Source organism: Manihot esculenta, chromosome 6 (genome assembly GCF_001659605.2).
Source record: "Manihot esculenta cultivar AM560-2 chromosome 6, M.esculenta_v8, whole genome shotgun sequence".
NCBI classification, from domain to species: Eukaryota; Viridiplantae; Streptophyta; class Magnoliopsida; order Malpighiales; family Euphorbiaceae; genus Manihot; species Manihot esculenta.
The window spans coordinates 5,109,442-5,253,620 of NC_035166.2; the positions used below are offsets into that span (position 1 = coordinate 5,109,442).

General features: G+C 35.7%; 4 protein-coding genes and 1 non-coding gene across 5 annotated transcripts; 4 read left to right on the top strand and 1 right to left on the bottom strand.

Annotated features, from left to right (window-relative positions):
- Nucleotides 1-33,949: 33,949 nt before the first annotated feature.
- LOC110616718 (very-long-chain aldehyde decarbonylase CER3) lies at nucleotides 33,950-40,775 on the top strand. The gene is made up of 11 exons (XM_021759194.2): nucleotides 33,950-34,237; nucleotides 34,331-34,554; nucleotides 34,659-34,894; nucleotides 35,122-35,341; nucleotides 35,742-35,869; nucleotides 37,686-37,942; nucleotides 38,090-38,197; nucleotides 38,378-38,584; nucleotides 39,986-40,096; nucleotides 40,194-40,367; nucleotides 40,486-40,775. The coding sequence occupies exons 1-11, from the start codon at nucleotides 34,187-34,189 to the stop codon at nucleotides 40,666-40,668; spliced, it is 1,899 nt and encodes a 632-aa protein (XP_021614886.1). The 5' UTR covers nucleotides 33,950-34,186; the 3' UTR covers nucleotides 40,669-40,775.
- Nucleotides 40,776-70,641: 29,866 nt separating this feature from the next.
- On the top strand, nucleotides 70,642-70,713 carry TRNAK-UUU. Its single transcript has one exon. It is a non-coding gene; the product is annotated as a tRNA-Lys (tRNA).
- Nucleotides 70,714-85,438: 14,725 nt separating this feature from the next.
- On the top strand, nucleotides 85,439-87,286 carry LOC110618047. Its single transcript, XM_021761063.2, has 3 exons — nucleotides 85,439-85,609; nucleotides 86,449-86,531; nucleotides 86,704-87,286. The coding sequence occupies exons 2-3, from the start codon at nucleotides 86,453-86,455 to the stop codon at nucleotides 87,063-87,065; spliced, it is 441 nt and encodes a 146-aa protein (XP_021616755.1). The 5' UTR covers nucleotides 85,439-85,609; nucleotides 86,449-86,452; the 3' UTR covers nucleotides 87,066-87,286.
- Nucleotides 87,287-90,311: 3,025 nt separating this feature from the next.
- LOC110617378 (stress protein DDR48) lies at nucleotides 90,312-91,184 on the top strand. Its single transcript, XM_021760120.1, has 2 exons — nucleotides 90,312-90,759; nucleotides 90,859-91,184. The coding sequence occupies exons 1-2, from the start codon at nucleotides 90,312-90,314 to the stop codon at nucleotides 91,182-91,184; spliced, it is 774 nt and encodes a 257-aa protein (XP_021615812.1).
- A 15,826-nt stretch (nucleotides 91,185-107,010) lies between these two features.
- On the bottom strand, nucleotides 107,011-108,927 carry LOC110618160 (transcription factor MYB36). Its single transcript, XM_021761242.2, has 3 exons — nucleotides 108,541-108,927; nucleotides 108,317-108,446; nucleotides 107,011-108,110 (listed from the first exon to the last, which is right to left on the bottom strand). The coding sequence occupies exons 1-3, from the start codon at nucleotides 108,674-108,676 to the stop codon at nucleotides 107,279-107,281; spliced, it is 1,098 nt and encodes a 365-aa protein (XP_021616934.1). The 5' UTR covers nucleotides 108,677-108,927; the 3' UTR covers nucleotides 107,011-107,278.
- Nucleotides 108,928-144,179: the final 35,252 nt, after the last annotated feature.

The following is a 144,179-nucleotide window of genomic DNA, read 5'->3' on the forward strand; positions in this document are numbered from 1 at the left end:
TTTATTTTATCTTTTATCTTAAAGTCAAACAAGAAATTTCAGAACGGCTCTTAATATAATTGGCAAAAAGCCCATGAATACTACCAATTTGCAGGTGAGAATACCTAGACCATCAATGATATTCAGCTATTCATTCACATGAAATTAAACACTTCACATGGCATGACGAGCTAGCAATCGAATTAATTTCTCTTTGGTCAACTTGTTACTATAAGTTTGGCAAAACCTATTGTTATCGTAGGCAGCATATTGGTATGGAATTTTAATTTCATGCACCGTTTGCCAACCTCCTTGAAAGAAATAATACTATTTTATTGTTATTTAATCTTTCAATTATTTCTTTAGGGTTGTTTTTACAATTCATAAGTCTTTTTTTTTTTTAAATAATGTTACTTTATAATTAGAAAATATTATTAGATGAACTCATAAATTATAATTTATAAATGAAAATGACACGGAGTAACTAATTTTGAATTTTACGACAGATTTAAATCGAACCTAATTTTTACTGCCGACGTCCGATGGAAACCCACGATAGTTTTTCAAAAAGAAAATTTCAAAATGCATGACTTTCAAAATTGTGATGAGGGCGCAGGCCTAATCACAAAATTCGATATGAAAATTCCATCGTTTAGGGGTCAATTTTACATTTTAATTATTATTTTTTAAATATTTTTATAATTTTACATATTAAGACTTTTTTTCTATTATAAATAGTCTTTCTTAACTATTATAAATTCATTTTTGAATTTTTAAATAATTTCAATAAAACTTTTCGACTTCTATCCTATCTTTCTCTTTTATATCGTTTTAGCTAAACGATATTGGTTAAAATTTTTAACAGAGTATAATTAGGTTTTTATTAGAAAATATTATATTATAGTTAAGTTAAATGGAATTCCAATAAATAGTTGTCAAAATTAGATGCATCGATTGGTCCAACTAATTTAATTGAGAATGGAACTCATAGCTACCACCCATATTAAACAATAATTTTTAAATTAGTGTTAAGTGTTTAATTAATATTATAGCAGGTTGAACACTAATTTTTAAGATATTAGTTAAAACATGATTTTTTAAAAATTGAGATACTGAATTTTAAAAAAAGATATTTATTTTAACTAATTATTATTAAAATAATTATCAATTTCTAAAAATATTACCTACTTCTACAACCATTAGTATTATTAAATAGAGTTTGTATAATTGAAGTGATTAAGCAGTGGTACTCGGTAGAATCATCTGACACTCAACAATTAGTCTTGAATTTTACAATAGATTTGGACCGGATCTAATTTTTATTGTCGATATTTGATAGAGACCCACGAAAATTTTTTGGAAAGAGAATTTCGAGATATACGATTTTCAAAAGTGTGACGAGAGCAATCATAAAGTTTGAAACGAAAATTTTACCGTTTAAGATTAATTTTGTATTTTAATTATTCTTTTAGATATTTTTACAATTTTATATATTAAATTTTTTTTATTATAAATAATCTTTCTAAGTTATTTGATATTCACTTTTCAATTTTTAAAAAATTTTAATAAAAATTTTTAGAATGAAATTTTTTAATTTCTAATCTATTTTTTTTATTTATATGATTTTAACCAAACGATATTAATTAAAATTTTTGATGGAATACAATTAGTGATTTATTATTATTCCTTTAAATTTTTGTTAGGGGCTATTAAATAAAAAAAAGTCCACGTCATTTGAAGATGGACATAATGGGGAATTGACTGGAATTAATGGGGAATTTAGTGGCTGATTTTAATATTGAGGAACCCATCTTCCATATCCATGACTTTTTTAAGGCTTTTATATTGGTTACGTTCCTAGGTCGACATATTTTAGGTGGCGGAATATAAAGTCATCAGTGAATCAGATACTCAAATCTATATTATAAAACGTTCGAGATAATATTCATAATAAAGTATAAAAATATATAAACATTTATTCATTTTAGATATTATTTGAGAAATATAATATTTTAATTTTAAAATGTAAAATTTCATATTTTTAAAATTTTTTAAAGGTATCTCTCTCCTTAAAGTTATGTTTTTGCTAAAATTCTTAGAGTTGTTATCCTACAGAGGATAAGATATAAAAATGGGTTTTTTTGAATTCGATTAAAACATTGCCTCTAGAGTTCACAAGGCGATTTGAGGATTAATTTTCTAGCACTTCTTTTGTTTTAACGGGTTATTTCTTATATGTGCATTAGGAGAATTTTTTTTATTTTTACTTTCGTGAGGAATAAACAGTAGACAATTAACTTATCGATAGACAATCAAGTGAAATTTTAAATAAATCTTAATACTTGCTCTTTATAGAAAAATAATATGGTTCCAATTAACTCCTAAACGGTGAAATTGTATGTATGATTAGAATCTCGTGATTATGGACTAATGATACAAGATGACTTTTGATGTTTTTATTTATTTTTGGATCCTAAAAAATTTCTCATTTTTTTAACATTAATATCAAAACCATTGTTCTTGTTATTTGCATTATTTTTTTTATGTTTCACATGATTATTGATGCTTGGATGAATCAAAATTATTTAAGCATATTTAGATAGCTATTTTTTATTGAATATATCTTGCAATCTAGATTTTTTTTAGTATGTAATATTAGTACCACTAGAAATTAGATGAAACAAAATTTTCAACAGCATATATCATATATTTTTTAGATAAAAGATGAATGAGATATAATTAATAAAAAATAGATCAAAATCTTTTTTCTTTTTGAATCTTTTTAAGACCATTTCAATTCTAATCGAGTCATGGTAAAGGTTTAGTGAATCCTAAACTTTAGGATAGACAAGTCTTCAATAAAATTAGACACCATAAATGACTCAGAGTATTCAAAAACCTCCTACTAGAAAAGAAATCGGGAGCAAAAGTGCTTTCAAATGCGTTGTGTAAAGCAGTCCAGGCATATAGGCTTGGACTGGGCTGGCCCCAGTGCAGGGCACTCGATCGCAAGCCCAAAGGCGTGCGTGCTAAGTAGTAAGTCCAATCCCGATAACAGCTGCGCCTCGGGACCAAACATGCGCAGAACTGGGCAGTGGGCCTATAAGCATGTGAGTGCTAGGCTTGAGCACATGCTAGGCACACACACCTAGGCCCAAGGCCTAGACGCGCAACCTGAGTCTTAGGAGGTTCAAATGTGTTTTTTGGGCATCGCTGGAATGGGTGGGGAAGGATGTCACGTATCCAAGGTGACACTCCCACAAGCTCCCCCAAGATGGGTGGTCGTAGACCTACAAGGAGTGGCAAGGCGACCCCTTGTCGCTCTTGTCCCTTACTTTCATGCTGCCCATCAATCAGCACCATAGCCCCGATATTAGAAGAGAAATCCACCACATAAATTCTCCCCCCAATCTAATCCTCCCTATGGATTGGCACACAGAGTGGCTGCCCTTCAACCATAAAGCCCATGGTATTTGCATGCAGCATGAGAAAAGCTTTCTTATAAAGCAATATAATTTTCTTCCTTCCATCATCATTCTCCTTTGTGTTTATCCAATAACCCTTTCTCCATAATCAAGCTTCCATTGCCATAATCACCCAATTGCTCTTGTTCTGAGCTACTAGTTAAGGTTGAATTTAGTTCGTGTAACAAAGGCCGCATGGTAGGAAGTGTAATTCAGGTATTGAATCAATTACTCTATGACAAGTGGTATTAGAGCATTGGTTTGCTCATTGGGTGAAAGATGTCTGATCCAAATGAGATTATTGGTGGAGGCGCTGCTCCCATGGTTGAAGAGCAGGGTGGCGGCAAGAGGAAAGGAAGGGGCAAGTCAAGGGAGCCTGCAAGAGCTAGGGAGGAGCTCGGTGACATGAAAACCTGTCTTGCGAAGGTGGAGCTAGTGTTGATCGAGGAGGAGGAGAAATTCGAGGAGGTTGACATCCGCATTAAAGAACTCAGTAATGGGATGGAAGAGTTCCGTGAGGAGATACAAGATACCCTCAACTCTGCCATAGAGAAACTAGCAAGTGAGACGGAGTCACTCAGGCATGCCCACTCCGAAGACAATGCTACCATAAGGGAGGAGAACCGTTTTCTAAGGGCATAAATGGACAAGATTATGGGGAAGACAAAGGAGATCGAGGAGCAAATACTTTGATGCGCTCTGTGGTGGTCCAAGGTGGCATGGCAGGGACATCATCCGCTTTGGAAACTCCTGCGACACGTGTGAAAATGCGTAAGCCGAATGCATTCAAGGGGATGCGCAATGCCAAGAACATTGATACTTTTCTGTGGAGCTTAGAGCAATAATTTAAGGCATTGGGAATCATAGAGGGCGCAACCTGAGTCTTAGGAGGTCCAAATGTGTTTTTTTTTAAGAAGTATTTTTTTTATTTTTTCTAAAAAAAGTTTTAGTCCAAAAAAATTAATAAAAAAATATAGATGAGTGTCATTTAAAAGATAGAAATTTTTGTAGTTATTAATAATTTTTTATAATTATTATTAAATAATTTAAATATTTTTTAAATGTCTATATTTTCAGTTGTCATTAATAATTTTTTATTATTTTTATTTATTTAGTATTTTTAGACCTTTATTTTTTTTCCCTTCTATATGTGTACAAAAATATAGTACTGGCTCTTAGTGGAGTGCAAGTTACTCGTGAATCTTGTACGACCACTTCTGCTGAGTAAAAAGTTAAGGTAGACCAGATGGTTAGATAACTAATTGTCTCAATGGTAGATCCTACTTACACTTTAGATGAGTCAGACTATTTAGTGTATTTTATCATCTACGTGAATATCAAAATATAAACAATCATTTGAAATTATGATCTCTTGGAAAACAAAGAGAGATACTTTGTTTTAACGACTATGTTACCTAATCCCAATCTAAAAAGAATTTTGGATTCCACTTAGGAGAAGACAAATAAATCCTACAAGTACTTATTATTGAATTAATCAGTGAATATTTCAAGTGGATTGCCAGTTAGATGATCTATCTTTCGATGAGATTATCAAGATTTATAGTAGGTCTACAATTAAGCCAAAACTTCCATAACTTAATTGATCTGAATTATCTAGAAGAGGGTCTATACCAATTTCTTAAAGTGCCTATACCAGTGACTCGGGTCTAGGGTCTATGTTAGATATGCATAAAGTTTTTTAATATTATTGCTATCCTTATAGAATATTTTTTTTCTGCTTATGTGGATAATTATATGATGAAAAATGTTTGCAATTATTGGTTTCATGAATTTAAATATTGTATTATTTTTATTTCATGAATTATAATTATCCAGTGTATTCTTAATATCATTTGTCGATATTATATACATGAGTTGATGATGTTGAATATCTATCATAGATATGTAACCTCATAAATTATGCGTAATTTAAGACATGAACTTTAATATAATTAATTGTGATTTATTTTTATAATATATTAGGATTTTAGACGATGATTAAGCACATAGTAAATGTTTGACTCTAAATTTAACATAGAACAATTATTAACATATTTAATTATTATTAAGGTGAGTGTATGTATGAATTAAAATATTAACTCACGTACATAAATATTTCTATCTTAGACTAAGAATAATATCTGCTTCCAAAACCTTTATAATTAATTTTAATAAGGGAGAGAAACTAAATGAGGATAACTGGGAATGTAAAGTAAGAAAATCCAGTATATCCTTGTAGAACAAGAGGCTCTAGAAGCTCTTAACTTAATTTAGAAGTACTAAAAGAAGACAATACGATCCAGCATAGGCAAGATCGTGAGACATATGATGCTTGGAGGTATATGAATCTGATTACTCACATAACTTTGTTAAGCAATATGGATGATGATTTTATGTGTTAGTTTAGAAAATATGACTCAGTTAGAGACATGGTCTTTATTGAAAGAGAGTTTTAAAGGGATCTTGGTAGCCAATCTTAGAGCTCTCACCATATAATTAAACACATGTAAGAAGCATTATGATTATGATATAAGAAAATATCTTAAAGTCATGTACAATATGCTTAATGAGCCGAGGGATGCTAGTTATATTTTAATTGAAAAATAATAAGTGCAAGTTGTCATATATTTTTTGTTTAAATACCTAGGAACACATGAAAAATACTATTTATCCATAATGTTCATATTAAGTTGATAGAGCATATTTTAGCCCATTTTATCATGATATTATTGATGTTATTTTACACCATTTCTGCCTAATTTTGTGGTTTTAATCATGTTTTGCAGATATTAGGTGTAAAGAGACAATATGGTGAAAATGCTCTTAAAACTGCCAAAAAGTGCCAAATATGGAAAGTGCCAAAAAAGGAAAGTTTTCAAATAAGGAAAGTTTTCAAAAAAAGAAAGTTTTCAAATAAGAAAAGTGCAGAAGCAAAAGCAAATAAGGAAAGCTCAGTCATAAAATTATTTGAAATTCAAATCGCAGATCTTTCTTTCCTTGTTCAAGGATGTGCACACACTGCAGCAGTCAGATCTTCTTATTTAGGCAGCAAGATTTCAAGAAGACGCACTTACCTCTTCTGCATTCAGTATTCAAAATTCAAACGAAGGCTCCACCTAAAAAGGAAAGACTGGACATAATATATTTCCCTTCTGCACATCCATCCGCGCGCACACCTTCCTTCTGAAAAGCCTTCCACGCGCCACCTTCCTTCTGAAGAGCTTGCAACGCGATTCTTTTCTTTTCAGACACAACTTGGGCAGCAAGCACCTCTTGGGCAACAACTTGGGCAACACTTTCAACTATAAAAAGACACATAAGGAGCCTCCCCATGTTTTTTCTACACCCCTTTAGACAGACCTACGGGATTGCAAGTGATCATATCTCTTCTTCATCTCTTTCTTTATTTTTTGTTTTGTTTTAGCCATGAGTGGCTGAAACCTTTTATTCTAATTGAAGATTGGTTGAAACTAAAGTTGCTTAATGGATTGTGAGATCTGAACATAAACTGTTTGTCTTTGGTTTGTTCAATATTCATACAATTTGATGCTTGAATCTATTATTACTTTGTTGTTTTGATCAAATTGGCCACTTGATTCTTGATTGCAAGGTAATATATTGTTAGTTTGGATAATTTTAAATCCGTAATTGCTTGGATTGTTCAAATATAAGAACACTTGGTGTAAAAACTAAGGAAATTGTATGATCTAGCAACATCTCATGCGTTTGAGTAGCTAGGATTGGATCTCTTTATCTCTTCATGCAATTAACAATTGTTTTGATGCGTAAGGCCCAAGGACGTTCATTGGCAATTTGTTAATTAGTAATTAATTAGAGGATGTTCCCTAATTGGTTTAATAATAAAGAGAGACATGGTAGTGAGAAGCGTTTTCCATCTCCATAACTAATCTATTGAATCAATCAAAAGAACATAAGTTTCAATGATCAATCCAAATAACTAAAGTGGATTCAACTCTTCAACTAGATATTTCTCATTATTGATTTTCCTTTTATTTTATTATTCACTTATTTAATTGCTTTCAATAGTTGCTTAATCAAATCAATCTCAAAACCCCCCATTTTAATTTTATTGCACTTTATTTTTATTCTGCTTTCAGTTACTTGCTTTCAGTTTCTCATTCGGTCAATTCTCTTGGTCTTGTCAAGAAAAATAGAAAAGTTTTCAATTCTCTGTGGATTCGATCCTTTACCACTATCTGCAGTAGTAATATTGTTGATAACCAGAAATGTTATTTTTTACCGGCTTCGACAACCGCGAGTCATAAGTATATAGAAAATATTATACAACTTTTAGAGCTAGAGTAGAAATGTTTGCATTTTTAATAAAATGAGTATAAAAATGTACATGACTAGCTTTAATTCCTAAGGAGGAAAGGAAAATAAGTGCAAGTATCCAGGTGGGAACTAGCATGACAAAGAAAAACCTAAGTTTGATAAGAAATATCTATAAAGAGAAGAGCAAAGGTCCTTTCAGATAGAAGAAAGAAAACATTGCTAAGGCTTTAACTATGTAGAGAAGAGTTGAGATTACTTTGTGAATTTCAAAAACTTCTTTAAGAGGCAGGATGGATATATATTAGGATATAACTCTAAAGTGGTGGTGAAAGGTATAAGCACTTGCAAGTTTGCTATGTGCTGCAAGCTAACTTTGCTCTTATATATAATATTCTAGTTGCTTTATAAATTCGTCGAAATTTATTTTCCGTGCTAGTATTTATTAAACTTAGATTTCTTTATTAATTTTCATGAACAAGGTGTAAACTTATTTTAAATATAAGTTCTAGTGGTTCTAGATATTTTTTCAATAGACGTATTGGCTTAGATGTTATAATTGACTTCAATAGTGTATGTTTTTCCTATTTTACATTTTTTTAGATGTCTATAAATGATGTAAATACGTAGCAGCCTATGCTTGGTCTTATAAGTCAAACATATACAATGATTAGTCAAAGAGGGCTTATTAGGTAATAACAAAGTAGATATGTCAACTTGTAAATTTTGCCTAATTCAAAAAATATCTAGCAAACCATTATGAAAAGGAAAAAGAGATATATTCTGCTGCAATTATCCATTCTAATACATGTAGTCCTATGAATGTGAGATGCCAGCATTATCTATAAAAGACATGTTATGAGTGTATCATATCTTTATGAAACTTTTTATTATTGAATAAATGATTTCGGCATATTGTATTTCAGCTTGACAGTTATTTTAAATGATTATATTTATCCAGTTGACTTATTTTAGCATATTATGTGCTACTATTAAGTACCAAAACCTTATCTATATCCCTTTGTTATTTATTTATCCACTCACTGAGTAGTTATACTCACCCCTCATATTTTAATATTTTAGATTCTTTTTGGTGATCCTGTCTAGCATTCTTATTTTTGAGTTTGTCCTTGCATCCACTTCACCAACTATATATTCTAGTGGAGGTCGGGCCAACTAGAATTCATTTGTAAACTTTTAATTATTTTGAAATGAATGTGTAAGTATCTATTCTTTCTTAGGCTTCTAGTATTATTTTTGGAGCAGTAAATACATATTATTTTTTATTCTCACAGAGAGCATAACGATGTATTTATAATAAAATTATGAATGTTTGGTATGGAGCCATTTTCCATATATATCTATATCTTCTAAAATTCAACATGTTATGATGTTAATTAGTATATTTTTAAGGGAAATTCTGTCAGTTCCGTCACATTCCTCTCTACAAGTTAGGGATTGGGCGTGACAAACTATCATGTCATATTGTATGAATATATTTCTAATTCTTGTTTCACTTTGTGAAAGATGCAAAGAATGATGAATTCCTTTTAGTAATGAACAAAAGTGCAGGGCACAAACATATACATAATTGCCTTGGAACAAGAAGTGTTTAGGTAAGGCTTACCTAGATATGGGTTTTCATAGCATTCACCATTTCAAATTAGCAATGCTCGATCGATAGGACTGGATAATTATCTCTGGACCTAATGCTCTTCTTAATCCCAAAACACTCATCTCTCACCTCACAACCCATTTCCAACTCCTCTAGACGTTGGATCCATCACCTGAGGAATCCTTCCAGTCTCACATTCAATTCCTAGCTCAGGCCTTCCTGTAGCAGCTTCATTTTCACAAATCCAGAACCAGCTCACAAGACCTCACACACCTTGAGCCCCACCACTCAATCCATCCACTCCCGTCCAACGTATTTAATGCTCAACTGAGAGTTCTCCAAAAGCCTCAGCTTCCTGACCGTTGTTGCACCAGCAGCCTCTCTACCTATGGCTGTAACCTCGCCCAACACCCATCTCACTTTCTTTTTCTTTTTTTTATTTATATTCGTTCATGGAATATAATACAGCATCTATTTATCATTCAAGAGAGAAGCACCTGGGTATTCTTCCATTCTAAACCGAAACAGCAATTGGACCCAATATACTTTCTGCAGGTTCCTATCAATTCCATTCATACTGAAGCACCAACTCAATCTCACGTTGCAGATCCTGGAAGTCTCAGAATTTTCATCCATCCTCTTCTTCCCAACTGAATGCTTTCAACACTAAATTAGCAAACCCAGCTTGCCGATATCATAGAACCCAACGTGAATGATTACTGGAGTTTGATTTTGTGTCTATAGATTGAATTGATGTTAGGCTTGCTTTCATGCTTTCTCCATTGTTTATCACACTAATGGCTTTCTCTTTCTCACTTCAGCTAAGAGTTTTCAATTTAGGAATTAGGGATTCTGTGAGCTTAATTTTTAATTCATGGCTTTTTTTTATCTTTATTTTAATTAATTTTTCTTTAAATTAAAATAATTAATCACAGTTACTTTTTTTGTAATCATAGTGTATTGTTGGTCCTGCCCAAAAGTAGTAAAAAATTTCATTAAATATGGATTTATCAGATAAAAATATTCAAACATTTATTATTTTTTATATTTATATTCTAATCTTAAAATTTTATTTTAAAATCTTAGATAATAAATTCAATTCTTTTATATTTTACTTAATTTTAACTATTTAGCTTAATTAATTTTGATAAAAAAAAATTTAATTCATGTGTGTCATGTGTCATGTCATGTAAAATTATTTCTCACTAGATTCATGATAAAAAAATCTAAATATTTATATTTTAAATTTTAAATTTTAAATAATGAGACTAATTTTTTTTTAATATGTCACTATCATAAGCAGCAGAACTAAATTGAATATGAAAAATTTTATGATAAATTATAATATAGTACTTAAAGTTTTTATATTAATAAATATATAGTCTTTTAATTTAAATTTTATATCGAAAATACATTTATTTTATATTTATCATATATAATATTAAATAAATATTTATTACTAATAAATTTTTCACTATATAAAATATCACATATAAATAATAAATTAAAGTATTTTATTGAAGGTTTACACTCAGCACTATAAATTATTATGTATGTATTTTTAACATATGAAAAATAGAATTTTATATTAATAATATAAAATACAATAAAATATTATATGTTTTGGTACATAAATTCAATCCTTTATAATTTTTATAAAATCTTGAATATGTTAATTACGTCTCTTAAATTATTTGAGATATTTAATATTTTTATTTTGTTCACCTATATAATAAATAAATTAGTGATATATATTAATTTATTGGCTGATGTAATAAAAAATTATATTTTATATTAACAATATTAAATAAAATAAAATATTATATATTTTATACTATAATTTTTTATATTCTAAATTTTTATTAAATTATAATATGTATATAAAAATAAGAATGAAAAGTAAATAATGAGATTAATAAAAAACTGCATTATTGAAATAAAAATATATACTTTAAAAATTATTTTATTAGTCAAATAAAATTTTAGGGACTATATTATAATTTTTTAATAATTTTTCAGATTTAATTTAGTTCTCTCAATTATAATCGAGATAAAATAAAAAATTATAGTTTTATTATATAAAATTTAAAATTTTGAATATAAATATAAATTAACATAAATCTATTATTTTTTTATTCAATAGATTTTTTTAAAATAATTCTACGTGGATTAAAAATGTTTTGATCAAAATTAATTAATTAAAGTAAATGGATAAAATTAAGATAATTATGAAAAAATTAATTTTATTATTTAATATTTTAAGATTATAATATAAATTTGAGATTATGATATAAATTTGAAAAGTGGTAAACTTTTTTTTATTCAAAAGTCCTTAAATATGCCACGTCAATTATTAACACAAAAGCTTCGCTTTTGAAATTTAAATTCGGATAGAGTTGTAAAAAAAAATTTAAATTCTGATTTCTTATGCCAAGAATAAAAATACTTAGATTAAAACGCCAAAATCCATAAAAATTAGGTTTTTAATGTTAATATCCATTAATTTAATTAATTATAATTAATTTAATTAATTTTTATTAATTTAATAATTAATCTCATAATTTTAAAGAATTAAATTAATATACATTAATTTAACTAAGTAAATCTATTACTCACTATTAAAAATTATTAGGCTTGACCAATATTTATTTTTGGACTCAATATGAGATTTTACTATTAAATAATTCAAGTCCACATAAAATGAGAGTTTGACCTATATATTAATTCTATGGTCTTAAAATAATTTTTATGTGTCATACACATGTTTATTATTAAATCCAAATTAATTAAATTAAACATATTAATTTAATTAATTATTTTATTATTAATTAATCATATTAATTAAATATAAACTAGACCAATATTTAGCCTTAAACCCATTAAGAAAATAAAATGTAATATCTTAATTCTATAAAAATATATTTATAAATCATGTCAATTAAATCAAACCCATATCAAATATGGCTTCAATACTTTTACCTTTTTTCAGGCTTATGTACTATATAGATTTAATTCATTATGTGAACTAATCTTTTTCTTTAAGGTTCATATCCTATATGGATAAAATTTATCATATGAATTTATTTTTCTTATTTAAAATCTATATTCTATATGGATAGAATTCATCACTTTTAATTTGATTTTAACTCATCACGGTAGAATTTAGTTCAAATCATGGTAGGGACTTGCAATTTATAATAATTTTACTCATATTGATCCTCATGTGTATGACTTTCCAATTCGTAGTCAATTGGTAATTAGAATGGAACAACCTTTCCATATACCTTGAATGATATTTCATACATTCTTTATTCTTATAAACCATGGTCAGTATCTAGTATAATACGCCATGACTATCCATTTAACAATGAATGTATTATTCAATTCAATCCGAACTCTAATCATGAATTATCATGCACTAAAGTCCTTTCGTTAAAAAATATCGATTCAAGGTAGAGTCACGGTAAATATCAATTCCTAATACTTTGGACCATATGATTTTACTAGATTTATATTAAAAAGTTCATTTTCTGACTAAGTCAAGTTATCTCGGCCAAGGATTTATTATCAAGAATAATTAATATGGTCATAGGTTTTCATCCGTTTAACTGGAGTAACAAATCCATCTCGACTGACCCCTTACGTCTATGTATAACTAACTTGAGCTAATACTTGCTATATACCTTATATAGTTTACAAGAATATAAGCGGTATCAAACTCAAACAACCTGCACATGAGATAAGTGTAATATCAGGTCTAAGGACCATATGCTCTATTATGATCTAGATAAATGAGTATTGATAAAAGTAAACTCCATGTGTTCTTTATCTAAGAGCCACTAGTTTGGTCCATTCATCACCATGAGCACCCATATATTTCCTAGACATCGCATGTCTTATGGCATAAGACTTATCGCTTTACTATTATCAATTTCAATATACTGATCAGTAGAGGCAGATAGAGGTGATATTCTGCTTTGGATAAATAATTTCCAATGAGCACTAAAAAAAACTAAAAATAAAGGACTTTTTTAATTAACAAAATACAAAACGTTTCTAAAGTAACCTTTTAGGGACATTTATTTAAAAAAGTCTCTAAATAGTAATTTAATTATGACACTCCTTCAAAACGTCCATAAAACACATTGGCTATGTTCTATCTTATTATCCTTTATCTCATAAAGTGTTAAGGAAATCTTTTTCAGATTAATTAGCTATGTCCTATCTTAAATTCTTATTAGCTGGCCTTTTCAAGCTCATCATAATCACAAACATGTTCGCTCTCTATCATTGTACTGATCTTCTATACACTATTATAATGAAATATCCTATGCTATCATCTTCACTCCAAATCAAGCGTTTATAATGCAATATCCTATTCTTAGATAATGGCCTCTTTTGTTTCCTCACATGCTTACTATTCTTTGTTCTGCTCATCTCTTTGATTGATTTCAGTGCTTCAGCAAGGAATCTCAAAGAGCTATCCCATATGCCCCAACAACAATGATTGTTTCATTATCACAATGGTCTACTTAATTAGTGGTGAAATCTTTGTCAATTTAATTTGATATGGAAAATTCAATTCTTTGCAAAAGGCAATTGTTACATATTTTATCACTTTATGCCAAGCTTTTCTTTTAGTAATTGCTAAAAGTTGTTTGAACATTTTTGTAGGGTTCCTATTTTTGAGAAGCAAGTGGACAATATTGTGGTTATTGCATATGCAATGGGTATGCTAGATTATGTTAAGAAGGTCAGGAAATTTATGAAAATTTTCCACCCTCTATTAAATTTCCTTCACTTTGCTTATTGATCATATTAAGCACAATCTTGTAGTTTCCTTATTATAAATGTTGAGTTTTAAAAAGTGAGCAACTAGAGTAGAAAGTACAACTATAAGAGACATAACTCACAAATATACATTTGTGCTTGGTAATCCTTTCATTTTTAATATATATGTGATTGATGTGTTTTTAGTTTTTAATCCATTTCATGTTTTTTGAAAAGAGGCTTGGACTTTAGTGTGTGAGTTTTTTTATTCTTTTTTTAGTTCAAATTTGATATTAGGTGGTAGATGTCAATTACTTTTCACTGTTTCTCCTTATTTTATTATACAGTACATGTATAGTTGATAGTATGACGCAGTGTAAACATGTTCAAAAGCAAATCCTAGATAGTTTTAGAGAAAAGTGTATAATTTCGAATGGAAAAATAAGTTGTCTTATAAAATATGATGTCTACCTTTAATAGGCGTACAAAATTTTTTTGAAAAACCCTAAAATACTGACAAAAAAACTTCAAATACCATTTTGAGACCCTAAATAGTGTTTTTGGACCTCATGACGAGTCTGTATGTAGCGAAGGAAACATAGATTTCTGAACGAACTTTCCAAACTAGGGTCTTAATAGCAATTCTGATACCCGTAGCAAAAATTACGGCCATAACACTTTTTATAGCTTAGTGAGCGCGTTTGGGCTGGTCCGTCCGTTCTAAATTGTAATACCCGGTTAGACCCCGGCATCAGAATTCCTATTTTCCGGTGGAATCTCGGATGTCGGAAACCTCTAGAAGGGTAAAATATGTTTTTCTAAAATGTTTTAACATGTTTTTATGGTTTTATTGAAGAAAGAAATTGAGTTTTGAAAGAAAAGAAAGTTTTGAAGGGAATTGCCAGGTTCGACCGCCGAACCTCATGTTCGGCCGCCGAAAGTGGCTCCCTTTTGCTGCAGCCGAATGTCAAGTTCGGCCGCCGAACGTGGTATAGTTTTGGAAGCACCTTTGGCCTCCGAATGTGATCTGGCCAGCCACCTATAAAAGGCCCTATGTCCGAAAATGGGCGAGCTTTCTTCTCCATTTTCGGGCAGAGGTGAGTCCATGCCCTTCCATGGTTGGTTTTGATGTTTTCCTTCAAATCATTCATGTTTTGATGAGTTTTAGCTTGGTTTTGAAGATTTTGAGCAAAGATCAAAGTTTTGAAGCTTGGAGACCCCGGAGCCCGATTTCTCCCATCTCCGAGTTTGGATCACCTCTTCCCTCGATTTTCAAGAGGTAAGAGTAGATCCTACCCTTCTTTTATGTTTTTAGTAAGTTTTGAGGGGTTTGAAGGGTGTTGGATGCATGATTAGAGTAGATTTAAAGTGTTAGGGTTTATGAGGGTTATATGATGAAATGTATATTTATTGTTTGTTAAAATGTGATGTTGTTGGGGTATAGGTTAGTTTTAAGCCCCTAAATGCTTGAGGATGTGTTTTTGCATGTTTTTGCATGAGTTGGTTTGATTGGAAGGATTGGTTGGCTGAATGTGTGAGAGGAGCTTGAGTTCTGCCATTCTGGAAGAACTCAGGTTCGGCAGCCGAAACATGTTCGGCCGCCGAACCTGCCTGAGGAGGCAGTTTTGGCTGCCGAACCCTGCCCCCGAAAGTTTGGACTTTCAGCTCTGGAGGGGACTTTCGGCCATCGAACCTGCCGCCGAAAGTGGCTGAGTTTCGGCTCTAGAGGGACTTTCGGCCGCCGAGCATGCTGCCGAAAGTGCCTTGTTCAGCCTTCCTTTGCATGCCTTCTATGATTGTTTTATGATGTTTTAGGGGGTTTTTGGGGAGATGTTTAGAGTCATGTTAGTGTATGTTTGGTCCCTCATTTTGAGTCCACCTGTGTAGGTTCGGACCCGAGGAATCGAGGACCCCAGCAGTGAGATAGTCCGTTCAGAGTCAGCCTGAAGTGAGTAGAATGGATTTTAATGTTTTAAAGCAAATAAATTTCAAGCATCTTCGTGCATCACGAATGCCATGATATATATATACTAGGTTGTTTGCATTAAAACTCACGAATATGTTGCATTGCATATTATGATATTGATGTGGATGGATGTTGGATGACTCAGTAGTCCTCGATATGATATGATGACGATGATACGGTATGAAAGTCCAGTGAGGCCCATTCTACACCCCTGGCACAGAGTAAGAGAAAGACTAGTGAGGCCCATTCTACGCCCCTGACATATTGGAATGTTATGTTATGTTAAGAGAAAGACCAGTGAGGCCCATTCTATGCCCCTGGCATCATTGGAATGTGTAGAGGGCTATTGGTGACAAGTCCATCCTTGATGTGGATTGTTTGTGATGTGATGCATTCCATGAAAGCATGTATTTAAATATATTGTTTTACTATTCTGCTCACTGGGCTCTAGTAGCTCACCCCTTTCCCTTAACCCCCAGGTTTGTAGGTTAGGGATAGATCAGAAGGTCAGCAAGAGTAAAGGTGTCATGCTTGTAATAGTTAGATGTGGACATGAGAAAATAATGAAAGATAATGTAATGTAATGTATTGTAAAATATTGTATAAAAATGTTATGAGGTTTAGTATTGTGCTTGGCCCTAATGTTATGATAATCTCCTTTTGTACATGATTATTATAAAATGTTTTAATGTTAAGAAATGTCAGACCAAGCTTGATGTATGATATGATGTCCCACTAGAGCATTTGATGAGGGCTCTTGTGTGGAGTTTTTATGTTATGGTTGTGATGCATGCACAGGTTAGGCTTGGTGAATGAAAAAATTTAAAGTTTTTATGTAAATGTTTGATCATGTATGGGATTATCAGGTATGACAGGTTGTATGTTAGGCTTGCTACGGGTCCCGGCGACCTTAAGTCGATCTAGATCCTAGCGCCGGTAGCGGTCCGATTTCGGGTCGTTACATAAATATTGCGGCCTATATCATCTGCATCAGTCTCCTCCACTGAGAAAGAACTCGAGCTTGATTGAAGCACGGGATTTGGATACAAAGGAATATTAGAGTCATGGTATCTAGATATGTCCGCCACATTAAATGTCTTGGAAATACCATGGTGTCTGGAAGATCTATCACATAAGCATTATCATTAATGTGCCTGAGTACTGAATAGGGCCTATACTTCTTGGGCTGCAACTTGCTATATGTACCAACCGGGAACCTCTCCCTGCACAGGAATACCATCACTGAATCTCCAACTTGGAAGACTTCTTGTCGCCTATGCTTATCTACAGTTTACTTGTACTTTGAGTTTGCTTGCTCCAACTTCTGCTTGACTTTCTTCTGTACATCCACAATCTGCTCAACCATGTGCTTTTCTGTAACACTAGCATCTGTACCTTTTGGCAGCTTGATTAAATCTAACGCATGTTGTGGCACCTTGGTGTAGACAACAGAAAAAGGTGAGCGGCCAAGGGCACTAACAAAATGGAATGAATTAGATATATTAGGAACTGTATGAAGGTATTTATATAATTGAGATATGATTTATCACCCTAAATTAAATTAGAAAATGTCTCATTTATTCTCTGTTAACATTGATCATGAAATCCTTACGCAAGATGGAATGAAATTAGCAAATTGAATTTGGAATTTTATTCTATAAGTTAATGGCTAATAAATAAGAACTAATATAATTTAATATTACAGATACGTTCCATGTATTAAATATTAAATTGGAATATTTGTGATGAAGGGATATTAATTAAACTGATAAACTATACACTGAAAGATTAAGTCAAACTATTTTTGACATTCCAAATATTTGGGTAGTCTTATCATATTGTAAGACAATATTATTGATTTTCAAATTAATTAATTAATTAATTATATTTGTTGCTAATATATTTGAAATTTAATAGGTTACAAATATAAAATATTTTATAAGAAAATAAAATGAAAAGTTAAATCAAGTATGACTTGATTGTATATAAAGTGATATTAGAATAAAATTGTAATTTGAAAAAATTATGATTTTGATCTTATTAATTAAGTAGATATTTAATTAATATTGTCTGAAATTTATATGGCATCATTATTAAAATTTTGAATTATAATTATAATTTATTTATTTAATTAATTGAATAAATAAATAAATATTATTATACTCAAATTTTAGGATTTTAATATAAAAAGCATCTTATGAGAACATGTACTTTTCTATAAAAAAATATTTTTGAGACTAGACATTTAAACGATTTGTGGTTCGTAATAATCCAATCAAAATAAATCACCTTTTATTTTTATAATAAATAAAATGAGAAATATTTATTTTTTTTAATATTATTTTTTAGGAAAAATTACTTTTTAGTCCCTGAGGTTTAACGTAATTAACACTTCTGTCCCTCTATTTTGGCGACCCAACACTTAAGTCCCTCACTTTCTCTTCTGTCCAAATTCATAGTCCTTCCGTCCATTTAAACCGTTTGGTCAAAGAGTCAAAGGTGAGATGATAATTTTTTCTAAAAATATCATTCTCTCAATATGAAATCCCTATTTTGTTTCTCTTTCAAGTTTTCTCCAGTTGCAGAAAGGGTAGGAAGAAGAAGAAGAAGTAAAAGAAGAAAGAAGTTGGAGAAAGGGTAAGAAGAAGAAGAAGAAAGAAGTTGCAGAAGAAGAAGTTGCAGAAAAGGTAAGAAGAAGAAGAAGAAGAAGAGGCATTTGGGTTTGGATTTAGTGAGGGTTAATTTTGTCAATTCACGTGTCCCAAACGGCTATTTTGGACGGAAGGACTACGAATTTGGACAGAAAATAAAGTGAGGGACTTAAGTGTTGGGTCGCCAAGATAGAGAGATAGAAGTGTTAATTACGTTAAACTTCAGGGACTAAAAAGTAATTTTCTCTTTTTTTAATTTAAATGTAATCCATAATTATGAAAATTTTATTTTTTTAATTTCTTACACTGCATCTAATCGATTGAAATCCAAAAATAGTATTAAAGTTTCATTTAAACGATTAAAGTGTAATCATTGATTATGTTTATTATTGAATTAATTGAATTAATTTTTGTGTGCTAATAAAATACGGTATTCTTAAAAAATCTTTTCAGATTTATTGTTGTGATATTGTTTTTTATCTAGAGATTAAAATAATTACATTTTTTATTAAATTAATTTTAAATAAATAAGGAAAAAAAAGGGGATATCGATTTTTTGATTTTCTGGAAATCGTTTTGGTTGAAGAACAGAGATTCAGCAATCGACAGAACATCGACCACGGTATGGCACGCTGTCGCCAACGTCCCTCGCGTGTTATGCGCAGCTGCATCATCTATGGCTGCTGAAGATCATTTTTGAGCATCTTGATCGCGGGATCTCTTGCATCGTCGTCGACCTCCTACGCACCAGCAGTGGAGATGAGAGACTGGCAAAGCGAAAGTGTTCGCTGTTGCCGACGATCTGGGCTGATGACGGGATCGGGTCTGGTTTGGTTGGATGGTGGCGGCGGCTAAGTCTTCTCAGGGTGGAAGATAAGTCGTTAGCCAAATTACATTTTGGTCCCTATAAATTTTAAAAATTTTCAAAGTAGTCCTTTTGGGCAGAAAAGAAACTTAAAAATATATTTTCATTCTATAAATTAAATGGTTATTTAATTTAAATATTTTATTAATTTGGTCCATTTAAATATTTTGAAAGTAATTAAAAATTAATTTTTATGTAATTTTTAATTTGATTATATACTTGAATAAAATTATTTTATTCATGAAATTAATTTAATTTAAAAATTACTGTAAAATTAGTTTTCTAATATGATTAGAGGTTTGAATAAAATTATTTTATTCATGAATTATTTTTTTGTTGAAACTGAAATTAAAATATTAAATTGCTTCATTTTAATTTTAACACATAAAATTAATAATAACTATAAAATAAATTAATGGTTAATTTATATGCATTTAATATATGATTCATTTGCATGATGGATAATTATGGATAAATTTTGAAAAGCTCAATGTGTATGCATGAATGATTGGATATTTTGATAATTTTTAAATAGAGTCTGCGTGTATTGTTTTTCCTTATTATTCTGTATTGTAAAATTCTCATCTAATTTCCCTTCAATGTAACTCAAGATTTCTTATTTAAATTATGTAATAATTATATAATTAGAATATGTAGATAAGAATATTTTTTTGTAACTCAATAAGAAAAGGATACATCAAAAAATTACATAGAGCATTGGACATGATGCATTAGAGGAGCCTTTTTGACTTCAGAAAATCAAAGAAGCTACCACCTATGTTTTTAAACTATCAAGTTCCTTTTATACCTCTAGGGAATTATTTTTAATAATGTCCATAATTATCCAATTAGAGTGACATGTTAGGGGCGTATGTTTATGTATGTAAGTACATGTTAGGGGCGTATGTTTATGTATGTATGTAAGTACAACAATAATGCTTATGCATGAGATCTCAATAGAAATCTTATGATTAAAATCTCTAATTAAAATTTTAAGTACATGTTAAGAACATGATGGCTTACCACCCATTGTTACAGCATAAAATTAGAGGTTAGTTTTTATTAACTTGTTGGATAAACCTAAGGTAAATTTCACCTGAATATATTTAGTGCTATGAAATATTTAATATTTCTAAATAATGGTTCTACTTAACTAAATTACTTGATTTGGATAGGTAAACCCATGACCATGTAAGTTAGGATAAGAGTTAGGTATAATATATATGATATAGGAGTCACATAGAAATGTGATTGATAAATTATATTATCTACCTGATCTAATTTATAATAGTTTGTTGAGCAAACCCAAAGTTATTTAAATTAAATGGAATCCTAGCCTATTAAGAGTTTTACTGGTGGATTTTTCGAATTAATAGATAGGGCTATTAATTTGAATAAAATAGTGAAAGAGTAATTAAAAATTAAAGATTTTATCTAATAATTAAGAAAATAAATGAGAATAATAATTATTATTTTTGTATTTGTAGATCTTTTTCCACCATGAGTAATAACCTATCCTTGCGTAGCATACTTGATGGTAACAAATTAACTAGATCGAACTTCTTAGACTGGTATCACAATTTGATAATTATTCTCAAGCAAGAAAAGAGATTGTATATTCTCGATCAAGGCATACATGATGTTCCTGATGAGGATGCTAATGATGATGTTAAGGATAAGTGTGATCGTTATATTGATGATGATGTGCAAGCTACATGTGTGATGTTAGCTAGCATGACTCTTGAGCTTCGAAAGCAGCATGAGAACATGGACGCTAGTAATATTATCTTTCACCTCAAAGAGTTGTTTAGCTCTTAGAGGAGGACAGAGAGGTATAAGATCTCAAAAGAATTATTCAGCTATAAGATGACAGAAGGTTCTTCAGTCCATGCCCATGGTTTAAAGATGATTGGTTACATAGAGAAATTGGCCCGATTACGTTTTTTCATGGACCAAGAGTTAAGTGTTGACTTGGTCTTGCAATCACTGCTACCTATCTATCCTCAATTTATTATGAATTTTAATATGCATAAGCTAGAAGCTGAACTACCTGAGCTGGTGAGTATACTTATAATTGCTGAGAAATCCCTTAAGAAGGAAAAAGTATGAGTTCTTCTGGTTCAATCTTCTAAGACTAAGAAAAAGCAGAATAAGAAGAAAGCAAATACAACATTGAAGCCCGCTAGAGGTGTCAAGAAATATAAAGGTATCTACCATCATTGTGGAAAATAAGGACATTGGAAAAGAAACTGCAAGGAGTATCTTGCTACTGTGAAGGCAAGAAAGCTTGGTGAAGCTTCTACTTCAGGTATATTTATGATTGAGATTAATTTTTTATACATTTATTTCATGTACTTTGAGTATTTGATACCATATGTACTTTTCACATTTGCAATAATATGCAGGAACTAAAGAGTAGTAGAAAGTTGAAGAAAGGAGAGATGGACATATGAGTGGCAAGTGGAGCAAGAGTTGTTACATTAGTTGTACGAACTTATTATCTACCTTTATCTTCAGGCTTAGTATTAGAATTAAATAATTGTTATGTTGTTTCAGTACTTTGTAAAAATATTATTTCAGTTTGATACTTAGCTTTGAATAATGGATTCAAATTTATTATTAAGAATAATACTTATTCTTTTTATAATAAAGACATTTATTATGAAACTTGAGTTTATATAGATGGTCTATGATGAGATTAGCTAAAAATGGGAATGAGGGAAAATGGAATTGAAATGAATGTTTTTATTGATTGGAGATTTGTCTATATATACACATTTGGAGAAACTGAAATCTAACTAACTGAGTTCTCTCTGGGTTGTACTGGAACCTTCTGGTATCTCCTGGAGTGTATTACATGGAACGAAGCTGTTTTGATTCTTTTCTTTACGGTGTCGTTTTGCTTCTGGAATTTGGACCCATCATTTGCTCTCTTATATTGCGACGTCGTTTGGTGACTCTGGTAGATAATATCTCTTCAGCCCTCCCACAAGATGGAGATGCCCTAATTTTTGGGTAAACCCATCTTGGACAGGAGAGTGTGAAACTGCGCTGCTCCCAGGGATTTGGTGAACAGATCTGCGATCTGTTGTCGAGAAGGTACATGCACCGTTGAGATGAAGCCTCTGGAGAGTTGTTCGACGACGATGTGGCAATCGATGTCCAGATGCTTCGTTCGTTCGTGGAAGACAGGGTTAGCCGCGATGTGTTGGGCTGCTTGGTTGTCACAGTGAAGAGGAATGAGGAGTTGTGGTTCTTGGTGGAACTCTTTCATCAGATAAGTTATCCACTTGAGCTCGCACACCGTGAGAGCCATGCTCCTATACTCAGCTTCTGCTGAGGATCTACTAACTGTGTTCTGTTTTTTTGTTTTCCAGGATATCAGGGATGGACCAAGGAAGATGTAGTAGCCAGTAAGTGATTTTCGAGTCATCGGACAGGAGGCCCAGTCAGCATCAAAGAAAGCTCGGATCTTGAGGTCATTCTAAGCTTGGAAGAATAACCCTCGTGTTGGATAGCTTTTCAAGTAGCGAAGCACATGAAGTGCTGCATTCCAGTGTGGCTGACGCGGCTGCTGCATGAATTGGCTGAGATGCTGCGTCACGTAGGAAATATCTGGTCTTCTGACTCCAAGGTAAAGTAGTTTTCCTATTAGCTTCCGATATTTGTCTAGGTCAGTCAAAATTGATCCTGTTGTGTTGTCAAGTTTGAGTCCTTGTGGTAGAGGAGAGTCAGAGATTTTGGCTTGCATGCATCCTGTTTCTTGAAGGATATCTAATACGTATTTCTTTTGGTGAAGAAAAAGACCAGTCTCAGAGCGTGCAACTTGTAAGCCCAGAAAATATTTGACATAACCCAGATCCTTGATTGTGAATAGTTTATCAAGGTGAGATTTGATTTCTGCTATATCCTCTTCTGATTGACCTGTTATAAGAATGTCATCAACGTAAACAAGCAAAGTTAAAAATCTGTCTTTTTTTGTTTTTGTGAACAGGCAGTGATCAAAAGGAGATTGGTTAAAACCGAATTGGGTTAAGCATTGGGTAAGCTCTTTGTTCCACATTCTTCCTGCCTGTTTTAATCCGTAGATGCTTTTGATAAGTTTGCATACTTGTCCTGGTTGTGCTTTACCATAGCCTTCCGGGGGTAGCATATATAGGTCTTCTTCTATATGACCATGTAGGTATGCGTTGTTAACATCGAGTTGGTATATAGGCCAGTTCTTGGTAGTAGCTATTGCCATGAACATTTTTACAGTAACCAATTTGGCTACTGGAGAAAAATTGTCAGTGTAGTCAACTCCAAGTAGTTGATTGAATCCCTTGGCCACCAACCTGGCCTTGAACCTGTCAACAGAGCCATCTGGCTTGTATTTGATTCTAAAAATCCATTTGGAGGCAATGGCTCTTTTGCCTTTGGGTAGAGTCATTAGGTACCAAGTGTTATTTGTATCTAGGGCATTTAGTTCATCTTGCATGGCTTGCACCCAGTTGCTGTCCTCCTTAGCTTGTAAATAGGACTTAGGTTCATAGGTCATAGAGACATTTACCACAAAGCTCAAGTAATGAGGGGTGAAGGTGGGTTCAGAAGTAAAACAAGGATAGGTGTTGGAAGAATTACCTGTGGTAGTGTTGGAGAACACACCAGGATTAACAAGATATATAGAGGTTGCCACAAAATCATTTAGCCATCTTGGTCTTGTGGAGAGCCTTGTGCTTCTTCTTGTTTGTGCTGAAATCCCTTCTTCTAAATGTTCTGGGGTTGATTCAGAAGTAACAGGTGCTTCTCCTTCTTCTTCAGTTATAAATGTGTCAATATATGGTTCAGTCTCTTCTGTTGATCTTAAAGATTCATGGGGAGGACTAGGATCGGCATTCAGTGGTATTGAGATTGTAGGAATTGAGTCAGGTTCGGGTACTGTGTTTGGTAACATTGTTTTGTAGAGGTTATAAGAATCTTGTTGGGATCTGAATGGGAATATGTCTTCATGGAAGATGACATCTCTGGAAATTATGGTCTTGTTTAGGTTTAGTGATAGATTTTGTAGGCTTTCATTCCTGGGACATATCCAAGGAATACTCCCTTAAAGGCTCTTTCTGCAAATTTTGTTTTGTGGGGTAAGGTATTGGTTGCAAAGCATAGGCAACCAAAGGTTTTGAGTGGGTCAAGATTGGGGTCTTCCTTATGTAAGCGAGCATAAGGTGTCTCCCAATTCAGTGCTGAGGTTGGTAATCTGTTGATAATATAGGTGGCTATGAGTATGGATTCTCTCCAGAATCTTTTTAGTAAATTTGACTGAAACATTAGGGCTCTTGCAACTTGTAGTAAGTGCTTGTGCTTTCTTTCAACTACTCCGTTCTGTTGTGGAGTGTATGGGCATGATTTCTGGTGAATAATGCCTTTTTCCTTTAACCACTTGCTGCAATCTTAATTCACAAACTCAGTCCCATTATCTGATCTCAAGTTCTTTATTGACTTGTGAAATTGGTTGTTAATCATGGCAATGAACTCTTTTAACACAACAAACACAGATTGTTTGAGCTGTAGTAAATATGTCCATGTTGCTCTAGTGTAATCATCAACTATGGTTAATACATATCTTGCATTTGAGACTGAAACCACTGAATATGGGCACCAAAGGTCCACATGAATTAGCTCAAATGGTGTTGTGGAAGTGATCTTGCTTTTATTGAAACTCAATCGTTGTTGTTTTGCAATGGGACAAATGGTGCATACATGGGAATCACAGTCACTAGCTTTTATTATATTTAGGTGCAGTAATTTATTTTTTGATGCATGACCTAATCTTCTGTGCCATATTTCATATATGCCTTAAAGCTGTTAAGATACCAGTGCTGTGCCAATTGTCTTTAATCTACTTCCTTGATGGCTAAATGATTCTTTATTTAGTCTATATAATCCTTGGTGCATTCTCCCAACAGCTAGTAGGTGTTTAATCACTAGGTCCTGTAAGATACACTGGTTATGAAGGAATTGCACATATATTTTGTTCGATGTGTGATCTGGCTAACAGACAGTAAATTGTATTTAAAGGCAGGCACATATAGCACATCTAACAATTGCATATTCTGGTTTAAAGATAATGTTCCAATTTTAGTGATGTTTTTCATGCTGCCATCGGGTAGGGTCACAACACTTGGTTTAGTTAGAATTATGTAGTTTGAAAAAAGGGATAGGTCATTATACATGTTAGCTGTGGCACCTGTGTCTATAATCCACTCTCCTATAGTTCTAATTTTATTGGCCTTAGAGTAGCAAAAGGATGTCATACCTGCAAATCCAGTGTAATTCACACAATTGGCATCATTGCTGCCAGTAGTACCTTAGCCATGACTCTTCATGTACTTCATCATTTCTTGTATTAGTGACTCCATATTCCAATCAGCTTTGCCTTGAATGTAGCTGTCATCACAGTTTAGAGGCGTTTCAAACACATGAGCTGCAACATTTTCTTTCCCTTTGTTCTTTTTCAGTTTGAGTTCATTGAACTAGTCTGGATATCCATTGAGCTTGAAGCAGGTTTCCTTTACATGACCTGTGGCTTTGCAGTAAGAACCTGTGGCTTTGCAGTAAGAACACGTTCTGTCATTCCTATTTTTTAATTGAGTCTTCCATGTTCTGCCTCTGTTAATCTCAGAAGTTTTTGCTGTCATTGCATTATTCCCAGCTTCCTCACTCTGTACTTCCCTCTGCTTCTCAATCCTCAGGATCATGGAATATGCTTTATTTACACTAGGCAGTGGCTCCATAATAAGAATCTGATTCCTTACATGGTCATAAGACTCGTTTAGGCCCATTAAGAATTGCATTAACTTGTGTTTGCCCTCTATATCAGCGAATAATTTTGCTGCGCCACAATCACATACTGGAATTGGTTCTAAACATGCATATTCGTCCCATAATTTTTTTAATTTCGTGTAATACATCATGAGATTATTGTTTGCTTGATTAGCATTACTGATTTCCTTCATTAATTGGTACATCAGGGGGCCATTACTGTCCCCAAATCTTTCTTTTAATTCTTCCCATAATTCATAGGCATTTGTAGCATAGAGAAAAACTTCAGCCAATTCTTTTGATAGAGCATTCAAGATCCAGGACATTACCATTTTATCTTCCTTCTACCATTCCTCGTGGTTTTTGTCATCTTGATCTGGCATCTTGCATTTGCCATTTATGAATTCTAGCTTATCTTTTGCTTTCAACGCAATGACCATTGATCTGCTCCAAGTCAGGTAGTTATTGCCGTTTAGAGGAGAACTAACGAGGATCATGCTGGGAGAGTCAGAGTTCAACAGCCTCATCATCTTGTCGTCTTTCTCTGCCTTCCCTGGTGTATTTTCTTCAATAATTTCTGCCATTGCATTCATTAATTGAGGTGTGTAGACTGGGAAATTAAGGGTGATTTCTTTTCAGATCTGGATTTGAGTTTGGTGGGGTGGTTTACATAGGGTATGCTCTGATACCATGATGAGATTAGCTAAAAATGGGAATGAGGGAAAATGGAATTGAAATGAATGTTTTTATTGATTGGAGATTTGTCTATATATATGTAAGGAGGGGGAAGCCTTATAAGGGCAAGCCCCAAGAGACCCCAGTGGACGCGTTTTGGGAAGAAAGGGTATCAAATCCCTTGACCCAAGAACAAAACCGTGAGGGAAGAAAGGGTTTCAATCCCTTGACCCAAAGCGGACAATATTCACTGGTGTGGGGCCAGAGGATGTTACAATAAAAACATACCAAGAACCCTAATCATGCAACTCTACCCTCCATATCTCCATGCTAGGATCGTTCATCTTCTTTTTTTCAAGAGGTAAGTGAAGATCCTGAACTTCTTTTTATGATTTGTGGAGGTTTTATAGAGTTTATGGGTAGAGTTGCATGATTAGGGTTCTTGGTATGTTTTTGGTGTTTTGTTGATGAAAGCATGTATATATGTTGTGTTCTGTTGTTTGTTGGGGTTATAAGGTAGTTTTTGACCCCTTTGAGCATATACTTGGATATATGTGTGTTGAGGATTTGTGGCTTCGGTTGCCTAAGCTTGCCCCAGAGAGTTTGGACTTTCGGCTCTGGAGGGGGGTTTCGGCCGCCGAAGGTTGTGGACTTTCGGCTCTGGAGTGCCTTGCAGCCCCCGAACCTTGCCCCCGAAAGGGTTCGGCTGTCGAAAGTAAAAGTTCGGTCACCGAAGGTGCATGAGTTTCAGCTCTAGAGAGGACATTCGGCCGCCGAACCTGCCGCCGAATGTGCTCTGTCCAGTCTTCCTTTGCATGATTTACATGGTTGTTTTAGGGTGTCTAAGGGGATGTTTGGGGAGTTTTATAGAGTTGTTCTTGAGCTAGTTTGGTCCCTCATTTGAGTCCATCTGTGTAGGCACAGACCAGAGGAACCAGAGAGTTCAGCAGTGAGTACTGCTTCAGAGTTTGCAGAGTCTGTTCAGAGATAGCCAGAGGTGAGTGGAACTAAACTTAATTCTTTTACTTGAGAAATTGAATGCTTTGAGCATATTTCATGCACCATAACTATGCAATAGGTTGATTGCATTAGAAATCACGAATATGTTGCATTGCATTCTATCATTGTGATGTGTGGGTGAAAGTGGATGATCCAATAGTCTCTGAGTAAGACCAGGTGCCCATTCTACGCCCTGGCACGGTAGAAAGACCAGGTGCCCAGTCTGCGCCTTGGCACAGATATGGTAAGTATCAGATGTTGTGTACAGGAAGACCAGGTGCCCATTCTACGCCCTGGCACGAGGATAGGATGTCGGGACTATTTGGGGACATGATCACCCGAGTTGATGTGACTTACTTGTGTTGTGAAGCATTCCATGAAAGCATGTTTAATAACTGATTTTATTGTTCTACTCACTGGGCTATAGTAGCTCATCCCACTCCCTTAACCCCAGTGTTGCAGGTTCAGTGTACAGGGAACGTTCAGAAGAGTTCAGGAAGAGCTGTAACAACCCAAAAATCGGACCGTCACCGGCGCTAGGATTCAGGTCGACTTAAGGTCGCCGGAACCCGTAGCTAGCTTGCTATACTCTCTGTGTACCTGTAAAATCCCATACATGATCATATATTTTCTGTGACAATACAAACTCTTCTCTAATCCAAGACTCAACCTGTGCATGCACTCTCTCTGTGCACAGACCCCTTACTGGGTCTACACAATATCTGTTAAACCTGGTTTTTCACATACTCATAAAACAATTACATAAACAGATCATGTATACAAAAGGATTACAAACCAAATAAGTCAAGCACCATTCTAACTTTATACACAACTATTACATCTCTTTATAATATTACATGTCCACACTATACTATTACAAAACTCTTTTCTCTTCCTGAACTCTTCTGAACTTTCCCTGTACACTAAACCTGCAACACTGGGGTTAAGGGAGTGGGATGAGCTACTATAGCCCAGTGAGTAGAACAATAAAATCAGTTATTAAACATGCTTTCATGGAATGCATCACAACACAAGTAAGTCACATCAACTCGGGTGATCATGTCCCCAAATAGTCCCGACATCCTATCCTCGTACCAGGGCGTAGAATGGGCACCTGGCTTCCTGTACACAACATCTGATACTTACCATATACCGTGCCAGGGCGTAGACTGGGCACCTGGTCTTTCTACCGTGCCAGGGCATAGAATGGGCACCTGGTCTTACTCAGAGACTATTGGATCATCCACTTTCACCCACACATCACAATGATAGAATGCAATGCAACATATTCGTGATTTCTAATGCAATCAACCTATTGCATAGTTATGGTGCATGAAATATGCTCAAAGCATTCAATTTCTCAAGTAAAAGAATTAAGTTTAGTTCCACTCACCTCTGGCTATCTCTGAACAGACTCTGCAAACTCTGAAGCAGTACTCACTGCTGAACTCTCTGGTTCCTTTGGTCTGTGCCTACACAGATGGACTCAAATGAGGGACCAAACTAGCTCAATAACAACTCTATAAAACTCCCCAAACATCCCCTTAGACACCCTAAAACAACCATGTAAATCATGCAAAGGAAGGCTGGACAGAGCACATTCGGCGGCAGGTTCGGCGGCCGAATGTCCTCTCCAGAGCCGAAACTCATGCACCTTCGGCGGCCGAACTTTTACTTTCGGCAGCTGAACCCTTTCGGGGGCAAGGTTCGGGGGCTGCAAGGCACTCCAGAGCCGAAAGTCCACAACTTTCGGCGGCACCTTCGGCGGCCGAAACTCCCCTCCAGAGCCGAAAGTCCAAACTCTCGGGGGCAAGCTTAGGCAACCGAAGCCACCTCCTCAGCATGTTCGGCGGCCGATCCTTCCTTCGGCAGCCGAAGCTGGGTTCTTTGGCAAGGCAGAACCTTGCTCTGCCTCACGCCAAACTTCTCCAATCTTACCCAAACTCAAACACCACAAATCCTCAACACACATATACCCAAGTATATGCTTAAAGGGGTCAAAAACTACCTTATAACCCCAACAAACAACAAAACACAACATATATACATGCTTTCATCAACAAAACACCAAAAACATACCAAGAACCCTAATCATGCAACTCTACCCATAAACTCTATAAAACCTCCACAAATCATAAAAAGAAGTTCAGGATCTTCACTTACCTCTTGAAAAACAAGAAGATGAACGATCCTAGCGTGGAGATATGGAGAAACTCTCCCTCAAACTCTCCAAACTTCAAATCTTGGGTTTTTAGCTCAACACCTTCAAAACAACATCAAAACCTATCAAAACTTTGCAAGATTTGATGAAAACATGAAGAACACCCAAGGAAGACATGGTCTCACCTCTGTTTGTGAAAGGAAAAGCAAATCTTATCCTTTAACCGACTGAGAGCCTTTTATAGGTAGCTGGCCAGACCACCTTCGGCGGCCTAACGTGAAATCAAAAGCCATGTATGTTCGGCGGCCGAACATCACCTTCGGCGGCCGAACCTGGCTTTTCTTCCTTGGTGCTTTTCTTTCAAAAACTCATTTCCTTTTCACTTTAAAACTATATATCCTACGCAAATACTTTAGAAAAACATAAAGCTTACCCGTCGAGAGGATTTCGACATCCTGGATCCCACCGGCTCGAGTCCGGCATTGGAATTCTACTTTCCGGTGGGATCCAGGATGTCGAAATCCTCTTGACGGGTAAGCTTTATGTTTTTCTAAAGTATTTGCGTAGGATATATAGTTTTAAAGTGAAAAGGAAATGAGTTTTTGAAAGAAAAGTACCAAGGAAGAAAAGTACCAAGGAAGAAAAGCCAGGTTCGGCCGCCAAAGGTGATGTTCGGCCGCCGAACATGCATGGCTTTTGGTTTCACGTTAGGCCGCCGAAGGTGGTCTGGCCAGCCACCTATAAAAGGCCCTCAGTCGGTTAAAGGATAAGATTTGCTTTTCCTTTCACAAACAGAGGTGAGACCATGTCTTCCTTGGGTGTTCTTCATGTTTTCATCAAATCTTGCAAAGTTTTGATAGGTTTTGATGTTGTTTTGAAGGTGTTGAGCTAAAAACCCAAGATTTGAAGTTTGGAGAGTTTGAGGGAGAGTTTCTCCATATCTCCACACTAGGATCGTTCATCTTCTTGTTTTTCATGTTTTTATTGATTGGAGATTTGTCTATATATACACATTTGTAGAAACTGAAATCTAATTAACTGAGTTCTCTCTAGGTTATACTGGAACCTTCTGGTATCTCCTGAAGTGTATTACATGGAACGACGAGATAGTTTTGGATTAGAAAATTCATTTTTGAACTTGGTGTGGTTTCTAGCATTGTTAATCCAGTTACATTGAACTGTGATAACAATGGAGCCATTGCATAAGTAAAGGAACCCAAGTCTCATTAAAGATCCAATTATGCATTTAGGTGATTTCAAATGTTTAGAGAGATTATTGAAAGGAAAGATGTGGAGATAAAGCGAGTTTCACTAACGAGAAAATCTTAAAAATTCTCTTATTAAGACATTGTTCTAGTAAAAACATAATTACCGTATATTATACTTATGTGATAAGTCATATGGGTGATTAGTTTTAGTGCAAGTGTGAGATTATTAGTAATATGCCCTACAGCCAATCTGTTGATTATACTTTGATATTATTTTTTATGTGTTTTAAATATTTAAATACATTGTACAAAGGCTGTTATTTATCTTTAATGTCAATTTAGTTGAATCTCGAGTAAAGATAAAGTCTATGAGACTATATTACTGTGTAAAGAAAATTATAATGTGGTTATAATTGTGAGATTCCTATTATATTTAAGTAATGTCTCCAAATGTTCCTGATTGATGTTCTTATCATGATTGGACAATGATTAGAGCTGTTGAGATTGATACATATTATGTTCTTTCCTTTTAGAGCAAACAAGTGATCTCGTAGATTGAAATATGTGAGATATCTAGAACTAATATGTAAGTACTTATTTTATAAATAAGTGCATTGAACTGACCTCCTAAGAAATCCATATGGAAAATAACTTGTGTCTATGGACTATTCAAATGATGGTTGTGTAGGTAATCCTTTAACTTTAAATCAATAAATAATCTTATATAGGGACTTTTATATTTTGATTCATCTTACACATTACTTAGTTCATAAGTAACAAATAGGGATGAACTGGATATATTAGAAACTCTATGAAGGTGTTTACGTGATTAAGATATGATTCATCACCCTAAATTAAATTAGAAAATGTTCCATTTGTTCTCTGCTAGTATTGATCATGAAATCCTTAGGTAAGGTGGAATAAGATTAGCAAATTGAATTTGAAATTTCATTTAATAGGCCATAGCTAATAAATAAGAAATAATATGATTTAATATTGCATATATGTTCCATATATTAAATGTTAAATCAGGACATTTGTAATGAAGGAATATTAATTACAATAATAAATCATGCACTAAAAGGTTAAGTTAAACCATTTTTGATATTTCGAATATTTAGATAGTTTTGATATGTTGCTAGACAATATTCTTGACTTTCAAATTAATTAATTAGTTAATTATATTTGTTGTCAATATATTTAGAACTTAGTGGGTTATGCATATAAAGAATCACATTAGAAAATATAACGAGAAGTTAAATCAAGTACAACTTGATTGCATATAAATTGACATTGAAATAAAATTGTAATTTGAAAAAATTATGATTTTGATTTAATTATTAAGTTGAGACTTAATTAATATTGTCTAAAATTTATATGACCTGTTTATTAAAATTTTGATTCATAGTTATAATTTATTTATTTAATTAGTTAAATAAATAAATACTATTATACTGAAACTTTAAAATTTTAGTATGAAAGGTATTTTGTGAGAGCATGTACCTCTATGTAGAAAACACTTTTGAGAGCCTCCAAAATTTATAGGAAAGGTAGAGAGTTAACACTCAAAATCTCTCTCCTTCTTAAACCCTTAAAGCGGTTCTAAAGTTTTTCGATCGTAATTTTGAGTGGATATCGCTAGAGACCAGATATTTAGACAATTTGTAATAACATATTCAAAATGAATGATTTGATGTATTTACCGCAAAGAAAATAAGAAGTATTTATTTTCTTTTTAATATCATTGTCTTATTCATTTACACTTAATTAATGTTGATGAAAAATTTATTTTTCTAGTTCTTCCACCGTGTTCAATCCGATTGAAACCAATATAATCCCTTCAGAAATAGATCCTATGTTTCATCATTTGTTGCTCGTTGAATTTTTTTATTTATTTATCTGTTGAGTGCTACTGAACAACAAAATAATTTGTTCTATTTCAATTTTTGTAAATTGTGCTCCCTATCCGTGTAAAATTACAAGTTTTATTTTGTGATTTTTTCTAATGTATTATATGATTTTTTCAATTTATTTTTTACTTAGCATGCATTTGCTTAGAAAAGGTGTGTGGAGGTTTATTTCAAGTTTACGTAGCAATATTTGCTAAGTTTTCCTGAATTTGGAAAATTAATAAAAGAAAAGACTTGCTAATTAAAAAAAAAATCTAATTACCGAATTTGGGACATGCATCCTCCAATCCTCCAACCATATGAGCATTTAATTTCCTAGTATTTGGCCATTACTACAGCTGGGTGGCTGGTGCAACGTTACAAGCAGCCCACATGAGAGAACACGTTGAACACAAAGGCGGTAGAGTTGACTCACCACGGGCAACACCGTCCTATCTTGAAAAACATGGAAATGATAGAGATTGATCGCTGAAGTCTCAACTACACTTGCACACTTAAGCTGGATACTTCATTTATTTTTGTTTTTAATATTATCTTTTTCTTATCTATATAAGTGGGTGCCAAGAGCTCCCTCTTCAGCCCTTTCTTCGAGAGAGAAGAGAAGAAAAGGAAAGGAAAGAAAAAACTTGCAGACTCAAGTTCAAAACTTTCCTCTTTCTCTTTCTTCGTAAGGTGGTACTTGCGTTTCCCCTTGAGCTTCTCCAAATCTAGTTTGCTACTTAACTTCTACTCTTTAGATTCTAGAATTACTGCATTTCCCCGCTTTATTTTGACAAGAGAAAAATCACAGAAGCTTAAAACCCCAACAAGAAAGAACAAATCCTAGGAGAAGATGGCTGCTCCATTGTCAGTTTGGCCTTGGGAGAAGCTGGGAATTTTCAAGGTAAACAAAATTTTCCTCACGTAAAATTGATCAAGTAATGTGATTAAGTGCTGATTTGGTCATGTTTCATCTCTTTTTTTTTTTTCTGTGTAGTATCTGTTTTATGGACCACTGGTTGCAAAAGCCATATATTCACAGATTCATCAGGAGGGTAACTTCATGATTGATTGGTGTCTCCATATTCTCATTATCTGTGCTCTTCGAGGATTAGTTCATATTTTCTGGAGCTCTTTCGTTAACATGCTTTTCCTCACAAGTAATCGCCGGATAAACCAGCAAGGCTATGATTTCAAGCAGATAGACAATGAATGGAACTGGTAATCATTAATTTCTCAATCATATTGTTATTTAATTTCTCTCTTTGTGTATATAGTTGCTATATATTATATAAATATATATCTATTTCCTGTCAACTTTGCAGGGACAATTTCATACTTCTTCAAGCGATAATTGCATCCATTGCATGCTATATCTTCCCAACGTTCATTGAAAATGTTCCTGTGTGGAACACAAAAGGATTCATTACCATTTTGATACTCCATGTCGGAATGTCAGAGCCTCTATACTACTGGGTACACAGATGCTTCCATGAAAGTTATCCTTTTACCCATTACCATTCACTTCATCATTCGTCGCATGTGCTCCATCCCTTTACAGGTAAGAAGTACATTTCGAATAAGTAATTGAATTAACAGTCGACGGATCATCCAAGAAAAGGAGTTCTATAAAAACTTTTCTCATATTTCAGCAAAAAGGATTAAGTAAACTAGCAAACCCCGTCTATTTTTCTAACCTTTGAATCACGATATGAAATAAATCTAACTATTGTGCAGATATATTTTAGGCTTGAGCTTTTATATTTATATTTTTACATTTGTGTGCAGGTGCAACTGCAACATTTTTAGAGCATCTTGTACTAACCATGATCATTGGAATTCCAATAACTGGGTCTTATATGATGGGATATGGATCAAGAGCTGTGGTTTATGGTTATATTTTGGCATTTGATTTCCTTAGATGCTTGGGACACTCCAATGTCGAAATTGTTTCTCATCGATTGTTTGAGATTTTCCCTTTCTTTAGATATCTCCTCTATACACCATCGTAAGTAAAAATTTCAATCTCCTCCCTTCTCATCATAAGCTCTATCATCTCTTATGAGAGATTTTTCCTTACAAAATTATAGATTTTATCAACTTTATTATTTTTTGCGAAATTTATATTCTTAATTAATGAGTATGAGGAGCAAAAGAAGTGATGATATTATGGCTCTAGTATCCCGAAAAGTCTCTGCACAAGAAATGTACTTTTGAATTTAAGCTGCAATTTTGGTGGAGATAGCTTGAGCGTGACCATAGGGTGGTAGTTGGGAGAGTAATTGCGTTTGTTGAATTTGTTGAAACCAACTAGAGTACTTGCCTATGTATCTTAAAACTCTAAAGGGAATTATAATTATATGCTGTATTTATGGAGATTGAATTGACTTGATTTTGGGTGGTTACAGATACCATAGCCTGCACCACTCGGAGATGGGCACCAATTTCTGCCTTTTTATGCCTGTATTTGATGCGATATGGAACACCCTAAACGCCAATTCTTGGGAACTCCACAACCAAATAAGTTCACATGCAGGTAAATCTCTTAAAAGCAATCACAATTCTCTTTCCTATATTTTAGGACTTATGTATAACTGGTAATAATTTAAAATTATTATGAAAATATTTAATTTTTTATTATATATATAATAATATATTTTAATAAATAAATTATTTATATTTAATAAAATTATAATTTTCACTATTTTTTATCCACCAAAAAATTAAATAAACCGTTAGGTCTATTTTCTAGTTTTAGTAGTATATATATATATATATTATAGTTTAAGTATTATTTAGGGTGATATTCAATCGATTCGGTTTAAAATTGAATCGAATTAAATAAACTGAAAATTGAAATTTTAGTATTTATACAAATTGAATCGATTTTGATCAAAAATCAAATCAAATCAAATCAATCTGATTCGGTTCGATTCGATTCGATTTGATCAGTTTAAATTTTAATTTTTTTATTTTTACTCTTTATTTTTATTTTTAATATTTTAAAATTTAATTAGAATATTTTAATTTTAATATGATCTAATCTCTTTATATTATTGAAAATAATATATTATTTTCATTAATCGGTTCGATTTAATTTTTTTCTGATTAAAATTGAACTAAATCAAAATAATTAAAATTTTTAAAATTAAAAATCGAAACAAATTGAAATATATAAAAAATTAAATCAAAATTTTAAATTAATTCAGTCTGATCAATTTTTTCGATTTAAATTGAATACTGTTTATTTTTAATTTAATTTTATAATAATAATAAAAAAATACAGTTATTTTTAGACTATCACTGTTAATTTATAATTACAATTTAAATATATAATCCATATAAACCATAATTAGTATCATTGGTGCTGTTGTTCTGCATCAGACTGCAACCACTACCAAAAGTTAAATACAATCTTCCACGAAAATTTCCAAAGCAGGAAACCGCACAAGTACAACTTTTTAGCCTCTATATACAGTAGTATACGCATCTTGACAGCGACCGTGATGCTCCATTTTACCTGTCTTCATAAATATTTCAACCCATGTTTACTTTGAAATAAAATTACCATTCAGTTAAGTGGTTTAAATTGAAAAAATTAATTAAATTAAATTAATTTAAAAATTTTAATTTTATTTTATTTAATTTAATTTAATTTTTAATTTTAAAAGTTTTAATTATTATAATTCAGTTTATTTTTAATAAAAAAAATTAAAAAATCGAATTGAATCGATTAATAATAATAGTATATTATTTTTAGTAATATAGAGATTAGATCATAATTAAAATTAAAATATTTTAATTAAATTTTAAAAAAATTTAAAAATTAAAAAATCCAATCGAATCAAATCAAATTAGATCAATTTATTTTGATTGAATTCTATTCAAAATCGATTTTATTTAATTTTTATAAATATTAAAATTTTAAATTTTAAATTTATTTAATTCAATTCGATTTTAAACAGAATCACATTTATTTATTTTCATACATGTTAAAATATGAAAATTTATAAAATATTTTAATAAAATAATTAAAAGGGTGAATTTATAAAATATAAAAATATTTTATTCGAGTGATTTTAAAATAAAAATGAATTAATAAATTTTTTAAAAATTTAAGAATTTAATAGTATTTTATTCAAAATAATTTTAATTTTTATAATATTTTTCCACTAAATTATCGAACATCTATATTGATGAATTTGATGTTTTAGACGAAATTATCTTAATCAATCTTCACTTATTTTATCTCTAATGTGCTGCATACATCTTCTGACAAATGTCGACATCTTTAATCTCAATCACCGGAAAATTAAAAGCCACGTGTACTTTGATTTTCTACCTAATTGCAGGGAAAAAAGAGAGAGTGCCTGATTTTGTGTTCTTAGCTCATGCGGTGGATGTTTCATCTTCAATGCATGCACCGTTTGTTAACAGGGCGATTGCCTCATTCCCCTACACGGCCGTGTCTGTAATGCTCCCATTCTGGCCGGTTTCATTTATGGTGCTGCTAGCCATGTGGGCTAAGGCTAAGACCTTCATGCTATCCTTCTACAATCTAAAAGGCAGATTGCACGCAACATGGGTCGTGCCTAGGACTGGCTTTCAGGCATGTTTACAAACTCAACTGGGTTAATATTCACATTTTGAAAAATTCCTAGTTTATAAACTCGAATGCATATGCGAATTTTCCTTCAAATTCGCTTCAGCTATGCTGGAGTTATAATAAATATAAGCTAGAGTGATTTGTATGCAGTATTTCCTGCCGTTTGCTCAAGAGGGCATTAACAAGCACATAGAAGAAGCAATTCTAAGAGCTGATAGAGATGGGGTCAAGGTCATTAGTCTTGCTGCATTAAACAAGGTTAGTACATTACCTAGTTTTTTTTTTCTTTAATCAATAAAATATTTTTCATTGAATATTTTTCTTGAAAGTCCCAAATATCAAAAAAATTAAAAAATATTTTTCTCAAAAAATATTTTCAATGGATGCTAAATTTAAGAAAAAATGTCAAAGTGAACAAATCTTTTTTTTTTTTTCCAGAATGAAGCACTGAATGGTGGTGGAACGCTATTTGTGAACAAGCACCCAAAGCTTAGAGTTCGAGTGGTGCATGGAAACACCTTAACAGCTGCTGTTATTCTCAATGAAATCCACAAGGATGTTAAAGAAGTGTTTCTAACTGGAGCTACTTCTAAACTTGGAAGAGCCATTGCCCTCTATCTTTGCCAAAGGAGAGTAAGGGTGCTTGTAAGTTTTTTGCCCCACTCCCATTTCTTCTTTATTATATCTCCTTTTGACTTTCTTTTATATATATTTAAATTATTTATGTATATTTAAATAATTTTTTTTTAAAAATAAAAAATAAATTTAAATATTATAAAAAATATTTCTATTTTATTAAATATTTGAAATTCAAATTTTAAGGAACGAGTATTCTGCCGTTTTTATTAGATTTATTTGAAAACGAGCATTCTGTCGTTTTTATTAGATTTATTTGATACGAATTTAAATTTATCATAGGTATTTGAAATCGGTGATTTAAATAAAAATAAATAAATTTAAATACTTAATTTCAGTTTAATTAATTGTAACATGTAAATAATATCATAGGAGGCGATATTGCAAGGTCCTATTTTTTTTCCTATTTACTATATATTATATTCTATAATAACACATTGGGATTTGTGAATTTAAATTTCAAATATTAAATTTAAAATTTATAAATTTAATATTTGAATTTAAAATGATGGTTAGCGTCTAACAAAAAAAATTATTAGATTTTATTTGAATTGTGTAATTATTATTATTTCAAATCCTTGATTTTTTTAGCCTTTATTCTTATTTTGGATTTGATTAAAATTGGAATTCATATGTTTCTTACACATCTTAAGAAAGATGTTAATTTTTTTTAAGGTCTTAAATAAGGTATTTGATGCAATGGTAATTATTGTCTAAATCACATATATAAATTATTCAAAACATAAATTTATTGATTTACCTTTTCGTTTAAATTCAAAAAATTGATCGAATTAAATTAATTTAAAAATTTAGTTTGATTTTTATTAATTTCAGTTCAATTTAGTTTTTAATTTTAAAAATTTTAGTTATTTCGATTTTAATTAAAAAAAAATCGAATCGAACTGATTAATGATAATAGTATTTTTTTTTACTATAGAAATATTATATCATAATTAAGATTGAAATATTTTAATTAAATTTTAAAATACTAAAAATAAGATGTAAAAAATTAAAAATCTATTAAAAAATATAACCGATTAAATCGAACTGAATCAAACAGAATTAGCGTTTGATTTTATAAAATATATTAATGTTTTAATTAACTGATTTTAATTTGAAATAGAAATGAATTATTAAATTTTCTACAAATTCAAGAATTTGATAATAATTCTTTCTATTAATAATGTCGCATGAGTATAATGGGGCAGAAATTTCCCAAGAGGAAAGGGAAAAATGATGGAGATTTTTTTTAAAAAAAAAAGGCCACAACACCGAGGATTTTCCTTGGGAAAATGGGTCTCCCTTCACCCAGTAGCATATGCTGCCTATTGCCAACAGTCATTAATGAGTAGACTATATATGGTTGGCTGGTAAAGGTAGACTTGATGGTATGATTGAACAATAATGCAGATGTTGACTCTTTCAACCGAAAGATTCCAAAATGTTCAAAAGGAAGCTCCCTTGGATTGCCAAAGCTACCTAGTACAAGTCACCAAGTATCAGGCAGCCAGAAATTGCAAGGTATCAATCATCTATGAACATTATCCCAACCACTAACTGTGAAAAGAAAATTAGTGGATACTGAAATCGATTGATTTGTTATTTGTGGAAATTGCAGAATTGGATCGTTGGCAAATGGATCACACCTAGAGAGCAAAGCTGGGCTCCAAAAGGAACACATTTCCATCAATTTGTAGTCCCACCAATACTGTCGTTTAGAAGAGACTGCACTTACGGGGATCTTGCAGCCATGAGACTGCCGGAGGACGTTCAGGGGCTCGGATGCTGTGAGGTGAGCAAATTTTCGAGTAATTTGCACAAATCTTCATAACAATCTGGTTTTGGTTGATCATATAGCTGTTATTTAGATTGACATTGAAACCCTTTTGGGGAATGTTTTAATTGCACAGTATACAATGGAGAGAGGAGTGGTTCATGCATGCCATGCAGGTGGTGTGGTTCATCTGCTAGAAGGTTGGACTCACCATGAAGTCGGTGCCATAGATGTGGACAGGATTGATCTGGTTTGGAATGCTGCTTTGAAGCATGGATTAAAGCCTGTATCAAGTGTCAACAAACAAAAATCAATGTGAAATGAAGTTTGTTGTAACCAAAAAGGCTCTTTATTTTGTTGCTAATTTATATAAGATGGAACAAGAATGAAATGTTTAATTAAGTTGCATATTAATATAGTTTATCATATTTAGTTTCTGCTCTAAATTATTTGTTATTCAAAATCTACTTTTCCGATAATTCAGATTCATGCTAAACAAATCCACTAAGCAGGCAAAGTACTATCTTCCAAATTTTATAGGTACTGGGTATATAAAATTCAAATTCGAGACTATTAATTAAGACACAAGAAATCCCTACCATTCTATATCATCTCTTTGGAGTTCATATCTAATTTTTTATATCATTTAAATTCAATTTTAATTACACTGAATGATATGCTATTTGATGTCGTCTGTCTGAAGTCTTTTGACTCTTTTGACCATATGATGATCTATAAATGAGAAACTGTGAGGTATTTGGTATCTGATTAGCAAATATTTTAACGCTCAAATCAATAAATAATAATACGGGTGAGTGTAAGGTTTGAATAAAAAGTAGTTTCAATATTTAGAAATTGCATATCTTGACCTTTGTATTCTAATTACTTTTATACTGAAAGATAATAAGATTGGTTATCTATTTTTTCCTTTGTTACAGGCTATATAAGAAGTAAATATTTTAATATATGAAATAAATATTGATAGATGGGTTAGTTACTTAATCTCAGGGATTGTATAATTATAGGCTTGATTTACCTTTTTGTTTAGATACCGTCTTTTATGTATAAATAGGTTGTAATCTCTACTGTAAAATATAACAAAATATTATATTACTATATGGTATCAGAGCCATTCTTGTAGAGATTTAATTTTTTTTCTCTCTTGTCAAGTTTTAAAATTTTTGGAGACTTAGAACTCCTGTTCTTTTGTGTTTCCCATCTAGGGTAATATTTGTCTCTCATCGTCCACCTAGAGAGGATGCCGAAGTTGTCTTGCAACCAGCTCGTTAGATTTGTGGTTCGTTGCTGTTTGGGTGTTGGGTAGAGGCATTTTTTTTAATATTGTTCACTGGGTTAGATTTTGTTATCTTCCTTTCATTCGTTTGAAGGTAAAAGAGTATAGAGTTTTAGTTGAAATGCTTTTTGACAGTAAGACTCATATTATTAAAATTATCCCAATGTCTTCAATAGCGGCTGAAACAGGTAAAACATGTCTTATTTGCTCTTTACATAAATGGATCATTAATTCTGGTGCCACGGATCACAGATAATCCTCATATTTTTACTAGCTTTCAATCTCATAAAGCACCTTCTCCTGTTATTATAGCCGATGGGTCAACCTATAATGTTGAGGATTATGGGACTATTAAACATACTTCTTCTATTATCCTATCATCTGTACTAAATTTACCTAATCTTGCCTTTAATTTAATCTCTGTGAGTAAACTTACCAAAGACCTAAATTGTTGTGTTTCTTTTTTTTCCTGATTATTGTCTCATTCAGGATCTTGTGACGAAATAGATTATTGGTAAAGGACATGTATCTGGGGGTCTCTACATTTTGGATGCATGGGTACCTCAATCTGTTGCTTGCTTTAGTGTCGTGTCTCCGTTTGAAGCACATTGTCGGTTGGGACACCCTTCTTTACTGGTTTTGAAGAAGTTATGCCTTCAATTTCATGAAGTATCTTCACTAATTTCATGAAGTATCTTCACTAGAATGTGAGTCATGTCATTTTGCAAAACATCATCGAAACTCTTTAAGTCCTAGAATCAATAAACGAGCTGAGTCTGCTTTTGAATTAGTTCATTTAGATGTTTGGGGCCCATGTCCGGTTGGATCTAAGACTGGATTCAGATATTTTATCACTTTTGTGGATGATTACTCTAGAATGACTTGGATTTATTTTATGAAGCATCGTTCAGAAGTGTTTTCTCATTTTTCTGCCTTTTGTGCTTAAATCAAGACTCAATTTAATGTTTCTGTGAAAATTTTGCGGAGCGACAATGCTAAAGAATATATGTCAGAATCATTCCAAGCTTATATGACTCAACATGGTATTCTTCACCAATCGTCATGTGTTGATACACCCGCTCAAAACGGGATAGCTGAAAGGAAGAATCGACATCTTCTTGAGACTGCTAGAGCTCTATTGTCTCAAATGCAAGTTCCTAAGCAATTTTGGGTTGATGCTGTCTCTACTGCATGCTTTCTCATTAATCGCATGCCCTCCGCAGTACTAAACGATAATACTCCTTATAATGTCCTCTTTCCTAAGAAACTATTATTTTCTCTCAAACCACGACTGTTTGACAGTACTTACTATGTTCGGAATGTTAGACCTCATGTGACTAAACTTGATCCTAAAGCTTTGAAGTGTGTTTTCTTGGGATATTCTTGCCTTCAGAAGGGGTATCGGTGTTACTCTCCAGACCTCAACAAGTATCTGGTCTCAACAGATGTAGTCTTTTTCGAGAAACTTCCTTTTTATCCTATTGCACAAATCTCTCATGATCAAGAGGATGATGATGAGTGGCTCATCTACAGAATTATATTTGATGGTGGGACCTCTTCGAGTATGCATTCTGCTGCACAATCTGATGGTAACATTCTTCCTAATATTCAGCCTCTTGTCAACCCGTCAATTGTTCAAGTTTACTCTCGGATACTAGTACCTGATGATACATGTCCTATACAAGAATCTTCTTCGCCATCAGATCCACTACCGAGTGACCTTGACCTCCCCATTAGTCTTCGTAAAAGTAAACGACAGTGTAAATCTATCTATTCTATTGCTAATTTTATGTCTTATGATCACTTGTCTCTTTCTTCTACCTCCTTAATTGTCTCTCTAGATTTCATTTCTTTGTCTAAGATAGTTAAAGAGGCTCTGGCTCATTCTGGATGGCGTGATGCAATGTTTGAGGAAATTAAGACTCTAGATGAAAATCATACTTGGAAACTAGTTGATTTACCTTTTGGCAAGAAGGTTGTGGGCTATAAATGGGTTTTTGCTATCAAAATCAATCTAGATGGCTCCATACCGAGGCTTCGCCAAAGGTTATGCCCAAACCTATGGCGTTGACTATTCTGACAATTTTTCTCCTGTCACAAAAATAACCTTAGTTCGCTTGTTCATTTCTCTAGCTGCTTTTCAGCATTGGCCTTTACACCAATTAGATATCAAGAATGCATTTTTACATGGTGACCTCTGATCAAACATAATTTAGCCACATTTTTATTATCTTTATTACTGTTTAATTACACATTTTCCAACTTAATTTATGGTTTTTATCATGTTTTTGCAGAAAATGAAGAAAATGGAAAGTTAGAGAAAAAGTGCAAAAAAAGCTGAAAAAGTGATTGAGTTGAAGTGATTTGGCCAAATCACTCACAAGGAGCTAAAGCAGAAAATTGGGACTGACTTGCGCGAGCGATTGGGGCAAGTGATTTGGGCAAATCAACTGCCCAAATCAAACTGAAGTAGAGGCGGACAGCAGCGCGGGTAAGATGCAAATTTTAAATTTCAAAAGTATTGAAGTCCTATCCTACTTCAAACACTTCAAGATCAATCCTAGGACATCTCCAAGAGTCACTCCCAAGAAAGACTTTCTCAAGAAGAAGAATTCATTCATAATTAAATACAAAAGCAAAGAAGGAATAAAAGACTATAAAAGACCAAGTCAAATTAGGATTCCAAATCCTAATTGGACTAGGACTCTTCACCTATAAAAGGAGGCAACCCCAAATCAGCAAAAAACCATCAGTTCTTCTGTAGAATCTCATCGGCAACACTGTAGAGTTCCAGCAGCCTCTCTTCTTCTACTTTTCTCTTTTCTTTTTGTGTATTTTGTCCACCATGAGTGGCTAAACACTTTTCTTTTCTAGTTGAAGTTGGAAAAATTCAGTTTGTGATGAATTGGGAGATTTAAATCTCCATTATTAAACTCTTCTTTATTTTCAATATTTATGCAACTTGATCTTTCTATTATTATTACTTTGCCTTTAGAATCAATTAAGGCCTATTGCTTTTAATTGCTTGAGTAATATATTGTTTGAATGATTTAGGTCCGTAATTGCTTAGATTGTTTAAACTCAAGTATAATCGGTTGCATAATCTAAACTTGACCACGCAGTTGGCAATGATAGAATCAGGTTTCTCTAAGTCTTAAGGCAGTTAACAGTTGAAAAGTAAAAATCTCCAAGGACGTTCATTGGCAACTTGTTAACTAGTGTTTGATTAGCGAACGTTTCCTAATCAAACTAGAACTAAGGAGAAATTTAGATTGTGAGAAGCATCTTCCACATCCTAAACTAATTTATTGAAATAAATAGGAGTATCAAAAAGTCAATGATCAATTCTAAACAACTGAAATAGATCCATACTTCAACTAGAATTCTTCTCCCATTGAAATTCTCATCTTTTTAAATTATTGATTTCTCTTACTATTTAGTTTTAATTCATCAAATCAAACCCCCTTTTTTTAATTTATTTGTTTACCTTAGTCATTATTAGAAAAATCCGTAGTGTCAAATCCCTGTGGTTCGACCCTATTGCCACTATCTATAAATTATTTGTTGATTGATAATAGGTTTATTTTTTACGGCTTCGACAATCGCTATCAAAAATTGGCGCCGCTGCCGGGGATTTGATTTAAACTAACGTATTTTCTCTTTATGACCAGGGCTGGTCGTAAAGAAACTCTTCTTTACGATCCGGAGATTGAACGCACCGCCAAGAGCTTAAGAAAGCAAGCAAACTTGAGGAACCAAGCCTCAAAACTATCTTCATCAGCAACAGCAACGAATCTGGAGTCTACCATCCGATCTGCCACTGCACCATCAGCCAGAACTGCTACCTCCCCTGCTGCAGAATTTATTGCACCAGCAGATTCGCCTACTGCCGCACCCGCCACTGCTGAAATTGCACCAAAAACAGAATTCCAAGTTGCTGCAGAAAATCCAGCAATGGCAGAACCACCTGCTGCATATGCAGAAGCTGAAGCCGAAGTTGGAAACCTGCCTGTCCAAGCACCACAGCCACGAGGGAGAACACTACGAGAGCTAGCCATTCCAGCAGAAGATCAGGCACCATTATGCATTACCTATCCCCAATTGGCAGCACCCTTTGAATTGAAGACAGGTCTGATCCATCTCCTTCCCAAATTTAGAGGCCTAGAAAATGAGAATCCCCACAAGCATTTGAAGGAATTCCACATTGTGTGTTCAACCATGAGACCTCAAGGTATTTCAGAAGATCATGTTAAACTTAGAGCTTTTCCTTTCTCTCTTGAGGATTATGCCAAGGATTGGCTATTCTACTTGCCACCTGGATTCATCACATCATGGGCTGGTATGGTGAGAGCATTCTTGAGCAAATTCTTTCCTACCTCAAAAGCCATTGGCATCCGTCATGAAATAAGTGGCATAAGGCAAAAGCATTCTGAAGGCTTATATGAGTACTGGGAGAGGTTCAAAAGGTTGTGCACAAGCTGCCCTCAGCATGATATTTCTAACAAATCCCTCATCGAATATTTCTATGGAGGTTTACTACCCGCGGAAAGGAAGTTTATTGATGCAGCATGTGGAGGATTAATTCAAGACAAAACACCTCAAGCAATGAGGAACTTAATTTCTACTATGGCAGCAGCCTCACAGCAATTTGGAGACCAAGAACAGCCACCAAAAAGGGTGAATGAGGTGAGTACATCCACTTTAGCATCCCAAATTTCTGATCTCACCAATGATGTCCGTAGTCTTGTTGTGGGTCAAGCCCAACAAGTCCAGCTGATTCGGCAGCCCAAACCATGTGGACTATATGCAAACTTGAGCCACCCTAATGACCTATGTCCCTCCCTTCAAGAAGAGGACCAGCAAGTAGGAGGATTTAATGGGCAAAGGAGGTATGATCCCTATTCTAACACCTACAACCCAGGTTGGAGGGACCATCCGAACTTCAGTTATGCAAGGGCCAACCAATATCCAAGCTATCAGCAAAGAAACCAAGCCCACGCAGCACCTCAAAAGTCCAACACACCTCTTGAAGAGATTTTAGCAAATTCAGTGCAAAACCTTAAGCAGCAAATGAGTCAAAAGGCCACTTCAATGAGTAAGCTTAAATCACAAGGAAAGTTACCCTCCCAAACTGAAATCAATCCAAGGTAGAATGTTAGTGCCATTACACTAAGGAGTGGGAAAGAGCTTCAAGATAGCAAGGGTGAGCAGCGATCTGCCCAAATACAGAAACAGGTTGTTGAGGATAAACTGCCGAAAAGTGATCAGGGGCATCGATTTGCCCAAATCACAGACCCAATCGATAGGCAGACTGAACAGCCCGGCAGAGGCGATCTGCCCAAATCACTAGTGTAATACCCGGCTAGACCCCGGCACCGGAATTCCTACCTTCCGGCGGAATCTCCATTGGAATCCGGAATTTCTCAGATGTTGGAGCCTTCTAGAAGGGTAAAATAAAGGTTTTCTAAAATGTTTTCACATGTTTTATGGTTTTAATAAAGAAAGAAATTGAGTTTTGAAAGAAAAAGACCAAGGAAGCAGACCCAGGTTCGGCCGCCGAACATGGGGAGTTTGCGGAAGCACCTTTGGCCCCCGAAGGTGGTCTGGCCAGCCACCTATAAAAGGCCCCTTGTTCGAAAATGGGAGAGTTTTCTCTCTCTATTTTCGGGCATAGGTAAGATTTTGCCCTTCCATGGTCGATTTTTGTTTTCCTTCAATCCCTTCAAGTTTTAATGAGTTTTTACTTGGTTTTGAAGATTTTTGAGCTCAAGATCAAGTTTTGCAGCTTGGAGACCCCCGGAGCTCGTTCCTCCACATCTCCAAGTTTGGGATCACATCTCCTCTCGATCTTCAAGAGGTAAGTGTAGATCATTCTCTTCTTTTATGTTTTAAGTAAGTTTTAAGAAGGGATTAAGGGTTTTGATGCATGCTTTAGAGTAGATGTAAATGTTAGGGTTTATGTTAGTTTTATGCTCAAATGTATGCTATGTTGATGTTTGTTGGGGTTTAGGCTAGTTTTATGTCCCTATATGCTTGAAAATATGTTTATGCATGCTTTTGTGTGTGTTGGTGTGAGTTGGGAGGTTTTGGGGTGGCTGGATGTGCTTGTGAGGCTTGGGTTCTGCCCTTTGAAAGAGCCCAAGTTCGGCCGCCGAACCTGCCTGGAGGCAGCTTTAGGCCGCCTAAACTCGCTCCCGAAAGTTTGGACTTTCGGCTCTGGAGGGGAGTTTCGGCCGCCGAACTTGCCCTCGAAAGTGCCTGAGTTTCGGCTCTGGAAGGACTTTCGGCCGCCGAACCCTGCCCCCGAAAGTGCATGACTTTCGGCTCTAAAGGGACCTTCGGCCGCCGAACCTACCGCCGAAAGTCCCCTGTCCAGCCTTCCTTTGCCTGTTTTGCATGCATGTTTTATGATGTTTTAGGGGGATTTTTGAGGAGATGTTTAGAGTTATGCTAGAGTATGTTTGGTCCCTCATTTGAGTCCACCTGTGTAGGATCGGACCTGAGGAACCGAGGTGATCAGCAGTGAGATAGCTGCTTCAGAGTTAGTCCAGAGTAAGCCAGAGGTGAGTGGAACTAACTTAATCCTTTATTTCATGAAAGCAAATGTTTTAAGCACGTTCATGCATCATGATATGTAATAGGTTGTTGGCATTAGAATTCACGAATATGACGCATTGCATTATTCATTGTGGGTGTGGATGGACAACAGGACGACCCATTAGCCCTTTAGATTTTATGCTATGTAACAAAAGTCCTGAAGAGCCCCATTGAGGGCCGGGCACAGAGCTTATGTGTGTAACAGAAGTCCTGAGGAGCTCCACCGAGGGCCGGGCACAGAGTAGAGGGATATTTGGGTTAGTCCATCCGTGATGTGATTTACTTGTGATGTGACGCATTTCATGATGGCATGTGTTTATTTGTAATACCCGGCTAGACTCCGGTATCGGAATTCCTACCGTCCGGTGGAATCTCGGATGTCGGAAGCCTCTAGTAGGGTAGAAACATGTTTTCATAAAATGTTTTGATGTATTTCATGGTTTTAAGTAAAAAGGAAATGAGTTTTTGCATGAAAACAACCTTGGAGGAAAACTCAGGTTCGGCCGCAGAATATGCATGCGTTTTGGGTGTGCCTTAGGCCCCCGAAAGCATAAGTGAGGGAAACCAGGTTCGGCCGCCGAACCTTATGTTCAGCCGCCAAACATGGCATGCATGCGGAGGCACTTTCGGCTCCCGAACGTGGCCTGGCCAACCACCTATAAAGGGGTCCCTTAGCCGAAAACGGGCGAGCTTTTCTCCCCATTTTCGGCCAAGGTGAGCTCTCTGCTATCCCTCGCCGGTTTTGAGTTCCTTCCTTTAAATCTTTCTCGATTTTCATTAGTTTTACCCTTGTTTTGAAGATTTTGAGCATTTGAGCAAGTTTTGGAGCTTGGAGGTTCAAGGAACTCTCTCTCTCTCCCATTTTCCGAGCTAGGGTTGTTCTCCTCTCGATCTTCAAGAGGTAAGGGCCGATCTTGAGCTTATGGCATGTTTTAAGTAAGTTTTAAGTAGATCTATGGGGTAGAATGCATGTTTAGCTCATGGTTAGGGTTATGGGTTTATGTTATGTTTTTGGACAATGTGGATGTTTGATGTGTTGTAGATGGGGTTTAAGATAGTTTGATGCCCCTAGGAACTTGTATGTTTGAGTATGTATGTTGCAGATTAGGAGAAATGCATGTTTGGATGGTTTTGGGAGGCAAATGTGCTTGAGGAACCAAGTTTCTGCCCTTTGGCAGAAACCAGGTTCGGCAGCCGAAGGACTTTCGGCAGCCGAACCTGCCTGGGAGGCAAGCCTTTCGGCTGCCGAAGCCTGCCCCCGAAAGAGGACTTTTGTCTCTGGAGGGCAGTTTTGGCCACCGAAAGTGCCGCCGAACATGCATGAGTTTCGTCTCTGTCTGGGAGTTTCGGCCGCCGAAGGTGCCGCCAAACCTGCCTGACTTTCGGCTCTGGAGGGACTTTCGGCCGCCGAACCTGCCGCCGAAAGTGCCCTGTCCAGCCCTCCTTTGCATGTTTTTCTATGGTTGTTTCATGATGTTCTAAGGGGTTTTTGGGGAGTAGTTTAAAGTTATGTTCATGTATGTTTGGTCCCTCATTTGAGTCCACCTGTGTAGGTTCGGACCCGAGGAACCAAGGACCACAGCAGTGAGTCAGTTGCCCCAGTGTCTGGTCAGAGTTAGTTGAGGTGAGTAGAATAAACCTTTACATTTTAAAGCAAATCAATTATAAAGTTTTGAGCATGATTCATGCATCATGAATGCCATGTGATGATTTAGGTTGTTGCATTAAAATTCACAAATATGTTGCATTGCTTATTTTAATGTTGATGTGGATGAACGTTGGATGATCCATAGCCCTCGACCTATGATGTGACGATACGATATGTACGGTATGGAATGTAAGACCAGTGGGACCCATTCTACGTTCGCTGGCACTATGTAAGAGAAAGACCAGGACCCATTCTACGTTCTGGCACATTGGAATGTTATGTTATGCTATGTAAGAGAAAGACCAGGACCCATTCTACGTTCTGGCACTATTGGATATGTAGAGGGTTATTGGTGACAAGTTCATCCTTGATGTGATTAGCTGTGAAGTGATGCATTCCATGTTATCATATGTTTTAAATGTTTTATTATTCTGCTCACTGGGCTCTAGTAGCTCACCCCTCTCCCTAATCCCCCAGGTTTGCAGGTACAGGGTAGACCAGGAGGTCAGCAAGAGTATTGAAGTCTTGTCTATGTAATAGATAGTGTGGACATGATAAATTTGTAATGATGTAAAGTTATGAATAGTTATGTAATGAAGTGATATTGAGGATTAGAGGTTGTGCTTGACCCAATGTGTAAGGTATTCGTTTTTATACATGTTCTTAGATGTTTTATGATGTTTATGTAAACCAGCTCAACATATGTTACATCGCCCATTGGGGCATTGATGAGATCCCACAGAGGGGTCATTGCTTATGATTACGACTATGTTCAGTGCATGCACAGGTTGAGTTTGGTGTATGAGAGAATGTATGAAAGAAAAGTTTTAAATTTCTATGTATATTCTTGATCATGTATGGGATTAAACAGGTTTACAGGTTGTATGTCAGGCTTGCTACGGGTCCCGGCGGCCTTAAGCCGACCTGGATCCTAGCGCCGGTAGCGGTCCGATTTTCGGATCGTTACAGAATGGTATCAGAGCCCTAGGTTCATAGGATCGGACCTAGAGTGTCGGTCTCATAGATGTTCTAGAAGGTCAAGCACAATAGGAAGATCATGTCCACTAGGATAGGATGTTGAGTCCTGTCTTGTATGATGATGTGAAGTGCCATGATTATATACATGTGCATTGATGCTATGATATGAATGATATATATGTGATGCTAGTTCATGTGTTTCCACATGAACCATATGATGCTAATGTTTGTGTGATGTGTACTGTTTTTCAGAAAACAGGATGAGAGGAACCCGTCGATCTGCAAGATTGACTGGAGTACCACCTGAGGATAAGGGCACGAGCGCCCGTCCTCCTGCATTGCCTAGGGCAATGTCATGTAGATCAAGCAGAGAAAGAGTGTCAAGGGACCCTAGAAGGTCTTTTGATGCTAGCAGAAGGGGGACAGATAGAGGAGGAAGTTCTTCAGATGTGAGGGAGGTTATGGAAGAGGATCAGAGGAGGGATGGAAATCTGGATGTCAGCATATCGGAAGAAGGGACAGGGAAGTCACAGGGAGGCGCTCAGGCCTCGGGGTTTGGTTTTCCACCCCATTATCCACCCTTACCATAGGGTTCAGGGTATCCGATGGGAGGCACATCGGATTATTCCAGCTTTAACCCCTACCCTACCTACATGCCTTATCCACCTTTTTATCCACCTTACACACAGTACCCAACTTATCCACCCTCACCCTTCTATCCTAACCCGGCAAACCCCACCTCGGGGAATGCTGCACCCCCACGTCCACCACCTACAGAACCAACAGCCCCAGTTACTCAACCTCCTAGACCTAGCTCAGCCGGTGGGAGCGAGGTGAAGATGACAGATTACCTTAAGCTGGATGCTCCCAAATACAAGTCAGGGGATGATCCCTTTGAGTACTTGAGAGTGGTGAAGACGATAACTGATGAGCTAGGGGCAGATGACAGCAGGGCCATTCAGATGGCAGGGTTCACCTTAAAGTGCAAAAAGGCACGGGAATGGTTCAAGTGTTATGTGGACCCAAGACTAGACGGCATGACATGGGAGGAATTTGCAAATGAGTTCGCTGAATGGGCTTTTCCAGACAGTTCCAGAGAACTGAAGATGATTGAGTTTGAGCAGCTGAGGCAGACAGAACACATGAGTATAGAGGAGTACACGGATAAATTCTTGGAGCTATTGCCTTTTTCAGGGCAAGCTCTAGATACAGATTTGAAGAAAGCCAAGAGATATGTTATGAAACTGCATTCTAGGTACTCCTCTTTGATTCAGTCAGTTGAGAGAGAAAGTTTCCACACTGTAGTGGATATGGCGCGAAGGATGGAGGCTAGTGCTATAGTTGAGGGGTCAGTGAAGCAGTCAGTGACCCAGTCTTCAGGGGTTAAGACCCCAGGCAGAGGAGGGCCAGGTCTCTCTTCTCAGAGCTCAGGTAGCAAGAGGTGGAGTAACACCACCAAGAAGCCGAAGAAGAACAAGTTCTGGATTAAGTTGAAATCTGGTCTGGGATTAGGTGGTGGCTCGAGCTCAGGCTCAGATGGTACAGAATGCTTAAGGTATGGGAAGCCACACAAGGGAGTGTGTCGGGCTGGGACTAATGCATGTTTCAGATGTGGACAGGAGGGACACAAGGCTCGGGAGAGTTGATAGAGCATAATTTAGTCCATTTTATACTAATATTATTGATGAATATTTACATGATTTCTGCTTAATTTATTGCTTTTAATATTATTTTGCAGAAAATGGTGTAAAATGACATTTTGGAGAAAATCCCCCTAAAACTGTCTTATTTGGAGCAAAAGAGAGTAAGCCTGCCAAGTTGGATTCAAGTCAAGCTAAATAAAAGGAAAATATTTTGAGGCTTAAAAATTCAAGCACTTGGGCCAAGAACGTGGACCAAACACTTCAAGCATATGGGCCCTGCCAAAGCCCACGCACAATCACAAGCCATGGACCCGCCAAGCACTTCACACTTATGGACCATTAACGGCCCACTCTCACGCACAATTACACTTCACCTTGGGCCCGCTTGTGGACACCCGTTCATGTGGCCAGCACTTCAATTCCACCGCACGCTCACGCACGTGGACCGAGCTATTCATCACTCACGCACGTGGATCAACACTCACGCACGCACAAGCTCAATGGACAGCACTTCACATGGACCAAGCGGACCCACCAAACTCTCCTTCACGTGGATCAAGCCAAGTTCCCGCACGTGGGCCCACAAATGCATGCTTCCAACGATTCACGTGGACGTGGCCCGCCTCACCAAATCACGCACACATGGCCCACGATTGAGAACTAGGTCACGCACTCATCTCTGCACCTATTTAAAGAGCTCTTCAGCGAACAATTAAACAAACAATTTCAATTCGGCAATTTCCGCCGAGCTTCGGCGAGGCAGAAGGGCAGAATTCAATTTCGGTTCTTTTCTTTTTCTTTTATTTTTTATGTTTTTAATTTAGCTAATGAATAGCTAATTTCTTAATTCTAGTTGAGGATTGGTTGAAACTAAGGTTGTTTAATGGGTTGTGAGATCTGAACATAAATTATTGTCTTTGGTTTTGTTCAATATTTATGCAATTGATGCTTTAATTACATGATTACTTTGTTGTTTTGATCAAATTGGCCACTTGATTTTAATTGCAAAGTTAATTAATTGTTAGTTGGGATTATTTTTAGTCCGTAATTGCTAGAAATATTCTGACCTTAGAACACTTGGGATAAAACCCAAGGGAATTGCATGATCTAGCGTTATCTCCATACGTTTGGGTAGCTAGGATTGGATCTCTCTATTTCTTTATGCAATTGACAATTGTTTGATGCCTAGGGCCCAAGGACGTTCCTTGACAATTTGTTAATTAGTAATTAATTAGAGGACGTTCCCTAATTAATTTAATCATAAGGAGAGACATGGTGGCGAGAAGCGTCTTCCACCCCCATAACTAATCTATTGAACCAATCAAGATAATTTAAGTTTCAATGATCAACCCATACAACCAAAGTGGATCCATATCTTCAACTAGGCTTTTCTCATATTGATTTACTCTTTTATTTTAATTATTTGCTTTCTATTATTACTCTCATTATTAGTTATTACAATCAATCTCAAACCCCCCATTTTACTTTTATTGCAATTTATTTTTATTCTGTTCCCAGTTTATCTCATTTGATCCCACTTTCAGTCTTTTATCTCATTTTTAATTTATTATTGTTTCAGTTCATTTTATTGGTCTTGTTGAGAAAAATAAATAAGTAATCAATTCTCTGTGGATTCGATCCTTTCACCACTATCTGCAGTTGTAAAATTGTTGATAACCAGGAAGGTTATTTTTGACCGGCTTCGACAACCGCGAGTCAAAAATTGGCGCCGTTGCCGGGGAGTTGATTTAACTTATTTGTTTTTCTTTCAGGTCCAAAAAAAAAAAAAAAAAAAAAAAAAAAAAAAAAAGAGCACTCTACACAGAACCATCTTCTGAAACATCTCAATTGCACATCTGAATCATGGATGAGGTAAGTAGATCTGATTTTTCTTTTCTGACATCTTTTATGAAAGACCTTGCCAGAGACATAGCGCAACAGGTTCAAGCATCTCGGCTACCAACACCATGTGGGAATTATGCATACATAGGATATCCAACTAATCAATGTTCTACACGTTATGAGTATGACCAGCCTAGACATACATTTGGAGGATACTATGAACAGCCAAGGCATAATCCCTACCATGACACATACAATTCAAATTGGGGAGACCATCCAAACTTCAGTTATGCAAAGGCTAGCAACTACCAGGATTATCAAGCCCAACCAGAACCTCAAAGTTCCAATCATGATGAGATTATGAAGACTATGCACATGATGCAACAACAAATGGATCAAATGGCCATCTCATTGAATGCACTCATGTTAAGAAGAGAGCAAGAACTTCAAGATGTGGAGGATGATGAGGAAAGTTGGCAAGTACAAGAACAAGCCTCTGAAGAAACACAACAAGAATATTGTTTGTCCAAACAAACTGATCAAACAGAACCAGTTGTTGATTTAGATATCATTGGTTATTTGAGCAAAGATATTTTTTATACAAATCAAGATGATATACTAAACAATGATCCTTGCAGGGAAGAGAGCCAAAAAGAGCCAGAATTGAAAGAAACTAACTATTACATCCAACAGGTGGACTGCAAACATGCACAAAACAAAGGAGAGCCAATCACACCTCTTCAGATCAATCTTGCGCAGTTAGAAGGAACTCCTACTGAACCACCTCAGCTTGGACCGCAAGACAGTCTTGCAACTATTCTAGTTGCACCTCCTCAGCTTCCATCGCATGAAAATCCTTTCATTCTCCCATTGCAAATCAATCTTGCGCAAGAAGGAGTACCTGAAATACTCTCAGGCGCGTCCTTTCAGCTTCCAACACAAATCAGTCTTCCACCTCAGTTAGGTCCTATGCAGAAGGAGGAAACTGAAACTCCTTTCATCCTTCCAATGCAAACAGTCCATGCCCAGGAGGAACAAATGGTAGTCCAATGGCCCAAACCAAAGGAGCATGCAGATCAATGCCTGCCCAAACCTCCAGATAAGGTAGAATTTGTTTTGCCTGAACTTAATGCTAAATTGCAGCCACCCATGGAGAAATATCAATTGAAGTGGGAAGTGCTAAAAAATGCAAACATAAGGGCTAGAGGCACACCTCATCTGAAAGAGGAGAAGCTAATCATGTTACTTCATGAGTACATGGAAAAAGTAGGATGGGCCATGACCAAATCAAAAAGAGTGCTACACTTTTTGCTCAATGCAGTTGGGACTCTTTTTCCTTCTCCAATTACTTGAGTCTTGATCAAGTGGATCGCCATGCACACCACACCCAGGGGAGTACTCAGTTTCCTTTGTTCTTTTATGTTTATTATACATTGAGGACAATGCATGATTTAGGTGTGGGGGTGCATATCTCTGAATTTTTACTTTTAAGTTTATTTTTGCTTTAATCTTTAGTTTGCTTGCATTAGGAAAAATTTTTCATTTTTGTTATTTTTATGCTTTCAATAAAACACACACAACCACAACCATTTTCTTATTTTTGTTTTGCTCTACTCAAACTGATGAACTATGTTGGATGAGCTTTTCTTTCCATGACCCCATTGATGTGATGACTCTTTAAACTTATATTGAATCAATTGCAGTGGGTTATATTCATGTTTGAGAATTGCCTTTTGAATTGAATCTTTGAGTTTGCCATGGTGAAAAATATATTGATGACCCTCAATTGATGAGAATAAGTTGAAAATTGTGTGAATGAACTTAATGTGACTTGATTTAGCAATTGGTGTTGATTTGCCCAAATCATTGAGAGAAAGAAAATTCAGCAAAGGCAAAGACCTCAAAAGCACAAATCTAAGATTGTTCCAATGGTCGAAAGACTATGAACAGAGCTAGTGGCCACTTGGATAGGTAACCAACTGAAATATCAAAAAGTGTTACATCAAAAATAGGTTGGTGACCTTTCCAAGATCTAAAGTGCAAAAGCCTGAATAAAGTACTTCAAGGTAAGGGAAAGTCACACCAAAAGCTGAAAAAAGTCTTAACAAATAATGTGCATGTATGGTCTCTCTTGAGGAAAACAAATCCTAGCCATGGTAAGCAAAGAGAAACGAGGAAATGAGGTGAGTAATCTTCATGCATATATTCTTCACTGCAATGCTTCAAAATAGGTATCTAGAGTAAGAGCTTAAGTGGAAATAAGGATCTAGAGTGAGAAAGCTTATTTGACTATGTTTATTTGCTTGAGGACAAGCAAAAGGCTAAGTGTGGGGGTATTTGATAGAGCATAATTTAGTCCATTTTATACTAATATTATTGATGAATATTTACATGATTTCTGCTTAATTTATTGCTTTTAATATTATTTTGCAGAAAATGGTGTAAAATGACATTTTGGAGAAAATCCCCCTAAAACTGTCTTATTTGGAGCAAAAGAGAGTAAGCCTGCCAAGTTGGATTCAAGTCAAGCTAAATAAAAGGAAAATATTTTGAGGCTTAAAAATTCAAGCACTTGGGCCAAGAACGTGGACCAAACACTTCAAGCATATGGGCCCTGCCAAAGCCCACGCACAATCACAAGCCATGGACCCGCCAAGCACTTCACACTTATGGACCATTAACGGCCCACTCTCACGCACAATTACACTTCACCTTGGGCCCGCTTGTGGACACCCGTTCATGTGGCCAGCACTTCAATTCCACCGCACGCTCACGCACGTGGACCGAGCTATTCATCACTCACGCACGTGGATCAACACTCACGCACGCACAAGCTCAATGGACAGCACTTCACATGGACCAAGCGGACCCACCAAACTCTCCTTCACGTGGATCAAGCCAAGTTCCCGCACGTGGGCCCACAAATGCATGCTTCCAACGATTCACGTGGACGTGGCCCGCCTCACCAAATCACGCACACATGGCCCACGATTGAGAACTAGGTCACGCACTCATCTCTGCACCTATTTAAAGAGCTCTTCAGCGAACAATTAAACAAACAATTTCAATTCGGCAATTTCCGCCGAGCTTCGGCGAGGCAGAAGGGCAGAATTCAATTTCGGTTCTTTTCTTTTTCTTTTATTTTTTATGTTTTTAATTTAGCTAATGAATAGCTAATTTCTTAATTCTAGTTGAGGATTGGTTGAAACTAAGGTTGTTTAATGGGTTGTGAGATCTGAACATAAATTATTGTCTTTGGTTTTGTTCAATATTTATGCAATTGATGCTTTAATTACATGATTACTTTGTTGTTTTGATCAAATTGGCCACTTGATTTTAATTGCAAAGTTAATTAATTGTTAGTTGGGATTATTTTTAGTCCGTAATTGCTAGAAATATTCTGACCTTAGAACACTTGGGATAAAACCCAAGGGAATTGCATGATCTAGCGTTATCTCCATACGTTTGGGTAGCTAGGATTGGATCTCTCTATTTCTTTATGCAATTGACAATTGTTTGATGCCTAGGGCCCAAGGACGTTCCTTGACAATTTGTTAATTAGTAATTAATTAGAGGACGTTCCCTAATTAATTTAATCATAAGGAGAGACATGGTGGCGAGAAGCGTCTTCCACCCCCATAACTAATCTATTGAACCAATCAAGATAATTTAAGTTTCAATGATCAACCCATACAACCAAAGTGGATCCATATCTTCAACTAGGCTTTTCTCATATTGATTTACTCTTTTATTTTAATTATTTGCTTTCTATTATTACTCTCATTATTAGTTATTACAATCAATCTCAAACCCCCCATTTTACTTTTATTGCAATTTATTTTTATTCTGTTCCCAGTTTATCTCATTTGATCCCACTTTCAGTCTTTTATCTCATCTTTAATTTATTATTGTTTCAGTTCATTTTATTGGTCTTGTTGAGAAAAATAAATAAGTAATCAATTCTCTGTGGATTCGATCCTTTCACCACTATCTGCAGTTGTAAAATTGTTGATAACCAGGAAGGTTATTTTTGACCGGCTTCGACAACCGCGAGTCAAGAGTCCTAGAGCACCTTTTATGGGCCAGCCCCAGCCGACAGCTTCTGGTGGTGTGGCACAGCCAGCAGCTCCAGCCACAACTCAGGGCAGTGGCAGAGGTAGAGGGAGGGGGGCAGCCTCTTCTTCTGGTTCCCGAGGTGAAGGTCCATCAGCTCCAGCCAGGATCTTCACCATGACTCAGCAGGAGGCTAACACATCCAACACCGTGGTGTCAGGTAATCTCATCATTGGGTGTTCTGATGTGTATGCATTAATGGACCCGGGTGCATCTCATTCTTTTATTGCTCTGAGAGCCATTGAGAGGTTGGGTCTGATAGTCTCTGGGTTGGAGTGTCCCCTATGGGTCAGTGGACCCAAGTGTGACCCGTCAGTGGCAGAGTCAGTCTGCCAGTACAGTCCAGTTTTTGTTGAGGGAAGATGCCTCTCCGCCGACCTGGTGGTTCTAGATTTGACAGACTTTGACGTCATTCTATGGATGGATTGGCTATCTACCCATGGTGCTACCTTGGACTGCAGAGACAAGGTAGTCAGGTTCAGAGATTAGAACGGGTCAGAGGTCGTCTTCAGAGGAGACAAGAGGGGTACACCTAGAGGTCTGATATCGGCTCTTCAGGCTCGTAGGTTGCTTAGGAAGGGATGTCAGGGGTATTTGGCTCATGTGAGAGAGCTTAGCAGTCAGGTTAGGGAGCCAGCCTCAGTGCCAGTTGCCAGAGAGTTTCAGGATGTTTTTCCAGACGAGCTTCCAGGTTTACCACCTGCTAGGGAGATAGAGTTCGAGATAGAGTTGATGCTTGGAACTAGACCGATCTCTATCCCTCCCTACAGGATGGCCCCAGCCGAGTTGAAGGAGTTGAAAGAGCAGTTACAAGAGCTGGTAGAAAAGGGCTTCATCCGACCGAGTACCTCACCTTGGGGTGCTCCAGTCTTGTTTGTGAAAAAGAAGGATGGATCCCTTAGACTTTGTATCGACTACAGGCAGTTGAACAAAGTCACTACCAAGAACAGGTACCCTCTGCCAAGGATCGACGATCTATTCGACCAGCTAGCAGGAGCGGGTTGTTTCTCCAAAATAGATCTGAGATCGGGGTACCATCAGCTAAGAATAAGGGAGGAAGATGTGCCAAAGACAGCTTTCAGGACCAGATATGGGCATTATGAGTTCCTTGTGATGCCGTTCGGGTTAACCAACGCCCCTGCAGCATTCATGGATCTCATGAACAGAGTGTTTAGTCAATACCTGGATCACATTGTTATTGTCTTCATAGATGATATCTTGGTGTATTCCAGGAACGCAGAGGAGCATGCCCATCATCTGAGGTTGGTCCTGCAGACCTTGAGGGAACATGGCTTGTATGCCAAGTTCTCTAAGTGTGAGTTCTGGCTGAGGAGCATTTCATTCTTGGGGCATGTAGTGTTAGAAGATGGGATAGAGGTGGACCCCAAGAAGGTAGAGGATGTGGCTAACTGGCCTAGACCCACTTCAGTGACAGAAATCAGGAGTTTCTTGGGTTTGGCCGGTTACTACAGGAGGTTCGTTCAGGACTTCTCTAAGATTGCAGCTCCTCTGACCAAATTGACCAGGAAGAATCAGAGGTTTGTGTGGACCGACCAGTGTGAAGAGAGCTTTGAGGAGCTCAAGAAGAGGTTGACTTCAACACCAGTGTTAGCCCTGCCATCTAGTAATGAAGACTTCTCAGTGTATTGTGATGCGTCCCGTGTGGGATTGGGTTGTGTGCTAATGCAGAATGAAAGGGTGATTGCTTATGCTTTTAGACAGCTGAAGAAGCATGAGTTGAATTACCCCACACATGACCTGGAGATGGCAGCAGTAATCTTTGTACTCAAGATGTGGAGGCACTACCTCTATGGGGTTAAATGTGAGATCTTCACGGATCATAAGAGCCTACAGTACATCCTGAGTCAAAGAGATTTGAACTTGAGACAGAGAAGATGGGTGGAGCTACTGAGTGACTATGATTGCAAGATTCAGTACCATCCGGGTAAGGCGAATGATGTGGCAGATGCCTTAAGCCGGAAATCACTCGGCAGTTTATCTCACATATCGGCAGAGAGGAGGCCAGTGGTGAAGGAGTTTTACAAGCTCGTTGATGAAGGTCTTCAATTGGAGTTGTCTGGTACAGGTGCTTTAGTTGCCCAGATGAGAGTGGCACCTGTGTTTCTGGAGCAGGTGGCTCAGAAACAGCATGAGGACCCAGAGTTAGTGAAGATTGCCAGGACTGTTCAGTCAGGCAAGGATAGTGAGTTCAGATTCGACAACAAGGGGATCCTCCGCTATGGGAGTCGGTTGTGTGTACCAGATGACATAAGGCTAAAGGGAGACATTCTGAGAGCTCATAATGCAAGATACAGCGTTCACCCCGGAGCCACCAAAATGTACCAAGATTTGAAGAAAGTTTATTGGTGGCCAGCTATGAAGAAAGAAGTGGCACAGTTTGTGTCAGCCTGCGAAGTGTGTCAGAGGGTGAAGCTGGAACATCAGAAGCCGGCTGGAATTCTTAACCCGCTACCTATTCCAGAATGGAAATGGGAGAATATAGCTATGGACTTCGTAGTGGGGTTACCGGTGATGTCCAACAGATTGGACTCCATATGGGTGATTGTTGACAGACTCACCAAATCTGCTCACTTCATCCCTGTCAGGAGTGGCTATTCTGTGGACAAGTTAGCGCAGGTGTATGTTGATGAGATCGTCAGGCTGCATGGGGTTCCTGTTTCAATAGTGTCCGATAGAGGACCCCAGTTCACCTCCAGGTTTTGGCGGAGTCTGCAGAACGCCATGGGTACCAGGTTGGATTTCAGCACTGCTTTCCATCCACAGACGGACGGACAATCAGAGAGGACCATCCAGACGATAGAGGATATGCTTAGAATGTGTGTGCTGGATTTTGGCGGTTCTTGGAGGCAGCATCTACCCTTGGTGGAGTTTGCCTACAATAACAGCCATCATGCTAGCATCGGGATTGCTCTATATGAAGCTTTATATGGGAGGAAGTGCAGGTCGCCTGTTTGCTGGGAGGAAGTTGGAGAGAAGGCCTTGGCAGGGCCTGAACTAGTAGAGATCACCAGCAGGGTGGTACCCATAATCAGAGAAAGGATCAAGACTGCTGCAAGCAGACAGAAGAGTTATGCAGATATCCGCAGAAGACAAGTAGAGTTTCAGGAGGGGGATCTAGTATTGCTCAAGGTGTCTCCTATGAAAGGAGTGGTTCGCTTTGGGAAGAAAGGTAAACTAGCCCCACGATACATCGGACCCTTTGAAATCTTGCAAAAGATTGGGAATGTGTCGTACAAGCTGGATTTATCTGCTTCAATGGAAAGAATCCATCCGGTTTTCCATGTTTCAATGTTGAGGAAGTTTGTGTCAAATCCGGGCAAGGTTCTTAGTGAGCCTGATGTGGAGGTCCAAGAGGATCTCACCTATGTTGAACAGCCAGTACGGATCATAGACACCCAGATCAGAAAGCTAAGGAACAAGGAAATCCCGATGGTGAAAGTCCTTTGGAACCACCACAATATGGAAGAATGCACCTGGGAGACACGGGAGTCTATGCTCCAGCAGTACCCTCATCTCTTTTAAGGTTAGTCTCTTATGTGTTTTATGTGTATGTTATGTTGTATGCTTTGCATGTGTTAGTTGAGGAACATTCGGGGACGAATGTTCTTAAGGGGGGAGAATGTAATACCCGGCTAGACTCCGGTATCGGAATTCCTACCATCCGGTGGAATCTCGGATGTCGGAAGCCTCTAGTAGGGTAGAAACATGTTTTCATAAAATGTTTTGATGTATTTCATGGTTTTAAGTAAAAAGGAAATGAGTTTTTGCATGAAACCAACCTTGGAGGAAAACTCAGGTTCGGCCGCCGAACCTCAAGTTCGGCCGCCGAACATGCATGCATTTCAGGTGTGCCTTAGGCCCCCGAAAGCATAAGTGAGGGAAACCAGGTTCGGCCGCCGAACCTTATGTTCGGCCGCCAAACATGGCATGAATGCGGAGGCATTTTCGGCTCCCGAACGTGGCCTGGCCAGCCACCTATAAAGGGGTCCCTTAGCCGAAAACGGGCGAGCTTTTCTCCCCATTTTCGGCCAAGGTGAGCTCTCCGCTATCCCTCGCCGGTTTTGAGTTCCTTCCTTCAAATCTTTCTCGATTTTCATTAGTTTTACCCTTGTTTTGAAGATTTTGAGCATTTGAGCAAGTTTTGGAGCTTGGAGGTTCAAGGAACTCTCTCTCTCCCATTTTTCGAGCTAGGGTCGTTCTCCTCTCGATCTTCAAGAGGTAAGAGCCGATCTTGAGCTTATGGCATGTTTTAAGTAAGTTTTAAGTAGATCTATGGGGTAGAATGCATGTTTAGCTCATGGTTAGGGTTATGGGTTTATGTTATGTTTTTGGACAATGTGGATGTTTGATGTGTTGTAGATGGGGTTTAAGATAGTTTGATGCCCCTAGGAACTTGTATGTTTGAGTATGTATGTTGTAGATTAGGAGAAATGCATGTTTGGATGGTTTTGGGAGGCAAATGTGCTTAAGGAACCAAGTTTTTGCCCTTTGGCAGAAACCAGGTTCGGCAGCCGAAGGACTTTCGGCCGCCGAACCTGCTTGGGAGGGAAGCCTTTCGGCTGCCGAAGCCTGCCCCCGAAAGAGGACTTTCGTCTCTGGAGGGCAGTTTCGGCCGCCGAAAGTGCCGCCGAACATGCATAAGTTTCGTCTCTGTCTGGGAGTTTTGGCCGCCGAAGGTGCCGCCGAACCTGCCTGACTTTCGGCTCTGGAGGGACTTTCGGCTGTCGAACCTGCCGCCGAAAGTGCCCTGTCCAGCCCTCCTTTGCATGTTTTTATATGGTTGTTTCATGATGTTCTAAGGGGTTTTTGGGGAGTAGTTTAGAGTTATGTTCATGTATGTTTGGTCCCTCATTTGAGTCCACCTGTGTAGGTTCGGACCCGAGGAACTAAGGACCACAGCAGTGAGTCAGTTGCCCCAGTGTCTGGTCAGAGCTAGTTGAGGTGAGTAGAATAAACCTTTACGTTTTAAAGCAAATCAATTATAAAGTTTTGAGCATGATTCATGCATCATGAATGCCATGTGATGATTTAGGTTGTTGCATTAGAATTCACGAATATGTTGCATTGCATATTTTAATGTTGATGTGGATGAACGTTGGATGATCCATAGCCCTCGACCTATGATGTGACAATACGATATGTACGGTATGGAATGTAAGACCAGTGGGACCCATTCTACGTTCGCTGGCACTATGTAAGAGAAAGACCAGGACCCATTCTACGTTCTGGCACATTGGAATGTTATGTTATGCTATGTAAGAGAAAGACCAGGACCCATTCTACGTTCTGGCACTATTGGATATGTAGAGGGTTATTGGTGACAAGTTCATCCTTGATGTGATTAGTTGTGATGTGATGCATTCCATGTTATCATATGTTTTAAATGTTTTATTATTCTACTCACTGGGCTCTAGTAGCTCACCCCTCTCCCTAATCCCCCAGGTTTGCAGGTACAGGGTAGACCAGGAGGTCAGCAAGAGTATTGAAGTCTTGTCTATGTAATAGATAGTGTGGACATGATAAATTTGTAATGATGTAAAGTTATGAATAGTTATGTAATGAAGTGATATTGAGGATTAGAGGTTGTGCTTGACCCAATGTGTAAGGTATCCCTTTTTATACATGTTCTTAGATGTTTTATGATGTTTATGTAAACCAGCTCAACATATGTTACATCGCCCATTGGGGCATTGATGAGATCCCACAGAGGGGTCAATGCTTATGATTACGACTATGTTCAGTGCATGCACAGGTTGAGTTTGGTGTATGAGAGAATGTATGAAAGAAAAGTTTTAAATTTCTATGTATATTCTTGATCATGTATGGGATTAAACAGGTTTACAGGTTGTATGTCTCCCGGCGGCCTTAAGCCGACCTGGATCCTAGCGCCGGTAGCTGTCCGATTTTCGGGTCGTTACATTATTTAAATGTTTTTATAGTTCTGCTCACTGGACTGTTGTAGCTCACCTCTCTCCCCTAACCCCCAGGTTTGCAGGAGCACAGGTAGCTATAGGAAAGTCAGCAGGATATTGGTATAGTATATGTAATAGTCTAGTAGTGGACATGTAATGTAAGAATGATGTAATGTAATGTAAAGAATTGTTTTGAGGATTAGTATTGTGCTTGGCCCTAGTGTTTATGGTTAATCTCTTTTTGTACATGATATATATGAAATGTTTTAATGATAAGAAATGTTGAACCAAGCTTGATGTATGATATGTTGACCTACTAGAGCATTTGATGAGGGCTCTAGTATGGGGTTTTATGTTTACAGTATGGTGCATGCTCAGGTCAAGCTTGGTACATGTGAAAGTTTAAAGTTTTTATGAAAATGTATGATCATGTATGGGATTTTATCAGGTGTACAGCATGTATAGTAGGCTTGCTATGGGTCCTGGCGATCTTAAGTCGATCTGGATCCTAGCGCCGGTAGCGGTCCTATTTTCGGGTCGTTACAGAGTGGTATCAGAGCCCTAGGTTCATATGGTCGGACCTAGAGAGTGTCGGACTCATAGATGTTATAGAAGGGCAAGCACAATAGGAAAAATCATGTCCACTAGGATAGGATGTAGAGTCCTGTCTTGATAATGATGTGAAATGACATGAATATATGCATGTGCATTAATGATATGTGATGTATGTGATGCGGGTTCATGTGTTTCCACATGAACCATATGATGTTAATGTTTATGTCTATGTGTTGTTTTTCAGAAATCAGAATACGAGGCACTCGTCGATCTGCACGATTGACTGGAGGCCCACCAGAGAATGAGGGCATGGATGCCCGTCCCCCTGCTTTGCCGAGGGCAATGTCTAGTAGATCTAGCAGGGAAGGGACATCGAGAGGCCCTAGAAGGTCTTTTGATGTGAACAGGAGGAGGACAAATCCGGGTAGAATGTCGGCTGATATGAGGGAGGTAGAGGAGGATGATCAGAGAAGAGATGGTAGTCTGGGCCTGAGTATGTCTGATGAGGGTATGGAAGAGTCTCAAGGAGGCACTCAGGCCTCGGGGTACGCTCACCCACCTTAGTATCAACCCTTTCCTCAGGGCCCAAGGTATCCGATGGGGGGGACATCGGATTACTCCGGTTATAATCCATATCCTACCTTCATGCTCTATCCTCCCTTTTACCCATCTTATCCACAGTACCCCATGTATCCATCCTCACCCTTCTACCCAATGTAACGACCCGAAGACCGGACCGCTACCGGCGCTAGGATCCAGATCGACTTAAGGTCGCCGGGACCCGTAGCAAACCTAACATGCAACCTGTATACCTGATAAAATCCCATACATGATCATACATTTACATAAAAATTTTAAACTTTTCCATATACCAAGCCTATCTCGCATACATTATACCTTACACATATAAACCCCATACTAGAACCCTCATCAAATACTCTAGTTGGGTCAACATCTCATAAGACAAGCTTAGTTCAACACCAATCATCATTAAAACATTAACAAAAATAAATCATGTATAAAAGGGATTACAACAAATCATAGGGCCAAGCACAATACTAATACTCATATCTTTACATTACATTAAACTTTATAACATTTTACAAATCATGTCCACACTAAACTATTACATAAACAACATTTAGCCTTGAAGACTCCCCGGTCTATCCTGAACCTGCAAGCCTGGGGGTTAAGGGAGGGGGGTAAGCTAAAAAGCCCAGTGAGCAGAACAATAAAACATTAATATAAAACATGCTTTCATGAAATGCATCACAACACAATTAATTCACATCACGTATGGACTGACCCAAAATTCCCTCTACTCTGTGCCCGGCCCTCGAAGGAGCTCCTCAGGACTTTTGTTACACACAATAAGCTTTGTGTCCGGCCCTCGGTGGGGCTCCTCAGGACTTCTGTTACATACAATGAAAATCTAGAGGACTAGTGAGTCGTCCTGTTGTCCATCCACACCCACAATGAATAATGCAATGTGTCATATTCGTGAGTTCTAATGCAATCAACCTATTAATATCATGATGCATGAACCATGCTTAAAACATTTAATTTCTTGAAATAAGAGATTAGTTAGTTCTACTCACCTCTGGCTGACTCTGAACTGACTGAAAAGCAGCTATCTCACTGCTGGGGTCATCGATTCCTCGGGTCCGAACCTACACAGGTGGACTCAAATGAGGGACCAAACATACACTAACATAACTCTAAATAACTCCCCAAAAACCCCCTAAAACATCACAAACATTCATAGAAAACATGCAAAGGAAGGCTGAACAGGGCACTTTCGGCGGCAGGTTCGGCGGCCGAAAGTCCCTCCAGAGCCGAAAGCCATGCACCTTCGGCGGCACCTTCGGCGGCCGAAGGTTCCTTCTAGATCCGAAACTCATGCATGTTCAACGGCACCTTCAACGGCCGAAACTGCCCTCTAGAGCCGAAAGTCCAAACTTTCGGGGGCAAGCTTAGGCGGCCAAAAGTGCCACCACAGGCGGGTTCGGCGGCCGAAAGTGCCTTCGGCTGCCGAACCTGAGTTCTTCCAGAAATGGCAGAACTCAGCCCTTATGCACATTTAAGCCTCCCTAACCTTCCAAACATGCATTTGGCTATTCTACAACATGCATAAACACATTCTCAAGCATATAGGGGCATAAAACTAACCTAAACCCCAACAAACATCAACATAGCAACTCATTTTAGCATACATTTATCCTTAAGCTAACATTTTTACAACTAACCTAAACATGCATTTCTACCCCATAAACCTTCATAAAACTTACTTAAGACATCGAAGGAGGCGAGGATTGACGCTTACCTCTTGAAGATCGAGAGAAGACGTGACCCAACTTGGAGATTTGGGGAAAACGGGTTCCGAAGCTCTCCAAGCTTCCAAATTTCGATCTTTGCTTAAAAACTTCAAAACCAAGCTAAAACTTGTTAAAAAACTTGTAGGATTTGAGGAGAAAACACAAAATCATCAAAGGGGTGGCAGAGACTCACCTTGCCCGAAAATAGAGAGAGAAAACTCGCCCATTTTTGGACAGGGGGCCTTTTATAGGTGGCTGGCCAGACCACCTTCGGAAGCCAAAAGTGCCTCCGCAACTCCACCAAGTTCGGCGGCCGAACATGAGGTTCGGCGGCCGAACCTGGATTTTTCTCCTTTGTCCTTTTTCTTTCAAAACTCAATTCTTTCTTACTTAAAACCTTAAAAACATGTAAAAACATTTATAAAAACATGATTTTTCTCTTCTAGAGGTTTTCGACATCCGAGATTCCACCGAAAAATAGGAATTCCGATGTCAGGGTCTAGCCGGATATTACACCCAAGTCCAGCAAACCCTAACCCAGAGAATGCTGCACCTCCTCCACCACCAGTAGCGCCTGTAGCCCCTGAAATCCAAACACCTAGACCTAGCTCATCTGTGGGGAGCAAGGTAAAGATGACAGATTACTTAAAGCTGGATGCTCCCAAGTTTAAGAAAGGTGATGATCCATTTGAGTATCTCAAAACGGTAAAGATGATTACAGATTAGTTGGGGGCAGATGATAGTAGAGCCATTCAGATGACGGGGTTCACTTTGAAGTGCAAGAATGTACAAAAGTGGTTTAAGAACTATGTGGACCCGAGATTGGGAAGCTTATCCTGGGGTAGCCTCTTCTTTAGCAGGTTCCCGGGGTGAAGGTCCATCAGCTCCAACTTGGATCTTCACTATGACACAGCAGGAGGCGAACACATCCAACACCGTAGTGTCAGGTAATCTCATCATTGGTTGTTCAGATGTATATGCTTTAATGGACCCTGGTGCATCTCATTCTTTTGTTGCTCCGAGAGCCATAGAGAGGGTGGGTTTGATAGTCTCTGGGTTAGAGTGTTCCATTTGAGTCAGTGGACCCAAGTGTGATCCATCAGTGGCAGAGTCAGTCTGCCGATATAGTCTAGTGTTTGTTGAGGGTAGATGCCTTCCAGCCAACCTTGTGGTTCTAGACTTGACGGATTTTGATGTCATTCTAGGGATGGATTGGCTATCTGCTCATGGTGCTACCTTGGACTGCAGAGACAAGGGAGTCAGGTTCAGAGGTCAGGATGGGTCAGAGGTTGTCTTCAGAGGAGACATGAGGGGTACACCTAGAGGTCTGATATCAGCCCTACAGGCTCGTAGGTTGCTCAGGAGAGGTTGTCAGGGGTTTCTAACTCATGTGAGAGAGCTTGATAGTCAGGTTAGGGAGCCTGCGTCAGTGCCCGTGGTCAGAGAGTTTCCAAATGTCTTCCCAGACGAGGTTCCAGGACTACTACCTGCTAGGGAGATAGAGTTTGAAATAGAAGTGATGCCAATAGAATATGTGACTTCTAATATTTGATTATTGATTCTTGACTTAAATTATTTGAAAATTAAGAAAAATAATCATTGAGCTTCATTTTTAACATAATTACTAACCAATTCATCAATTTCTCCAAAATAAGTAATGACATAAAACCAATCATAATTAATTTCAGTGTAAACAAAGGTGTAAATATCAGACTATCTAATTTATTGATAATGTATAAGCTATATACTGTTACCATTTTCAGACACTTCCTTAAAATCCAAACTAAAAAAAAAAAAAGAAATAGAACTTAAGAAATATAACAATGATCAAAACATTTGCAGTAGGACATCAAGAATCGATAACCACCTACCACCTAGGTGAAAACTTTACAAAAATGATTTTTCTCACTCTCAAGTCCAGTGATTAATGCCTTCAAATAGAATTCACTTTCTATAATCACTTTAGAGTTTTCCATAGATGATAAATAGCAATTGGTTGTGAGATTCCAACTCTGTCTTAGAATATTTATATTTGTCTTTTAATATTTCAAACGATAAGCCATCTTATCTCCGTGGTTGAGCCTATGGCTTTAAATCATGTGGTCATGCTTTGATCCCACAGATTACTAAGAAACTTGTATTAATTTTTAATTAATTTATTAAAATTAAATTTTCTTATTCCAAATAAGAAATAAGAAAATTTTAATTTTAATGATGACTAAGAAACTTGTATTAATTTTTAATTAATTTATTAAAATTAAAATTTCTTATTCCAAATGAGAAATAAACAATTCCAAATAAGAAATAAATAAATTTTGATTTTTAATTAAAATTAAAATTTTCTTATTCCAAATAAGAAATAAATAAATTTTTAGATTTTCACCACGTGTTTGGCATTTCTTTTAAACTACTTGTATTGATTTTTAATTAAAATTAAAATTTTCTTATTCCAAATAAGAAATAAATAAATTTTTAGTTTTGCATTACTTGTTTCAATTTTTGTTCAATTTTTGGCATTTCTTTTAACTACTTGTATTGATTTTTAATTAAAATTAAAATTTTCTTATTCCAAATAAGGAATAAATAAATTTTTAGATTTGCACTACTTATTTCAGTTTTTTTTCAATCCATGAGAAATTGAGTGTTTTAAATTAATTTTTTCGTTTAATTAAGAAATAAATCAATTTGCTTTAAAAATTAATAAATTGTGCTTTTTATTTTACCTAACTAAAAAATAAAGTAATTTAGCTGAATATAAAAAATTGATTTTTTCTATGTTAAATTGAGCTTAAATTATAACTTTCAAATTTCTCATGTCCAGATGGTATTTCGGTATGGTTCAACTCTTCATTCCAGCTACACTCCTCTCTTCTTAAAAGTTTTTATTAATGGATAGAATTATATGATATTCTTTCCCCTTGTCTTTCTTCTTTGGCAAATATAGAAGGATAAGAATGATTTTACTTTCAACTAGAATTCCAAGTTTGCCATGAAAATTATTAACTTAGCGATAAAATTGAAACAGGAATTCTAGGAGTTTTATTATTTAGGCATATCTCCAAGCTCTTAAGAACCAATATAATGCAAAATCTCCTCATTCAGCTCCTTGGCTCCTACTTCCACTCGATTTCTACAAACTAAATTTTAATGTTTCTACAAATGGAAGTTTCAACATAAGAATTATCCGTCTTATTGTTTGTGATCATCATGCGAGTATTCTGGATTAGTGCTATCATTCATGGATTTCAATCACAAGAATAGAAATATCGTTTGAATCAGTGCTAATCAATTTATCAGCTTGCAAATATGAGAATTCTAAATATTTCTTTCAAATTAATAATATTCATTACTTCTTACTGATATTCAACCAATAAGCCATCTTAGCTCAGTGGTAGAGCGCATGGCTTTTAACCATGTGGTCGTGGGTTCGGTCCCCACAGATGGCGTCTAAGCATTTCTTTGATTTTTAATTTATAGATCCCCACATGGCGTGCTCGCAGTTCTTTTCACTACTTCTATTGATTTTTAATTAAAAATAATTTTTTATTTTAAATAAAAAATAATAAGTTTTTATATTTGCACTACTTGTTTCAATTTTTTTCAATCAATAAGAAATTAAGTGTTTTAAATTAATTTTTTAGTTTAAATAAATAAATTTGCTCTAAAAATTAATAAATTGTGCTTTTTATTTTACCTAACTAAAAAATAAAGTAATTTAGCTGAAAATTAAAAATTGATTTTTTCTATGTTAAATTGAGCTTAAATTATAACTTTTAAACTTCTCGTGTATACTCCACTCTTCTTAGAAGTTCAAATAAGAAGGAAAAATGTATAGAATTATATGATATTCTTTCTCAAGCACCAGATTGAGCCACTTGATCCAATTCCTTGTCTTTCTTTCTTCTTTGACAAATATAGAAGGATAAGAATGATTTTAGTTTCAACTAAAGTCCAAGTCTGCTATGGAAATTATTGACTTAGTATAAAATTGAAACAGGAATTCCAGGAGTTTTATTCTTTAGACACATCTCCTTTACCCCAAACTCTTAAGAGCAAATATAATGCAAAATCTCCTCCTTTAGCTCGTTGCCAGCTACCTCTGCTCAGTTTCTACAAACTTAATTTTGATATTTCTACAAATTATTATTTGTGATCATGATCCGAATTCATGGGTTTCAATCATGGACTCTTATAGTTATAAAGTATTACTTGTCGAAAAACTCTGCTCTTAAAAAAAAATAGAGATTTGTCTAGAATTTTGATAGAGAGTGACTCTTCTATTTCGATTGAAGCTTGTAAAGGAGCTCATCCCTATTGAGCATTTAGAATATCATAATATACTCTGGACATTTGTAAATCTTGCTAAGCTGTTATTTTCTCTTAGGTGCGCCAAGACCTTAACCAAGTTGCTTATCTTTTATGTAAAAATTTCATTCAAGCTGGCTAGTTCAGATGTAATCATTTGTTCATATCATATTAGTTTTTTTTTTTAAAAAAGCATTTTGATTTCTTTTCCCTGCAATTGTATGATATTTATCAAGAGAAACCATAGTTTTATGTAATTATTGCTTTGAATAGGTTTACATGGGTCAACATGGCATCAGGTTAAGTTCTCAATTATTTTTTTTTAAATGGAAATTCTCAATTATTTTATCTGTAAAATAACACATAACTAATCATATTCTATCCTATTATTATTTTGCACCATTGCGTCGCATTTGGTCAGTTTGATTTAAAATCAAACCGAATTGAGTAAACCAAAAATTAAAATTTTAGTATTTATAAAAATTGAATCGAACTGATTTTTATCAAAAATCAAATCAAATCTAATCAATCTAATTCGGTTTGATTTGATCGATTTGAATTTTAATAATTTTTTATTTTTTATACTTTATTTTTAGTATTTAAAAATTTAGTTGGAATATTTTAACCTTAATATGATCTATCTCTCTATGTTATTGAAAATAATATATTATTATCACTAATCGATTTGGTTCGGTTTTTTCAATTTTTCTTTAATCAAAATCAAACTGAACCGAAATAACTGAAATTTTTGAAATTAAAAATCAAACCGAACCGAAATGAATAAAAAACCGAACCGAATTTTCTGTCAGTTGATTTTTTTTATTTGAACCGAATATTACTCGCCCCTAATCACATCCAAGATGATTTATAAAAGAAAAAAATATGAGAAACAAAAAAAATGCATTTAATTAGTACAGATGTAATTTAAGAATGTTCATAAGGTCTGAATGTAACTAAGGCTATTCAAATGAAATGGTATCTTTATGATGATTCAAATCAAATGGTATCTTTTTATGGTCATAGTAGTAAATTTTGACTTTAAAAAGTAAAAAAAAAAATGTATTTAATTAGAAAATGGAGGCATTGTGATTTTTTTATTTTTTGCAATTGCATGAAATTTATTAAGTTAAAGAATGTCTTTTATGTAATTATTGCTCTAAATGGGTTTACATAACATAAGTTTAAATTTTTAATTTGTTGAACTGCAACATAATCCCCGGGTTCATAGGCTTTTTTATTGTAATTATGTAAATTAATGTGAAAAATATTTATTATATTTGATATGTGCACAACGAGTATTATCTTTCCTTAATCTTAAGACCACAGGAGATTCGACATTCTTCAAGAGTATTATGTCACAGGGCGCACTTAAGCACTGCGCCTGTGCGGCACTTGGACATGCCCCAACAAGGTTACAGCCTGCCAAGTTCAGCCTATCAAGGAGTTTGGCCATGCTGACTAGTTTCGCCCTGCCTTAGGCTCATCAGGAGAGCGGCTCCAGCCCCCGACCAGGGTGTGCAGGTATGGTGATCTCACACACAACGGCCCTTCGAGCAACTCCCCACCCAATCTTTACGGCAACATCTTCCCCAGCATGGTGTCACGGCATTCCCAAGAATTATGCACGTGACAATTAGCTTCAAAATTTGAAATCAATTTTTGAATTATTTAAATTATTTTGGGTGGAATCAAGATCTATGAGATGAAAATAATATTTGAAAAGTATGACAGTAATTATGAAAACATATCTGTAGCAATATTCAATAAAAGGTATCAAAATTACTTGGGTCTGGCATGAACCCTTTTTTTTTATGTTAACTCGTATTTTCTATTGTGATGATTTCAAATTTTAAATTATTTTAAATAAACTTTAAGAGAGAAAATTTAGCATATATTTCCATATTAAAAAAAAATAGCTTAGATTTTCTACACCTCTAATTAGAAGTTTTTTGATGGTCTAATTTAATTAAAATGTCTTTTTATTAGTCGAATTAGATTTTTTTTTCTTGTTCAAATATGATTATCTAATATTTTCCTATTTTAATTAGTATTTATTGTATTTTCTTATTTCAATTATAATTTTTTTTTCTATTTCAACTAGAATTAGGAGATTATTGGCTATAAATAATCTTTATTTTACACAAAAGTAGAATAAGTTAAAGAGTTGATATTTTTCTCAATATTGAAATTTTTATAAATGAGCATATATTTTTCTTCTATCCTTTTTGCAAAAATAATATTTTTGTATTTCTCCATACTTAATTAATTTATCAAGAATTTTTTATGGTGTTTTTTAGTTGAAATTATCGTTTGATTATTTATGTCTCTAGTCATATTGGTTAATTAGAGATGTAATAGAATAACCTTTGAAAGATATTATTGGGGTGTTTTATCATCAAGTTATGTGATGAAGTTTTTGATCACAAGTTAATCCTGAGTTTTGCATCAATTTGATATTAGAGATCAGTAATAGATAAATTCATATTTATCTATATTTATTTATTTCATAAGTTTTAAATTTTTATTTTTAGTTATCTCGTTATTTTATTATTTTAGGTTATTTCATAATTTCTCTTTCAAAAAAAAAAAAGAAAAAGAATTCAATTATATTTCTATAAAAAAAAATTAATGTGACATATGCAAGAAGATCCAAGGAATTCCATCAAATAGATCAGTCAGCTATCTCGAATCCTTAAGTGAAGGTTTGTGACTTTATACAAGTGCATATTAAGGAATTCCAAGAACAAGTAAAAATCTTAGAGAAGCATCTACTGCAACAACAGGATAGCAATCTCAGTTATCACCATAACAATCAAATCATGATGAAGAACACGTCCTACTTAAGGAGAATTCTTCTGAAAAAAATATCATAAAGATCAATTGGGAAAGGATTGAGCTTTAATATGATGAGTATGACGATGTTGATGGTGATGAAAAACAATCTGCACATGATCTTGACATTGATTCTGAAGTTGTTGGTTTGAAAGAGTACTGTATTAAAGAAGTTACTATGATGATGGACTGTTCAAGCAATAGTCTCTAAGTTGCTAGAAAAACTTTTGCAAAAGAGTGTAAGTGTGTGGATTCTTACATATATGTTACCTCTGTTTTTGCTAATACAGTGGCCAATTCGAAGACGAATTTCTTGAGAACGCAGGATATGATATATGCAGAAAGGGAGCATAAATTTTTCCACAATCTAAAGTGCATTGGAGATTCAATATTCTTCAAGAACATTCGCTTTGAAACTCGAAACCAACTTCTAGATTTATATTGAAAAAATATATATTTTAGGTAGAAGCAAGGTTTATTATATGAGAATTATATTTGCAAAGTATGACAATCAATCATAGAAAGATATCTACAGCAATATTCAACAAAAGGCATCAAAATCACTTGGGTCAGCTAATGGCATAAATCCATGTTTTCTTATGCTAACCCATATTTTCTATTGAGGTGATTTCAAATTTTGAATTATTTTAGAAACATTCAATACAAACAGTTCATTATTACAATATCCCTTACCTACAAACACATTATTTTTAGTTATAACTACTTGGTCAGATTCAAATGCAACTTTCACTCCATTTTTACCAAGCAGAGCAACATATATCAGATTAGTTCGAATTTCAGGGACATGTAACACCTCATTCAGTTTCAAAAATTTGCCAGATGTGAGACGAATAAGCACTTTGCCTTTTCCAAGAACTTGTGTAGTCCTTGAGTCACCAAGAAATACAGAATCTTCTCCTGCACTAGCTTGAGTGTAGGATGAAAAAGCACTTCTATTTGCATAAATGTGCCTCGTAGCACCTGAGTCTATGACCCATTCATTCACATTAGCCACAAGATTGGCTTGAGAAATGACCGCAGCAATTATGTCATCTGCTTCCACCAAATTTGCCTTTGGTTTAGCAGGATTGTCATTTCTCCCCATTCTTTTCCTGCATTGAGGTGCATGATGGCCTGACTTGCCACATACAAAACAACTATCTTTTTTCTTAAAAGTAGGATTATTAATTTTTAGTTTATAATCATATTTCTTTTCATACCTTTTGTTTTGGTAGTGTGGCTTGTCTTGGATTAAGTTGGCGTTGGCAACGATCTCTTTTCCTTTAGCTTTCTTGATCTCTTTCTTGTTTGTATCTTCTATGATGATATGAGTGATAAGCTCAGAAAGGGACAACTGCTTATGTTTATGCTTGAGTTGCTGCTTGTAGTCGCTCCACGAAGTTGGTAATTTTTCAATTAGCAAACCAGCAACAAGCTCCTCTTGAAGTGTTATATTTTATGATTTCAGGTCCTCAATCAATTTGTGGTATTCATTGATTTGTGCCTTTACATCTTTATCATCCACCATCTCCCATTTGTAAAATTTGCCAATAGTAAATTTCTATTTCCCAACATCCTCAACAGTATATTTGGCAATTATGGACTCCCATATTTATTTTGCTTCTTTATAAGAGTAATAAACATCAAAGAGATCGTTAGATAATGTACTAATAAAAGTGTACCTACATACCTTATCAGCATGAACCCATAATTTCCATTGTTTGTTGGAAGTTTCTGCAGGTTTCGCATCAGTGAGAGCAAAAGCAACTCCATGCATATCAAGAACTGAAAATACACGTTCCTGTCAGCGTTTGAAATTGTCACCATTGAACTGTTCAATTTTGGAGACATCTGGGAATGGCTTGGACATTGTCATGGCAGGTTGCATCATAGCAGTAGGAATACCACTTGGAATGCCAGTGGCAGAAGGATCAACAGGTCCAGTAATGGAAGTATTGTTAAGAGAAGTAATTTCAGCCATTATCTTTAAGATTGTTGGAAATTGGTAGAAAAAGATATAGAAAATAAATGAAAGATGAGCAAAATATTGCTTGAGGCGTGATAATAATCACTGTCCTTAAGGATAATTCACCTAGGGTTGCGTATCCTCCAGGATTCAACAAGCCTTCTGAATTACAAGTAACCCAGGAGCAAGAACAGCAGCAATTAATTAATTAACCAAAAATAGAGAAGAAGCAGTAGAGAGAAAATAGAAGTATTTATTTTTTTTGTGTACCCCATAACACGTAAATGCACTGCTATTTATAGTGTTTATCATTATTCAAATCTACAATATCAGATAAAAATATTATTCAGTTAAGATAAATATTTAAGATATCCACAATATCAGCTAAAAAATCTGGTTTAGTTAGGATAAAGATTAAGATAATTTAAAGTGGAAAAAATCTTTTTAACAAACTTAAAATCTGTAACTTATTTCAAAATATTTTAAATTATTTATGATTCTTTTGAAATAATTTGTTAAATATCCAACATTTCAAGCACTGTTATATGAATTACTTAGTCTTAGTCCAATATAGGAAATATCAGGGTATTGGGTTTTTTATGATTTAGGGATTGGAGTTAGGGTTTTACAATATGTTTAGAATTTTTTATGATTTAAGGATTAGAGATGGGTTTTATGATTTATGGTTTGTCATTAATGTTATTTTTTGTTAATTGACAAAAATGTTGGCTTCTTTGTATACATTGGTCTTGCATTTTAAGAAGGAGGTCATCAATGTGCCAAATGTTAGCCCAAATATTGTCAATATTTTATTAATGCTTCTGCCTTTAGGAATACTTTGTGATATTATGCCATTGAGGGAGGTTATACTATTACAAGGAAAAAAATGATTTGAAAAGGGTTATAGCTATATGTGCGACCATTGGTTTTCCATGGAGAGTACATGCATCAGTGATACTAGATGGTAAAACCTTTATGATTAAAATAATGGCAAGTGATCATACACGTATTAGGTCAATGCGTAATAGAAATGCAAATGCAAATTCTAAGTGGGTTGCAGATAAAGTAATGGATGTCCTATCAGTAGATAATGATATCTCTTATAATGCATCATGAACTTGTAAAAGTATGGGGAGTTGAGTTGAGTGAATGAATTTTATACAAAGCTAAAGCAAGAGTTAAATTGTAAAATGAAGACAATTATAGTGATAGTTATAAGATTTCAGAACAATATGTCAAAGAGCTACAAAGACATAATCCCGAAAATTTTATCAAATTTTAGTATGGAGATAGGCTTTCAGATAATGATCCGAAAGTATTTAAGAGGATGTTTTTGTCTTTTAAACCAACTATAAATGGCTTTAAAGCTGGATGTAGACCATTTATAGGTATTGATGGCTGCTACTTGAAAGGTCTATTTGGAGGTGTTTTGCTATCAGCTATATTACTTGTTATTCCTTTAACTATTGCAATTATGGAGATTATATGTGGTGCAAGTTGGAATTTTTTCTTTGATTACTTGAAAACCTACATTAGTTTAGATGATGATGAAATACCTTTGACATTCATGAGTGACAGACAAAATGTATGATTAAGCGCATGGTTTATACTTTTATTATCAGTTAACAAAATAATTTGATTTATACCTCTTGTTTTTATAGGGACTTATTGAAGCTATCAATAATTGATTTTCTAAGGCATTCTATAGGTTTTGTGCCAAACTTATATTCAACAACTTTAAGAAGCAATATCCTAAACTTGGTTTGAAACAAGATTTCTGGAATGCTGTTAGAGCCACAAATGGATATGAGTTTTCAGAGACAATAAAAAGGATTAAGAAAGTTAAGTATGGAGAGCCATTTAACTGGTTATTGAAGGTAGCCATGAGCCAATGGAGTAGACATATTTTGGCCAGAAGCAAAATCAAAGCACTTGACTAATAACATGACAGAATCATTTAAGGCATGAATTGGAAAGATTATAGGGTTGCCAATTGTGAAACTGTTAGATGCATTTAGGAAAAAATACATGGTAAGACTTCATAACAGATATGCCAAATGGACTTTATAGGAAGGCAAGATCACCCATAAGGCTCCTAAGACAATTAATTCAATGATGAATTTGAGGTTATTGAGGGTAAGCTAAAGTTTGCTGTAAAGCTTGAGAAAAAAAAAGCTCTTGTAAATAGTGTGACATAAGTGGATTACCTTGCAAACATGCGGTCTTATATATTAGATACAAGCGTTAAGATATTAATATTGCCATTATTATTACCATGTTTCAATATATTTAAAGGTTTATGAAGAGATTATTCACCCAATACTACAAGCCTATTATTATATATAAAATGAGTTTCGGTGTATTATGCCACCAACTTTGAAAATTTTATTTGGGAGGCCTAGAAAATAAGGAAAATGGAAGAAGATGAAGCTGCTCTATCAAAGGCAATAACCAAATCAAAGACAACAAAATATGCCACATATAAGCAACTTCGGGATAATAAGAGGACTTGCCAAAGGGCACCAGTTAAGGAGATGGTCAGCATAAATTAACTATATTTTTTTAGATTATTTAGTGAACAAATTAATTTAATATCAGTTTTGTTTTATGACAAAGAAATGGCAGTGCACCTAATATACCTAGGAGAGCTATTTGAGATGCTTTACCATAGTTAGTTAATTATATGATTTTGGCAAGTCAAAATTTTTATTGTGCCTTGATAAATTTATGGGTATAGGTTTATTTCAATTAAATGTAATGTTGAGTTTATTATTGTTATGGAGATGCCACCATTAATTGAAAATTTTGGAAGCTAGTTAAACTCAACAATGCATTTTCAATGGTCAACATTCATGTTATAATTTTGTATTTATGGGTATAAATAGTCCTAGTAAATAAGTGAAATTTTTTGGGGAATATAGGTATTATGGTTATTGGAAGCTAGTTAAACTCAACATTGCATTTTCAATGGATAACCTTTATTTTGTATTTCTATATTTATAGGTACAGACAGTCTCGGTAGATAGATGAGATTTTTTGAAATATGTAAATATTATGGCTTTTGGAAACTAATGATATTTTTTAGATATGCAGATTTTGGTCGTTGATAAGATCTTTGTACTTGGGCATTATGTAGTCAAACTTTGATAATGTAATGGCTAAATACATTTATATGATTTTTATTTTGGATAACTCATTTATGAGTCAATTATATCAGTAATTTATTAACAATTTGGTAGCAATTTATTCAACCAATTTAATTACTAATAATTTAATCATGAATTAAGTCTCCTGATCAATAATTTTACCAACAATTAATTTAGTCCCTTTATTTTCAATTTTAATATACCTTTAGTCCTTATGTTTTTATTTTTCATAGTAACTTAGTCCCTCAGTTTTTTAAAATCAATACATATTAATTTCTATATTAATAAATTATACAACAATTTAGTCCCTCAAGCATTCCAGATTTTACTATTGCCAATAATTTTATATCTAAATATTTATATTCAATCAATTTATACAAACACATGAAAACTAAGAATGTATAAAATATTGGTCATCATTCAATAACTTACATTGCAATAATACAAAATATCAAATTTTATTAACCCATCTACTACAAAATATTAACTCACTACCTACAAAAAATCATATTTCACTAACCCACACCCAACTACTTCAATAACCTACCCTTTTTCATCTATTTACTTACATCCAAAATAACCTCAACAAGTAAATACCACAAAACCCATTAGACAGAGCTTATTCTCCCCCCAACCAGAACGAGAATCAGAAGAAAAATAAACACTATTAACACCAATACAATAACCAAGATAGTCTTTGTATAACCTATCATATTCTCCATATCTTTCATCTTCATTATCAACTTTTGATTCTCATATTGCACAATAAGCATATATTCTTTTATATCAGCTAACTCTCACCCAAGATTTCTTTGCCTCGGCTTGACTTCAATTGTCTCTGCACTTGCTGGAAACCTCGATGCTGATATGTACCATTCCAATAACGAGCCATAAACGTTGTCATGATAAGCATAGCACAAGCCCTAGTGCCACACTTGCAATTCTTATTTAGATAACTTCCCTCCCATTTGATAGTATTGGGTGAGCAACTGGTAACCTACATACTTGATTAATTTACCTCTGCAATGGGTTTTCCTCATGCAATTTTAAATAGTCCTTTCTGTAATTGGAGAGAAAAAAATATCTATCTCTCACTAGTTAAGAGGCAATCTAGAAGTTTTCTATTTAAATTTCCATTGATCAATTTAAAAATTCAAGACTAATGGTGAGTTAACTAAAAATCTAACGAGAGTGACTAATAGCATAGTTTTTACAAATCACAATGACTAAATTGATAATTTTTTAAAATAGAGAGATGAAATGTTATATTTAACTAAATTAGAGAAATTAACCTGCAGTTTGCCTTTAATTTTTTTAAAAAATTTTAATAAAATAAATAATAAAGTATAAAGTAAAATTATTTTATTATTAAAATATTAATTAAATAATGTGTTGGCTTAGTTTTATAAATACTTGTGCTTTGAGAAGTAATTTGACTAGTTTTTATATAAGATAGTAATAATTTATTTATTAGTGTTGAATCCAACAAAAATGAATCCTGCTCTTTCCTATAATTATGAAATACATATATGGTAAGATCCAATCCACAGAGAATGGATTAACTATTATATATATATATATATATATATATATTTTTTTTTTGTGAGAACGGATGTAGACGAATACGAATGATGACTGACATCCTGACAACTTGATAACCAACCTGTTTTCACATCAGATCGACGATCTGACAACCTAATGACTGAATTGACAACTTTATGATAGACTGACCGACTGACCTGATGATCGAATTGATGACCTTATGACCTAACGACCGACTAACTGATGACTTAATGACCTTGTGACCGACTGACCTGACGATTTGATGACCGAACTTGTAACGACCCGAAAATCGGACCGCTACCGGCGCTAGGATCCAGATCGGCTTAAGGCCGCCGGGACCCGTAGCAACCTTGACATATAACCTGTAAACCTGTATAATCCCATACATAATCCACAACATACATAAAAATTAAAACTTTTCTTTACATGAACATCAACCAAACTCAACCTGTGCATAAACATTAACATAATATTGATCCCTCTGTGGGATCTCATTAGTGCCCCCAAGGGGTGACATAACATACGTTGAGTTGGTTTACATAAACATCGTAAAAAAAAATCTCTAAGATCATGTATTAGAAGGGATACAACAATCTATGGTCAAGCACACACTAACATCCATAAACCTCATTACATAACTATACTGTACTTTTACGTTACAATTTGATCATGTCCATTGCTAGCTATTACATAAGCATGACTTCTTTACTCTATCCGGACTCCTGCTCTATACTGTACCTGCAAGCCTGGGGGTAAAGGGAGAGGGGTGAGCTAAAAGCCCAGTGAGCTGAACTATAAAACATTTTAGCACTATGCTTTAATGAAATGCATCATAACACAGACAATTCACATAAGGGTTGGGTGAACTTGTCACCAATTAGTCCAAGCTAACATGGTGCCAGGCTGTAGCATGGGGTCCTGGTCTTCCTGTCATACATACATTACTTACCATTATTCCAGGGCCTCCTCTGGGCTCCTGGTCTTCGAGTCCACAATCGTGCCAGGCCGTAGAATGGGGTCCTGGTCTTTCATTTCCGTGCCAGGCCGTAGAATGGGGTCCTGGTCTTCCTGTCATGGACTAATTGGGTCATCCAACATTCACCCACATCAACAACAATCGATGCAATGCGGCATATTCGTGAAGCTAATGCAATCATCCTATAGCATAATCATGATGCATGAAACATGATAAAACATTTAATTTAAAAGATTAAGTTTAGTTCCACTCACCTCTGGCTGACTCTGACAACACCGAAGCAGCTGACCTCACTGCTGGGGTCCTCGGTTCCTCGGGTCCGAACCTACACAGGTGGACTCAAATGAGGGACCAAACATACTTGAACATAACTCTAAAATACTCCCCAAAAACCCCCTAAAACATCCTGAAAACATCACATAAAAACATGCAAGAAATGGCTGAACAGGGCGCTTTCGGCGGCAGGTTCGGCGGCCGAAAGTCCCTCCAGAGCCGAAAGTCAGGCAGGTTCGGCGGCACCTTCGGCGGCCGAACCTCCCAGACAGATCCGAAAGTCTTCTTTCGGGGGCAAGCTTCGGCAGCCGAATGCTGCCTCCACAAGGGGGTTCGACGGCCGAAACTCCCTTCGGCGGCCGAACCTGGTTTCTGCCAGAAGGGCAGAAACTTGGTTCACATGAACCCCTTGCCTCCCAAAACCTCAAATCATGCATAAATCTCAACCAAAACATGCATACAAGTTCCTAGGGGTCTCAAACAGTCATATACCCCAACTACAACACTTCAAACACACACAATCAACACACATTGTTCAAAACATCAATATTAACCCATAACTCAACATATAACCTAACATGCATTTCTACCCATAGATCTTGCATAAAACATATTTAAAAACACATAAGGAGCTTAAGATCGGCTCTTACCTCTTGAAGATCGAGAGGGAGACGACCTAAACTTGGAGATCCACGAAAATGAGCTCCTGAGTTCCCAAAGCTCCAAAACTTGGTTTAAATGCTCAAAACTTGCAATGTGAGTTTAAAACTCAAGAAAAATGGAAGAGATTTGGAGGAAGAACACAAGAGTTGCAAAGGGAAGGTCGGAAGCTTGCTGTGGCCGAGAATGGGAGAAAACTCGCCCATTTCGGCTAAGTGCCCCTTTTATAGGTGGCTGGCCAGGCCACGTTCGGGGGCCGAATGTGCCTCCGCATCCATGCAATGTTCGGCGGCCGAACTTGACTTTCGGCGGCCGAACCTGGGTTTTCCTCCAAGGACTTTTTATGCAAAAACTCATTTAATTTCATACTTAAAATCATAAAACACATTAAAACATTTTTATAAAACATGATTCTACCCTTCTAGAGGTCTCCGGCATCTGAGATTCCACCGGACGGTAGGAATTCCGATACCAGAGTCTAGCCGGGTATTACAGAACTGATGACTGTCGACCCAACGATCGACCGACCGAGTGACTGATTGATGACCTGAATATTAACTTGACGACCTACCGACTCATGACCTGATGACCTTGTGACTGACTGACCTGATGACTTGATGACCGATTGATGACCTGACGATCTAATGACTGTCCTAACGACCTATCGACTTGATGACCGATTGATAACTGATGACTTAATGACTATCCTGATGGCCTGTCCACCTGATGATCGACCCGACGACCTTATGACTGACTAAACTAAACTATAAATATATAAAAAAAAAAGAGGGGTTGGATTGAAGAGATTTGACTGGATGCAAAAGTAAACTAATTAAGAAGCAAATAATTAAAGAGATTAATCAAACCAAGAAAATATCTATCTTTGGGAATATTTTTGTGTTAATTCTCGGAATTGATCATAGATGTAAGGATGTCCAAAATAATTTTCGATTAGCTAATTATACCTGTTGACATGCTCTAACAATCTAATTTTCTCTTAAATAATAGACTAAAAAGGATCAACTCACTAATTAGCCCCTAATCAATAAATACACCATATAATCAACTTAATGTGATTTAATTTGATAACAACATTAAAAATTAGAAAAACCTGACTCTAACCAAGAAGCTACACAAGCGCAGGTATGAAATCAGAATATGTTATTCCACAATAAAATATTATTTGTCATATGTATCAAACTCACAAGTGATTACAGATTTAATGAATCTGAATGGCTATATGTTATTTAGCCAATTGAATAATTGACCAGATTGCATTAACTAAACAAATAATAATCTCAAGAATAAAAGGAATAACATAGAAACCAAAAATAAAAAAGAGAATTAAAATTAATTTGATCTCACAATTCTTCTGAATTACACTTCGAAGGTTCCCTAACTAGATAAAGAAGACTAGCTGTAGGAACTCACGTTGCTTTATATAAGATTCAAAAACTCCAAAAATTAAAACTATCAAACTCAAAGAATCTTTCCTTTTTAAAAAAGGGAATCCTAAATTAATGAGGAATAAAAAAAATCCTTAAAAAATAACAATCCAAAATTTCTTATTCTTTTTAAAATCGTTTCTTTCTAAATTGGTTTCTTCTATTTAATTGAGAATCAGGTCTGGAATTTTCGCAATATTGCATAACCGGTGCCAAAAGTCTATATATGCATTGTCCAAAGTTCACTCTACGGCTTACTTAGTTCGCAGTGAATCTTGTTTGCGATCTCGAGAACAATCATGTCCAAGGCTTGCTTCGTAACTAAGGATGTAAACGGGTAGGGTACATGCGAAAATTAAACTACCCGAACCCGAACTCGATTTATATTAGTAATATCCGAACCCGTTCCAAACCCGATTAAAAATTTATTTAAACTATTCGAATCCGTCCCAAACCCGATTATTATTATCCGAATAAAACTCGAACTCGTTTAATCTTATATATTTTAATTAATAATTTATATAAAAAATATTTTTCACTAATAATTTTCATTTAAAAAATCTAATATTTCTAAAGAATATTTAAATTTAAATTTTTAAATAAAAATATATAAAAAAAATTATAAATATTATTGTAAAATATATTTTTTATATTAAATTAATTATTTATATAATCGGATTCGGATAGTGGGTATCCTGTACATAAAACTCGAATCCGATTCAAATCCGCAACAAATATTATTTTTAAAATCCAAATTCATCCCAAACCCGATTATAACTATCTAAATCCGTTCTATTAGGGTTCGATCGGATCGGATACCCAAAAATACTTGATCCGTTGCCATCCCTATTAGTAACTCATCTCTATTTTCTATTTAAAACTTTCAATTTAGAGGTTTTTTTTTGTCAAAGAGTAAATCTGTTAATATTACCAGTATCCGCGATTCACCGTAATCAACTCTAATTCCATAATAAATAATGTATACTAAATAGGCAAATTTACACCTATCATCATTTACCCATTGATCACCGAATCAATGGTTTACATTGCGTGTCCACTAGCATTCCCCAAACAGAAGTTGGCTCGAGCCATAACTCTTCGCCTATAAAACCACCCCAAAATCCCACCAACGATATTCATCACTCACTGTCTCTCTCTCTGTTGATCAACCAAGAGGTATGAAAGTTGATACCTGGCTTTTCTTTTTCCTTGATGTGCTTAAACAATGAAATGCCTAGTTTTTTATAAAGAGTGGGAGAGTAGAATCGACTCATTTTACCTATACAACACATAAACTATTCGAGTGATTTAGTTTTTCTTTGTCATTGCTTTGGATTCGAGGGTTGTTAACATGGCATTTTTGTTTATATTTTAGTATCTTGATTTTCGTTGTCTAGGGTTTTGTTAAGTCTCCGTCTCCTTTTTAAAGGCATAACATATGGGTGTTAGATCTATTTCCAGTGATCAGCTTAATGATATACAAGTTGCTTTGTCGTGAAATGCATGAATCTGTTAGTGGGTAGTTTTCTTTATTGATTGGGAATAATTAATTTACCATTAAAATTATTAGTTTCTTTACTTGTATGATCCTTTCATGTGGTACCGAGTACTTTTTGTTGCTTGTGATTCAATTTTTCCTACTCGAGCATCGGTGATTAAGAATATGAAACCTATTTTTCCTTTAGTTATTTTCCTTTCTTTGCTGATTTTTTGGGTGAGCTGCCCTGATTTGTGATGGGTTCGACAGATGCTTCAGCAATGTGTTTGTGGATTTGCGTGCTTTGTTTTTGTTGCCTATGTGATCACAGGAGCAATTAATAGTTTATTAATCTTGATTTTCCTTTCATAGGATATTGTATGTATAAATTTTTTTTAACATTAGCTAGAGACTATGTTGCACAAGTGATATTGGTGAATAGTGAAGTTCTACTTTCAATGTAGTTAAGTTCCACTACTCTCATGATGAGTTGGTTTTAATTTCATAGATCAAACTAATTAAGCTTTTTTAATCATAGAAAAATGGCAGACAGTGATTACGAATACGATTCCTATGAGGGATATGATGCGGGTAACTGTTACAAGGAGTCAAATTTTGAAGGTGATTTTTCTTGCTGATTATTCAATTTTATGAAATATGAGTATTGTGATGATGTTCATCTTTCTTTAATTGTAAAGCAATGTTAGCAAAATTGCATCTTAATTTGTGATGAACCATGATTTCTGCTCTGTATATTTCCTATGGAATCTGTCCCTGTCTTCACCTTGTATAGCAACTGGGAAAGTATCAAACTACTATGGAGGGAATTCAAAAGCAATTGGTCCTAGGCAAGGAAAGCAGTCTGGTAATTACCAATGGACTTCAAGGGGCAGCATTGTGGACAAGCAGACTGGTTCTTATATGCGAGCAACAGTGAAGGAAAACCATTCAACTGGGGATGTGTTCAAGGAGAGATCCACTGGAAGGGTTGGATACAAGGATGAGACCAAGTCAACCTGCACTTTCAGGGCTGGTGACAAACATGGGTATTCTGAGTACCAGATAGAAGAGAGGTACCGTAGGGTTGATTATAGAGAGAGCAACAACACTAGTGGACAGAAGTGTCGCTCCACCAACGCCAAGTACCTGCAGTAATTTTTTTCTTCTGTGTGCAGGTCTACTGTGCCAATAGCTTAAGAAGTGGGCCATTTTGTGCCTTTTTTTTCTAAATAAGTAGTTTTTCTGAACAGCACATTTTACTTTAATGTGCTTAGTGTGACTCATTGTCTTTGAATGCTGTTGGATTTGCTTTTGGATCTTCGTAGTCCTTCTATTTGAAATGCATTTCTTGCAAGAGAAGAATTGAATTCTGTTCATTTTTATGAATTTCTTTATTCCTTTATCATGGATTTCTTGCAAGTAAATCTTGTCAAAATTGTCAAGATTTTGTAAGAAATGAAATGATTTCGGTTGAGGCTATTTGTCAAAATTACTTTAAAATTCTTTTTTTTTTCTTTTCATTTTTTATTTTTTTATTTTAACTTTAAATTTGTTTGTATTTTCTTAATTAATAACTGTTTTTTGAATTTAATTTAATATTAAGTACTAATATTTTATGAATTTATAATAAATATTTACAAATTTCTATATTATTTTATTAATTTTTAAAAAATAGTATCCATCTTAAGTTATATTTTTAATGGTAAAAAATTATATAAAGTTTAGATTTTAAATTTTGTGAAAATATTATTAATGGTGTGAAAAAATATTTTAAATATGAAAAAATGGTTGTTATTTATAAAATAAATAAATACGGACTTATAAAAAATAAGGAAAGAAATAAATTAATTTGAATTATTAATTTATTTAAAATAAATAAATTCAATTGAATTTTATTACTTTAAAATCTATTCTAAACAAAATAATTTTTTATAAATTTAAATTAAATGACTTCCATTAATAAAATATAATTCTTTTTTTTATGCATTTTAAAAAAAAAGGTTAATTTTGTTAAATATAGAAATTTTAGAAAAATTTAGTTCATTTAAATTTTTTTAAAATTTATCATTTCAAATAAGGGTTTATATTCATGGAGAATAAGTTTTGGTAATGAATCGATCTTGTTTCTCATTTATTAAATTTTTATTATGCGAATTTATTTTGTGGCACTGTGCAATTATTATTTAATATTAAATAAATTATTTTATATTTTAATGTAATTATAAAATAAAATATTATATTTATTAATACAAAAATTATTAAATTTTTTATTAATTAAAATTAGACTAAATTCAATATACGCAATAAATATAAGAACAAAGGGAGCATCAACCATAATACAAATTAATCCACATACATGATTTACATTTGTTTAAAGGTTAAAATGGGGCAAATTTAGCATTTGATTTTAAATTGACCTAACAATCTACTTGCAATCTCACTTTTTAAAAAGGAAAAAACTAAAAGATAACCAATCTTCTCGATTTCGGGGTTAATTTTCACCCACAGTTTCACCTTTAGCAGTTGATTACTCAATTTAATTTCTTTTTTCTTAAAATTCACTCAACTTCAATTTTATTATCATGAAACTTTCTATTAGATTTTCTTTTTCTTTTTCAAAAAAAAAAAAATCTTTCTTTTTATAATTTTTTTTTTCTTCCTCTCTTTAAAAAAATACTTATCAATAGTTTTAATATAAACAATTTTTAAATTAAAATATTATTTATTAAATATATTATTAATTTTATTTTTTTTAAATTGAAAAGAGTAAAATTTGATTTCTCTCAAATTTACTAAATATACTTACTATCAGATTAACCGTGTAAGTGCATATATTATTAATTTTATAAAATTATTATTACCATTATTATTAATGAAAGATTTATTTATTCTAGAAATTTCAATTTTGTCCAATTAGACCGTCAATATTATGCAACATATATATTTCAATACGTGGAATTTTTTTAATCATGTTGATCGCTAACACTTAATAAAACATGTAAATAAAACAAAAAGTAAAAAAATTAAGGTATTGAATAAATAAATTATTTTATTATTTATTATATTATTTTTATTTTTTTTAAATATCAATATTAAATAAATAGTTGAACTAGATAAAATATTTAATTATTCTTAAAAATAGTAGCTTATAGTAATTATAATATTAAATAAAAATTAAATTAATAATATTTATAGTACTATTAAAAATTTATGAATTGGTAAAATTTAATTGATATTTGAATATTTATTTATTATTTAATTTTATGAAAAAATAAATAAACAAGAAAATTAAAAAATTATAGTTCTGTTTAAAAGAATTAAAATTTACATTTAAAAATTAGAAATAGTAAAATTTAATTTTATATATTATGCTATTAGTGTAAATATATTATCATTAATTAAATATCTAAAATCTATTAAATTTTGATTAGAAAAATAAAATTATGTAAAACATAAAGAAAGAGATGTAATAGAAGGCAGGCGAGAATTTAATAATATTTAAATTAAAGTTAAAAAAATTTAAAATAAAAAATTAAAAGTAAGTCATGAAATTGAAAATATAATAAAATTAAAATACTTCGCATAAAAATTACACCTGGCACATTTTCGATTAGATTAAGTAAATGAAAGGAGAGGGGAGAGCGTATACCGGTTTGAATCGAAAAATCGAATTGAATCGATTAATTTTGATTTAATGATTCGGTTAATTAAAATATTCGGTTCAATTAGTATTTTTAAGTTTATTTAATTCGATTCGATTCGATTTTATACATATTTTTATTATGTGAAATACTGATTTTATATGTATTTTTAAATTTTATATAAATTTATATGAATTTTTTAAATATTATCATTATGCATTCAGACGATATTTATTAATAAATTTATGTGAAATGTTTATTGAATTATTTTACTGAAATTAAAAGTAAAAAATTAAAAAAAATTACAGATTTTGGTTTAAAGTAATTAAATCAAATCGAACTGATTTTTATCGATTCGGTTATATTTTTACAATTTAATTTTCGATTTTTTTAGTTTGGTTTGGTTCGGATCGATTGCCCAGCCCTACAATGAAGTCACAATGACAATGGTTTTCCACCATTGATTTTGACGGTTTACATTGCGTGTCCACTAATATCTTCCCAAACTATAGTTTGTCTTGAATTACAACTCTCTCTGCCTATAAAAGACCCAAGTAGCCCCCTCCCAGAACCCTACCAAGCTTATTCATCTTTCACTCTCGCTCAATCAAGCAGAGGTATGAAAGATGATCCTGATGATATGCTTAATTCAATTAGTACCTAATTTTAATATGCTGCATTCACTGGAATTGTTGATAATTTATCAATCTTGTTTTAGTTTTGATTGATAAACTGATTAAGCTTTTTCAATCATAGAATAATGACGGACAGTGAGTATGAATATGATTCCTATGGGGGATCTGATGTCGAGGGATATGATTCTTATGCGAGCTGCAGCACTTCTGATGATTCCTCTGGGATATCTGATGTCGAGGGATATGATTCTTATGCGAGCTGCAGCACTTCTGATGATTCCTCTGGGATATCTGATGGTGGTGATGATTACTACGTGAGCTCTGATGGTGAAGATGATTCCTACGGAAGCTCTGATGGTGAAGATGATTCCTACGGAAGCTCTGATGGTGAAGATGATTCATATGGGGGATCCGCTAGTGGATATGATGCTTATGATGGGACAGACGGTGAAAGTGACTCTTACAATGGATCAGATGGTGAAAGTGGCTCTTACAAGGGTTCAGATGGTGAGAGTGACTCGTATAAGGAGTCAAATGTTGAGAGTGATTCTTACAAGGGATCAAATGTTGGAGGTGATTTTATTTCTCATTATGCAATTTCATAAAAATATGACAATAAACTCGTTTCTAAATTAAAAATTGCATGATTTCTGCCCTGAATATTTCCTGTAGAAATTGCCTTCATAACTTCAGCAATGGAGAAGGGATTAAGTTTCAATGGTGGGAATTCAAAGACTTGGAGAGGGCAGCAGTCTGATAACTACCAGTGGGCTTCAAGGGGTAGTATTGTGGACAATCAGACTGGTTCTTATAGGCGAGCAACACTTAAAGAAAGCCTTTCAACTGGGGATGTGTTCAAGGAGAGGTCCACCGGAAGGGTTGGTTACAAGGATGAGATGAGAAGAACCTCCACTTTCAGAGCTGGTGACAAGGGTGGCTATTCTGAGTACCAAAGGGAAGAAAGGTTTCGTAAGGTTGATTACAGTGGCAGCAACTAAAGTATCAGATCGAGCAGCCGCTTCACTACCACCAAGTACCAGAAGTAATTTCTGGTTGTGCTTGAAGCCAATAGTTTATGGGGTTGGGTATTTTGTGTCTTATAGTATGTCTAAGTAGTGGTTTTTTGAACAGAAGAGTCGGTTTTTGATGTGCTTAGTTTGGCTTTCTTTTACTAGAATTTTCAAATCCAATTAGAACATAACTTTTTTGTGTTACTAAAATATATATATATATATATAAAATTATTATTAGGGAGATTTATATTAAGGTTTAAAACATTTTTAACTTTTCTCTTTCCGTCAATGAAATAGTTCTTCTCATCTTATAAGAGAGAAAATTTTTAAAATCCAATTTTGTTATTTAATGAAACAGTCATTCTCCTCCTCTGGAGAATAAAAAAAAACACGAAAAAAGAAAAAAGATGAGGAAAAGAAGAAAAAAAAAGGAAGAAGAAAAAAAAACGGAAGAAAAAAAAACAAAAGGAAGGAGAAGAAAAATCTCCTCATCCTCTTTCAAGAAGAATAAAAAGAAAAATAGAGAATAAAAAAAAAAAGAAAAAAGAAGAGGAAAAGAAATCAAAGAAAAAGAAGAAAAAAAAAAGAACCGAAGAAGAAGAGGAAAAGAAATCAAAGAAAAAGAAGAAAAAAAAAAACTGAAGAAGAAGAGGAGGAAGAATCAATGAAGAAGAAGAGAGGGAGAAGAGGGTAATTTGATCTTTTGCTATATTTTTAACGGTAAAAATAGACAGAAGGACTATTTTGTTGACTGAGAAAAAATAAGGACGTTTTAATAGGTTTCTGAAAATGTAGGGACTGACTTGTTAATAATGACAATATTCAGTGACTAAATTGTAAATCTCCCTTATTATTATTTAAAAAATTTTATATATTATTTTTTATTTTTTTAATATTATTTAATATTTAAATTTATTATTTTAGTATTTATATATAACTCAAAATTTAAATTTTTATTAATGTTGAATTAATTTAAATAATGAAATAATTATCTGCTTAATTTATCATTCACTGTAAATTCAAATTCAATTATAAAATTATCATCTACTCATAAATTTAAATATATATAAATTTTAAATTTTATTAATTTTAAATTAATTTAAATAATAAAATTATTATCTACTTAAATTTTAATTATATACTTAGATAAATGTAGATTTTACATACTATATATTTATAATTAAAATTTTTAAATGTTAAAATTTATATTAAATTCAATAAATTATTTTTATTATAATAAGTAATTTAATTCTCCTCAATTCAAAATTAATAACATTAAAAATTAATTTCATTTAGTATAATAAGCTTATAATAATTATTACTTATAGCTATATTAATATTTATATTATTTTAATTTACTTATAAAAATATTTTTTAATTTTTATTATAAATTATAGTTTATCAATATTATTATATATATAAAAATAGCCACAGTAGATAAATTATTATCACGAAATCTTAATTATAAAAAATATTTCAATTTTTCTTAAGTTAATTTCTAAGGATACATTCTTGTTGTTCTTTCAAGCAGCAGCAGCAAAAAATTCAAATTTATCTAAAACGTACAATGATATATTTTAAATTTTTTAAAATTTAATTCATACAATCCATTAATTTTAAATTTAATATTATAAAATATATTTATAATATATTTCTCAATTGTAATATAACTATATTACAAAATAAACTTGAATCTTTTTTTTTTATTTCTTTTGATTTTTGAATATTAATTTTATTTAGATACTTTTTATTTTAAATTTTATTTTATTATAAAAATTAATTTAAATAATAAGATTATTATTTATTTTAAAATTTAAATTTTAAATAATAATATTATCAAACTATAAATTAATTAAAGACTATTATAAATAAATAAAAAAATAAAAACATTATTAGTAATCTTAATATTTTAATCTCTTTTCACTTTTATATATAGTATAAAATAAATACATATAAATAAATAAATAATTATTATATTAAAAAAGATTATTTAACTAATATAATTTTCTTTTACAATAAAATAGAGTGTGTACTTACACTATATTATATTATTAAATCGTAAATTAATAATTTTTTTCAAATTATGTATCAATAAAAGTTAATTAATTATATATATAATGATTAGTTTAATTTGAATTAATTTAAAAAATAAATATTACTTAATAATAAAATTTAAATTTAAAAAAATATTAATCTAATCAATTTAAAATTTAATTTTTATTTTTTTAATTATTATCCAATCAAAATAAAGGTAAATATATTATAGTCGGATAGTTTAAAAAAATCTCTTATTCCTTTTTTTAATTATAATGTATATTTTATAATTTCATTTCATAATAATATATTAAAATTATAATATTTTTTATAAAAGAAAATAAATATAGAATTAATTCAATTAATTTTTAATTTATTATTTGTACATAATAAAAATATAATACTTTAATCTCTTTTCACTTTTATATAATAAAAATAAAAATATAATATATTATTTGTACATAATAGTAAATTTATTTTTAAATTTTTTATTTCATTAATATTTTCAATTCTCACTAATTAAATTTAACTTCATATTTTAATTTCTATTTAAAAAATATAAATTTATTATTTTAATAATTATCTAATTTTTAAACATGTAATTTTAATAATTTTAATTTCAAAATTAATTTAATTATATTTTTATTAATTTAAATAATTGTTTTAAATTTTTTTAGCAAACTCTAAAATTAATTTAAATAATAAAATTATTACATAATTTATATATTTATTTAAAAAATTTAATATCAATATATTTTATATATATCTTTTAAGATTTTTATAACTAATTATAAATTTTTTTTTAACTGAGAACTATCAATTTAGCATTTATCACCAGACTAAATCTTAAATAATAAAATTTTTAATTATAAAATAATTAAAAATTATCATAAATAAATAAAAAAAATCAGGATATTATCGAAAATTCTAATATTCCTTATCTTCCCACTTAGACGAGGATTAATCTATTGAACTAAAATAGTAATTTATTTAACACCTTTACAATAAAAATTAAAATAATTAATTAGTCATTTTTATGTTAAAGTGATCCTTAAACATGCAAAATTATATTTTTATATACAAAAATTACTTTTAGAAATTATTAATTTCTCATTTCATATGAATGATTTTATAAAAAAAGAATTTAAATAAATTTTTATAAAATTATTTATGATTTTATTTTTATACATAATAAAAATTTTTTAAGTTATAAAATTTTAAATTTTTTTATTCCAAACAATAATTTTATATGAAAAAAATTCAATTGAATTGAATTGTTATAAAATTTTTTTATTTCAAATCAGGGTAAATGAATTATTTAAATTATTAATTTCAGTTAATGCATATTTTAATGCATAAATTAGTGAGGTGCATAAATTAAAAATATTTTTAAAAAAATTAGAAAAAAAACTAAATCCTACCGTTAAAGATTTAAATTACATCACAAATAATTAAAATAAAATAAAAATAAAATCTAAATTATTATAAGGTTTTAGACCCATCAGTCTCTGGAAGGGTCTTTAAAATGCTTTTTTAACTTCCGTTCTTGATTGGTCCTCTACGCACCTAGGCTAGGTAGGTCCACCAAGATAAAATTTGCATAACGGAAAGGAAAATTTCATGGATAACTCAATAAAAATATTTTGAAAACTGAAATCCCTTCTTAACAAAACAAGTAATCTGAACAGAATGGGTTGCTCCACTTAAACATGCATAAAATATGTTTTATCCTCAAATTTTACATCAAAGATCATATAGTAGGTATCTAACACACCAAAATTAATCTAAGAAGGTACAACATGTTTATTTCATTCCGTAGATTGATTGATAATAGAAAAATTTACCTTTCAAGAGTAATGAGACGACTACATTACAAAAAGAGAAAAGATCATCTTGAATTTCTTGTGTAAAAGTTGAGAGAATTTTGAGTGGGTTGAGAGGAGAGGCGGACTGCTCAAAGATAAATTAGGTTAGAATGCTTATGTCTAGGGTTTTTGGAGAGAAAAGGAGAATTAAATAGATGAATAACCAAAAAAGGAAGCAAATCTCCTTCCCTTCACCCCTTGGCTAGCGCTACCTAGATCTATTAGGCTGATTTTTGAGCTGGTTTTTTGGTCTAAGTAATTTCTAATCAAATCACTCAAGAGCCTTCCTGAAGAGCAAAAATTATAAAAATGTCAACATATTGCAAAATTGGGTTGGTTGAATAGGCTAAGGAGTGTGGTCCATTTGGCTGCTTTTTCTAAGATCCAATTGATCCTTAAGCCCGACAGAAAATCCTTAAAAAAAAATCCTTAAAAAAAGGGGAAAGATCATTTTGCTCCTTTCTTGAATTTTATTTTTTTATATTTATATTTATTTTTTATTTTTAATATTTTCATGGAATAAAACACCCATTTAAGGTTTTAAAAAATTAATTTTAAATGCATTAGAACCATGATGTAATTCTTATTATGGAGTCCTTACTACTTTATATGTGCATGTACTTATGATATAAAATTATAAAATTAGGAGTCTAGAGGTTTCCTTCTTTGAATTTAATTTGCTTTATTTTTTTATTGTAATTTAGTTTTATTTTGCTTATGTGCTTCCTATTTTTTTTTCCTTTTTTATGGTAATTTTAGCTTTAATAATTGAGCACCAAAGGAGGAAGAATAGCAAAATCTTGCCTTATTTCCTATAATGTCTTCTCCATTTTGATTTCAGTTGCTTGCTTTGGTGAACCAATGGGTTGGTCAAGGAGCCTAAGGTAGAGTCCAATTTGTCTAATTTATTTTAGAGGCCGAAAAAAGCACCTTTAAAGGCGCTTGGCAAAGAGTTATAGGTCCAAAGATGTTATAATAGTTAAGGATTTTATTCTAATTACTTTTAATTATATTGGATGTAATTATTTATTTTTTTCCCTTTCTTTAGTTATAGGATTGGGTTATAACTCTTTTTTCCTCCCTCTTCCTTCAGATTTGCTTTTTAATTTTTGTATGTCACTTTAAATATGCATGGAATCATAATTAATAATTTAGAAAATTCACTTGATAATTTTAAAAGCAATTTTACATGGTTAGAGACATGGTTGAAATAAATAGGGATCGTTTCTCATTTTGACATAAAAATGACCAAGTAGTAATGATCTTTGGGTAAAATCATAAAAATAAGCTTAAGATGCATACTTAGAAACCTTGTAAAGTCTCTCCTTTATTATGTGCCAAATTTGAATAAGAAAGCATGCATGTTTAAGAACCCACTCTTGTGTACAAATAAACCATGGCATAAAATTAACTTAGAAATACGATGAAAAATATGGTAACCATCTCACCTGAAGTAAAGTAGATACTTTATATGCTTAAGCTTATTGGATTCATGTGCAATAAGTGCTTGTTTCACTATGAAAAAGCAGTGATTTAGCAATCAAATCTGATGTTTACCTCGCCATCAGTAATGTTAGATGCTATCCTCTGTAGTTTCTCAATATATATTCTTGTATTAGGAGAAATTATACAACTTTAGTTATTTCTATGAATATCTATATCATTTTAGAAGACTATTAAATTTCTAATTTGACATTTTAGCACTTACTTGATAAATGACGAAACTTCTTTACAATTTAGTAAGATATATAAATGAGCTGCATTTCTTTCCTCCTTTATCAATATCATTTTCTTTGATTGACTTATGGGTCTATCCGGATATTTGAATATTGATAAATTTTCTCCAATCTCCTGATCTCCCATTATACCACCATCATCATTACATGGAACCCTTGTAGAAACATGTGACTCAAAATAGTGAGCACAAAAAAAAGATGCTTCTTCTACTAAGTATGCATTACCAATTGATCCTTCAACTTTGGCTTTGTTTTTAATATTCTTCTTTAAAGTTCCATTGTACCTGTATTACAAAATAAATTAGCACAATAATTTAGCATATTAAATAATTGATACTTTGAGAATGCATCAAGGATTAATTATTATCACTCAAACCGATACATCCAACGATATTGCACAGATCCCCAATGCGAACTTCATATGCAAGATGAATTGGAAGATGTTCCATTGATTCCAAGAAACTAGGAGGAAATATTCGCTCTACTTTGCATAGTATGACCTGAACGTCCTCTTCAAGCCTTTGCATATCTTCCTTCCATAAGGCTGTATTTGTTAGTTGCTTAAAGAAAATATTTAGCTCGGTAATTGCTTTCCATACTCTCTTTGTTAACAATTCACGAAAAGCAATACACAACAACCTTCGCATGAAAACATGAGAATCGTGATGTTTTATTCCAAATAATTTATACTTGTTCATGTTGACACATCGAGCCATGTTAGACACATAACCATCAGGAAATCTTAGTCCTTCATCTATTCATAAATAATTTGTTTTGTCGTCTGTCTAATGGAGAATCAAGAACATTAACCAACAATAAACAGAAAATAAGGAGAAGAGAATATGGAGAGGAATATCTGTGATTGTATTAATCAAAATGGGACTACAGCAAGCAGGGAAAGCACAGAATGGACAAAAGATAATGAATGGTGTAAGCCAGCCCCCAGGATAAGCCCGAGTAGAGGAAATTCTGCTGATACAATGGATTCCAAAAGATGCCTTCCTCTCTCCTCATACATACTATTTATACTGACATTTTCTAACTAACTGGTGATGTGTCTTTTCTTTTTTCTTGATTCCCAAGGGTGATTCTCTTAGCAGCTTTACCTCTTCTGGTGTATACCCAATATGCCCCTGGAGTTGTAGCTGGATTCCTATCATTTCCACCTCCTTGAGAAGCAGCCTTGTCCTCAAGGCTAAAATGAGGAAATTGAGCCCGGATATCAGCTTCGTTCACCCATGTCGCATTTTCTTTTGTCTGACCTTGCCATTGGACTAGAATTTATGGAATTGATTGGTTGTTTTGTTGAAGAGTCCTCCTTTGGCATACTTTAATTGGTTCAAGTAGTGGCTCCTCTGTGATCTCCAAGGTCTCGAGAAGATGTTCCATAACAAGATGATCCCCCACTGCTTTCTTTAATTGAGAAACATGGAAAACAGGGTAGATTTTTTATGATAAAGGTAGCTTCAATTTATAGGCTACAGCTCCCACTTTACTAATTACCTCAAAAGGATCAAAGTAACGGGCTGCGAGCTTGGCATTGATGCAATTAGCTTTTGATTGCTGCCTATAGGGTTCAAGCTTGAGAAAAACCTTGTCTCCAACTACAAAGTGAATATCTCGCCGATGTTTATTAGCGTACTTCACCATCGGCTGTTGTGCCCTTAGGAGGTTATGGCAGAGCTGTCTCAAAATCTCATCTCTGTCCTGTAAATGTTGGGACAATGCCTCAACACAAGTTTCTCCCGGTAAATAATGTTGTAAAATAGGAGATGTTCTGCCATAGACAACTTTGAAAGGTGTTTTCTTGGTTGCCCCATGGAAATTGGTGTTGTACCAATACTCTGTCCAACAATTATTTTGACCAATTTCTAGGCTGCTCGGAGGAGAAACAACATAGGTAACACTCTAGGCTGCGGTTTGTGACCTCTGTTTAATCGTCAGTCTAAGGGTGATAGGACGAACTAAATGAGAGAGTGGATCCTTGTAACTTGAACAGTTCAGTCCAGAAATGGCTTAAGAAAACTGGGTCTCTATCACTGACAATAGTTTTCGGAATGCCATGTAACCTGACAACCTCTCTTGCAAATACCTTTGCCACTTTAGATGCCGTGAATGGATGTCTCAAAGCAATGAAATGGGTATACTTAGACAACCTATCCACCACTACTAATATGCAATCTGCCCCCTTTGACCTTGGTAATCCTGATATGAAATCCAATAAGATGTCTTCCCAAATATTGTGAGTGATGGGCAAAGGTTGGAGCAGCCCGCCAGGAGACTTCGCCTCATATTTATGGATTTGGTATATCAAGCAGGCAGCAACAAATTGCTTGATTGAATTCATCATTCCTAGCCAAAAAAAGTTCTCGGCAATTCGCTTATAAGTTCTAAAGGCCCTTGAGTGTCTCCCGACAGAAGTAGTATGGAATTCTGTAATAAGTTTGGATATGACCATGGACGAGGGAATAATGTGTGTGACCATGAGTTTGTGTGGACAATGCTGATATAATTCCAAATAACTGCAGGTCTTGTTCAATCTCAGCTTGAATTTCATCCCAATCCATCCATTGGGCTCTCGATATTGCCCAAACTTCCATTTCTTCATTGCATCGTGACAATGCACATCTGCTGCATTATTTATTTTACCAGCCTTGTATTTAATTATAAAATCATACCCCATAATTTTTGCAGCCCAATACTGCTGTGCAGGTGTTAAAACCTCTTGGTATAGCAGATGTTGTAAACTCCGTTGATCGGTTCGTACAGTGAACCTTCTGCCAATCAAATAGAGCCGCCAATGTTGAATGACCAGAACTGGAGCCATTAATTCATTCTCATAAGCTGATCTGGATAAAGCGAGGTCGCCGGTGGCTTTACTGAAAAAAGCCAAAGATTGATTCTGTTGCATCAGCCAAAACTGGGGATGAGGTGACTACCTTGTGCTTTTGGAGTCCACACAAAGGCCCCATGTGCTTCTTTCTTTAGTAATTTAGTCAATGATCAAGCAATTTGTCCATATTCAGTAATAAAACACCGATAGTACCCGGTTAGACCCAAGAATACTCTAACACCCTTAGCATCAGCGGGCGTAAGCTAGTTGAGAATGCTCATAACTTTGCTTGGATCCATAGAAACTCCCCCTGTAGAAATGATGTGGCCTAGATACTCAACTGAGGTGCGGCCAAAGAAGCACTTTTTACCATTGAGGTGTAATGAATGATCAGCGAGGAGCTGCAATACTGCTTTCAGGTGTTGCATGTGGGATTCCCAATCTTTGCTATAAACCAATATATCGTCAAAGAAAACAAGGACAAACTTCCGCAAGTAGGGTCGAAAGATGTCATTTATAACTGCCTGGAACGTCGCTGAAGCATTGGTGAGCCCAAACGGTATGACCAAAAACTCATAATGCCCTGAATGAGTCCGGAAGGCTATTTTCTCAATGTCAAAGTGAGCCACACGAATCTGAAAAAATCCACTCTTTAAATCAAGCTTAGAGAAGTAAGTTGCCCCATGTAGTTCATCAAGCAATTCTTGGATCACGGGGATAGGGTACTTATGGGGTATTGTGACTCGATTGAGTTGTCGATAATCGACACAGAACTGCCAGCTTCCATCTTTCTTCTTTACCAATAAGACCGGACTTGAATATGGGCTTGAGCTCAGTTGGATAACTCTTACATTGAGCATATCTTGGACAAGCTTCTCTATCTCATCTTTCTGATGGTGACCATATTTGTAAGGTTTGATAGATATAGGGCCCTGATTTGGTTGAAGAATAATACGATGATCTGCTGATCTCCGAGGGGGTAGTGTGGAGATATCTGAGAAAACTTTCTCAAACTTAGAAAGAGTATTCTGTAGCTTTTTTTGTTGGTTTCGTTCTAGCACTGGAGCAACTGGTGCTAGCATAGGATCTGCACAAATAGCCCACAACAAAGCAATAAAAATAGTATCTCTAAGTTTGAGAATAGACCTGATAGTAATATGTTGTTTCACAAGTGAAGGGTCCCTTACAAGAGTTACTTCCCCATTGGGCCGTTGGATTTTCATAGTGAGCTTTCCCCAATCAACTTTAACTTCTCCAAGAGTCTCCAGCCAAGCTACTCCGAGAATTACATCAACGCCACTAAGTGGAAAGATGTAAAATTCGCCAATGACCTCCATTGTACCCAAGTCCAACCGCATTTTTCAGCAAACACTCGAAAATTTGAGTCTATGGCCATCCCCTAGCCAAACAAAGAATGGGGAAGTATGTTCTACCACTAAACCCAATGCTTCTACAAGCTGCGTCGAAACAAAATTGTGGCTAGCACCACTATCCACCATGATTACCGTCGTATGAATCCCCAATTTGCCACAGAGTTTCATCATTTTAAGTCGCGACAGCCCTCCCACAGAGAATAATGGTAGATCAAGCTGGGCAAAATGAGCTTCATCAAGCTCTAACTCTAATGGAGTGCCTTTAATGGTTTCACAAGCCATTTCTAGAGCCTGGACTTCTTCTTCATTTAAATCCTCATCCTCACCAGCAATTATAGCACGAAGTGATTTGTTGGGGCACACATGGAGAGGGGAGTAGGGTTGTTTGCACCTGAAACACAATCCCTTAGCCCTCAGGTCTTGATAATCTTTGTGAGAGTAGTGTTTAACACCCCTATTTCTTGTGGGTTCAGTGGTGGGTTTCATTGAAGGTGCTAGAAGGGCGAGTTGTCTTGAGGGAAAACCATGTTGGCGGGTTGATGTTGGGTGGTTCGGTGCAGGTCGAGTTGATGGGTATTGGGTTAGGGTCGGTTGTTGAGTTCAGATCAGTATGTGAGTAATTGATTTTGGGCTTGGGCTGTAGTTGTGGCTTGAGTTGGCATCACTGGTGAAGGAACGACCAGAGGTTGCTTGGGAGCGGAATGAGTTATTTCCTACTCCACTTCCCTTGCAACTCTCATAGCGTGATAGAGATCAAAAGTATCAGTCGATCTTATGTGCACCCTGATTTCACGCTGGAGGCCATTCAAAAAGTATCCGATTAATTGAGGATCAGAGATGTCGGGTGTTTAGCAGCGCGCGAAATGAACTCATTAATATAGTCGGTGACTGAGCCCCATTGCTTAGTAGCAACCAAAATTTCAAATGGGTTTATTGCAATATCTCCACCATACTGGTAAAACAACTTGGTCTTCAACGCAACCCAGTCCAGGTGAGGGTTCCGGTGTCGGATAAACCGCAACCAATGGAGAGGATGACCCTGCATACAGGGGCGGAGGGACGGTACGGCAAGGGGGGGCACGTGCCGTACCGGCGACCGGAAAATGCTTTGAAGGGGGATGAAGGTGCCGCAGCGGCGCAGCCGGTGGTGCCGCAGCAGTGCAGTTGCAGCGTCCCCGGTGGTGCCGCGCAGTAATCCGACAACACATGTAAACAGATGAACAGAGGAGCTCAATTTTGGGAATAGCATAGCAACGACAATATTTACCAGAAGGGGACATTAAGATAAGCTGTTGAGGCTTAGGGATGGAATCATAGTGGACCTTGATGGTGATGCTTCCACCTGTCCCAGAGACCTATCCAAGGTTGTAGAACTGGCGGCAGAGATCAGCGATTAACACCCTCGTGTCCTTCACAGCAAACAATACTCTCCAAATAAGCTTGAGAAGTCACCTTGCCTCCTCCGTTCACCGCTGCTGGAGCTGCCGCAGTCGCAATTGCCTGCTTTTTCGAGGGAGAGCAAATTGAGAATTTCTTTTAGCTGGAAAAGTGAAATCTTTTTTCTGTTGCTGTTGTAACAGAAGACGGTGGCAGCGCATTTCATTCTGTCAAAAGAGAGAAATAATAAGGTCACTGCACGTTCACCGAATTTTGGGTTTTAATTGGGCCACGTCATGTCTCACGTGATTATGTGGTTCATTATTGACTCTGTTTAGGGATTTAATTAGTGTAATAATTAATACAAAAAATAAAGTTGTGTAAAATCAGCCTTATTAAATGGACTCCAATTTGTACGTTACAAAGATTAGGACAATATTATACATATGAATTTACTTGAAGTTATTTATATAAATAATTAATTTCATATAAAATATATATTTTATAATAATATTTATCAATTATTTTATATTTTTATTTAAAAAATAAATTTTAAATTTTTTAAAAACTAAAAATTATTAATGAAAAATGCATTTTTATGTAAATTATTAATTAAAATATATAAAATTAAATAAATTTAGTATATTCAGTTTATAATAATTGAATTTTTGACGGGTTGAATAATTTGTAATAAATTTCAATTAAATTTATAATAAATTTCAATTAAATTTAAAATGAATTCATACTATTATATTAATCAAATTCAAATAGAGTGATTTTTCTGATACTTCATGAATGTACTTATTCATATTTTAGTACTGAAAATATTCACTATTTCAATTTTTTATATATTAGACAGGGACGGAGGGAGGGTACGGCAAGGGGTATCGTGCCGTACCTACGACCGAAAAATATTTTGAAGGGGATGAAGGTGCCGCAGCGGCGCAGCCGGTGGTGCCCTACCAAAGAGAAGTTCCTGGCTCCGCCACTGCCTGCATACCAACAAAGGCTTAGGCAACTTGGTCAATGGGTGGGATTCGATGTAGCTCAAAAAATTGTTAAGCTCTTGTTGCCCATCCAACAGGATCTATACCATCAAAAATTGGCATGTCAGTTCTCTTGAGGGAGATAATGGTGTCTATTGATAGGTTGGGTTGTGTGGGTGTGGTTTGAACTTGGTTTTGGGATGAAGATTGTGATTTTTCAGGTGTATGGAAGACTAAATCTGTTTGGATTTGTGGTGTTTGGGTGGTGGTTTGTGAATCTGGTGAAGGGTCAGCTGGGTATTTTCCTTTAAGAAGAAGTTATTTAATTTCATTGAAGTTTTAGTTGATATCTGAAATGAGTTTATGAGTTTCATTAAATTGTTTCTGGATATCAAGTTTGAGGGCAGAAAGGTGTTCATCAAGACTGGCAACATTCTTCTCCATGAATTCGACTCTATTTTCCATTCTTGTTTTGGGCATTGACAGATCTGGCAAGTCGGACCAATGATGGAGAATCAAGAACATTAACCAACAATAAATAGAAATAAGGAGAAGAGAATATGGAGAGGAATATCTGTGATTATATTAATCAAAATGGGACTACAACAAGCTGGGAAAGCACATAATGGACAAAAGATAATGACTGGTGTAAGCCAGCCCCCAGGACAAGCCCGAGCAGAGGAAATTCTGCTTATACAATGGATTCCAAAAGATGTCTTCCTCTCTCCTCATACATACTATTTATATTGATATTTCCTAACTAACTGGTGATGTGTCTTTTCCTTTTTCTTGATTCCCAAGGGTGATTCTCTTGGCAACTTTACCTCTTCTGGTGTATACCCAATATGCCCCTAGAGTTGTAGTTGGATTCCTACCATTGTCCCATACATATATTGCTTTTGGATATCTACCAGTTTCTGCATTAATCTCCAACTCAGGCCAACGATATATTTTTCTCATATCTTCTCTTGTTTTTGCATTAACTTTTGTTTTACCCTCAATATTCATAATATTATTTAACAAGTTATTAAAAAAATTCTTTTCAATATGCATTATATCAAGGTTATATCTAATAACTGAGGAACTCCAATATGGTAAATCTCATAATATGTTGCATTTCTTTTATCCACATGTCTTACTAATAACAATATTAACAACATTTGAACTCGGCTCTGTCACTCTCATTAATTCAAGACTCTCTATCTCATACAAAATTTCCTCTCTAGTCTTTACTAGAGGAGCATGTTTAGTTACCACTTTATTTTTTCTAAATCATGATTTATTCTGTCGCTATTGATGGTTGTGGTTTAAAAATTTGCAATGATTATCAAACCAACATTGTTTGTCACCTCTTAGCAAAGTAAATGTATCGGTGTTATCCATACAATATAAGCATACAAGCCTTCCTGCAGTGCTCTAACCAGAAAGTATGGTAAAAGTAGAAAAGTCATTGATGGTCCATAGCAAAGTTATCCGCAATAAAAATTTTTGTTTCTTATCCACATCATATGTCTCAACCCCCACATTCCATAATTGCTTTAATTCTTTGATTAAGGGTTGCAAGAATATATCAATTTTAAACTTGGGATTATTTAGGCTCGAAACTATAATAGTGAGAAACATATATTCTGATTTCATACACAGTCATGACAGAAGATTATACGGTGTCAAAATGATGGGTCAAGATAAGTACTGTTGGCTAGATTATCTAAATAATTGGAATCTGTCAGTACACTATTAAATTTGGATCAGACCTAACTCACCCCAAAAGTTAGCTAAAGGAGGAGGATTGCCTATGGCTCATATAAGGGGCACATTATCCCTTTCTACAACCGATGTGGGATTCAACACACCCCCTTCACACTCAGAATTTTACTGGTGCGTGACATATTTATGGGAGGTCCAACATCGGATGGGGAGACTCTGATACTATGTTAAATTCGGGTCAGGCATACCTCACCCCAAAAGCTAGCTCAAGGATGAGAATTGCCTATGGCTCATATAAGGGGCACATTACCCCTTTTCCACAACCGATGTGGGATTCAACATACACAATTCAAGAATCACGTTCCTTATCTCTGAGCCAAAAAATGGATAACATGTATTGAAGTGTTTCCATGCAGGAGAATAAGATGGATAATGTATAACCACCTCCTTATATTCATATTCAGCATGCTATCTCATATGGGGGTGCTGTGACTTCTGATGCATAAAGCCATTATAACCTTAGAGTGAGAGGAAAGTAATATATATTCTTATATGGTTTCTCAACAACTTGCTTTGTCAAGCTGTTTACTATGTGTTTATATCTAGGAAGCTGACAAAACTTGCATTCATGTAACTCACTATCATCAGACCAATATATCATGCAATTATTTCTGCAACGATCAATCTTTTTCACCGGAAAACCAAAACCCTCAATTAACTTTTTTGTTTTATAAAAATTATCTAGAAGCACATTATCTTCATGTAGAATTTCTTTGACAAACTCGATAATTTGATCGAAATATTTTACAGAGAAATGATGTTTCGCTTTCATATTCATCAGATATTGCATCCTGACCATAACTTTTTTTCATTTTCTCACTTTCTTTATTTTCCAATTTTTTCTTTATTTTTATCTTATTTTCTTCCATTTTCTTATTTTTTTTTCCTATTTTATCTTTTTTATTTTTTTTATTTTCTAAAATTTTCTTCTTTTTTTTTTCATTTTCTTCCATTCTTCTTCTTTTCTCAATCATAATTTTCTTCCATTTTCTGTTTTTTTTTCCTTTATAATTATTATTGTCATAGAATTAATATAATTTATAATAATAAAATTAATATTTTAACGGAAATATATATATATATATATATATATATATATATATATATATATATATTTTGACAACGAACTGAATTTTCAATATTTTTTCATAATTTTTTATATATATTTTAATTTTTATTAAATTAATAATATATCTCATAATGCATTAATAAATTTCGTTGCTAAATACATACAAAATTACTAACCGATTACTAAATTTGTTAATATTAAATTAGTAACAAAATTTATAGTAATTGATAAAAATTTGTTAGTAGAAATATTAATAACAAATTTTCTATGGATCAATAATGAAAAATACCAAATGCCTAAAAGTTCCCAGAAAATTAGGATTTAGGTATAGGTTATGCAAATCCTATCAAACTGCACGAATCCCTTGGTGTAATAATTTGAAGTTTAGGCTAAATTTTTAAATTTGCCACTTTTGAGGTTTTTTCTTTTTTGTCACAATACTTGTAAATATTAATAAATTTGTTTTAATTCCGTATTTATATTTTTTTTACATGTAGATTTATATTTTATTTATAATTTCATTATTATTATTATTATTATTATTATTATTATTATTATTATCAAAATTCAAATATTATACTAAATCTATCCATGATCATCTCATAAAAAATGAAATAAAATTATCAGAATATATATCCTTCTAAATACTTTATTTAATATACCTAAAAAATTACACTCACAACTTTAATTTAATAGTGGTAAATACATCTGAATAAATCTGAGAGGTCTCATGTTTTAATCCATCAATCCCATTTCAAAAAAAAATACATGTAAGAAATTAAGAGACTATGATCATCATTAAGCCCAGGTGAGCATTTAATAAATACAATTAAGTATGGAGTTTGGCAGATCATAGATTTGGAAAGACACTGAGAAGGACATCAACATCATTATTCACACAATTTACAGTAACCTAATATTAGAGATTGTCCACCTTTGATCTCTTCCTCATCACCATCTTCATCTTATGACCATCACAATACACTTAAAACAACTCTCTACTTACTTTCTTTTCTTTATTTTTTCTCCATTTTTTTTTTTACATATTGTAACTCAATTCATAATCTTGAAACATCCCTTCAGTTTGAAGAGCAGAAGTAGATTCCCATGAAGTCGAGGATGCTGATTTTGTCTCAAATTCATTAGACCACCATATCAAACTGTCCTTGGAAGCATTCATTTCTTTGAAGCAATCAAATTCAGCAAACTGATCTTGCTGTGAGACAAACCCAGATGTTTTATTACTGATAAAGTTTTCAAGCTCAGGTTGGAAGGTCGAAACAGGCTGGTTTGCTGCATCAGATTGTTCCACTGCATCCACTCTCACACCCATGCTTGAGTCTGCCACATTATTACCATTGACGAAAGGTATTGAGCTGTCTGTGGATGCCAAACCTTTCAAAGAGTTCTCCAAACAATCCACCTTAGGGTTGTCAAATTTCAGATAATCCTGATCAAGAGTATCAGAACCACAGAGTTGTTCATAGATGTCAAGCTTTTGCCCATTCCCATGAGGACTATTCAGGAATTGCTGCATAAGAGTATTGGAGCTTTCATTCATAGATTGGAGGAGCATCTTTTCCTGGAAAGGATGCAACTTGGGCCACAGTGCAGGATTGTTGTAGAAAGAGAAAGGGTTCTGAAGGCTTTGAAGTTGTATGTGAAGCTGCAGCCTTTCAAGTGCAGATTGGCTTAAGGCCATTGAAGATGAACTCTCTTCAACCCTATTAGAGTCTGAAGTTTCAGATGATAAACGATTGATGTTAGATTGTTTGCGCCTTCCAAGTAGTTTCTTCTTCAACCTTGTGTTCCAGTAGTTCTTAATATCATTATCTGTTCTTCCAGGTAATTGAGCTGCAATTATGGACCACCTAAAAATAGAAGATGGAGTTTAAGCATCAAATGCCTTTTCCAAGAGAGAGGAAACAACAAGTAACAGACCAAAAAGAATAATCACTATGACTAAGATAAAAGTATATGATGGACAAAGGAAAAAAGACAAGCAGATCTTGTTGAATTCTCTGAGAAATAGAGAGAGAGAGAGAGAGAGAGAGAGAGAAGTGGGGATCTGGGATACCTGCTTCCAATACTAATATAGAGGCTGCAGATGATGTTGTCTTCTTCTTCAGAGAATCCACCATGTTTGATGTTAGGCCTTAAGTAATTCAACCATCTAAGTCTGCAACTTTTTCCACATCTCTTAAGCCCTAGATAATTCCACAACACAAAAGGGTCAATAAAAGGATAAGTATTAAAAGAAGATATATATATTTGATTGAGATGAAACTAAAATATCTATACCAATTTTCTGAGGAAGTGCAATCCAGTTGCCTCCAGTACCGTACTCTTCAATATAGGCCTTGAGCTTAGCATCCTCTTCAGGTGACCATGGTCCTTTTTTAACATTAGCTTTATCACAACAAGGAGCCCTACCCATCTCTCTCTCTCTCTCTCTCTCTCTCTTCTATGCTTTCTCTCGTAATTTCTTGAGCAAGAACCAATCTTTCGAAGGCTACCTGTCTGAGATTGTTTGGGAAATTTGAAGAAAGACGACCAAAGATTTATAGGTAGAAAGAGTGGGTGATGTGATGCTTGTAAGGACAAAAAGTCTTACACCTCACCTTCTCCTCCTCTCAAATATTTCAACCCAGCATTTTCTTTCTCTAGTTTTTTTTTTTTTTCTTCTGTATCTCTCTCCCTCTGCCTTTTTGGATTAGTTCGCTAATCCATATTTAACTATAAAGTTACATTACGACAAAGAATAATAGAAAATTTCTTCCTCTTAAATAGTTTTAAATTGCAGTGCTCTTTCCAGGTAGCTATATATATATATTAGTTTATTTGTGAACACAAGACTAGAGGTAATTAAGATAGAGAAGAATTAAACTTCTCCATTCTCTCAGTTTGTCTTCAATATCTCCTTCTATTGCTTTTGTTAAACCGAAGATTTTCTTAGTTACCACAACTAAATTATATAATTTCAATAACATGCATGATTGACTTCTCCAAGTTTATATTATTATTATTTATTCTCTTAAAATGTAGGAGTTTCTTGGAATGACAACCTATGCCTTGAGAGCTGCAATCAAATGGTATACTAAGATCATGTTGTGGGATAAACTTCGAGTAACATTGATAATGGAAACTCATTGAATTCATTTCTAATTCATTTCCTGCACTTTGCCTTTTTATTCATATAACCAAATACAAGGAGAATTACTATAGTTTTTTGGAGAATTAGTATAAAAAAACTCATTAGTTGGTTTCTGAATTTTAAAAAATATATTAAAATATTCATAACGTTTTAAAAAATCTACCAATTAATTTTACCGTTAGTTTTAACTGTTAAGTATTACAAAAAAATTTAAAATGCACTTGATACAGAATGACTAATTAGTAAATTTTTTTAAAAACTAAAGGAACAACTAATAAGTTTTTTAAAATTATAAAGACTAAATAGTAAAATATTTAACGGACAAATTAACAAAAGGACTAGCTAGTAGATTTTTTAAAAGATAGAACGTTTTAATACATTTTTCAAAATCAAAACACTAATTAGTGAGTTTGTCCATATCATAGAGATTAAGTAGTAATTTTTAAATTTAATTAAAAGATTTCTTATTATTTTTGAAATATAATTATTCAGTCTTTTATTATATTGGTAGATTCTCTTAAATATTTAATAATTTTGTGTTTAGAATCAAGAATAAATAGAAAAAAATTTTATCATAAAAAACATAAAATTTCTTGCTATAAATTTATAGTTATAATATATAATTACTGTATTTTACAATTATAAAATTATGGTCGTATAGATATTTTATAATAAAATTATAGTTGTTGCTAAAAAACTATGATATTTTACAATAAAATTATAGTTTTTGTTAAAAAATAATTATTAACGAGATAAAAATAATTGAGAATGTTATCATTTAAAAAAAAAAGAAAAAAATTAAAAAAAAGGGAGAGAGTATGGTAGTAAGATGAATTTGCTTTACAAAAAGTTAGGGAAAAATAACTTAGTAATCTTACAATTTCATTACATTAAAATGAAACCCATTTGCCACTTAACCATTAATTTAATTCATATATATATATATATAGAGAGAGAGTTTTGGTTGATGAAGCAAGGATTTTGATGATCATAACAAGACCAGTTTCTGAATAATTAAAACTGATTATATAAATTATTATTGAATTAGGCTAAACGCGACACAGGTTTGCTAGGGTTTACAATAAAGAATTCAAGACTTTTTGAAGAAGTAGCACTCATTGACCTTGGTTTCCTAGTTTAATATTTTCTCAAGAATTTTAATAATGCATGAGAAGAAAAAGGAGGCAAAGGAACCATCACCATGTAGAAATAACAAGAAGAAACTATCAAATTCAAAAAGCACTTACTCCCACAATTATTAATAAATTAATCAACAAATGGACTCAGATCTTTGGGAGAAAGAAAAACATGTTTCTTCTTGTCTTTCTCCAAACCTTCGAATCTCTTTCATTTCAACATTTGATTGATAAGACCAATCCTCATTGAGATCTTCTTATAGTGAGAGCTGGTAAAGGACCACCTCTTGAGAAGATAAGCCTTGGAAATCATGTTAGTACAATAATAATAATAATAATAAGATGAGAATGATTGACGCTAATTACTTCTTATTGCTCTAGTTGATCAATATTTCTATTGCAAATTGAATAATATAGATTAGACATAACCCTTTTTTTATAGCATAGGCTGAGTTTTTTTTTTTTTTTTTTTTTTTTAAATTTTATGTCTTAATATTCTATCTGTTCTATAAACAAAGGCTTATTTTCTTTTTTTTTTTTAATAAATTCTTAAAATATAAACTACTTTTCCTTTCGAAATAATTCATTTATTTGTAATTGAATCCTATTTAATTTGCATTCGAATAATAAAATTTACAAGTTATAGTTTAGCAATTAAGCAATATGGGTGAAAGTGAAATCCATAAAAAAATATATAAATTATTGAGATCCAATTAATTATTTTTTTATTGTTTAAGTAAAATAATTAAGTGAAAAGGAAAAATAATAATTTGTTGAATTTGTTACAGAGAAATAAATTCCATATTATAGAAAGATTATTTTCTTCCTTTTTTTTTCAAGGAAAAGTTTAGTGGGATTTTGAGAATTAAAAAAAAAACAGAGACATAAATATTGATATTGTTAAAAAAAAAAAAATCGATGATATAGCTAAAATAGAGTTATGTTTGATTGGTCAATCTTGCAAGAAAAAAAATATGAGGTGGATGACATTTAAGTCAGTCATTCCGACGCTCAAGTTAGTAAATTAAAGAATGAGGTGAGTATAATGAATTGCTTACGATTTAAAAGTAGTTGTTTAAAAATTGTACACTTTTATCTATGTGATCATTAGTTTTTATATTGTAAGAAGATGAAATTAATTATAGTATTCTTGAAAATTCACTTGATGCCGGCTAATTGATGTGAGATCCACCAGCTAATTAATCTGTGATTCCGTGATTACAAACATAACGAAAAATTGTTGGATTGTATCTATTAACGGTAACATTATATGAAGACTCGTCATCTACAGGAGAAGGCGAGTCTTGACGAAGAATTGGGTATAATGATGTCTGGAATTTTATTTTCACGAGTGGGACCGCATATCAGTTTATCAAAATTTTCCTACGTAACAATTTATACTCTATTTTGAACGATTATTGTGTAATATCAATTAGAATATTACATAATGATTGATAAGTATGGTAGATAATGTCATAAGATTCAAATAAATTTCAATTAGGCTTAGTTACAAAAATAAAGCAAATATTTTCATGCTTTAATAATTTAATTTATATATTTAGATTTTGACATAGATAGATAAAATTAATCTAAAATTAAAATTAAAATTTATCAATTTTCCCGATGGTGTCAAAAGTAATGGTAATCGCTGGTGATGGTTGAATTTGGAAGAAAGTGCGAGTAGAGGCGTTCAGTTCTAGTTTGTCGTATGGTTCTCATTAAAAATTGAAATGGGAATGCCAATTTCAATTCACTGAATTTTAAGAATATATTTGAAATTAAATTTCCTTATAGTTTCAATTTCACTTTGAGCGATTTCGATACAGATTGAGTTTTATTTGACTTTTAACATTAAATCACAACATACTCATAGACTTAATCCTATTGTAGAGTGCATTTCAGTAAATCTGAGAGATCTCAGATTCTATTCTCCCAATACTTCGGTCCTCCATTTCAAAAAATAAATAAATAAATAAATAAATCACAACATGTTACGCCTGTAATCACTGCATATCTGACTAGTTAATCCGACGGGATTCATTATCAGTTAGCCGACTATATCATCGCCATATTATCAGAAAATGCTATATTTTATCTCCATTTTCTTATAGTACAAAAGTAAAATAATCAACTAGATAAAGGTATGCAATTCCTACATAGTTACACTTGAATTCTAATCAATTCCTTACATTCACTTTATTCTCCAGTTTACTAACTAGAGCGTCGGAGTGGCTGTCGTGAGCACCCACCACCTCACAGTCTCTTTCTTGCAAGATTGACCAATCGTAGTACAGCTCTATTTTTGGCCATATCATTTGGTTCCACTGTCGGGAGATCTATTGGATTCTCTCTATTCCTTCGGATTAAAAATCGGTCTCTTATCCCCTTTTCTCCTAAACAAAATCTCCCTTTTTTCTCTTGGAATAGTTGACAATTTGCAAGCTGTTGCTAATGAGGATGTTATCATTTCTTCCACTCTTGACAATTGACAAAATACACCCTTTAGGGTTAGCAAAGCAAATTCCAACAATATGAGCATTGAGCAAATACTCCAATACGTTAGAAGATTGCCAATTATTTTCAAACAATGCAAAGCTCGGGAGGAGGTGTTACACGTGGCTCCTAGGGGAAAAGAAGAAGCCTCTGTTGATACCTCCAAGACTCGAACAGGGGCAGGCCAAATGCGGTCTAAAGGAAAGGATAAGTTCTAGGAAGAGGAGCCCTTAGACGATGCTCCGAAGGATGTCGACTGGAAGCTAGTTCGGGCCACTCAAAGGTACTGAGAAGGATAGAAAGAGGACAAAAGGACGAGCCAAAAGTAAGACCAAAAGCCGAAGAGGCGAGGATATGAGGGAGACCATGAAAGATACTCAGTCTCTCGAGGAAGGAAGGACCGAGGTAAGTATAAGATTTATACCCCATTGAGCGACTCACGAATACATATTCTAATATGGATTAGGAAAAACATCAAGAAAATCAGGTGGCCTCCTAAGCTTAACCCTAAGAAAGCCGGAAGGCGAGATAGGACCAGGTACTATCGTTTTCATGGAGACTATGGACATGTAACGGAGAAGTGTTGGTAATTGAAAGACGAGATTGAGAAGTCAGTAAGAGACGACACATTTTGAAAGTTCGCCAAAAAGAGTAGGGAAGAGAGGAGACCTAAACTCAAGATAACAACCCCTGAAACCACTAATGCAGAGGGTTACTCATGTAACTATAGAAGGACCTAGCGATGGAGACTCAATCCTTAAAAGAACAAGATGTAATAGATGTCGAGTCTGGTAAGTTGGATAAAGACTGGAAAGAACCATTCAGGGTCCCAAAGATTAATCAACCAGGTCTTATAAGCTGGCCAAGCTAGACGACCGAGTCATTCCCTATTTCTAGAATATTTGTAATTTAAGAAAAAATTTTTAATAGTTAATGATGTATTTTTCATGTGTTTGTGTTGTTTAGTGATAAGGAATGATGGGATTGCCTTCTTCTAAAGAATGAAAGTGCATTAAAAAAAGGCCACAAGGCAAATCGCCAGGCTATCCGGGGGGTTGGACCCACTAAAACAAAGGTCATAAGGCAAATTGTCAGGCCATCCAGGCATTGGACCCACTAAACAAAGGCTATAAGGCAAATTGCCAAGTCATACGAGTATTGGACCAACTAAATAAAGGCCATAAGATAACTTCATGCCAGGCCATCTGGACATTGGACCCACTAAACAAAGGCCATAAAGCAACTTTCGCTAGGTCAAAAGACCGAGCGTTGGTCCCACTAATCAAGGCATTCATGCTAGGCTATAAAGCGGGTTTAGAGCGTCCGGGTGTTGATCCCACTAAAAGGTCACGAGGTTGCTTCAGCCAGGCCATAATCCGAGCGTTGGACCATGGAAACAAAAACAAATTCATGCCAGGCCATAAGGTGGGTTCCATCAGGCCAAAAGACTGAGTGTTAGTCCCACTATAAAAAAAAAAGAAAACGCCATTCATGCCAGGCCACAAGGTGGGTATTCGCCAGACTCAACGACCGAGTGTTAGTCCCATATAAAAGTTTTTAAGGCATTTGATACCCAGGCCACAAGGTGGTATCTGCTAGGCTCAATGACCAGGTGTTATTCCCATATAAAAGTTTCTCCAAGCCATTTCATACCGCAAGGCGGGTATCCACCAGGCCATATGTCCGGGTGTCGGTCCCGATTTACAAACAGGACGAGTTATTTTATGGCCAGCTGTTAAACCAATGACAGGGTGCTATGATCGGGTACTGACCCCTTAGCAATTTTTATCAATTATTCAAGTCTAGATGGACAGTAAATAAAAGTGGGTTACAGACGAGTACCGATCGTACAAAGCATGAAAAGAAAATAAAGATACGAGAAAAAAATATCTTTTATTAAAAGCTCGGAGAATTACAAAGGAGGAGGGATGACTTCTGGAGTCTCCATTACATCAGCATTCCCTACATCTATTATATTTTCTGTAGGGACTCGATCGATATCATCAATCATCTCCTTTTCTTACTTGTACTTGCCCTCCTCCTCCTCTAGAAGGATGTCATCTATTCAAGCAAAGTCCTTAAAAGGAAACCGTTTCACTAGCTCCTTCTTGACTAAGTCTTGACTCTCGATGAATATCTCTTCTCCCGGACTATTGTCTCTTGAACCTCTACCTCTAATTCAACAATTCTGTTGGAGGCAGCCCGGTTATTCTCAAACTGAGACTGCAATACCTGGACTTGACACTGAAGCATGGCCACTTGTTCTTCAGCACTCTTAGTCCGATTCTCAAGGATATTTTTGGAAGCATTGGCCTCACCCAGGTCTACCTGGAGTTTGTTTACTGACTCTAGAGTCTCCTTCATGGTGCTTTCTACCTTATCAGCCTGAGTCCTCAGCATCATGCACTCCTCTGCCAGGAGTCTTCTATATGTTTCTTGAGCCCTGAACTCCCGCCTTAGGACCATCTTACGCTCCTTAGACATATAGGCACAAAGGGCACTCTCTAGGATAGAATGCATGATGTTGTCAAGATGTTGTCAAAAAGCTCGTCCGTCTCTATCTCGTTCAGGCAACGACAGTCCCCAGGCCTCAAAGAATTCTTCGCTATTAAGCCGACCAGGTTGGGCTTGTCCAGAAGAGAATTCATTCGGGTTAATGCCAGCGCCAAATGTTGAATGCTGCAAGGCCATGAGGAATCAACCCCCACATTGGTGGGAATAGGCTCAGCAGGGGTGAGAACTGATGCAGAAGGGTCAGAAGAAGGGACTCCTGCAGAGGCACCCATTGTAGAAGACTCAGTGTAACGACCCGAGAACCGGACCACTACCGGCACTAGGGTTCAGTTTGACTTAAGGTCGCCGAAACCCGTAGCAAGCCTACTATACATCCTGTTACGCCTGATATAATCTCATACATGATCACACGAACAACAAAATAAAATCATTACATGAACCAAAACTTGACTTGTGCATGCATCATATCTGAGAATATAAAACTCATACTAGAGTTCTCATTAAATGCTCAAGTATGGTCAACATAACATGCTTCAAGCTCGGTTCAAACATAGCATATACTTAAAAACGTTATTTTTGACCACTATCTATAGTTGTAGAAAGGTTATTTTTGACTGGTTTCGACAACTGCACAGTCAGTATTAAATAGATTGTGTCATATTGAATTAATCTAATACGTTTAATAATAATTATGTCATATATCTATATAATTAAAAAGGTTGTGTTCGTATTTAAAATTTTCACATGAATTATTAATCAAACCATATTGTCTTCGTGTGAACCCTAATCGTATTTGTGTCGTGTGTTAACCCTAATCACGACCCACCAATCCGAATGGCAACCCCTACTAACACCTATTGTAATTTGGATAAGAAATAATAACCCAAAATTTTATGTCAACCGTAAAAGAAAAGCCACATATAAAATTAGTGTCCTTTTATTATTAAATTTTGAAAATAGAATTTTAATAGAGAAAAAAAATATTTCTAGATATATAAGAGGAACATATTAATTCCAAAACATTTTTCTCATTTAATAAAAATATAAATGTATTTCTGAATATACTCTTATGTTGAAAAATATAATTAATTGTTGATTTTTAAAATTTTTCTTACTTTAATATTTTTATTCAAATAACAGGTGCATGTATTTGTACATAAGTTTTAAACGTTATATAATTAATTATATAAATAAAAAGAGTCATTTTTTCATAAAATATATTGCCAATATTTTAAATGACCCACTAACTGACAATAACGTTAAGATGACATGATAATTTTTTAAAATAATATAAAATATATTGACAAAATATAAAGGTTTTAATAAATTTTTTAAAATATAAAAAATAATTTTTTATTTTGAAAAGAATAAGTCATTTTTTTAAAATAATTTATTTTTTCTTTAAATAAGAAAATATTTTTCATTTATTAATTTTTTTAAATATTTTAAACATTAAAAAAATATAAAAAATAAATATTTTTTATAATATAAATAAAATGTTAAATATTACTATCTCCATTTCATAATTTTTATTCATTTTTCTTTTTTATCATCTCAAAATTATTATATACTTTTTTTAACTATAATAACATATAAATACACCATTATAATTTTATTTTATTTTTAAGAAAACTCTCAAAATATTTTTAATATTTAATAAAATTTAATATTTTTAAGATGGGTATAAAAAAATTATATTTCTTAATTAATATGTGTAAAAATAAAAATTATGGAATAGAAAAAATAGTAAATACTATATAAAAAATAACGATTGATATTATTTTTAAATTTTTTGAATTGACAAATAATTTAAAAAAATATTAAAAGTGGGATGAGGTTAGTGATATTAGTAAAGTAATAATCCTAATTTGTAAAATTCATGGAAGATGTGAAAAAGTTGGGGAAACTATGTCCCTTGTACGTAAATCATGTGGGTAATAAATTAAGAAATTAAAAAAATAATGATGGTTTAGCAGGCTAGGCAATTGACTTTTTCTTCTATTATAACCGTGATTAAAGCTCAATGATATACCTTAGCTAAAAGATTATCACCTAATTCTAAAAGTTAATGCTTTTTTTATAGAACATATATTAGTTAATTTAATAAATGAGTTTAATTTTCATTTTTACTATATTTTGAGTATTTTTCTTTTTATTCTCACTTTTTTCAATTAATAATTTATTGTGAATATTTTATATTGAATACAACTAAATTATTTTAATTAAAAAAATATTTTGTTGACTAAAAAAAAATTTAATAAATTTTTAAAAATACAGAAATTACCTGGTTAATAATGATAATATATAGAAATTAAATAGTAAATCTTTATAATAATAATAATAATAATAATAAAGAAGAATGTTAGGGTTTATCGTCATTGTCGGTAATGAACTTTTTTGTAGAAAAATGGTAAAGACGCTACTAAGAGACGCAGTTGCTGAGCTCAAAATGGGTCTCTGCTCTCTGCCCCTTTTCACAAGGGACCAACAATTGTCAACTCTCACTTAGCTTTTTGGCAACAAACCCATCACTCTTCACATTTAATATATTTTCGTCAAATTTAATATATTTAAATTAATTCCACATCTTATCAAATTGAAAACGTAACATTATAATAAAACTTAGAATAAGAAAGATAGGTAAAACTTATCTCACATATTACTTAGAAGAGTAAAAATTCATTCATTTATAATATATAGATGGAAATGAGAATATTACAAGAAAATAAGAAGATGAAAGAGGGAAAGTGCAAGGTTTGACTTGAGAGAGAAAAGTCTAAAGGAAAGCCGTGTGTTAGGTAATTGAAAAGGGATAATATCAGCAAAGGTAAAGGAAGATGGCGTCACTCATTTTGACCCTGCAGATTTTCCTTTTTCTTATTCACCATAGAGTTGGTATTTATGTCCTTAGTCACACTAGACTATAACAAGCTACATTATTTAAATAATTTATTGTATTTCATGATAAATTTTATATCTATTATTCTAAGTAATTTTTCTTTAATAAAGAAAAGAGAGAAAAAAGAGAAAAGAGAATCCATCAAGTTTGTAGGGTTTTGTGACTAGAGAGAAGAGAGATTTTCATGTCTTTTCTCTACAAATTTAAATTTTTAGTGCGGTTAGTTGTTGTCTGATGGTCTTGTTGGTTTTGTCTTTTGGTTTTGTGGGTTTTCTTTCAATCGAGCAATCTCGGAACAGTAGTTGTCTACATAACCTACCTTCCAGACTAAGAGAAGAAGATATCATATTCTTGTAGTTTGAGACCCTTTTGTGAAATCAGCTCCTATATGTGGAATGAATTCCTTTAAGTAAAGTAGGGGATGGGACAAAATCCATTTTTTTCGCTCCGTGAATGAGAGAGTAAGCCAGAGGGAAAAAACCTCTTTGTAAGTAGAGAATGCTATATGTCCGAAATCTGCTTGAAAGAGGGCTCTCGTATAATAACATCAACATCTTGGGACTGACTACTATATTCCGCAATTAACATTCCTGGGGAGCTTTGTTGCATCCCCTCTCTTGCTGTGGTGGTCGCTTTGTTGGAGATTTCGGTTTCTTCTTATTGTTTTGGGCTGTTAGTTAAGGGCAAATGGTCTTTCATAGTTAAAATTTGGTTTTTGTTCATTGTTGTGTTTGATCTATGCTTTTTCGTCCAGATTTTGTCCCGGCTTCGATTTAGTCTATGAAATTGTTTGCACTTTCTCATTTTCTGGAAATGCATCAAGATTTTCGCTTCTTCCCATTAATCTCTTCCTTTCCTCTTTTTCCGACTATCACCAAGGCAACACAGAGGTTGGTTAGTGGTGCTTTGAGTTTTTGTGATTCGGACAATTTTTTTTGGGCTAGATTATTTTCTCTATTTCGTAGGTGGACTGACTTTTCGGTTAAGTTTGAGTTGGTTTGTTTCATAATTGAACTTATATTTCCTTTGGCTCACTGAATCTTTTAATGAACTCAATATTAGAAAAAAAATATTTTGTTTTATCTTTTCAAATAGACTTAAAATCGATTTATTTACTACAATAATATTACAGTCAACTCTTATTTTGTTTCAATAACGAATTGCCTGGAAATATCTTTTTATTTTTTTTAATTTTACTGTTCATCTGTCAAAAAAATGATTCATCTTATTTTGATCAAATTTTAATTAAATTTCAATTAATTTAGAAAAAAGATTATGAGATTCTTAAATTTTTATGCAATTCAATGGCTCATTACTATTTTAAAATCATTCAATTAAAATATTTTTATATTTTTATGAAATTAAATTCTTTTATTAGAGTATTGGTCGATCAATTTATTTTAATTTTATCAAATGTATTAAATAATATTAAAATTATGAGAAATAAAATATATAAATATCTAATTAAAATATCTATAATTATAAATATTTTAACCGAAAGGTTTCAAAATAAAAATTAAAATATTTTTAAAAAAAATTGAGATATGTTAGATATATTGTAATTCTCCTTTTATTCTTTTATTTTTTGATTTTTTGAAACTGGAGATTGAGTATTGGAGATTAGAGATTGAAAATCGAAGAGTAGAACCTTAAATCTCTCGTATTTACTCAGATACATTTATTATTAGGTTAAGCGTGTGAGTGTAATTTTCTAATTATTTTATGATATTTATATAAATGATTATATTAGTATTAAATCGAAATTCATTATTATATATAAATATTTATTTTTCATAAAAAATCCAAGTGAGGGGAGCTGTGGACTATTAATGCAGATGGGCCTCACCCATATAGTTTAATCATCATTAACAAGGAAATTGAAAAGATCTCATCATGTCAAACTGGTTTTCCAAGTTTCCCATGTATAATCGTCTAACTATTTAGGTTCATTAATTAATATGACATGTTGGCTTTGCTTCTCTGGAGAAGAAGGTGACAATGCTGCAGGGGTGGAAGGAAGGTACGGCAGGGGCACGTGCCGTACTGGCAACCGAAAAATGTTTTGAAGGGGATGAAGGTACCGCAGCGGCGCAGCCGGTGGTGCCACAGCGGCGCAGCCGGTGTCCTATCAAAGGGAAGCTCCTGGCTCTGCCACTGCAATGCTGAATATTTTCTTCATTGAAGGAGAAAGTTGAAGCCATGCTCACCTCAAGGTTCCTAAATAGTCAAAGGTGTGGTGCTTAAAATCAAGGCAATGTTGTAATTTCAGTAGATTTTGCAATCAGTATTAAGTTCACTACCAAAGCATAGGGAGACTATTCGATTATGAGCCATTATCTTTCCTCTATGGATCTTTCTTCTTCACCTCGAAGTCACCATATATTTGTACATAAGGAAATTTATATTGTTTAAGTTTACTTCGTTAAAAACGTATTAAACTTTATGAAAAATTATATATTTATATTATAAGTTTATATAAAGTAACATTTATTTTCATAAAATAATTATTTTATGAAAAATATATTAGTAAATATATATTTTTATAATTTAATATAATAACATTATTATTTAAATTAATACTCTTTCCATTATATAATTTTTGTTCACTTTATTTTTTTATCTATATTAAAAAATATAATTTTTTTATTTATTTTTCAATGGTATACATTTTAAATACATTAAATTTTTTTATTAAATAATAAGTGATATTTTAGGAGGAGATTTTTAAAAATAAAATAAAATTAAATAGGATTATAATAATCAATTTATATGTTATATAGTCTAAAAATAAAAAAAAAATAATAATTTTAAGAAAAAAAAATAGATAAAAATTATAGGACAGAAGAAATAACATACTTATTAATTAAAAATAATATTTATTCTTGAAAGGAATTATCCACCCAAAATAGAATTGGAAAATTTTTTTTAATAACATTTAACATTTTATTTATAATAGCAGTTTTAATTTATTTTAAATAAATTAAATAATGCATATCCAACAACCGATTGTTTTAATTCTTATCTCTTTCTACAAAAAAAATCTTCCCATCTAGAAAATTCTCTTTTATCAAGAATTATTTTTTTTAATAAAAATATTTATTTGCACTATTAATTTTTGGTTGGACTATATCCCTAAAGTGTCAGGCAACCTCTTGGCCAGTAAGATGCTTCTAGATAGGGGTGTAAATGAACCAAACCGTTCGTGAGCTATTCGAGGTTCGATTCGACAAAAGCTCGATCGAGCTCGACTCGATTTCTAAACGAGCCAAGCTCGAACTTAATTTTTAGGCTCGTTTGGTAAACGAGCCAAGTTTGAACTCCATAGTATTCGGCTTGTTAAGGCTCGTGAGCTCGGCTCGTTTCTGAGTTCATGAGCAGGCTCGCGAATAGGCTCGTGAACAGTGTCGTTAAGCAAACTGAAATTACTATCATAAGAGAAATAAATTCAAACCCTGCATATACTTTAACGAGCCAAATTTAAATTTTTTAAAATTCAGCTCTATATAATTTAGTTACACTCTTAAACTTGCATATATTTGGATCATTGAGATTTAAAAACTCATCTTTATAAGTTTACATCCTAATTTGTAGATATACTTATTTAACTAAAATTATTTTAGTTTTAAACTTATTAGTTTTAAACTAAAATTCATTATACATGTAAATAAATTAAATTACTGGTGAACTATTCGAGACTCAGCTCGATTAAAGCTCGACTCAGCTCGATTAAAGCTCGACTCAGCTCGATTAAAGCTCGACTCAGCTCGATTAAAGCTCGACTCAGCTCGATAAAAACTCGACTCAGCTCGATAAAAACTCGACTCAGCTCGATAAAAACTCGACTCAGCTCGATAAAAACTCGACTCAGCTCGATAAAAGCTCGACTCAGCTCGATAAAAGCTCGACTCAGCTCGATAAAAGCTCGACTCGTCTAAGCTCGTTTACTAAACGAGCCAAGCTTGAGTTTCTTAATACTCGGCTCGAGTTCGATATGAGTAAAGCTCGAATTCGGCTCGAGCTCGAAAAAATTTTAACGAACAAAGCTTGAGCTCTTCAAAGCTCGGCTCGGCTCGATTCGTTTACACCTCTACTTCTAGAATATTTATTTTCTTTTTAGGATACGTCTAGAATATGTTTAATATTGTAGAGATTTAGGTGAATCCCAAACTCTAGAATATGTTTATTTTTAGCAAAATTAATGACTCGTAATACTAAAAAACCCTATACTGGAAAGTTTCAAGAAAGAATTGAGGTGACTTAGGGCATGGGGGCTGGGCTAGGCCACTGAGTCTGGCCTAGATGTGTATACAAAATGTCCATCTAAAATATAAAAGTTCATATATAAATCTTTAAACATAATTCAATTACATAAAAGCTCCAGATTAAGACTCAATAGCAATACAACAAGAGGGGCTTGAATCTCTTGATTATGTGAAGGCTGAAGTTAGAGTGAGTTTATTTGCAAGCTGCATGCACATCATACATCTCACAGACAACAAATGGGTGAAAAAATAAACTGTAGAAGATGAAAATACAATTTGCCCAAAATACTTACACGAGGAATGTTGAAGAATAAACAGCAACACATGGTACGAAGAGAGGCAAGAGAGGTGAGAGTAGTAACATGTCTCGATGGAGAGGACTTGAGAGGAACTTGTGAGCTGTTATGGAACTCCATGAAGAGGGGCAAGTGGACATAGCAAATGCACGACATGCAATAGGGAGACGGCAACAAACGGATAGCAGCTAAGTGGCATTTGCAGGCATGGTGATGGTGAGGGTGAGATAGACGACGACAATGAAGGAAGGAAAGAGGTGAAATGAGATTGTATGCTTAGGGTTAGGGAATAATAGGGATTAAATTTGCTAAATATGGAAATGGGTGAGGGGTTGGGCTTTCATTTTCTTCTGGGCATCAGGCTTTTGATTAATGAAACAAGCTTTATATTGATGGGTTGAGGAGGGTGATTGAAGGGGGCCTAACATGTAAAGCCTGTTATGGTCAGTTATTCAGTTTGTAGATTTTTTAATACGAATAAACCGAACTGAATTCAAAATCGATACTCTTTAAAATATAAAATCAAATCAAATCGAAAAACCTGAATACCAAACCGATTTAATACAATTCAGTTATTCAATTTTATTTAAATTATGCTCTCCCCTGAGTTTTAAAGACTTTAGAAAATGAAAGAATGGTGGAACATACTCATTGCCCATTGGACGAGAACAAAATTTTAAAGTAGAACTTTTGCAATTTTTGCTCTAAGGGAGACTCTTGAGAGATTAATTAAAAAAATTATTTAAACCAAAATCAGCTCAAAACTCAGCCCATTAAACTTATAGGAGCCGACCTAAAAGAGAGAAAGGGAGAGATTTGTTCCTTCTTGTTTTTTTTTTCCTTACTGATTTAATTTTCTTTTTCCCTTAAAAAACCCTAGCCACAAGCCATTAACACTCAATTTTCTCTACAGCAATCGACTTGCCCTGTTCAATTACTTAGAATTTCTCTCAATTTTCACATAAAAATTCTCAAGAAGCTTGTCTTTCTCCTTAGTGTCACTGCCACCTCTTAGTATTCTTATTTGTTCTTCTTTTCTTTTTCATTGAATGTAAGTTTTTCTGTAGTTAATTAATTCATGCTATAAATAAACCTTTAGATTGATTTTGGTATTTCGATTACCTCTCACGTCAATTTTGATATGAAATTTGAGGGTAATATAATTTATATGCATATTTATATGGATCAATCACTAATGTATCTATTTTGATCAAAAGCGATCTTAATTCCCAAAATATTTATATTTTATTCTTTATAAAATTTTCTATGATTTTCATATATTATTTAATGTTTTTCTAAATTTTCTTAATTTATCTATGAATTTTTAAAATTTAATGAGGCAATCATGTATTCCTAAATAATTCCAGATAGTATTGAGACTTCAATGATCAATTACTTGATATAATTACTAAATTAGATGATTTTTTATTCTAAACTCAAGTTTTAGGAAGTGTAATATAATTTTGTTGTTTTATTTTTTCATGTTTTAACTTCTAACATAGTGTGATATCCCCTATAAAATTGGTGCTTAGAATCTGTCATATTTTAAAACAAATGTGTGGTCGTGGCTATAACTTCATTGGATCCTCTTCTATTTCTGAAGCTTATAAACACTATATTTTATTCCACAATTTAACAAAAATTATAGTTAAAAAATTTTTAAAAAATAGAATTATGATGTTGAAATTTAGATTCTAATCGATTTTTAGTTGGTTAAATGTTCTTGCAAAATATTAAATTTTATTTCAAGTAAATTTCAATTTTACTCGCTTGTAGTAATTTCTTTTAATTTAGTTAAATTAGCATCTCAATTTTAATTTAAGAAAAAGAGAAAATTTAAAAAGAAAAGGTGAAGTTTTATTTTAATTTTAGTTTAGCTCCTTTAAATCCGAGCGTTTAATCTTTAGACTCTTTAATTTATAACCTTTCAGTTACAATCTAGTTAAAGTGAATATAAAAACAAATTAGTACAATTTAATCCAAGCCATCCATTTTTATAAGAATGATTTTAGTCCTTTGAATAAAAAAAAAAATGAAAACAAATATGTCCTTGATTAATTTCATCCATTCCTTTTTCTTTAATTTCTAGCCATTAAATCTAGGGTTTTAAATATACTTCTCAATTTTTTTATTCAAATGAAAAAGATTTGAGGGGAGAATTATGAAAAAAAGCCATTCTTTCCACTAAAAAATGACATAGTTTCATACACAACCTCATCGCCTATCCATCCTCACCCGCTTGCTCCTACAGACGCACGATTACAACTCCTACCATTCTCATTTTTCCTCTCCATCATTCCTCCGCCATTGAACACGCCACGCTCCTCCTCTGAGAACAAACCCATTCCAGTTTATCGGTGTACCGTGGTTGTTAGGTCCCAATTAGAGTCATGCAAGATGTAACGACCCGAAAATCGGACCGCTACCGGCGCTAGGATCCGGGTCGACTTAAGGCCGCCGGGACCCGTAGCAAGCCAAACATACATTCTGGAAACCTGTTTAATCCCATACATGATCAAGAACATATATAAAAATTTAAAACTTTTCTTTCATACATTCTATCATCCACCAAACTCAACCTGTGCATGCACTGAACATATACATAATCATAAACTTGACCCCTCTGTGGGATCTCATCAAAGCCCCCAATGGGTGGCATAACAAGAGTTGAGTTGGCTAAACATGGACATCAATAACATTAAGATCATGTTTCAAAGGGGATTACATTAAACTATGGTCAAGCACACTTCTAACCTCCATATCATTACATTACATATCTATACATCATTATACAATCCGTCATGTCCACATTCTAACTATTACATACATATGACTTCATGACTCTTCTTGACTTCTCTGTCTAACCTGTACCTGCAAACCTGGGGAATTTGGGAGAGGGGTGAGCTACTAGAGCCCAGTGAGCAGAATAATAAAACATTTAAACATATGATAACATGAAATGCATCACATTACAGCTAATCACATCAAGGATAAATTTGTCACCAATAGTCCCCTACATGGTCCAACGGTGCCAGGGGTGTAGAATGGGCCTTACTGGTCTTTCTCTTACATAACATAACATATCATGGACCAACTGTGCCAGGGGCGTAGAATGGGCCTCACTGGTCTTTCTCTTACATGGTGCCAGGGGCGTAGAATGGGCCTCACTGGTCTTCCGTGCCGTATCATCATCATCATAACATATGGGGACTAAGGGATCATTCAACATTCATCCACATCATCAACATAATATGCAATGCAACATATTCGTGATTCTAATGCAAGCATCCTATTATATCTCATGGCATTCATGATGCGTGAATCATGCTAAAACTGATTTATTTATTTAAAGCATAAAAGACATTCCACTCACCTCTGGCTGAAGCTCTACCGACTCAGAAGCAGCTGAACTCACTGCTGGGGTCCTCGGTTCCTCGGGTCCGAACCTACACAGGTGGACTCAAATGAGGGACCAAACAACTAGAACATAACTCTAAAAACATCCCCCAAAACCCCCCTAAAACACCTCAAACAATCTTGCAAAAACATGCAAAGGAAGGCAGAACAGGGCAGGTTCGGCGGCACCTTCGGCGGCCGAAAGTCCCTCCAGAGCCGAAACCCAGGCAGGTTCGGCGGCACCTTCGGCGGCCGAAAGTCCCAGACAGAGACGAAAGTCTCTTTTCGGGGGCAACTTCGGCAGCCGAAAGGCCTACCTCCCCAGCCATGTTCGGCGGCCGAAAGTTCCTTCGGCTGCCGAACCTGGTTTCTGCCAAAGGGCAGAAACTTGGCTCCTTTATGCACATTTGCCTCCCAAACTCAAACCATCGTGCATTTAGCTCAACCAAAACATGCATACAAGCTCCTAGGGGTCTCAAACTACCTTAAACCCCAACTACAACACATCAAACGCACAATGCAAGCCACATTGTTCAAGAACATACATTTATACCCATAAACATAACTAAAACCTAAACATGCATTCTACCCCATAGATCTTGCATAAAACTTACTTTAAACATAAAATGAGCTTAAGATCGGCTCTTACCTCTTGAAGATCGAGAGAGAGACGTCCTAAACTCGAAGGTGGGAGATTTTGAGTTCTTGAACCTCAAAGCTCCAAAACTTGCTTTAAACTCGAAAATCTTCAAAACAAAGCAAAAGCTTGTGAAAAACTTGAAAGATTTGAAGGGAAGAACTCAAAGATGGTGAGGAATGGCGGAAGGACTCACCTTGGCCGAAAATGGGGAAAAAGCTCGCCCGTTTTCGGCTAAGGGACCCTTTTATAGTGGCTGGCCAGGCCACGTTCGGGGGCCGAAAGTGCCTCCGCATGCATGCCATGTTCGGCGGTCGAACTTGAGGTTCGGCGGCCGAACCTGGACTTTCCTCACTTATGCCTTCGGGGGCCTAAAGCACTCCCGAAGTGCATGCATGTTCGGCGGCCGAACCTGAGTTTCCTCCAAGGGTGTTTTTTATTCAAAAACTCATTTCCTCTTTACTTAAAATCATCAAAACATTAAAACATTTCATGAAAACATGGTTTTACCCTTCTAGAGGTCTCCGACATCCGAAATTCCACCGGACGGTAGGAATTCCGATACCGGAGTCTAGCCGGGTATTACATTCTCCCCCCCTTAAGAACATTCGTCCCCGAATGTTCCTCAACTAACACATAGCATAGCATATACATATCATACATACAAAGCACATATAACTCACAAGGAACTAACCTCAGAAAAGGTAAGGGTATTGCTGGAGCATGGACTCCCGTGTCTCCCAAGTGCACTCTTCCATACTGTGGTGGTTCCATAGGACTTTCACCATCGGGATTTCCTTGTTTCTTAGCTTCCTGATCTGGGTGTCTATGATCTGTACTGGCTGCTCAACATAGGTGAGATCTTCTTGGATCTCCACATCAGGCTCACTAAGAACCTTGCCCGGATCTGACACGAACTTCCTCAACATTGAAACATGGAAAACCGGATGGATTCTCGCCATTGAAGCAGGTAAATCCAGCTTGTACGACACATTCCCAATCTTTTGCAAGATTTCGAAGGGTCCGATGTATCGCGGGGCTAGTTTACCTTTCTTCCCAAAGCGAACCACTCCTTTCATTGGAGACACCTTGAGCAATACCAGATCCCCCTCCTGAAACTCTACCTGTCTTCTGCGGATGTCTGCATAACTCTTCTGTCTGCTTGCAGCAGTCTTGATTCTCTCTCTGATTATGGGTACCACCCGGCTGGTGATCTCTATTAGCTCAGGCCCTGCCAAGGCCTTTTCTCCAACTTCCTCCCAGCAAACAGGTGACCTGCACTTCCTCCCATATAAAGCTTCATATGGAGCCATCCCGATGCTAGCATGATGGCTGTTATTGTAGGCAAACTCTACTAAAGGTAGATGCTGCCTCTAAGAACCGCCAAAGTCCAGCACACACATTCTAAGCATATCCTCGATAGTCTGGATGGTCCTTTCTGACTGTCCGTCAGTCTGGGGGTGGAAGGCAGTGCTGAAATCCAACCTAGTACCCATGGCATTCTGCAGACTCCGCCAAAACCTGGAGGTGAACTGGGGCCCTCTATCAGACACTATTGAAACGGGAACCCCATGCAGCCTGACGATCTCGTCCACATATACTTGCGCCAACTTGTCCACAGAGTAGCCACTCCTGACAGGAATGAAGTGAGCAGATTTGGTGAGTCTGTCCACAATCACCCATATGGAGTCCAATTTGTTGGACGTCGCCGGTAACCCCACTACGAAGTCCATAGCTATATTCTCCCATTTCCACTCTAGAATAGGTAGCGGGTTAAGCATTCCAGCCGGCTTCTGGTGTTCCAGCTTCACCCTCTGACATACTTCGCAGGCGGACACAAACTGTGCCACTTCTTTCTTCATAGCTGGCCACCAATAAACCTTCTTCAGATCTTGATACATCTTGGTGGCTCCGGGGTGAACGCTGTATCTTGCATTATGAGCCTCTCTCATAATGTCTCCTTTTAGCCCTATGTCATCTGGTACACACAGTCGACTCCCATAGCGGAGGATCCCCTTACTGTCAAATCTGAACTCACTGTCCTTGCCTGACTGAACAATCCTGGCAATCTTCACTAACTCTGGGTCCTCATGCTGTTTCTGAGCCACCTACTCCAGAAACACGGGTGTCACTTTCATCTGAGCAACCAAGGCACCTGTACCAGACAACTCCAACTGTAGACCTTCATCAATGAGCTTGTAAAACTCCTTCACCACTGGTCTCCTCTCTGCCGTGATGTGGGATAGACTGCCTAGTGACTTCCGGCTTAGGGCGTCTGCCACGACATTCGCCTTACCCGGATGATACTGAATCTTGCAATCGTAGTCACTCAGCAGCTCTACCCATCTCCTCTGTCTCAAGTTCAAATCTCTTTGACTTAGGATGTACTGCAGGCTTTTATGATCTGTGAAGATCTCACATTTTACCCCATAGAGGTAGTGCCTCCACATCTTGAGTGCAAAGATTACTGCTGCCATCTCAAGGTCATGTGTGGGGTAATTCAACTCATGCTTCTTCAGTTGCCTAGAAGCATAAGCAATCACCCTCTCATTCTGCATCAGTACACAACCCAGTCCCACACGGGACGCATCACAAAAGACTGTAAAGTCCTCATCACTAGATGGCAGAGCTAAAACTGGTGCTGAAGTCAACCTCTTCTTAAGCTCTTCAAAACTCTCTTCGCACTGGTCGGTCCACAGAAACTTCTGATTCTTCCTGGTTAGTCTGGTCAGAAGAGCTGCTATTTTTGAGAAGTCCTGAACGAACCTCCTGTAGTAACCTGCCAAACCCAAGAAACTCCTGATCTCCGTCACTGAAGTGGGTCTAGGCCAGTTAGCCATAGTTTCTGTCTTCTTGGGGTCTACCTCTATCCCATTCTCTGACACTACATGCCCCAAGAACGAAATGCTCCTCAGCCAGAACTCACATTTAGCGAACTTGGCATACAAGCCATGTTCCCTCAAGGTCTGCAAGACCAACCGCAGATGATGGGCATGCTCCTCTGCATTCCTGGAATACACTAAGATATCATCTATGAAGACAATAACGAAGTGATCCAGGTACTGTCTAAACACTCTGTTCATGAGATCCATGAATGCTGCAGGGGCGTTGGTTAACCCGAACGGCATCACAAGGAATTCAAAATGCCCATATCTGGTCCTGAAAGCCGTCTTTGGCACATCCTCATCTCTGATCCTCAGCTGATGGTACCCTGATCTCAGATCTATTTTGGAGAAACAACCTGCTCCGGCTAGCTGGTCAAATAGATCGTCGATCCTTGGCAAAGGGTACTTATTCTTGGTAGTGACTTTGTTCAACTGCCTGTAGTCGATACAAAGCCTAAGGGATCCATCCTTCTTTCTTACGAACAAAAATGGTGCACCCCAAGGTGAGGCGCTCGGTCGGATGAAGCCCTTTTCTACCAACTCTTGCAACTGTTCCTTCAGTTCTTTCAACTCGGCTGGAGCCATCCTGTAGGGAGGGATAGAGATCGGTCGGGTTCCAGGATCAATTCTATCTCGAACTCTATCTCCCTAGCAGGTGGTAAACCTGGCAGCTCGTCTGGGAAGACGTCTCGAAACTCTCTAACCACTGGCACCGAGGCGGGCTCTCTAACCTGACTGCTAAGCTCTCTCACATGAGCCAAATACCCCTGACATCCCTTCCTAAGCAACCTACGAGCCTGAAGAGCTGATATCAGACCTCTAGGTGTACCCCTCCTGTCTCCCCTGAAGACAACCTCTGACCCATCCTGAACTCTGAACCTAACTACCTTGTCCCTGCAGTCCAAGGTAGCACCATGGGTAGATAGCCAGTCCATCCCTAGAATGACGTCAAAATCTGTCAAATCTAGAACCACCAGGTCGGCGGACAAGCATCTTCCCTCAATAAACACAGGACTACATTGGCAGACTGACTCTGCCACTGATGGATCACACTTGGGTCCATTGACCCAGAGAGGACACTCTAACTCAGAGATCATCAACCCCAACCTCTGGACGGCTCTCGGAGCAATAAAAGAATGAGATGCACCAGGGTCCATCAAGGCATACACATCTGAACAACCAATGACTAAATTACCTGCCACCACGGTGTTAGATGCATCTGCCTCCTGCTGAGTCATCGTGAAGATCCGTGCTGGAGCTGATGGACCTTCACCTCTGAAACCCGCTGAAGAAGAGGCTGCCCCTCTCCCTCTGCCTCTGCCACTGGCCTGAGTCATGGCTGGAGCTGCTGGCTGAGCCACACTACCAGAAGCTGTCTGCTGAGACTGTGCTCCAAAAGCTGCCCTAGGACACTCCCGAGCCAAGTGTCCCTCTTGCCCGCATCTGAAGCAGGCTGCTGTCCCAGCCCAACAAACTCCCCTGTGTAGCCTACCACACTTAGCACAAACTGCATTATCCGCGCCAGAGCTTGAGCCACTCCCTAGTCCCAGACTAGACTTGACCTTATTCCAAAACTTGTTCTTCTTCGACTTCTTGGTGGTACTGCTCCACCTCTTGTTGCCTGAAGCTGCTGCACTAAAAGAAGAAGAGCCTGGGGTCTTAGAACCAGAAGGCTGTGCCACTGACTGCTTAACTGTCCCCTGAACGATGACACTGGCCTCCATTTTCCGAGCCATATCCACTATGGCATGAAAGCTCTCCCTATCCGCTGACTGGATCAAGGAGGAATATCTGGAGTGGAGTTTCATGATATACCTCCTTGACCTTTTCTGGTCTGAGTCAAGGTTCTGCCCTGCAAATGGCAACAGCTCCAAGAATCTGTCTGTGAACTCCTCTACACTCATCTCATCAGTCTGCCTCAACTGCTCAAACTCTATCATCTTCAGCTCCCTTGAACTATCTGGGAAAGCCCATCCTGCAAACTCGTTTGCAAACTCTTCCCAAGACATGCTGTCTACTCTGGGGTTCACATAATTCTTGAACCACTTTCGTGCCTTCTTGCACTTAAGAGTGAACCCAGCCATCTGAATGGCTCTACTGTCATCAGCCCCAATCTCATCCGTGATCACCTTAACCCTCTCAAGATACACAAACGGGTCATCCCCTTTTTCATACTGGGGAGCACCCAACTTCATGTAGTCGGTCATCTTGACCTTGCTCCCACTGGCTGAGCTAGGTCTAGAAGGTTGGGTAACAGGGGCTGCTGGTTCTGTAGGTGGTGGAGGTGGTGCAACATTTTTCTGAAGTAGGGTTTGGATAGTAAGGTGGGGGTGGATACATTGGGTATTGTGAATATGGTGGGTAGTAGGGTGGGTATGGCATCTGTGTGGGATAAGGGGTGAAGCTAGGGTAATCCGATGTACCTCCCATCGAATACCCGGGATTTTGTGAGAAGTGTGGGTAGTGGGGTGGCTGAACAAATCCCGAGGCCTGAGTGCCTCCTTGGGACTCTCCCATTCCCTCTTCTGACATACTAACTCCCAAACTGCCATCCCTTCTCTGCTCTACATCCATATCGTCCCCCATGTCCTCTGACGCTCCTCCCTGAACTGTTCCTCTGACTGATCTGCTTCTACCCAGATCCAAAGACCTTCTAGGGTCTCTTATTGTTCTGTCCCTGTTGGACCTGCTTGACATTGCCCTAGGCAATGTAGGAGGACGGGCACTCATGCCCTCATCCTCAGGTGGCACTCCAGTCAATCGTGCAGATCGACGAGTTCCTCTCATCCTGTTTTTCTGAAAGGCAGCACATAACAAGAAAGCATTAGCATCATATGGTTCATGTGGGCACACATGAACCCTCATCACATATCATTAATGCACATGCATATAATCATGGCATTTCACATCATCATGCAAGATAGGACTCCACATCCTATCCTAGTGGACATGATCTTCCTATTGTGCTTGACCTTCTATAACATCTATGAGCCCGACACTCTAGGTCCGACCATATGAACCTAGGGCTCTGATACCATTCTGTAACGACCCGAAAATCGGACCGCTACCGGCACTAGGATCCAGGTCGACTTAAGGCCGCCGGGACCCGTAGCAAGCCAAACATACATCCTGGAAACCTGTTTAATCCCATACATGATCAAGAACATACATAAAAATTTAAAACTTTTCTTTCATACATTCTATCATCCACCAAACTCAACCTGTGCATGCACTGAACATATACATAATCATAAACTTGACCCCTCTGTGGGATCTCATCAAAGCCCCCAATGGGTGGCATAACAAGAGTTGAGTTGGCTAAACATGGACATCAATAACATTAAGATCATGTTTCAAAGGGGATTACATTAAACTATGGTCAAGCACACTTCTAGCCTCCATATCATTACATTACATATCTATACATCATTATACAATCCGTCATGTCCACATTCTAACTATTACATACATATGACTTCATGACTCTTCTTGACTTCTCTATCTAACCTGTACCTGCAAACCTGGGGAATTTGGGAGAGGGGTGAGCTACTAGAGCCCAGTGAGCAGAATAATAAAACATTTAAACATATGATAACATGAAATGCATCACATCACAGCTAATCACATCAAGGATGAATTTGTCACCAATAGTCCCCTACATGGTCCAACGGTGCCAGGGGCGTAGAATGGGCCTCACTGGTCTTTCTCTTACATAACATAACATATCATGGACCAACTGTGCCAGGGGCGTAGAATGGGCCTCACTGGTCTTTCTCTTACATGGTGCCAGGGGCGTAGAATGGGCCTCACTGGTCTTCCGTGCCGTATCATCATCATCATAACATATGGGGACTAAGGGATCATTCAACATTCATCCACATCATCAACATAATATGCAATGCAACATATTCGTGATTCTAATGCAAGCATCCTATTATATCTCATGGCATTCATGATGCGTGAATCATGCTAAAACTGATTTATTTATTTAAAGCATAAAAGACATTCCACTCACCTCTGGCTGAAGCTCTACCGACTCAGAAGCAGCAGAACTCACTGCTGGGGTCCTCGGTTCCTCGGGTCCGAACCTACACAGGTGGACTCAAATGAGGGACCAAACAACTAGAACATAACTCTAAAAACATCCCCCCAAAACCCCCTAAAACACCTCAAACAATCTTGCAAAAACATGCAAAGGAAGGCAGAACAGGGCAGGTTCGGCGGCACCTTCGGCGGCCGAAAGTCCCTCCAGAGCCGAAACCCAGGCAGGTTCGGCGGCACCTTCGGCGGCCGAAAGTCCCAGACAAAGACGAAAGTCTCTTTTCGGGGGCAACTTTGGCAGCCGAAAGGCCTGCCTCCCCAGCCATGTTCAACGGCCGAAAGTTCCTTCGGCTGCCGAACCTGGTTTCTGCCAAAGGGCAGAAACTTGGCTCCTTTATGCACATTTGCCTCCCAAACACAAACCATCGTGCATTTAGCTCAACCAAAACATGCATACAAGCTCCTAGGGGTCTCAAACTACCTTAAACCCCAACTACAACACATCAAACGCACAATGCAAGCCACATTGTTCAAGAACATACATTTATACCCATAAACATAACTAAAACCTAAACATGCATTCTACCCCATAGATCTTGCATAAAACTTACTTTAAACATAAAATGAGCTTAAGATCGGCTCTTACCTCTTGAAGATCGAGAGAGAGACGTCCTAAACTCGAAGGTGGGAGATTTTGAGTTCTTGAACCTCAAAGCTCCAAAACTTGCTTTAAACTCGAAAATCTTCAAAACAAAGCAAAAGCTTGTGAAAAACTTGAAAGATTTGAAGGGAAGAACTCAAAGATGGTGAGGAATGGCGGAAGGACTCACCTTGGCCGAAAATGGGGAAAAAGCTCGCCCGTTTTCGGCTAAGGGACCCTTTTATAGTGGCTGGCCAGGCCACGTTCGGGGGCCGAAAGTGCCTCCGCATGCATGCCATGTTCGGCGGCTGAACTTGAGGTTCGGCGGCCGAACCTGGACTTTTCTCACTTATGCCTTCGGGGGCCTAAAGCACTCCCAAAGTGCATGCATGTTCGGCGGCCGAACTTTGAGTTTCGGCGGCCGAACCTGAGTTTCCTCAAGGTGGGTCCTTATTTATAATATTTTGGGTTCTTTTGAGGTATTCACGAGGATCGACATGGTGGCGCATAATTACCCCTTTCTTGGACTGCAACCTTGTCCTCAAGGTGGAGGTAAGGAAATCGATTTGTCAAGGTGTGGTTGTCCTCCCAGCTAGCATCTTCTAGAGGTAAGATTTTTGATTGGACAAGGCTGTGTGCAATAAATCTAGATCCATTTTTAATCTAGCACACATTTAGAATTTAGTGAGCCTCCACAAGAATTTCACTATTATTAGCCATAAGGGGAAGTGTATCAGTGGTTGTAAGTGTATTGCCAATTTTCTTTTCGAAAAGAGAGACAATAAACTAGGTGAATGTGTGATCCTAGCGGTAATTGAAGGCGGTAGGCGACATGATCGATTCTTTCCTCAATTCGATATGGGCCATAAAATATGCTGGTAAGTTTTTTATAGGCCCATCTGAACACTAAACATGGTGATTGGGGTGTAACTTAAGGAAGACATGATCACCTACCTAGAATTTGACATCCCTTCACTTGGAGTCTGTCAGTTTTTTTTTTATTCTATTGTTAGTTGCATGGAGATGAGTTTTGAGTTACTAAAGCAAAGGGATCACGACAAGCTAAGTTGTGGTCGACTTCATTAATTGAGGAAGATTCTTCTTTGTAATATGGAATGGTGGGCGGTGGTCATCCATATAAAGCCTGAAATGAAGTCATATTGTCGAAGCATGATAGATGGTATTATATCAGTACTCGACCTATGGTAAAAAAGAGTGCCATTTGCGTGGCTGTTGGTAGACAAAACTATAGAGATATTGCTAAATACAGTGATTCACCACCTCATATTGGTCATCTGTTTGTGAATGGCAAGGAAAACTCATTTTTAGCTGTGTACCTGATAGTTTGAATATTCACACTAGAAATGGCTAAGAAAGACCGGGTCTCTACCGCTGACAATTGATCTGGGCATCCTATGAAGCTTAACAATCCATTCAATAAATTTATCAACCACCATTTTTGTTGTATATGGGTGAGAAAGAGCAAAAATATGCTCAAATTTACTTAGCCTATCGACAATCGCCAAGATTGCATTCTTGTCATTGGAATTTGGTAAGCCATCAATAAAATTGATAATTATGTCATCCCAAAGCTGGCAAGGTATGGGTAATGGTTGAAGGAGTCCTGTTGGAGACATACTCTCAATCTTGGTGCATTGGCAAACATCACAGGTAGTTGCATGCTGTTAAAGTGTTTGGTACATGCAAGGCTAATAAAATTGTTGCGACAATCTTTTGTATGTTCGGAGCACTCCAAAGTGGACCTAATGGACGAGTATTAAATTCTTTCAACAGTTGAGTAATGACTGATGAATGAGATGGTACTATTACTTGATCTTTAAAGTAAATTAAGGCATGGTGCCAGCTAAATGGTTGGTCGAAATTCATAGTTGCTAGTTTTTAGGTTTTTTCCATGTAAGGATTGTTCACTGATGTTGCATTAATGTCATCCCACAGGTGTGTTTGGGACACAAAAATTGCTTCCAATGCTAGATTTCCATGAACCCGAGATAATGCATCTACGACAATTTTTTCTCTTCCAGGCTTATAGCGGATCTCATAATCATAGCCCAACAATTTAGCTACCCATTTCTATTGGTCAATTATTATCATCTGTTGCTATAATAAATGCTTCAATCTATGATGGTCCGTGTGTGTAATACCCGGCTAGACTCCGGTATCGGAATTCCTACCGTCCGGTGGAATTTCGGATGTCGGAAGCCTATAGTAGGGTAGAATCATGTTTTCATAAAATGTTTTAAGGTATTTCATGGTTTTAAGTAAAATGGAAATGAGTTTTTGCATAAAAACAACCTTGAAGGAAAACTCAGGTTCGGCCGCCGAACCTCAAGTTCGGCCGCTGAACATGCATGCCTTCGGGAGCGCCTTTAGGCCCCCGAAAGCATAAGTGAGGAAAGTCCAGGTTCGGCCGCCGAACCTCAAGTTCGGCCGCCGAACCTCAAGTTCGGCCGCCGAATATGGCATGCATGCGGAGGCACGTTCGGCCCCCGAACGTGGCCTGGCCAGCCACTATAAAAGGGTCCCTTAGCCGAAAACGGGCGAGCTTTTTCCCCATTTCCGGCCAAGGTGAGCTCTCCGCCGCCCCTCACCGATCTTGAGTCCTTCCCTTCCAATCTTACTCGATTTTCATGAGTTTTTACTTGTTTTGAAGATTTTCAAGCTTTGAGCGAAGTTTTGGAGCTTTGAGGTTCAAGGGAGCTCAACCCCTCCCATCTCCGAGTTAGGTCGTCTCTCTCTCGATCTCCACGAGGTAAGAGCCGATCTTAAGCTCATTGCATGTTTTAAGTAAGTTTTAAGTCGATCTATGGGGTAGAATGCATGTTTAGCTCATGGTTAGGTTTATGGGTTTTATATGTGTTTATGAACAATGTGAGTTGCTTGTGTGTTGTAGTTGGGGTTTTTGATGATTTGATGCCCCTAGGAACTTGTATGTTTGCTTGTGTATGATTGGGAATGTTGTAGAATAGGTTTATGCATGATTGGATAGTTTTGGAGGCAAATGTGCATAGAAGAGCTGAGTTTCTGCCACTAAGGGAGAAACCAGGTTCGGCAGCCGAAGGAACTTTCGGCCGCCGAACATGCTTGTGGAGGCAGCCTTCGGCTGCCGAAGCTTGCCCCCGAAAGGAGACTTTCGTCTCTGTCTGGGAGTTTCGGCCTCCGAAAGTGCCGCCGAACATGCATGAGTTTTGCCTCTGTCTGGGAGTTTCGGCCGCCGAAGGTGCCGCCGAACCTGCCTGACTTTCGGCTCTGGAGGAACTTTCAGCCGCCGAACCTGTCGCCGAAAGTGCCCTGTCCAGCCCTCTCTTGCATGTTTTTCTATGATTGTTTCATGATGTTTTAGGGGGTTTTTGGGGAGTAGTTTAGAGTTATATTCTTTGTTGTTTGGTCCCTCATTTGAGTCCACCTGTGTAGGTTCGGACCTGAGGAACCGAGGACCCCAGCAGTGAGTCAGCTGCTCCAGTGTCTGGTCAGAGCTACCCAGAGGTGAGTGGAATATCTCATTATATTTTAAAGCAAATGATGGAATTTTTAGCATGATTCACGCATCATGAATGCCATGAGATGTACTAGGTTGTTTGCATTAGAATCCACGAATATGTTACATTGCACATTTTATTGTTGATGTGGATGAATGTTGGATGATCCATAGCCCTCGATCTATGATGTGACGATGTGATATGTACGGTACGGAATGTAAGACCAGTGGGACCCATTCTACGTTCGCTGGCACTATGTAAGAGAAAGACCAGGACCCATTCTACGTTCTGGCACAGTTGGACCATGTTATGTTATGCTATGTAAGAGAAAGACCAGGACCCATTCTACGTTCTGGCACAGTTGGACTATGCAGAGGGCTAATGGTGACAAGTTCATCCTTGATGTGATTAGCTGTGATGTGATGCATTTCATATTATCATATGTTTTAAATGTTTTATTATTCTGCTCACTGGGCTCTAGTAGCTCACCCCTCTCCCAATTTCCCCAGGATTGCAGGTATAGGGTAGACCAGGAGGTTTACAAGAGTAATGAAGTCTTGTGTATGTAATAGATAGTGTGGACATGATAAATGTATTAATGTTATGTAAAAGTACAGTTTTAGTCTTGTAATGATATTGAGGATTAGAGATTGTGCTTGACTTTATGTATGAGGTATCCCTTTTAATACATGATCTTAAATCTTTGTATGATGTTTATGTAGACCAACTCAACATATGATGTTTTGCCCATTGGGGCATTGAGGAGATCCCACTGAGGGATCATGTTTATGATTTTGAGTATGTTCAGGGCATGCACAGGTTGAGTTTGGCATATGAATGAAAGAAAAGTTTCAAATTGTTATGTATGTTGTTGATCATGTATGGGATTAAACAGGTTTTCAGGTTGCATGTCAGGCTTGCTACGGGTCTTGGCGGCCTTAAGCCGACCCGGATCCTAGCGCCAGTAGCGGTTCGATTTTCGGGTCATTACAGAATGGTATCAGAGCCCTAGGTTCATAGGATCGGACCTAGAGTGTCGGGCTCATAGATGTTCTAGAAGGTCAAGCACAATAGGAAAGATCATGTCCACTAGGATAGGATATGGAGTCCTGTCTTGTATAATGATGTGAAATGCCATGATTATATACATGTGCATTGATGCTATGATATGAATGATGTATATGTGATGAGGGTTCATGTGTGCCCACATGAACCATATGATGCTAATGTTTTTGTGATGTGCACTGTTTTTCAGAAATAGGATGAGAGGAACCCGTCGATCTGCAAGATTGACTGGAGTACCACCTGAGGATGAGGGCACGAGCGCCCGTCCTCCTACATTGCCTAGGGCAATGTCTTATAGAGCCAACAGAGAAAGAGTGTCAAGGGACCCTAGAAGGTCTTTTGATGCTAGCAGAAGGGGGACAGATAGAGGAGGAAGTTCTTCAGATGTGAGGGAGGTTACGGAAGAGGATCAGAGGAGGGATGGGAACCTGGATGTGAGCATGGAGGAAGAGGGGACAGGGGAGTCTCAGGGAGGCGTTCAGGCCTCGGGGTATGGTTTTCCACCCCATTATCCACCCTTCCCACAGGGTTCAGGGTATCCGATGGGAGGCACATCGGATTACTCCAGCTTTAACCCCTACCCTACCTACATGCCTTATCCACCTTTCTATCCACCTTATACACAATACCCAGCTTATCCACCCTCACCCTTCTATCCTAACCCGGCAAACCCCACCTCGGGGAATGCTGCACCCCCACCTCCACCACCTACAGAACCAGCAGCCCTAGTTACTCAACCTCCCAGACCTAGCTCAGCCGGAGGGAGCAAGGTAAAGATGACAGATTACCTTAAGTTGGATGCTCCCAAATACAAGTCAGGGGATGACCCCTTTGAGTATCTGAGAGTAGTGAAGACAATAACTGATGAGCTAGGGGCGGATGATAGCAGGGCCATTCAGATGGCAGGATTCACCTTAAAGTGCAAGAAGGCACGGGAATGGTTCAAGTGTTATGTGGACCCGAGACTAGACGGTATGACATGGGAAGAATTTGTGAATGAGTTCGCTGGATGGGCTTTTCCAGACAGTTCCAGAGAACTGAAAATGATTGAGTTTGAGCAACTGAGGCAGACAGAGCACATGAGTGTAGAGGAGTTCACAGATAAATTCTTGGAGCTATTGCCTTTTTCAGGGCAAGCTCTAGATACAGATACGAAGAAAGCCAAGAGATATGTTATGAAGCTGCATTCTAGGTACTCCTCGTTGATTCAGTCAGTTGAGAGGGAAAGTTTCCACACTGTGGTGGATATGGCTCGAAGGATGGAGGCGAGTGCTATAGTTGAGGGGTCAGTGAAGCAGTCAGTGACCCAGTCTTCAGGGGTTAAGACCCCAGGCAGAGGAGGGCCAGGTCTCTCTTCTCAGAGCTCAAGTAAGAAGAGGTGGGATAACACCACCAAGAAGCCGAAGAAGAATAAGTTTTGGAATAAGTTGAAATCCGGTCTGGGATTTGGCGGTGGCTCGAGCTCAGGCTCAGATGGTACAGAATGCCAGAGATGTGGAAGGCCGCACAGGGGAGTGTGTCGAGCTGGGACTAATACATGTTTCAGATGTGGACAGGAGGGACACATGGCTCGGGAGTGTCCTAGAGCACCTTTTATGGGCCAGCCCCAGCAGACAGCTTCTGGTAGTGTGGCACAGGCAGCAGCTCCAGCCACAACTCAGGGCAGTGGCAGAGGTAGAGGGAGAGGGGCAGCCTCTTCTTCTGGTTCCCGAGGTGAAGGTCCATCAGCTCCAGCCAGGATCTTCACCATGACTCAGCAGGAGGCTAACACATCCAACACCGTGGTGTCAGGTAATCTCGTCATTGGGTGTTCTGATGTGTATGCATTAATGGACCCGGGTGCATCTCATTCATTTATCGCTCCGAGAGCCGTTGAGAGGTTGGGTCTGATAGTCTCTGGGTTAGAGTGTCTCCTATGGGTCAGTGGACCCAAGTGTGACCCGTCAGTGGCAGAGTCAGTCTGCCAGTACAGTCCAGTTTTTGTAGAGGGAAGATGCCTCTCCGCCGACCTTGTGGTTCTAGATTTGACAGACTTTGACGTCATTCTAGGGATGGATTGGCTATCTACCCATGGTGCTACCTTGGACTGCAGGGACAAGGTAGTTAGGTTTAGAGATCAGAATGGGTCAGAGGTCGTCTTCAGAGGAGACAAGAGGGGCACACCTAGAGGTCTGATATCAGCTCTTCAGGCTCGTAGGTTGCTTAGGAAGGGATGTCAGGGGTATTTGGCTCATGTGAGAGAGCTTAGTAGTTAGGTCAGGGAGCCAGCCACGGTGCCAGTTGTCAGAGAGTTTTAGGATGTCTTTCCAGACGAGCTTCCAGGTTTACCACCTGCTAGGGAGATAGAGTTCGAGATAGAGTTGGTGCTTGGAACTAGACCGATCTCTATCCCTCCCTACAGGATGGCCCCAGCCGAGTTAAAGGAGTTGAAAGAGCAGTTGCAAGAGCTGGTAGAAAAGGGCTTCATCCGACAGAGTACCTCACCTTGGGGTGCTCCGGTCTTGTTTGTGAGAAAGAAGGATGGGTCCCTCAGACTTTGTATCGACTACAGGCAGTTGAACAAAGTCACTACCAAAAATAGGTACCCTCTGCCAAGGATCGATGATCTATTCGACCAGCTAGCAGGAGCGGGTTGTTTCTCCAAAATAGATCTAAGATCGGGGTACCATTAGCTAAGGATAAGGGAATAAGATGTGCCAAAGACAGCTTTCAGGACCAGATATGGGCATTTTGAGTTCCTTGTGATGCCATTCGGGTTAACCAACGCCCCTGCAGCATTCATGGATCTCATGAACACAGTATTTAGCCAATACCTGGATCACTTCGTTATTGTCTTCATAGACGATATCTTAGTGTATTCCAGGAATGCAGAGGAGCATGCCCATCATCTGAGGTTGGTTCTACAGACCTTGAGGGAACATGGCTTGTATGCCAAGTTCTCCAAGTGTGAGTTCTAGCTGAGGAGCATTTCGTTCTTGGGGCATGTGGTGTCAGAAAATGGTATAGAGGTAGACCCCAAGAAGACAGAAACTGTGGCTAACTGGCCCAGGCCCACTTCAGTGACGGAGATCAGGAGTTTCTTGGGTTTGGCAGGTTACTATAGGAGGTTCGTTTAGGACTTCTCAAAGATAGCAGCTCCTCTGACCAGACTAACCAGGAAGAATCAGAAGTTTGTGTGGACCGACCAGTGCGAAGAAAGTTTTGAAGAGCTTAAGAAGAGGTTGACTTCAACGCCAGTTTTAGCTCTGCCATCTAGTGATGAGGACTTTACAGTCTTTTGTGATGCGTCCCGTGTGGGACTGGGTTGTGTACTAATGCAGAATGAGAGGGTGATCACTTATGCTTCTAGGCAGCTGAAGAAGCATGAGTTGAATTACCCCACACATGACCTAGAGATGGCAGCAGTAATCTTTGCACTCAAGATGTGGAGGCACTACCTCTATGGGGTTAAATGTGAGATCTTCATGGATCATAAGAGCCTGCAGTACATCCTGAGTCAAAGAGATTTGAATTTGAGACAGAGAAGATGGGTGGAGCTGCTGAGTGACTATGATTGCAAGATTCAGTACCATCCGGGTAAGGCGAATGTTTTGGCAGACGCCTTAAGCCGGAAATCACTTGGCAGTTTATCCCACATATCGGCAGAGAGGAGACCAATGGTGAAGGAGTTTTACAAGCTCATTGAGGAAGGTCTACAGATGGAGTTGTCTGGTACAGGTGCCTTGGTGGCCCAGATGAGAGTGGCACCCGTGTTTCTGGAGCAGGTGGCTCAGAAACAGCATGAGTGTAATACCCGGCTAGACTCCGGTATCGGAATCCCTACCGTCCGGTGGGACCTCGGATGTCGGAAACCTCTAGAAGGGTAAAACTATGATTTTATGAAATGTTTTCATGTATTTCATGTTTTTAAGTAAGAAATTAAATGAGTTTTTGCATGAAAATTCTTTGGAGGAAAACCCAGGTTCGGCCGCCGAACTCCGAAGTTCGGCCGCCGAACATGCATGCTTTCGGAGGGACTTTAGGCGCCCGAAAGTTTTGAGTGAGGGAAATGCAGGTTCGGCCGCCGAACTCCAAGTTCGGCCGCCGAACCTTGCATGCATGCGGAGGCACTTTCGGCCCCCGAACGTGGCCTGGCCAGCCATCTATAAAAGGGGCACTTAGCCGAAATGGGAGAGTTTTCTCCCATTTTCGACCTCAGCGAGCTTCCGACCTCCCTTTCCCAAATCTTGTGTTTTTCCTTCAATCCCCACCATTTTCTTTGAGTTTTAAGGTTCCACAAAAGTTTTTGAGTGTTTTTAAGCAAGTTTGGAGCTTGGAAGTCTTGGAGCTAAATCCCTCCATTTTCCGAGCTAGGGTCGTTCTTCCTCTAGATCTTCAAGAGGTAAGCTTCGATCTATGCTTCTTTTATGTTTTATGAAAGTTTTATGCAAGTTGATGGGGTAGAATGCATGTTTAGGTTATGTGTATGTTTATGGGTATAATGTATGCTTTGATGAACAATGTATGTTGATGTTTGTGTGTTTGAAGTGTTGTAGATGGGGTATATTATAGTTGAGACCCCTAGGTGTGATGTATGATGTGTATGCATGTGTAGAAACAAGTTTATGCATGTTTTGAGGTGTTTTGGAGGCTGTAGACACAAGGGAGCCAAGTTTCTGCCCTTTGGCAGAAACTCAGGTTCGGCCGCCGAAGTGACTTTCGGCCGCCGAACCCCCTTGTGGAGGCAGTTTCGGCTGCCAAAGCCTGCCCCCGAAACTCAAGTTTCGTCTCTGTCTGGGAGGTTCGGCCGCCGAAAGTGCCGCCGAACCTGCATGACTTTCGGCTGCAGAGGGACTTTCGGCCGCCGAACCTGCCGCCGAAAGTGCCCTGTTCAGCCATTCCTTGCATGTTTTCATGTGATGTTTTCAGGATGTTTTAGGGGGTCTTTGGGGAGTATTTTGGAGTCATGTTCATGTATGTTTGGTGCCTCATTTGAGTCCACCTGTGTAGGTTCGGACCCGAGGAACCGAGACCCCCGGTTGTGAG

Bases quoted from the DNA above. Each gene is read 5' to 3' on its own strand.
- LOC110616718 (XM_021759194.2), top strand. From the start codon at position 34,187: ATGGCTGCTCCATTGTCAGTTTGGCCTTGGGAGAAGCTGGGAATTTTC. The intron at 34,895-35,121 runs GTAAGAAGTACA...ATTTGTGTGCAG, and splicing joins TGTGCTCCATCCCTTTACAG to GTGCAACTGCAACATTTTTA. The intron at 38,198-38,377 runs GTTAGTACATTA...TTTTTTTTCCAG, and splicing joins GTCTTGCTGCATTAAACAAG to AATGAAGCACTGAATGGTGG.
- LOC110618047 (XM_021761063.2), top strand. From the start codon at position 86,453: ATGGCAGACAGTGATTACGAATACGATTCCTATGAGGGATATGATGCG. The intron at 86,532-86,703 runs GTGATTTTTCTT...CACCTTGTATAG, and splicing joins CAAGGAGTCAAATTTTGAAG to CAACTGGGAAAGTATCAAAC.
- LOC110617378 (XM_021760120.1), top strand. From the start codon at position 90,312: ATGACGGACAGTGAGTATGAATATGATTCCTATGGGGGATCTGATGTC. The intron at 90,760-90,858 runs GTGATTTTATTT...TATTTCCTGTAG, and splicing joins CAAGGGATCAAATGTTGGAG to AAATTGCCTTCATAACTTCA.
- LOC110618160 (XM_021761242.2), bottom strand. From the start codon at position 108,676: ATGGGTAGGGCTCCTTGTTGTGATAAAGCTAATGTTAAAAAAGGACCA. The intron at 108,447-108,540 runs GTATAGATATTT...GGAATTATCTAG, and splicing joins TGCACTTCCTCAGAAAATTG to GGCTTAAGAGATGTGGAAAA. The intron at 108,111-108,316 runs GTATCCCAGATC...TTCTATTTTTAG, and splicing joins TATATTAGTATTGGAAGCAG to GTGGTCCATAATTGCAGCTC.